Here is a 108114-nt window from a genome sequence, read left to right on the forward strand (position 1 = left end):
TTTAGAATTTTCTTGTTCTACAACCTTTAAGGACTCTTCCAACACAACCTATTCTAGAATTCTAGAATTCTAAAATTCTAGCTCTCATCACTTCCACAGCAACTCCTTGATACCGAGCAGGAGCAGTACTCACAGTAACAGAAAAACACTAAATGGGATCCTGCAACAGCATTGACAGATTGTTGTAGAAAACTCAAAACTCCTGGAAAGAGATATCTAGGAGTCTGTGATAAGTTGACCACAGACGTGATCAGTTCTGAATCCTCCTGTGTGTGCTCTTATTTCTCCTAAGGCAGTTTTAGCCTTGTCTTATGCTTTCAGCAGCTGATTTCTTGAAGCATAAAGTTTTACTTACTCACATGTAAAAAATTCTTAAGACGTCAAGTCTTTAAAGTAGTCTAGCTCTACCACACTACTATAGTTGATGCATTCACACTGTGTTTTTTCCTGTCCACGCTTATTGCCAACACGGAGGTGTACTCTTTGTTATCAAGGTCTGCATAGAAAATTGCTAACATGAAAGAGAATTAGCACTGGCCTATAACCACATGGAATTATTTCAGAAGGAACGTATTCCTTACATCCAATAGCTTTTATTTATAAATCTACCCTGGTATTGGGTGCATTGACATGCCCACTGGAGGAAATTCTAGCAGGGGAACCTTAACAAAGCTGCTTAGACAGAGCAAAGTGATTTTCAGACTCAGCCAGTGTAACTCGAAGGACACCAAGCAGCAGCCTTACCTGTGTATCTTACAGTGAGAGTGCAGGTAGGCCAGCCCCTGCAAGGCACCGTGGGTGATGGCAGCAATCTCCACTTCCTGAAGTGGTTTCTTGTGAACTATGGAAAAATTGCAGGAGAAAACGTAAGAATGTACAGTGTGATCTTTTCCTGAGAATGTTTCTAAAGAGAACTCCTCCCATTTTGCAAGCTATGAGGTTGGCACCACCTTCATCACACTTATCTTCTATAGCAGCTTTGAGTCTGCACACATCCTTTGTGTGTATTTCATTTGTGAAACCACAGTCCTGCTAAGGGGAATGGTTGCTGCCAGCACCAGGTGATGTGTCTGACTACAGCTTGCCATTGTATTTGAAACACAGCTTCAGACCTTAGCAAAAAAAACTTCCCCTTCCAACCCCATCCTTCTTAGCAAAAACACAGAATGACAAATACTACAGAGATGCTACAAAGCATCTTCCACAGATCCCTAAATTAGACCAGCGTATGCCCTTGACTGACTGTATCTTAGATACAAAATAGAAGGCTTGCAAAGAGTAAGTTTTAACAAGCTGCAGCTTAGACTCCCATCCCTCTGCAGGTGCTGTGGCCTCAGCTTTGACGTCATACCCATCTTTTGATTTTGATAGTCACCTGTAGTCATTCCTACAGACCGAAAGGCGGGGCTTTTATTATGGGCATTCAGGTAACAGTCATTGAGAAAGTGCAAATTACAGCAATCCAGCTGTAAACTTTTATATCTTCATTTTACAACTCGTGAACGTGCATGCCAATTATACGTGGCACTGGCCTTCTGGCAGAATCTCAGCTCACCCATAGTATGACAAACACAAGCATTCTGGTTATAGAATGGAGCAGTACAGACCTCCACCATCTGTAAAACACCGTTCTGTGCAAACAGCCTCCCACTGTGCTCAGAGGGGGCATCAGAAGAAACAAACCTGAAGACTTCATACAACTCACCTTCTAGCAAATCAGAAGCTGATCCTAAACAGTACTCCATAACCAACTGCAAGAAAAAAAAAAAGCACACATTTAAGTAATAGGCTGGACACTCCTCCACAAAATGCTGCTATTTGGATGGCTGCAGAATTGCAGAAGCAAGTGAAAAGTGAAGTTTTAGGAAATTGCAGTAAGCACTGAACAAAACAAAATGCTCCAAGCAAAATCCAGCAATGACAGACATCCTACATTGTTGCAAAGAAGGTTTAGACATTGGGAGGTTCATAAGGAGACACCGTACAGGATGTTCCATACTAATTTTTTAACCTGCAGAGATCTGCTACAGAGAAACAGGGATCTTTTCTAGCATCCTGAATACCCATTACTTTCAAAATATCTGGAAGCTTCTTGAGATGAAAGAGACAACGGGCAGCAATGGATGAATACTGCTGCATGCAAAGACACTGCATGTATTGGGTGCTTGGTTGCCACGCATTCTTCTGCACACCAAGCCCCTAAATGCCACGCCACTCACCCATGCTGTATGCTCCTTCAGGTAACAGCCCTTATATTCTATGGTGTTTGGGTGCTTCAGTTGTTGCAGAAACTTGACTTCTTTGATGATATCCTGCCATTTCTAATAAAAACAAAACAAAAAGATATGGGTACATTTCCCCACTTAATCCCCTACATGCTCTCATGTACTACGCACAGCAGAACAGGTTGAAAAGCAGCCAGGAGGCAATTTTATGGTGCAAGATGACCAGAGTTGTAGTTGCAAAAGCATAACTGTATTGAAGCTTTGCATCCCTGCTGCAGTTTGACTGCCCTAGGACAGGTTAAGCTGGAGAACAAAAAAAGGTTTTTTTCCCCTCATTTATTTGCAGTACATTTTACTCAAAGCATTGCAACTGTTCAGCAGCATGAGCTGCTCACATGCCCCAAAGCAAGCAGCTGCAGCACGTGCTGCAGGCAGGAGCAGTTGGCTGTTTGCTAATAACAGCAAATAAGAGTAGGGATTAACAAGCAATAATTGAAGGAAGGCTGATATTCCAAATACTATGCCTATGAAATTTTATATTATAAATTCAGAGCAGTGTTTCAGGTCAGCTCTACACTTCACTTGATACCTCAGTGAGTTGAGGTTATGGCTCCTGCAGCCCAGGTGTTATTAATGCACTTATTACAGAAATAACCACCCTACAAGCATTCTAATTCCTGTTTGCTTTCTTAAACTGAACTATTTGTCAAGATTTGCATACATTCATTTTCCCTCTACAAACTTCTGTGCTTCCTATGGAAGTGAACAACAGCTACAGCATCACAAGGCTGCTCTGCTGAATTCACTGACCAGCTTTACAGCACAGCTGTATCAGAACTGGCTGCACCACCTCACCTCATTGGTTTGCTTGCCGCTGTAGGACATCTTCTTGACTGCCACCACCTCATTAGTGTGGGAATTTGTAGCCTGCAGGAGGAAAAAGAAATTAAGTGGGGAAAAAAAAAATATATCATTTTTTTTCCTCCTTGTGGAGCGAGCTGCGCCTTTATTAAACACAGACCTTCTTCCCCTGTATCACATCCTGGCAAGCTCCTCCATTTCAGAGACACCTGCATCACGACAAGATTTATGAGACAGCTGTTTTATCGCTCTTTTCTGGCGTTATTTATCTTTCTGTAATCACTGTCCCTCCCTCAGCCCTTACTACACTTGCTACCTCTTTAGTAACACACAAAACAAGGTCCAGTATCACACATACTGTGAGCATGCAAAACACAGTCTGATTGAAACTGCTGTAAAAACAGCTTTAGGTTAAAAGATTTCCTAAAGAAACAAATGAAAAGGCACAACAAAACGTCACCCAAAGCCAACCATGCAAACAGCGATGTTGTCAAACAGGTATTTCAGCTTCCAGTTTGCTTCAAACTGGAATTTAGCTCAATTAAAAGAAAGCAACCCTCCTTTCACTGCAAACTGTTTCCACTTCTCTGGATTTGGTGTGCAGGATAAAATGGGGCAAAACCCCAACAACTTGGTAAATGCATACTGCTGAAAGAAGAACCACCGCGTCATTTGGGACACATCCCTGAGGCAGTAAAGGCTGAATTAAGTGACATCCATTATTTTGGATGTTTTGCCATACCTGTAATACCAGAAATCTAATTTTCAAGCACTGCAGCAGGCTTATGCCCCAAGCTCCTTAAAAGCAGTAGCTAACCACCCATATGTGTAAGGGCTGCAGAATGACACATCACTCCTTCACTGAACATTCCTCCTTTCCCCTCAAACTCGTTGCCAAAAAAGCAAAAGCAAAACTCCCGTGCTTTACTTAATTTGCTCCTCTGCTTAGCAGCTTCTCCAGTTCACTCCTCTTGGACTAATTATTTCCAATGTTAAGGCAAAGGCCGTGCAACGATTTTAACTGCATCATCTTTGGACAAAGCCTACATGACTTAGACCCTCTGGTCTAGAGCAAAAAAAAACAGAGCATCTCGTTTTGGTTCCAAAAACCAGGCAGAAAACATCAATGAGTCCAAAGTCACTTTTGTCCAGTTTCATCCAATATTTGGCTTTTTCCAAACCTCTGCTCTTCAAACAGTCGATTTATGCACTTCTGCACCATCCAAGCAAGGTGGCTTTGGATGTTCCAACAGCTGAAGACAACCCAGGTTGGGGAGCAGAGCTCCTCTTACTGCCATGGTTGTTATAAAGCAAATTATTTTGGTGTTCTTGGGTTGTTACCACAAAATAAAGATTTCAGGAATGGATTTACAGCAACAAAATGTGTAATTCACGTCACTTATGAAATTGGGTCACCTAATGCAGGCAATCCTCACACAGTTGTGCTCTTTGCTGTTGGTGGTTGAGCAGATGTCAAATTACAGAGCCATGCTATTCATATCAATGCAAACCTCATCCAAACAACCATTTGTGAAATCAATTTTAAAAGCAGGCCAGAAAAAACTCAGGGCATTTACATTTGCAAGAAAAACTGCCAGATCCAAACATGATGGATTTTAATCCAAAAATACACATCTTCAAACAAGTATGTTGGAGAGCTGATGCACAACTCTGCTCAAACAGGCTGTAGGATTTGCTTTCAGCCCAAAGCAAACAAAAAAAAGCAGAGCTGCTATATGTGCTAGCACTGTGCGCATTTGATCCTGCATGGAAATCCATGCTATCCCAAGCTCTCTTCCAGGGCAAATGATCCCACTGGTAGCGACATCTCATACAAGTTTTCACAGCCTCAGCAGGACTCCAGTTCTTCTTTCCATCTTCACTGGATAACTTACACCTCCAAGCTAAGCTGATCCTTGCCAACAGTAAGTCAGGCAGGAGATGAGTGTCAGCAGTGCCTCTGAACTGCAGGTCATCTTTGTCATTGCCACCTCGTATCAGGGCGGCACTGGGAAGGCTCAGGAGAACACTCAGCAGAATTGGATGCCTGGCATCTGGCTGTTCTAATTAAATTAATTAAGGAAGAAATGTCAAAGGAAGGTATGGGACACTGACAGATTCTGTGCTACAGATTAGATATATGTTTAGTATTTTAATATCACAGCCACCAGGTCCCAGTGTACAATAAATATCATTCTGGCAGAAAAATCACACTTGTCTGCAGCTGTATGACATAGGCACGCAGACCAGAGGCTGAGAACTCAGTTTTAGAAAGAGCTCTGCTTGCCTGGCACTACCTTCAGTTCTGCACATTAAGGACCAAGCCTTTTAAGTCTTAAAGGAATCCTTTAAGAGTTAAGAGTACTGAAATCCCAGTACTCTCACCACTCACTCACTTTTGAGGACAAAAAATTGGTGTCAGTTAAAAGCTTAAAATAAAGCTAAACGTGGTAACCCCTCATTTCAGTGCTCACGAGGATGAGTACTGTGCTCTCAAGGAATGCATTAATCAAAGCCATTTCACGATGCATACAGGGACTTCAAAGACAACTGGCTCTGGGTGAACCACGAGAGCACAGCAATGACTGAAGGGAGCTGACACACTTACACTGCTCTGCTCCAGCACACACTGCTCATCAGAGTCAGAAAAAGCTGGAAGCAAGCAACTTCTGGCTAAGAAGTTTCAAGAACCACTCGCTGTCCTCACTCAGCACAAGTGTTTCACTCACACAGATGAGCTCATGCTGGTGTTCTAAGCAAAATTCCAAATATTCCCGTCTGCCACTAACTCCAGATCTCTTCAGGTGAGCATATGATCCCTCCTGTCAGCCACCATTTCTTGCTCAAGGGTATAACTGCCCCATTTAGCTGTTCCCCCAGTTGTGGATGGAGGTGCTGCTGTAAGAAGCCTTTCTTTCTAGCAACAAAAGCAATGCCAAGTTAACTCACCAGGCTTTGGCAATAACACACTGGAGAACCAAAATCACTTGCCAGTGTCACCAAAGTTACAGCCCCTAAGTTCTTTACCAGCTTTATTTGACTACTTGCCATTTTCTGAATGGCAAAATTTGAGCCTGAGACACAACACATTTGAACATCACTGCTTTCTTTCTTTTTTTTATTAGGCCTGGCAGGAATATTCCTCTTCTCCCAGTTTCTTGGTAGGAAAAAAGGCTCCTTATTACCTTGTTCAAATACAAACTCACAGAACTCAAGTAGGCTTGAAAAGTCGGTGTCAAATGCTTCATAGCCCAACTTGCCCACGGTATTTAGCTCTGCCAGAGAAGCAGCACTGGGCTGCATAAAGGCCCCACAGTATTCAGAAATATTACATAATGATCAGCCAGGGAGGAACCAAGCTCAACTCTCCAAACACAGAGCTGATAAAGTACATAGGAGATGGTGAAAGAGAAGTTCTGGGGAACCACAGAGGTCTCCAACCTAACCATGGCAATATTTCTCTTGTAAGCCAGCTTGGTAGATTAGATCTCTGCTACTCCTCACTCTCTTTCCCTGGAAGCACGAGGAGCTGAAGGACAAAGAAAGCAACTTCACTGCTTCACCACTGCCATAAAGCACATCCCACATCCTTCTCCTCACCTGGGAAATGCAGCAGTAGGATCTCCTTACCCCTGTCTGAAAAACACTTCCTCCTCTTGCAGAGCGGATCGACACCTTGTGCGTTTCACAACCTCACCCTCTGAGCATGCAGTGCACTTAACATTACACTTCCACCTATCTGTCACCTCACCCAACAACTACAAGTGCCTGTCCTTCTGCTGAAGATCCCCATAGCAGAAAGCCCCTGAGGTTCCACCAGCACTGCCACTGCTGCACAGAACTACGACCAGTGAACAGTGCGACAGCTTCCAATCCTGCAGGCACTTATCTAATTAATTGCATTAATGTCTGATATTCTCAACTTTCAGCTGTGGTGCACTTGATCTTCTGGAGTGTCAGGACATGCTACTCAGCAACCATAATTTGTGTTTGACCTATTTTTTGATGCTGAATTCTATTTAATTTTCACTGATAAGGGCTGGATTATAATTACTTCCAAGTCCAGTATCTTGGATTTGGCTTGCTTTCTCTCCAATTGTAAAAGCACTATTCTTCTCACCTTCCAGATTAAATTCTCTTGACTATCAGTCAAAAGAGTACCTGTTTCCCTCTTGAATTCCCACTTCTCATAAGACTTTCCCTTTGCTTTTGCCATTGAAAGCATTTGCTATTGAAGATAGCATGGAATGCAATAAACATAGAGAAAATGAGGATGACAAAGCAAGATAGCATTCCAAAGATATCTTCAATCCTAAATTATCAGAATAGCAGAGAAATCACTCAGGAAGCCTGAAAATAATTTGATGCTACTTCCACAGAATCTTTACTCAAACAGCAGCAGAATGGATTCATTAACAGAAGTAGCTTTTAACTCCAAAAGCATTTGGAATCATTCATTCACTAGATACATTTATTTGCAATGATTTACAAGCATACGAGCACCAAGCAGTGTGTCTTGAAATTCCAGTTTGTCCAATTTATTTCCAACTGCCTTGACTCAGCTTTCAGCATCTGACAGCACCAGATCGCATATACCCAACCCGTATGGTTGGATGTGTTATGCCTATAGTTCGCTGCCACTATAAGTACAGCTGCAATAGCAAAGAGCTCAGCAGTGCTCTGGAGACACTTACTCTCAAGCTGTGTAATGAACAAGCTCATACACACAAAGCACTAAGAGCTGCAAGGGTGTTCCTTGAAAACCTTAGCATGGTTTTACCTTCCAAGAAAAGAGTAAAGAATCATACTTACAAAGTACACCGCTCCAAAGCTTCCATGTCCGATTTCATGTAAACCCACAAATATCTCCTCAGGATCATCTTTGTAGAACAGCTCAGCTATTTCTGGGTCCTTTGGCACCCCTTTGCGCATGTTGAACAGGATTAGGAACTAGTTGGCGCCTTCAGTTCCCAATCAGTTTCTTCCTTCATCGACAAAGTCGTTTGTAGGCAGCATTCAGCACCTGGTAAAAAAAGTTCATCTTCGAATCTCTTTCCTTTACACGTGTTTCTATGACAGCAAAACAAGAGGAAGCACTTTCAGGAGCAACAGACTTCACTATCGTTTCCTTCAGCAAATTCTTTTTAATTATGAGGCCAATTTAGATGGAGAGATTAAAATGCAGTCAAGAGTACAGCAGCTCTATCTCATACAGGAAGCAAGTGCTACAATTACACTAAAGTCCACTTGAAGACAAAAGTCCTGTTGCCACGCACAACATCCTGTGACACAAGTCGCTCATTCTTCATGCTGCTCTCCTAATCTGTCACTTTTCAGACTATCACTATTGTTCCTCCTGCTTTTCTCTGCTGGTTGTTTGCTTTGTTTCTCTACTCCCACTTGCCAGCTGGTGCTAAAAGAACAGTTAGCTTCTATTCCACAGAAACACTTCACAATCATGTGAGTGTGGGGTTTTGTTTTGTGTTAAATATATATTATTTTAAGTTTTCAGTGCTCTAAGACAGCCAGTACTGTTGGTTTTTGTAACTCTGTGAGTGCCAGAACTTCCATCACAGATCTGCTTTTGAAAGCTCCCAGACTCCATCCTGCAAGGCAAGTATTGGCTCCTTCAACACCTTCTTTAGCACAAGCATGTAATTAAAATCATGGAACTGGGCTGCACTTAAATGAAGATTTTCAATATTAAACCTGCAAAAAGCAAAACACTACAAAAAGCCACGCTTATCATAAAAACACCCTGGAAAATCTGCACTGGTTCCTCACCACTGGTGTGCAGAGGAATGATGGATGCCTCAGCTTTGGCCTTCTGAAGTCCAGCAGATTAACTGCAGCAGTTCCTAACAGCAGTCTGGAGCAAATCTCAAAACCCTACTTCTCAATATGTAGTTCAGTACCTGGCTTATTGATACCACATCCTCTCGGTGCATCAACAAAAATGCATATGAAAATAAACACTGAAGTGCTCTGCCTTCTTTACATCATAAATCAGTATAATATTTAAGAAAGACTAGCTGAAATACAGCAATCAGATTAAATTGAAGTATATGTTAAAGGCTCTGAAAGATTTCAAACTGCAAACACCACCCAGACAGAGCGAGGATGAAAGCAGAGCATAATTTTGGTGTGAGGCTGAGCCATCCCCCTTGGCTCAGGATGACAAGTAATGGAGCAACAAGCACAGCCAATGTGGCTCATGAGAGGTGCTCAGAACACTCTGCTGAAGCATACCTGGGTAACTGTGGCACAAAGCATGCTCTGTGGCTCAGATTCCTTTCAGCAGCATTGTTGTGTGCTCCTGTCTCCCCAGATTCTGTGCACTGCCAATATTCTGCAAAGAAAAGCAAACATCAGCACTTAGAATGAAGTGTTTAAATCCAGTGCCTCGTTCTAATACATGAAAACACGACATCTAGGAAAGTCCATCCACTATGAAGGGATCATTTGAAAGTGCAGCAAAGGGAGACACTACCACCCATAAATACAACCATCCCTCTTCAGGTGATTCAGGTGAAGAGGCTCTATTCTTGTGCTCTGCAATATTTAGCATGTTTGTACATCAAAGGGCAGGACGTAGGAAATTAAATTCTTTGATTTTTGTAAAGGTTCTCAAGCTTGTTTGGAAGTCTGTTCTCAGAGCACATTTTTCAGGTGGCCTTCAAGAAGGACAGAACTCATAAGGCTGAGGCTGGCACAGAATGCAGTGTGCCACACCTGACAACACACAACGCTTTGAAGTCCTAGACATTGATATATCAGGCACCACTGGATTCCACCAGCAAGAGAATGAGAAAGGCCAAACAATAAAATAAAATAAAAAGAGGGCAACCCAGCCAGAGCCAGCACTTCCTATCAGGCGCAGACCACTCATGGCAGAGGACACAACCAAGTGCAACAACACCCAACCAACCATCCTCTGGGTCAGGTCAAACACTCGTCCTCAGATCCCTACAGCCTCATCACGATATGTGAAGTAATACTTACCTGAATTAGTGATAAGAAACTAATGCATCTTCTTGCTTATTAGGAAACAACATCTGCACAGGAGACCTCCTGCTTGTCACTACATTCCCAAACCCACCACTTCTGCCTACTGCTCTCAGTGACACTGCACTGCTACTGAGCTGTTGTAAAGTAACTCGAGGAGCTTCAGAAAAAGGATCTGTAATGTTTCAGCTTGTCAGTGATATCTTCCTTTGAATTCCTGTTATCCACCAGGGATAAACTTATGACAGAAGGCAGATGAATGAAATGATTATTCATCCCCAGCTGATTGGCCTCACCCAGAGGTGCTATATTTACCACATACCTGCACACATGGGCAAAGAATGCAGTATTTCAGGTCTGGCACTCTCCAGCCAAGTGAAAAATCCATTTGGCTTTAGAATAACAGAAAACAAACCCAGGAAGAAAAGCATTTATCCATCTCTAGTCAAAGGAATAGCACCATAAACAAAACAGTGCAGCTCTAATACTCAAAAGTAAATGGGGATTTAAAATGTCTTGACTAAAGCATAGAATCACTGAGGCTGGGAAAGACCTCTAAGATCACCAAGCTCAACCCCAACCCATCCTCATTATGCCAACACCTAAAGCTAAGCTCTAGGTCAGAATGCCATTCTAACTGGGACACATGTGCACGGTGAGGCTGTGTGATGTGCAAACCTTCTTAGCAGGACTATCAATTTCCAGTAATGGCCATCAGCAAAGCCTGGGATGCAAAGCGCTGCCAAGAGCAAACTGAGCGCTGGGGATTGGCACAGCACCACAGCATGGCACAAAGTAGGGTCAGGAAAGATCCAAATCACAGGCTGGGTGGTAAGCTGGCAAAGCTGCAAATCCTTCATATTAAAACTCCCTTCTAGACATGGAAAGATTAAAGGAAAGACAGTTTAAATAGTGCCTGGCTTAATTCTTCAGGGCATTAAGGCAGCTGAATGCCATCAACAGAAATTACTCAAGTTCAAGGTTTCGTCCATATAAGCTTGTTGTTTCGGTTGCTGAGCTACTTATTTAATGCATCAAGAAACAATTTCTATTGTAAGCCTGATTCCTACTTCTCATCCTTCCAAAGGCACATGGGAATCTGCCTTTGAGACTGCATGTTCCAAAGCCTTCAAATGAAAATAGCATTAGTCATATGGGCGATGACTTATGGATGTGACAGGTGACTCAAGACTTTCTGAGAGTGTGTGAGCAGCACTGGGGTCAGACGAGGCCGCCTGGCAATGCCTCCAACTGCCTACCTTCAAATTGCAGCTCTCAGTCACCAGCTGGTGGAATGCTCAGCCTTTGGGGACACACTGCTCATGCTCTGTTTCTGGAATGCTGTTCTGGGCTGGAGAAGCAGGAGGAACTGGAGAGTAAATGCAGCATTAGGGATGACACTAAGATATGTGAAGATCACAGAACCATAGAATGGCCTGGGTTGAAAAGGACCACAGTGATCATCGAGTTTCAAACCCCCTGCTGTGTGCAGGGTCACCAACCAGCAGCCCAGGCTGCCCAGAGCCACATCCAGCCTGGCCTTGAATGCCTGCAAGGATGGGGCATCCACAGCCTCCTTGTGCAACCTGTTCCTCTAAGAAAAGACTACCTAATGAAATGACTGCTATGCTGATAGCAACTGGGTTAAATTCTTGATTGGGGAACAGGAGAAAAATCAGGAAGTTACATCCTATGTCACACAATGTGCCACTTGGACAATGCTTCTGTGACATTCATGCACTCAGCCATAGAACACTGATTTGCTTGAACCTCAGCCAACCACACCAATACTCCTAAAGGTCTGCTGACGTGCAAGTTGGGCAGAGATTCATTCATTAGTGCCCCAAATCTGAGCAGTTTCCTGAGCTCAGTCAAATCAGCGGAGAACAAAGGGAAATAGCATCAAGATACTGGAGTTTTTCAGGATTTAAAGAGCATCCAAGAATAACAATTTATTATTATCATTTAACTAACATAGAATAACCTGCAAACAATGGGTTTTTGGCACCTTTTTATGCACACCAATACTGTGATCATTCCAGATCTGTTATAGATGTGATATGCTTACATGCAAGCTTGAGTGAAGCAGTGCTCTGAGCATCTCCAGCAGTTAGCTGGGCACAGGGAAGCCCTCAGATGGCCCCATGTCTCTCTGGACATCCCTGGTGGCCCTCAGATGTCCATGCAAACACTTGGGTGCCCCCAGAGCTCCTCAGACCTGCCTGTGGCTCATTACGTTCTTGTGTCTCTTTGGACACCCCTGTGTTCCCATGTCTAATGGAATGCCCCTGGAGCCTCTCAGATGTTCCAATGTCCTAGGACATCCAGTGGCCCTTAGGACAGCCTTGTGTCTCCTTGAATATCCCCAGAGCCTCTCTGACGTCCCTCCCCAGTGCGGCACTGCAGGACATGGTTCACTGGTCATGATTCTATGACTGTCCCATGACCACTTCAGCAGTTCAGCCTGGACCACTTTGCCTCCCCGTCCCCCAAATCCACCCTCAGGAGCACAGCCCAGCCAAAGCAGAGCCCCCCTCAAAGCACTACTGCAACACACTTCTTTTTTTCAATGGTTTTGAAAAGCAAAGTGTCCTCAAACACAGGCAGCCCTTCCACGTCAAACGCATGCGTTACTGCTTTTGGTTTTCATGCAGATTTGCACAAAGATTCCCTGCCTCTACCAGTTATGACCTCCAAGTGCTCAATGAATAACAGGTTACTGTTGTGTGCCCATATTCTGTAACCACCACCATGCACTGCTAGGACATTTCTTTATCAAAATTACTGAAGCCCCTTGACCAACCTGTGACCTGCCCAGCGCAGTTCCAACACCCCAACACCTCCCCTTTCTTCAATGCAGTCTCTCCAAAAATCTGGAGGATGGAACTAAGAAAGGAATTCTCAGACAAGCTCAAAGGCTGCTGGTAAAACCTGTCCCAAAGCAGAGACCTGCCTCAGAGCAAGCACACATTCAAGTTCCATTGCAGCACTCACACACAGACACCAAGAACATATATTTTTTGAAGTATGAGCCCCTTTTTTCCCTTTAATTGCTATTTCTGGCTAGCACGGCCACGCTCAAACACCTCACCCAATGCTTCTGCAATGTATTAAACTTACTTACTTACTTACTTCACTTACGCACAGACAACGACGGATGTTGAGCCCTCAGTGCTGTGGAAACAGGTGCCTGGGTTTGCCTGCAGCAGTGGGAATCTGCATCAGACAACAACAACCAGCACAACTACAGTCACACTCACAGACTGAAGGGAACAGGGGATGGAACTAACAGAGGTTCCAGGCTTTAAGTTGGTGGCAAAAATTCCAACTGAAGCCCCCCACTCAAAGCCTTCCACTCATGTAGCTTCTCCTAAGGGAAGGAGGAACAGCATCGAGGCTTCTTTATGGTGCAGGAAAGTGAAACAACTTTTAACCTACGCAGATCCTGACGCATAGCTGTGATAAGGAGCCCCAGCTGTCGTCATGCTATAAAAGGAAAAAGTTTTCTGATTCCATTTAGAGAAGGTGATTCAGTCACACTGCACGCGCTGGCAGAGCTGTACCACCTTCACGTTACTGAAGTCCTCAGTTATTTCAAGTGCAGCCTAATAACTGTGAGAAAAAAAACCCTCTTGAAAGCTGTATTTTAAGCTCTTCAGTGTCATTTCTTTGATTGCTAAGAATGCTTCACTTTTACAGCCTCTATTATGCAAACGAAAGCAACACATGCTGATTCTAGTTTATTAGTATTTAGCTTATTTTAATGTGTAAAGCACTACGGCACAGATCTGGTATGCGAGCTGGTTATTTAAAGTTTTCTCACAGTGTACACAAAAAGCAGCTGTACTACAGCTTTTGTTTGCTTAAATTAATCACCGATTCCATGCTTGTCAGAGAAGGTTTCGCTCTGGAGAGAAGCAGCCAATCCTCTGCTGTGTCCAGTCTGCAAGTGATTCTGTGCTACCTGCAAGGAGACTGGGGCCAGAACTGCAACATCAGCAATGCCCAGCCATGCTCAGCAGCAGACCCTCAAACGCTGCTCCTCTTTCCAAAAGGTTCAGGTCCTGGAAAGAAACACAAGAGCTTCCCTCTGCCAACCATCCACTTCGAATGGCATGCTGGCACATCCAGACGTGGATTCAGCAACCTCCAGTGCTGACATGTGGATCATTCCAGTTAACTCACGCTAACAGAGATTACTCACACTAATAAAAAATGATTCAGTACCTTACTGACAATGGCAATCACTGTGGGCAGTGGCCCCGGGGTATGAAATTAAATGAGTAAATTGCAAGTCCCACTGTAAATATGTACCTTTAATGAACTTTTTTTTCCTCTGGTTAAGCTGTTTTAGAGGAAACCTAGCTCCATTTGTAACATCTCTAATACTAGCATTTACATACTAAGAAAAAGGCTTCTCGCTCCCAACATCAAAATTTCATCACGTATGGATCATGAAACTAAGGAAGCTGCCTCCTTGTATTCATCAGACTTCCAGCAGCATTTTATCAGCCTCTCTATCACATCACTGACAAGCCAGGCAGCTCAGACAGTCACAAATTCATGGCTGCTATGCTGTGCGCTCCTGAGAGGCACAAATAAGTCATCACATTTGTTTATGAAAGCACACTCAGAGTTTCCTACCTATTAATGTCACGGCTTCCAAAACTGCATCCATTTTGTGGCTGACAGCTATTTTAGGTATTTTAAAGAAGTTTATGTTCTGGCCATCAGAGAAGGCAGCGCTGGGCAGATCCGTCCCCACCCACGTGCCATCAGCTCTGCCAACTGCTCCCAGCACCACGGGCATCCTGCTGCCTGCTCCCAGCTCCATCTCTCTGCAGCCTGGCACGGGGCTAAAACTTCCACCCACTCTAACGCTGCTCATCACCACCCTGGCTTAGGGGGCACGTCGGGACCTGAGGAGAGCAGCTTGGTTCAGCTCAGTGAGGTTAACGTGCAGTTATTCTATGGAACAGTGACTTTACGCTGCCTGGAATCCTAGAATGGCCTGGGTTGAAAAGGACCACAGTGCTCATCCAGCTCCAACCCCCTGCTGTGTGCAGGTCGCCAACCAGCAGACCATAGAATCATAGAATCATAGAATCACTAAGGTTGGAAAAGACCTTCAAGATCACCCAGTCCAACCGTTCACCTATTCCCAGTAGCTCCCACTAAACCATGTCCCTCAACACAACATCCAGTCTTTCCTTGAACACCCCCAGGCTCGGTGACTCCACCACCTCCCTGGGCATCCATTCCAGTGCCTGACCACCCTTTCTGAAAAGTAATACTTCCTCATGTCCAGCCTGAATCTCCTCTGCCGTAGCTTGAAGCCATTCCCCCTGGTCCTATCACTAATGACACGAGAGAAGAGGCCGACCCCCAGCTCACTACAACCTCCCTTCAGGAAGTTATAGAGAGCAATAAGGTCTCCCCTGAGCCTCCTCTTCTCCAGGCTGAACATTCCCAGCTCCTTCAGCCTCTCCTCATCAGCCCTGTGTTCCAGACCCCTCACCAGCTTTGTTGCCCTCCTTTGAACACGTTCCAGGGCCTCAATATCTTTCTTGCAGTGAGGGGCCCAAAACTGGACACAGTACTCGAGGTGCGGCCTCACGAGTGCTGAATATAGGGGAACAATCACCTCTCTGCTCCTGCTTGCAACACTGTTTCTGATGCAAGCCAGGATGCCATTGGCCTTCTTGGCCACCTGGGCACGCTGTCGGCTCATGTTCAGCCGAGCATCAATCAATACCCCCAGGTCCATTTCCTCTAGGCAGTCCTCCAGCCACACCGCCCCAAGCCTGTAGCGTCGCCTGGGGTTGTTGTGGCCGAAGTGCAGGACCCGGCATTTGGCCTTGTTGAAACTCATCCCATTGGCTCCAGCCCAGCTCTCCAGCCTGTCCAGATCCCTCTGTAGGGCCTCGCTACCCCCAGGCAGATCCACACTTCCAGCCAATTTGGTGTCATCTGCAAATTTACTGAGGGTGCACTCGATGCCCTCATCGAGGTCATCAATAAAGATGTTGAAGAGGACAGGCCCCAGCACCGACCCCTGGGGAACACCACTCACGACCGGTCGCCAGCTGGATTTAACTCCATGGCTGACCAGGCTGCCCAGAGCCACATCCAGCCTGGCCTTGAATGCCTGCAGGGATGGGGCATCCACAGCCTCCATGGGCAACCTGTGCCAGTGGAGAAGGGGTGCAGGAGGTCCCATTGGCAGCCCTCAGCCCATTTCCATGGGGCTCCCGGTCCCACGAATCCCTCCCTGCCCCACACTTCTCCTTTCACAGCCCCTTCCTTCCTGCTCCCTCCATGCCAGCCAGTGATAGTACTTCAGGAAACAGCCTGACTGCCTCAGCTCATCATTTTAGTGCAGTCTGCCCTCGGTGCCTCTGCTCTACTCCAGCACATCATTCTGTCTGACCTATTTACAGGCACAAATGCAACCACTGACATACAGAAAAGGAATCTTTTTCCATGCTGGCATCATTAAAGACTGGCTACATCTGTTTCACCCAGGTGTTCAGTGCTTGCTTTGCAAGTGGAACTGAACAGTAAAAAGTTGCTTTAGAAAAAAAAAAAACCCTAAAAATTCAATTACACCTGAGAAGCCTAGTATTAAAAGAAGACAAATTTACTCTAGCATGTATCAGCCAAGACAGAATCAGTCATTAATATTACACGACTTACCCACCGGCTTTCTAAGTTTATTCTTTTCTAGCACATGCATTTTTTATGTGCTACTAATAAAAACACTCACAGGAGCAAAATACGGATGTCTAATGTCCAAAATGTCACCAGCATGTAATAACTGCACACAGGCAAGGAGGGAGCACTTAACCACTCTATGGTTCTATGAGCTTCTATGAGAAGAGCACTGGAGGAACATCTGGTAAGAGGCAGAAGATACTGCACTGCCTTTCCTCAACACAAAGAAGTGAAGCTTTGCCACACTGGGCACCCGGCTTGACAAAACACTGAAGCTGATAACGTGAGAAACAAAACCCACTCAAGGTCACCCAAAGAACACAGAAACTGAGCGTGAAATCTGTGCTCATGGGTCTCACTGCAAGCCAAAGCCCTCTGCAGGTTTAGGAACTTGCCACTGAGCGATGTGACGGCTCTCGGCCATATCACCAAAAGTGAATGATGTCATTTTGCACTGCTTTCTATCTGAGCCACACTCTCAGCTGAACTAACCTACCATGTATTCATCCAGATTCAAGACATTTAATGCATGTTCCTGGCTTCCCAACCCCTCTTCCTGACCCGCCTCAGCCCTGCAGCTGATGGCAATGCAGCTGTCCTACCGCACAGAGCACAGCTCCGCAGCCATTTAAGCAGCTTTGACTAATCCTGACAAAATGCACCTTGTAACTTAACTGTACGACGTGCCCATCTGTGCCTGCGATGCTTTGGATACCTCCATGTGAATTCAGCAAGGCTTGATGAGTACTGAGGACTTGAAGACAGATGTATCTATGTTTGGCGAATGGCAGCAGCCCTCCATGGCAGCTGCACCCAGAGGCTGAGGCATGCAATAACCCAGCCAGAGCAGAGAGCTTCCTGGCCACGTTTGTTCCCTAGCCCTGCTCCACATCCAGCCCTGCAAACAGAAGCAGACAGGCAGGAGCAGGAATCGCTCCCAAAAAACTCAAAGGAAACCCACAGGAGTATCTCTACTGAAAGCTCCCGCCTGTTTCTGCACTAAGAAAAGCAATTTTAGGCAACTCATCACAACACAAGGAACTGAATACCTCACCCCGAAGCCAACACGCAGTTTCCTCTCCATGCAGAGGTTCTGGGGTGGATATCGGACACTCAGTGCTGTTACAGTCTGTAATTAGAATCTTTTCCTATAATTAGTATACAGTTACCACCTTCTGCTAATTCAGTGTACTTAAACAGCAAACAAAGGAAACAATTGTGTTGCTAGAGTACAAGGCACAAGGGTACAGCAACTCCTTCAAGTTGCTGCCATCAGAAATCCTGGCTTCTCAAACTCACAGAGCAGACTTGGGAAAGCAAAGCCCATGAAATGACACCAGTCTGCAGCCTGTGGTGGGGTCTGGGATGATCAGAGCAGCAGAGAGTAATGGACACTGTAAGCACTCCTTGCAGGGAAGCTGACCCGGCTCCAGGAGCCAGCAGTCCTTTTAGGAGGAGGGAAGGCAGATCCCTATGGCAACGGCACACTTAGGAGATGCAGCACTGCTCAGCAGGCTGTGCCAGGAGCTACAGCCCTAACAGTGCAGCCAGGGAACCGTCCCTCCGGCCACGAAAGGCTTTTAGCAAGAAGATGAGTGCGTTTCTGTTTGCTGTGATTTCCAGTAACAAGGAACTGATGTCCCAGTGGACACCGAGGATCTCGATAGCAGGAGCTACTCTCAAAGCCTTAATTGCATTCTCTTGTCACAGGGCTTAAGCACCTGAAAACCTACAGAAGCAATGAATGAAAGCTACAGTGAAGGGAGGGCCAGGAGTTACCAAAGGCTCACTCAGCTTGTATGGGAATGCCTCAATCACATCACATTACAGCAGAAGGCTGCACGGGCAAAGGAGATCTGAGTAACAGCGTGCTGGTACAGCAGCAACATGACATTTGGGGCAGGAGGGAGCAGAGACTTAAATAAACGAGAAAATGTAACATGAAGGGCAGAAAAGAGTGAAAGAGGAACCATGCTCCAAAGAACACTTCAGAAATACCTATACTTCAATGTCAGCAGCACCCAAGGAACAGGCAGCCTATGTAAAAACATGCATCACAACGGTTAAGCAGCCACAAAGTCCAGGCTTACCAGATAGGAAGAAGAGACAGCTTAGAAACTGCCATAAAATAGGACTGTTAATTTTTGCTCTGACTTGCTATTATGAATTGTCACCAAAATAACCATTTTGTTGGTAGTATTTTGGGGAATGCACCTTGAGCCACATCACAGACTTGCTTTTATGAAACTTAACAACACCGGGTGGGTTGCAGTCACTTAACTCACAGATAACAGTCGCCCATAGCTGAGGGGAGGTCACATTAAGAACAGCCAGGTCCATGTCATGCAGCTCAGGTTGAAGTGAAATCCAAAGCAGAACGGCTACTGATGAAATGCATGTTATGAAAAGTAGGGTAGCACACAGTAATATTTCCAGCTCCTCACGCACATGGCTGAACTTTAAATGAATTGTAACCACAAATGAAAAAGACCTGGGGCTTGCTGCAGAGCGCTGCAAGAACATCTGCTCAGTGTGCAGAGGCTGAAAGGCAAAGGGAGCACTGGGATGCTCGGATGCAATGGCAGAAAGCCACGCCAGAAGTACCAACGTCACAGCAGAACCAAGGATCAGAGATGTTGCGTGCCCTAAGTACAGCATCCCGCATCAACTGCAGGAAAAAAGGCAGCAGAAAAGAAGTATCAGATATAGGGGAAGGCAGCAACGTGAAGGTATGCCAAAAATAAAGGCAGCCTACACATGAGATGAGCATAAGGGGTAATGATGCATGAAACAAAATAGGAAAAGCCATAAAGCGAGGCTGCCCTATCCCCTCCCCTCGGAGAGGAGCTGGAGCAGAGAACAGAAGCAAAAGGTATCAAGGTGCCATTAAGGCATTAAGCTCTTCTGTCGGAAGCCAAGATGTTTTTTTGGCTGAATACAGCATCTGAAGCTCATTCAGCGATAGGATCTCGATGCCCTACTTGTTACCTTTTTAACCAGGCGAAAAAAAAGCCTAAATGGAGATTAAATAATACATGAGGGTTTTATCTAAAGCTTAACTGCTCCAGTAAAGCTTTCATCACTAGGATCTTCCTTGCCAAGAGTTTCTTCCCCTGCAGGCCATGTTGTTGGACTTCAATCAGAAGTCATTCATTTATGCCACTTTGTTCCAGTTCTGCCTTCTACTAAGATGCACCAGAGGCCTTTTCCTACCACGAGCGTCGGTCAAAAACTGCGATGCTACCACACGGAGCATTCATTTGAGGCAGCAGAACAGGTTTACACACAGAAGAACGTTCATTTTCCTGGGAAAAGGTTCCCCACAGCTGACCCCTGAGAGAAGACACTATTTGGTTTTCCCTTTTTATGCCATCTTCTGTTCAAGAGCCTTAAACATTAATTAAGTCCAACAGCCTTCAGAGATGTTAGCACAGCTATAAAAAGGTTTCAGAACAGAGCGGCCACTGAAGAAACTGGCATCTGATCAAACTTTTAAGAGCTACGCTGCCTGCTCTATGAATAAACGAAGGAATTATCAGGTTCTGAACGTCTGCTGCAGCTCTTGGTGCCTCCTGTACATACTAACAGCCCCATTTTGTGGATTTGGTACTGAAAGTGGAATGAACCTAAGGGAATGCTAGCAGCAAAACTACGCAAATTCAATTCCATACCTTTGCCAGAAGATTAACCTTCTTCAGGCAATGTTTTATATCTACCTGGGAAGAAACTACAAGCTGCCCAAAATGCTAAGAGGTGATTCCAGTTTCTCATCACTGCAGCACACAACGTTTGTGTGACAGTTCTGAACAGCAGCGAGCTCAGAAGAGCCATTATTTTGTGCTAGTGCATTGTAAGCACATCTTTCTGAGAACCTCCATGAATGAAAGCAGCTCTCCCACAGATGAGGGAATATCACCACCAACAAAGCAGCTCCTGATTCAATATTTTATCATATGGCCACATCAGCCCCAGAGCCTGGGGGAGCTCAGAGCTCCAGGAGTCCCCAGAGCATAGCAGGGCACTGCTGCTGCAAGAAGGGGACGGAGGTGAGAAAAAATGGGACGAAAAATATCCTTTGTGGGTCTTACCGGTACATATGTGTAACTGGAAGTAGCACAAAGGCCTCACAGGGATCTGTAAAGAGCCCCTGGATTTTACATGCAGCTCCTACTATTTGAAAGGGCAGAAACCCAGTGCAGGAGCTGTGCTGAACTGCTCTGTATCAAATAAGCACCCAGCTTCATGACTGCCTGATACTGTATTCCTGGTACTGAGGAATCATCGCTTTGGGAACTGCAAGTACAACAGGCAGCTCCTTGTGCACAAACAGCCCCACTGGAGCAGAACAACCCTAACCCAGCCAAACTTCAGCATCCTGGGACTTGAAAGCAATCCCACCGAAATGACCACAGAAATCAGCTTGTGCAAACCGACACAGAAGCTCCAAACCACCAGCACACAGCCACTGCTGAGCAAACGGAACCACGCCTTGCCCAGAAACAAACTTCTGCAGAGATACACGGCCCTTACCGTGTCCAAGATAAGGCACATGCTGCTCGTCTGGGGCTTCTAAACAAAAGAGCTGAGCTCCTGGCAACACAGCAGCCACTATTAGCAGCTGGGCAGCCAAGGGCACCTATCCTTGCAGGCACATGGATAGCCACATGCCTTTGGGGTCCCACCGGGCAGCCCAGAGCCCAGCTGCCTCGTGGTCAGACTAGAGCACCCCCAGGCTTTGGGCTCTCCCCTCAGCAAGCCAACCATGCAGGTCTGGATGCTTCAGCAGCCTGGTGAAACTTCTGCCCACACGGGAATCCCAGACCTCCATGTGGATAGCAGCAGGCACCCCTGAAGCAGCACTCAGGTTCTATGAGGACATCGCAGGTACCACAGACTGCTTTTCACCCCACCAGACACAGCCTCCTATCTCCCAAGCCCAGCCGGCAGGGCAGCCACTCCCATCGCTCCCCTGTTTGGTGGCAATGAGGCAGCTGGAGCTGCCATCCCCCCCACCCCACAGACATCCCAACCCATCACATCCCCAGCTCCACCCTCACTGCTGTGCCTCTGACGCACAGCCACCACCGCAGCCTTCCTCCAGCCCCGTGCAGGCACCCAGCAGCCAGCCTGCAGGCAAGGACGCTGCTCATGCCAGCTCCTCTCATAGCAGCTACCCAGAAGCTCCACGGCAGCACGGCCAAATTGATCTGCTCCCCATAAGGGATTTGTGTAATCATTAAGATGACCCCCAAGATAGTTTTGAGTCCCCAGCACTGGGTTATATGCATGGAGAGTGGCAGGAGCTGCCATCCAAGCGCTGGCAGCAGGTAGCATCTGGTGCTTGGGAGATGAGTCATGGCACGAAAATCCCCTCTATTTTCTAGGAACCAGTTAGGCAGCCAATGGCTGCAGCAATGATCTGAGTGGGCAAACACCCACACGAACCAGCAGAAATATCCTCTTTTCATAAACAGACATCGCATTGGGTATATTGGCTGCAGATTTCAAGTAGAAGAGATTGCAATTTGGAAAATCACCTTGGGAATGGGAAAACATCATTCAGATTCATTCAAAGGCAACATACATTTCATTAAGATGCACTAAGGACTGGGATAGATAAACCAATTTAAATAAATTAAATGAATTGGAGGACATTTTGAGGGAGGAAAGTAAATGTCCAGCAGAACTTTGATACCCCATAGCACATGCCTACAGTAACTGTATCACCTCCTGCCAAACATGTCTGTTCCCCAAACTTTAACCAGTCTCAGCAACCCCAGCCTCAATCTTACAGTGATGAGGGATTCAGCTCCCCTCGACCTTCCAGTTTCTCCCCACCCCAAAGCACCACCTCATTTACTACAAGCACAAGGGACAATTCCACAGCTGCAAAGAAAACAGGAGGATACCAGAGGCACATGAGAGTTCACGCACTCTTGGAGCACTGAGATACATTTTTGGTTTTGTCTTCTAATTCAATAACAAAAGCTCCAACACCTCTGTACTAGTCACAAACTAATAACACTTCCAGATCAGCCCATAGGCTCCTAGAATTACCTGTAGGCTGTAGGCTCTCTGTCAGAGAGCGTGAGATGACCTTCTTGAATTACCAGGACTGATAAAAATCCAGTAGGACAAGAGAAATTCCATCTTGCTTTCGAATGCCTGGAAGTCACATCCTCGCCTATCAGTGGAGCGAACTCCAAAACCCACCAAGAACAAAATGTTACTGCCCTAACCCTGAGCTATATGGAGCTTACAGAAGATCAGCTATGCTCCATTGATGACTGGAAAAAGCTTTAAAAGCCTCAGGTTTGGAGTACAAAAAACTATGCTCACCTAATAACAGTCCATAAGAGTAAACAAGGGTTTACCTTGAATGACTCCCAGCCTGGGCTGGGCTCCCTGTACAACCACAGACAAGTCAGTAGCTCTCCCAAGTCAGGACTGAGCACAAACCAAAACGCACCTTTCTACACAGCTTAACCCCACACAGCACCACAGATGGATGGTTTTTAATGCTGCCGTAACAAATTAGCAGCAGTACCTCAATTAGGTCAGAAGTCAACAGCTGAGCACTGGATATTAGCACACGCGTTTAATTAGCACAGCAACCAGAAGTATAAGAGCAAGTTCAAAAGAATAACTGGAAACTTGCACTCCATTACAGAAGTTGCTTACTGTGTCTGAACTCAGTGCTGTAAGCACGAGTTGTGTGGTCAGCCCCATCACCTGCTACAGCACACACATGCACTGCGTCAGTACACACAGAACCCCCTCAGCACTATCAGACTGTGATTTTACAGATGTGTTTTCCTTAACAGATCCCCCATCAGGGGATTTTCGGGTATCCCCTGATGGAAAGAAGGAGCTGGAGCTCTCTGCAAATGCTTGCAGTGAATTTGGGGGTTGTGTAACTGGTAGCAGTGAAGGCAGAGGCACGCATCCGATCAGCACATAGCTGGTCTCAGTTCTGATGGAGGTAAAATATATATCAGTATTTCCCTTCCAGAAGAAACCTGGCTTCTAATTGCAAAGCAGCGCTGATTCAATCCCAAAGCAGACTCAAAAGATGACAGCACAACCCCATTAACACAACCAGTGCCTTGTCCCTAGCTGTAATCAGTACTGCAGAGATGGGATAAAGGTGCAAAATCTGAATATGATAATCAACATTTCTACCCATGTAAAGCCATTCAAATCCCAGGTCGCTCCTGCCTTCCAAAAACCCAAATCCAAATTATCTGAAGCAACAGGAGAGTGCAGTGCATGGGGAGGGGGCAGCAGCTGTGTTTCTCCTTTCCAGCAAAGGGACACCTGCCTATTAAAATTCTGCTAATACAAGTGTGTAGAACTGAAGCACAACTATGTATATTGTATCAAGCGTGCCTACAACACTGCCTGATTTTCCCCTTTATAAAGGTAGAACTGCAGCCTTGTAGGTAGCTTCATGTTTTATGGAGGGCAGCACTCCCCACACAGCGCTCTCCTATGCTGCCCCTCTTCCCCTTTTCCAGAGCACATACAGCACCAAAGTGATTCTTAACAAACCAAACTGAAGTCATCTCCTAAGTCCTTCACTTTAAAGACCATCACCTCTCAGCAGTGGGCATCATTCATACCTCTGGTCAACAGGTGACAACAAGCCTTGATTTTTCATGTCCATTACTGCTATCTGAGCCCTACCCAGGAACACCAGACAACTTCCACTGCACATCAAGAATAACACAGCAGGCAATCATCCCACAGTTTGCCATGTGGATACCCTCCAACCAACTGCTATACAGTACACACCATCAGTGAAAATGATGTCAGCAGTGTGAAATAGTTTCCAAGCCTATAACTTGGGAGGACCAAGACTGAAAATTAATACCTGAGCAGAGCATAGGAAGCCTCACCACTGCATAAAACTGTCAGAGTATTCTATCATCAAATATGGGCAAGCGCCCATCTGCAGCCTTTTCATCCATGCATCCAACCCAAAAACTAAGGGCAAAAGGATCCAAGTGCTCATCCCAGATCAGCACCCCAAATACCCGCATCCCAACAGCTGCTATCAGCAGCAGCCAGAAGAGCACGGCCTTACTGAGAGGGAGAGATAAGCTCACAGTCAAAACACCACCAAATGCCCTGTAAATCTCAAAGCGTGACCCAAGTCAGCTGCTAAACAAACCTGACAGATGTTAAAGGCTACAGAAACCAGTGTCCTTCACTGGTGTTAGCTGGTGATAGCTGTGCTATTTCCCAAAACAGGCACGGACAGAGCGCGCGCTTAAGGACAAGGAATGAGATGACCAGCACAAAAAGTAACTGCACCACACTCAGCCCAAGCACATTTCTGAGTGCCAAGCAAAACAGAACACCACTAAAATGAACTGCAAACCAGTAACGTGCTCAGAAGCTATTCAAACATACACACAGCAAAAACGTATTTGTCTTCTGATACGCAGCTGTCCTTGGAAGTTCTGGGGGTTGGGATGTGGGTTTAAGGCAGTCCCAACACAGCCAGCAGAGCTTCTCAATTAGCTACCGTAGGATATATGCAACAGCAGACCAAATTTGGTGTTCAACATATCCATGTGAACCACCAGAGGTTTCTTGATTCAATTCAGTAAATTGACATATAATTTAGGAATGAGGATAAAATATTAAACTGCTTCTGAAAACAGAGGAATATGCCCTGATTACTATACAGAGATTCTGGAAAAGCTACAAGGAATCCAGCTGCCATTGTACATACCTCTGTCTTGCCCAGCAATGTCATTCACCCCCTGTACTTCTTTCAGACTTAGTTCAGTGAATGAACTGCTCTTGAGGGAGAGAAAAATGACAGTGAGAGCAGCAGATCCTTCAAAATCAACATGAAAGGAGGTGCTTTAGAAATAGAGGGAAAACTCATACCTGGGATGCACCTTTTGTGTTGACAGAGGAAACCATGCTCTGCCTTCAGACTTCCACAGCCAATCCAAGTCAGCATGAGAAAGCCCAAGTCAGCAGAACTCAGAGTTGCTGACTTTTGATAAGCATGAATGGCACATAATATAGGGGAAGAGGCCAGGAAAGCATTGCTGAAGGCATTTAAAAAAAAAAAAAAGCGTTATTTTTAACACCACATTTTAAGACATCGAGGCCCTAAAGCAAAATGGTTAGAACATTTGCTTCCATCTGTGTTCTGATAGTGCATGAAGAGTTTTCAGAGGTTGGGTACGCGAGGCCAGTGCAGCAAAAGAGGCAGATCCCAGGAAGGGAAGCTCACCTACAACAAACCAACATAGGAGGGGTGAGTTTATTCATCCATTATGCTGGAGAGCTGGAAATGGAAACATCCTGTACGGCCCTTTTCAGGTCAGCTTGAGCACACACAAAAAGCCCAACAAAAGATTCACTCTCACAGTGAGTGACTGGAAAGCAGACTGGTGGAAACTGATGGTATCTTCCACCTCCCCTCCCTACCCATAAAACGTCCCTATAACTTGCATTGTTGCATGGTTTTGCAAAGAGGGAGCAAAGTCAAATCCAGATCCACTTCTTTGACTTTTCTCCTTCACTGAAGCTTCCGTGCTTTTCCAACCACAGAGGCTGATCTGTGAGGTCCCACCTTTCCTGGCAGTCCCTACCACGCTTGTGTCCTCAGCTATGGACGTACACCTGCAAAATTAACAGCAGACAGAAATGCTTGCAAAATACATCACGCCCACTGCCGCAGCCTTGGAGGCCTATAAAGGCTTAAAAATGAAAAGAATAATCTTTAAAACAGACTGACAGCCTCATTTACCAAACATTCTGGTTTGAAAAAAAAAAAAAAGAGGGAAAAAGAAAAAAAAGAGAAGATTAGAAGATTCACATTCAGAAGGAGTTAGAAGCTAAAAATAACCAGCCAGCTGCAATTCCCACCTTATGTGGCCAGGCAGAAGTGCTTTGTTCTCCCCCTCCCCAAGCACACACATGCTCACTTCCTTCTTCATTGCAACATCAGAAGCTGAACTTGATGCTAACAAGCCACAAAGTCCTGCCCAGAATTTAAAGTCACGCCCCAGTGGTTACACAAAGCTCTTCATACAAGGAAAAAAAATAAAATAAAAATCAATGTACTCAACTTCAGTTAATATTTTAATCCCCAAGACATTCGGACTGCTCACAGATCAGAACAGCAATTTTCATTCGAGGCTCCCTCTACTCGGATGTCTCATTAAAAAAATAACAAACCATGAAGTAACCCAGCTTGCTGCACAATGTGAGCTCCTTTAGCTAACTGCTCTGTCATACAGAGACCAAACCCTCCCGAACACGCAACTTTTAGGTACATTTAGTCTTCACTTTTTTCCTAAAAACATAAAAAGGGAAGGCAGCAGCAGTGGGCGGGGAAGAGAAAAAAATAAACCTAGGCTGATACAGAAGTAAAATTCAACTGTGCAGGAGACATGCTGCTCCTAAAAGGAGGTCCCAGACAGCACAGTAGATGTACAAAAGAAGCAAAGGGCCTCCAGAAGGCGAGCCCAGCTTCCAGTGCAAAGGCAATGTGTTCCTCTCTGCCCTGCCTGCTCACAGAGGCAGCATGCACTTATGAACAGAAAAATCCCAGCTTGTCCCCTGAGACGAAGAGAAAGCAGAAAAAGTGGCACACATCAGTCATTCGTACTGCAGTACTGAAAAACACAACTCAAACCTCCCTCAGCCCAGGAGATGGATCTGGGCAATGAAGCTCCATCACCCTCCAGAGGGATGCCACTTGTCACGTACCCGCAGCACAGGAGCATACTGCAGGTAAATGCAGCTCCTTGGCCTCTAAGCAACCACCAAGGACAAGAGCTTAGGTTTAAATAACATTTTACTTTATTTATTATTAATTAAAAAAAAAAACAAAAAAACACCACCACAAAACAGCTCTGTGTGAGCTTTGCAACAGCTTCCTTAGATCAGCCTTCCACCAGAGGAGGTAGCATGCCCTGCAAACCCCCTCAACCAACTGTACCAGCAAACACTTGTGGTTGTGCAGTGCTGGCAGTCAGCACTAGGAAGTTCCTTATGCCAGGCTGCCAAGATAAGAGCCATAACTGCAAGTCCACGGCCTCACCAGCCCCTGTGCAGCTTTCAAGCTGCAGGAACACAAAACCATACGGATACAAAGGGAGCTTCATTCAGATGCTTGGCCTTCAGCTGAACGTACCAGGAGCCCTTAACTTACAAAAAGGCAACGCAAATGAAGATTTCTTTAAAGCAAGTGGGAAGACAGAGATCACAAACGCGAAAGCTCTTCGACTTCCTCTCTCTGCACTCTTGAAACTCACCCACATCTGCACCAACAACAGCTGCAGGCACCCTGTGGATGGGGAGGCCCTGCCACCAGCAGCCAGCTGTCCTTTCCCTGCCGTGTTTTCCTCTTCACACATCTGCCACAAACTCCCTGGATGGCTGTGGAAGCCAGGTGTGCTTGGCAATGGCAAGGTTTCTGCTGCACTGCACTGCTTACTGAAGAGCTGTCCTCTTTTGCATCCATACAACTGGCTGTTTGAAGAAAACTGGTGCTTCCTTTCCTGATTGCAGGCCCATTCTTAAAGACTCCAAGTAATCCTCACCTTCCAGGAACACACAGGACTGAGTACTTAGAAACAATATTTCACCTGTGCCCCAGCACACAGTGCCAAGCCCCAGCATTTTTAAAGCCACTGCATACCTACAGCATGAAATAAAACTGCATTTGTCAGTATCTGTTTGCTTACTTATCATCCAGTCAATACTGGCAGTGCTTACAAGACAAGCATTTTGCTTTCGTTTTTCCCTACTTTTTACAGCAGCAATATTTTTCTATGTAATCTATAAAACTATGAATGTGCAACAAAGTATGTCAGCCTTCCAAAAGAGCCCTTCCTTATGTTACCGAAGCCCAACACAAATTTCCTTCTAAAAAAATGCAGGTGCAAATATTGTATGTAAAGCTCCCAACTTGGGTCTCCTATAGAAGAAAACTTCAGAAAATGAGGCAAAACATGAGCAAGAAGGGGATTTCCCACCCAAGTCTTCCAGTGCAACCTGCAGTCCCTGACAGTACGTATGCTTCCAGCCCAGGCTCATGCAGAAGAAATGGAAAGCAAAACCTCCCAACTAACTCAGCAAGTCAAACTGAGCAATGCTATGGGGCTCTTCTCTGTTTGCTGTCACAGATCACTGCTGCTGCAACTGAGCAGTATGGCAGCCTCCCAGCCCCGTCCTCTTTCCACATCTGAACTTTCACATCCCAAGTCCAAGGGTTTGCTGCAAAGTATGGATATTCTGCAGCTGGATCAGCTTCCTGCTGACACCAACCTGAGCCCAAACAGCTCAGCAACACAAAGGAGAAGCTCCAGCAGATGGGTTTTCATCAACACCTGCACCAGCTTGAATTCATCCTAACTTACAGCCTCATGAGTTCAACGTCAGTTTCACGCTCCCAAAATGCAGAACCCTTTGCTCCTGAAGCATGAGTGTCAGCGGGAACCTGACTTTCTATTTTAATCAGTACAATCTGTCAAGTTGCAGACAACAGTTTACATACATCACAAAGAGATGAAACCCCACAGGCAAATAAAACTAAGGACAGAGTTAGGCCTCACATTCAAAGGCTCTGTCTTGAGTTCAAGTACAAGAGCACAGTGCCACTGAATTTTAAGAAAGTTATTAAAGTTTAATAGCATAAGATATCTGGCCTTCCCTAGAATAGGCTTTCTCCTTTTCTTGCACAGTTGCTTGTTACTATGCTCACTGAAGGGATACGATTCTACTATCAAATAAACTAAAAACCACAATGGGAACGTCTGCACAAAAGTGTCAGTTTGTCAGAAGACAGCCTGAGCCTGAAGGCTGCCAAATCTTAGGAGGTTTTTACATCTGCTTTACAGCTCTTAATATCAGGTAGCAGAATTTATGTGTTGCCCAATTGAAAACTGAACAAAACAGAGAAATTCCTAAGTGAGAACATGGCAGATAAAGAGGAAAATTTCAGTGGAATATATAAGACTGCTTTCGGCAAGAAGGCGCTGAGGGCTCGCTAGTGGCACAATAAGCAATCGTGCCATGTCAAGCTGCCAAAATTCACTGAGGCTACGGCCTGACCTGCATGCAAATCCAGTCGCGAAACAGAACTGAAGAGCTCCGGGTGGATGCAAACCTCAGTGCATCCCCTTGGGTCCTGCTCCACAGCTCCGGTACTGCACCTATCCTGGGTAATTGAGGGTGAAGCAGGAGCAGCCACTATCATCTCTTCAGCTATTAAGGCTCCGTAATGAACGCTCTAACAACAAGCCAGGTGGAACCAGCCCTCCCTTTGCGAGGGCTTCAGCCATAATAAGCCCCTTGAACATTCCTGCAGTGTTTTCTGCAGATCTCACAGCATGAGGCTACTGACTGTGCTCTCACAGTCTTCTGGGGCAGCGATTAGTCAACATTTTTTCCCCTCCATTTAAATACAGATAAAAAACACCGAGGCAGAAAGCTAGCAAACGATCGCCCCGTGGATACGCAGCTGAGTGTTGGCATGCAGAATCCAGATCTTCCAGATTCCAGACCCGTCATCAGCCAAGAGGCCATCATTACCAAGAAAGAAATTAGTTTGCTCTTATAAATAGCGCTTGAATACAAGTCTTGCTGTGAGCAACTGACTTCACACACAGCAGAGCCATGAGAGCAGGGTAGCCCCCTGCTCTCCATTTCTGGGCCTGGGAGCCCTGGGGTGGGCGCAGCACACCGAGAAGCAGGAAAACTGATGAAAAACCTAAACTGCCCTTCTAGAAACACCTGTCGCCCAGGAAAAAGGGACAACACACAAGATTCAGTCAGCAGTTTCCGTCCTGCTTTACTCTGATGTGATGGCTGCAAGGCACACCTGAGATGCGCCCCCATCTCCGGTGATCGTTGGTCGGCTTTCATCATTTGAACTGCTCCCATTGGATATCAGGCATTTCTGCAGCTCTCAAACGCAGATTCTGATTTGTGACACATCCACGTGGTGCTACAAAGGCGCTGTGCTGGCTTACAGCTGATACCATAGCAGCAGGCCTGCTCCTGGACTGCATTTCTCAGAGCACGATGCTATCACAGAAGCACTGCTGGGCTCGAGGCAGCCCCTGCACTCTGCTTCTGGAGGAGCCCAACCTGATTCGGAATTAAATACGCAAAAAATAAAAGAATAAAATCACTCCCGTCGTTACCCATTCGTTCTAGTTGTAGGTATCTGCATTACTACCTCCTGCCCTCCCTCCTGCCCCAACAACAGCAGCTCCACAGCCAGAACGGGAGCTCTCCCTCGATGGGAAGAGCCGAAAATTGGAAAGCTGTCACCTCCTCTGGGGACCCTGAAGGAAGCAGCAGATGAATTCACACATGAGAAACAACTGTCCAAGTGGAAGAGTGTGCTGGAATGCTTCTCATTTCTACTCCTCACTTTAGGAGAAACATAAACTCCTCCTTCATTAGGTTGCCTGCTTCACAACAAACCCAGTATTTCTGCTATGAAGGAAACGTGCCTCTCCCTCTTCTGCTGGAGGCTCAGCTCTTCATGCAGAAGAGTCAAAATTCATTGCATCCTCCCCAGGATGAGGCAACTGACAGCATTAGTATGCACTGAAGCACAGCCTGGCTGTGCGGAGCGGATGAGACCTGACTCTTAACAGAGGCTGTTTCCATCCCAGCTCACATTTAGGTCTCAATTATCTTATCTGCTCCGCCACTCGCAGACTTTCCAGATAAGCCCTGTGTTTTCCCCCCTCTTTTGAAAGAAGCTTAAAGTTCAGATCGAAACCTCAACCATCGCTGACTTCAAAAACGCTATAGCCTGAAATAAATTTTAGTTTAATAGTTTTGAAACATATTCTCTACCCAGGTTAGAACTGAAACCCAGAGCTAGTTGATAGGCTTTGTGAGTTTTAATAGAGGCAGTACGAACTGCAAGCAAAGAGGCAATATCTTCCCAATTCCAGTCTATCCCCATCGTTTAGGTCACTGTGCAGTTCATCTGAAGTTGAGAAACTGCCTAAGAGCTGGGAGGGGAAAAAAAGCCTGTCTTCCTTTTCCAATCTGTGACTAAGAATGAGGCAAGCAAAGGGAGGATCTGAGATCCTGAAGGTGATGGTAACAAGAGGTCATTAGTTAATTCCCTCAACTATAGATAACACTTCCTGTTATTAAATAAGATCAGTTTGTAGTGATGTCAGTTTCTTCCCCTCTAATGGTTACAGCACACTGAAATTTCGGTCAGAATAAGTAAACACAGAACAAACGATGGCAGTCCCAAATTCGCCATGAAGTCATTAATCAAATCATTTTGAAAAAGCTCAATAAATGCACTCCTGCAACCAGGGACTAATGATGAGTATTACTGCAGCACCTCCAGTATGTCGCAGTGAGCACTACAAAGTCATGGCCAAAGTGGTGCCGATATTACGATCACCTGAAAGATGAATAGTTAAGAAATGCAGGAGAGCTCCAGGAAACCAAGGGCTGGAAGTTACAGCCTCTACCTGCCCTTCTGCACACTTTCCCTGGTGCACTGGAGGAACCAAGGTGAGCATTTATTGCCTCCACCCACAGCACTGAAGAAAAGCAAACCTCCCCTCAGTCATACAAAGACTGAAGAGAAGGAAGATGCTCTGGCCAACAAAACAGGAAGAAAGCCATATATTCACAGAAGGCAATGCACTCAGAGCTGTGTTAGTAGCACAAACAAATCACAGCTCCCAATGAGTTCATACATTTTGCTGCACCGCAACAGCAGCAATCACTGGTTTTATAAGAGTGCTGTTTTCATTTAAAGGAGTTATTTCAGAGTTTAGCACCACAACGTGTATATTATGTATATTGCATCCAACACAACCCAGCAGCCTGGGCTGTTTACAAAGCTTTCTGCTCAGCGTTAGACTGAAAACCCAAACTTTTTGCTGTGTAATAAATCAAATGAGCGCTCTGTGTCCCACATTTCTCAGCAGTGCCATATGCTCCGTTACGAAGAAGGAAAACATCATCTCAACATGAATCATCAGTGACCATATTCTTGTAAACCTGGCTTGAACACAGCGTGCAAGGTCAGCCCCAAGTCAACCTGCTCAATTTCACGCCACATTCTGTGCAGAGCACTCTCAAATCAATTACTTAAAGCAAAGAAATAGAAATTTCATGGAGAAGCTGAGGATAACATTCGCAGTGCTCCAGAAGCTGAGTTGCTACGCACAAATATTTGGCACGTGTTCATCAGTTCCACTCCAGTGAGAACATCCTGGTCATCAAACAGCGATGGTACCTGGAAGTCATAAAGCCTTTCATCCTGAACTGCTTAATGTATGTGGAAATGCACACACTGCACAAAAGCTGCACACATGAGGACTCGTAGATAGCCCAGCATCACCCATAGCAAACAACAGCAGAACAAGGTGCAGCTCAGGGTGAGCTCGCTGCTCACTACAAGCTACCAATGGAGATCAGTTCACACAAGAGAGTTAGGCGCTTTAACTTTGCCCAATTAACCCCACGCTCCAGCTGTGCCTAATCAGCGATGCTCAGAAGGACAGATTGAAATTAATACGCTGTACCAACTGTGAGAATGTCCTTATTTGAAAGCCTCTGGTAGCTAAGCAGTAAGGCATGCAACCGCGTGTTCCCACATAGCTATTGGTTTCATTACATCTGAAATAAACCAGAGTCCATTCTGACCTAATATTCAGGGTGGGGAAAAACTGTAATTACATCAACATCAAGCTATTACCTGTTCAAGGGAACAAGTGCTTGCTTCATTAACAACTCGGACAAACTTGTTTTGTAAGCTCCCTATATTAAATGCGAAATTTCCCTGTCTCTACAAATTAAACTAACAATTTCTTACACAAAGGGAAAGTCCAGCGAGTGAATGCCAGGAGGAGCGTGTAAACATGAAAACTTCCAAAATGTCCAAATTCAGCACATCCTTTCGCCAGCCTCAGTATGACAAGCTTACCCAGGACACCTAGACAAAATCCCTTCCAGAATCTCTTTGAAATCACTATATATCTATTTGTACCAGCAGCACTCCTGGCCTTTGCAATCTGAGAGCAGATCCTTAAAGACATCTTTAACATTTCTGACAAACGAAAGACTGGTTGGATAGTTCAAGAGAATAAGTACTGCAGGTTGTGTTGGAAGTGTGATCCTTTAATGCTGTGGACTGGGGCTTTAGGAAGAGTCATGGGAGCTCACGTGGCGTCACAACTAACAAGGAGGGCACTCCGATCTCCAGCAACCTTCAATGGCTCCGGAGATGGAAGACCACACCCCATTAATTTACTTTAATTTCTATTTCAACTTTCCTCCTCATTAATTAGGAGCTGAGGTTCACACAGATTACAGCTCCTGCCATGCAATCCCAATGATGACTTTAGGTGGTGCATGCCATACAATCAAGTTCTGTGCGCTGAGATGCGGCCACAGCAGATTGAAATGAGAAGCCTGAATGTCTGCTACCTGTGAAACAGTCAGAGAGGTTACACAAGGAGAGGGATTCCCTTTTTCTTCCTTAAGACATCCGTAGATTCATCCAGAGGCAACATACACGTATGAGAGCAGCGCTTTCTAAAGCACACATCACCCAATGAATCAAAAAGAAAGCTCAGCACAGTGATTGCAGCGAGCGATAAGAGGGCAGTGCCGGGAGGACACACAGCTACCCTCAGAAGCAGCAACGCAACCGCGCGTTCATTGCACAGCGCTCAGCCAAAGGCAATCAAATCACCCTGCTCGGATCGACGGCCTTCAAATAAGGAAGTAGCCCGTTAATAAAAAGCGTGACAGCTTTTCGGCTGCTTTTCCACCCCCCACCTCCCCCCACCCGTGTCGTGTAAAAGCACACCCACAAGAAAAAGTGAAAGCCCCCGGCTGTTGCAGGGCAGAGGGGAGCAGAGCAGCCCGTGCTCTCCCGCAATCCGACGGCAGAGGAGCGCTCCGCCGGGCCGTGCGCTGACAGACGCAACTCACCGCGCGGCAAACAGGGCACAGCGACCTGACAGCACCCGCGGACAGCGCGGAGAGATGCGGGGGATCGCAGCCCGCAAGCCGACGGCGGGTGCACGAAGCAGCGAGCTGTCAGCCGCTCGTGCTCACAGTCGGAAACAAAGTTTGCGAGCAGAACGGCGCGGTCCTCACCGCCGGCACCGCCACCCACGTGCTCCGCGGCTCCGCGCATCAAACCGACCGGCACCGCCAACAGAACGGGACGCGGCGCTCCGCGCACCGCAGCGCTGACGGACGCTGGAAAACCCGCGAGCGGAGCCGGGCGGCAACGGCACGACGGCAGCACCGCTCCCGCCGGACTCTCCCCCCCCAAACTTCCCGCCGCCCCACGGCGTCGCAGCCCCGAACCCCGCCGCCTCTCACCTGGTGCCGGCCAGCGGCCGCGGGCCACGTCCGCGCAGAGCGGGCAGGAGGCAGCGGGCGGGAGGAGGGCCGGCCCGGCCCCGCCGCTTCCTGCCACGGCCCCGCCGCCGCCCGGGGCGCGGCTCCCTGCTGCCAGGCGCGGCCAATCGCTCGGCGCTCGGCTCGTCGCCCTGCCGCCGCACTCGCCGCGGGCGGGAAAGAGGAGGGGAGTGGCATCGGCGCTCGGCCGCGCGGCCCGGCACGAGCTGAGGGCGCCTCGGCCATCGATCGCGGGGGGGGAGTGGGGGGAGGGCGCTCGGCGCTCGATTGGTTCGCCTGCGCAGCCCGGCCGGTGGGATGAGGGGGGCGGCGGAGATCGGCGGGCGATTGGTTCCCCTGGGGGGGTTACCCCGGGGGGGGGGGCGGGAGACCGGGGATGGGCTTGGAGTTTATAGGGCCAGATGTGTGAGGAAAGGCAGGGCTGTAAGGGGTGGGGTGTGCGAGGAGGGGGCTCTGATTCGCTGTGGGGAGGCAGGTGTATGTGGAGTAAAGGTAGGCCTGTAAGGAGTCGGGGTGGGTGGGAAAGGAGAGTCAGGTTTATGGGCCCAGCTGTGTGTGAGGAAAGGCAGCCTGTGCACAGATATGTGTGTGAGCCTTAGGCCTATGGGGGACCGAGTGTGTTCGGAGGTGGTTTCGTGCCTACCACAGGTTCAGGTGTGCAAGAGGAGTTTTCAGGGTCCATCACAGAGTGGCTCTGAGGCTTGCAGCAGCTGCTGGTGTGTGGAAAAGCCTTGGTAAGGATGGGCTGCATCAGGAGGGGAGCTGTGGACTGCACAGCCTGAGGGGGAAAGGCCTTGGAGGACAAGAAGCTTTAGTGGCGGCTGAAAGGCCTGGGTTAGGATGACTGCAGAGCAGAGAGACAGGGTAAGGTGGTGCAATGCTGTTCCTGCCATGCTTTGCAGTTTCATATATGGCAAACGTTCCTTTATAAATATAGAGACCTACACTGGCTTGTCCACTGGTCTCTGAGCATGTTGCTGATGGACAAAGCTGAAGGTCCAGAGCTGTGCGTTCTGCCCATGCCTCATGCAGCCTCGTGCTGGTGTGTCGCTGCTGGGCTGCCTTCCAGGGCCCTCGTGGTGCAGTCATTTCAAACCAAAGGTGTGGAAACTTGAAAGCAACATGTCCCAGGCTATGGGCAGCTGTGTTCTGTTCTACAAAGGCCAATATTGCAGGTTTTCTGGTTATCTATTTCATATAAGAAACATGTTGCTGTGCTTTCTGTTTACAAAGACTGAACTTTGTAGCTTTTTTTTTTTTCTTCTCTGTTTCTTACAAATGGAAAGAAAAACAAAGAGCAGGGCCTCTGTGTCAGCTGCTTTGCAAATAGCTGATGCTGACAAAGCAGGATGCAGAAACCTTTCTTCAGACAGAGTGAATGTATGTCAAACAGTCAGTGAGTTGTGATGAGAAAAACAGTTTTTTATGAGAACATGAGCCAAGAACAACAGCTTGACAAAGAAGTTTTAAACTTTCCCTGATAGCTCTTTGGGGCGTAGATAGTTAAGTTTCTGCATTTGTAAGGGAAACATGGCATTCCTTAAAGCTGAACCTCCTCCCTTGGGTTCCCACTGGATGCCTGAGAGATGACAGTATAGGGTGTCTCCAGAAGGCTAATATTAAACAGGAGGAATTGGTGTGGAGGGAGCAAGCAGCAAGTGAGATTCCAGTTTTGACCACAGAATGAGCTAAAACAATTTTGCATCAGCAACTCTATCCGGTTTCTTACTCATTCTCTGCACACAGCTCCTGCTGTTCAAAGGATTCCTCTGTGCCCTCACATTAGTGAATGCACCTGCCCTTTGTGTGCAAGCTTCCTCCTAAAGGGTAAATTTGCTTCAGACAAACAGAAAGTGCTGAGGCAGTGTAATGTGAGTTGAATTAACCTTGAAAGGGGAGCCCCAGCTCAGCCTTGCTAAATTTACCCAATCGCTGTCCACAGCAGCATGAGCAAGGCTGGCTGGGGAGCTGATGGGTGAACTGTGTGGACACATGGAAGAGATACAGGAAGGAAATGGAAAATAAATTGGGGGTTTAGCCAGAGTGCTGTTTCTAATTCTGCAGCTGTGTGAAGATGAGGAAGTGATTTGGGCAGTCCAAGCGCGGCCCCAGCAGTGCAGCTCCTGGGATGCAGCAGCAGCCACCGCACCCTTTCCTGTTCACCCTGCAGCCCTGTCAGCTCTTCTGCATCTGCCAGAGCCCTGTGGAAGGATTGCTTGTATGCGTGCAGATGGCACTGGCACCGATGTGATTGGCAGCAAGAGGTGGTGAGTGGCTCCAACACTTACTGGTGTGCCAATTTGAGTGCCCCCCAAAGGGATGTTGAGATCTGGGAGCTGCTCGCAGTTGCGCTGATGTTTAGCCACGTCTCTGCCTCATCTCCTGTAAGAGGCAATATTTACTTATGTAAAAAGGTTTAATACATGCTTTGCGTGGGTGTTCCAAGTTAAAAATTGTCAGTCAGTGCAAACAGATCTTGGATAAACTAGTGAAAAGCAAAGTGCACGAGCTGTGTTACTACTGCAGTTCTTTTCAGAACAGGGTATGTCCTGGTGCCCCCTGGGTTAACTAGTTTTAAACAGCACTGCAGTCATCTTGAGTTTAGTCCTTCCTTACATAAAACCAATTCTGTTTTATTTCCTTGGTTAGCTGTAGTGTCTCAGTGAGTCAACAAGCCGTGCATTTGGGGAATGTCCAGGTGAGCGTTCAGCACAGCTCTGCTAAGGGCACGGCCATAGTCAGTGCCTCCCAGGTGATGTGCAGCTGTGGGAAAGTGCACAGTGAAACACCTGGCCTGAAATAGCATGAGGCTTTTTCACATTCATTAAGGTCACATAATTAACGTGGTCCCTGCATGTAAATCTCACTGCAGGATCCACACCTGAGTCCTTCAGATTGTAGCAGCGTCCTGCTGGAGAATAACCTGTCTGTGCCCATCTGCAGTGGGTTTGGACGCTTAGGAAAGTTGCGATTGACTGGCAGGGAGTAGTCTGATGAAAGCATGGAGGAACGAGGAAGACTTTTGTACACGGAGGAAAGCAGCAGGAAAGCTGTGCAAGCACTGGACCAGCCCACTTCCACTGGGCAGGGACGGTGCTGGGCATTGTGTTAGCATCGGTGATAGCAGCTGGTGGCAGAACGTGACAACGTGCCTCTCGAGAGGTCCGACGTCTCCGCCCTCGCGGAGCATTGCGCTGCCGTGCGCGGGTCTCGAACCTGCAACTCAGTGAGTGACGCCGTGCCCGGGCCTCGAACCCGTGACCCCTCGGCAACCCACCGCGCCCAGCGCCCCCCGCCCCATCAGGCCCCCTGTTAGTTGCCCGCCCCGTTCGCCTGCAGCGCCGCGCGTCCATCCGGCGGCGGCTCCGGCGACCGGAAGCGGAAGTGGCGCGCGGGTGCAGGCGCTGTTGCCAGAGCGCCCGGCGGAGCCGCGTCCCGTTCTTACCCCGTCCCGCCGCGATGAGCGCGGCCGGGCTGGTGTCCGCTACGCCGCCCGCTCCAGCCCCGCCCGGGGCACCGGCCCCCGCCATGCCTCCCGGCCCCGAGTACTACGAGGAGGAGGAGCTGGAGAGCGCCGAGGAAGAGGATGGCGAGCGGAGCGCTCGGGCCCGAGACTCCGATGAGGGTGGGTAGAGCTGGAGCGGGGCTGGGGAGGCCGGGAGGGCCGGGCCGGGCCGACGCTGCGCTCCCTGGGAGGTGGGTAGAAGCGGGGCGGGCTGCGAGCTGCGGGAACGTGCTGCGGAAATAACAGCTCGGCCGTCCGATCGCTGGAGTTTCCTGTGGAAGAATTAAAAAAAAATAAATACACGATGGCGTTTGGAGCGGTGAAATCGGAGCGGTTTTCTCGAGTGGGGAAGAGTCAGAACGAGGAGAGCGCAGAGGACGTGGGATTTTGGGGTGTCCCGGGCTGTAATTGGGGCTGTAATGTAGGATAAGAAGTGCTGGAGAGGTGTGGTGTGCGGAGCTCGCTTGTGTTTCTGTGGTGAGAAGGGGTGGGAGGAGGAAAGGGACGTTAGGTAGAGGAAAGGGTGAAACCTGTAAGAATGAGGGGCCATGAAGGTGTTAGGAGAGAGAGGGGTTTATAGTGGGACCGGGAAAACAAGGGAGAAGAGAAATCCAAAGTGAAATCCACAGTATCCTGGCATGTAGGATGCATACAATGATATGTAAGGGAGATGAGGAATGACCTTCTGATAGTATGCAGGGTCAGATTGGATGGGAGTCAGCCCCACTGTGCTGCCACATCGTGTCTGTGTGCTTCTGAACAAGGAGTTGGAGCCTTTAGGGCTGACAGCATACATGATGCCAGTGGCAGTATGCAAATAAAATGGGTATGAAGGGCTTTTTTGTTTTTTGTTACCAAAGTATTTCTGCTGTAGTCAGAATTTGAGCTATATCTCTGTGCTGAACTTTATCTTAATATAAAAATAAAGTTTAAGGTGTTTGTTTGTAGCCTTTCACAGGTTTTTTTTTGAGGCTGATGCCTTTGTCCATATGTGGGAGATGTAGCTGTAGGTGGGCTGTGCAGCTGTACCTTGTCCACCATAACTCCAGCCTGGAGAAGCTGACCCCTTAGAGAGGAAAGGGAATTCACCCTTGGCTGCGCAAGAAAAGAGAGCTGCAGAGGAGTAGCTGAAAGCTAGCAGTGCTGTACTGCTTTATTTTATAGGTTTTATTATCTGCATGTAAGATTGGGTCTATCTGTGCGTTAGCACTTGTCTGTGCTTTGAGAGAATGACGGAGTATTTCAGCGTGGAGCTGAGAAGCCAACTTCAGATTATAGCAAGAAATGTGTTATCTTAAGTGCAACCTCTGTGGTAAACCATAACAGCATCTACTCACAGTGCTATTTGCAGAGCTTCAGGTCAAGATACAGAGGCATTCTGAATCAGAGCTCCTTCAGTCCTTGTCTCCTGGGTGAAGCTATAAGAAGCAGCTTGGGAAATGTCCTTCAGGGTCCTAAGATTGTGTTACCATCTCACTTTAGGGTTGTAAGACTAATGGAAAGGAATTAGTTGGGGGATCTTAAGTCAGTGCTGCTTAAGCTTGGTGGAAGCTGTGTTGTAAATCTGCTGGTGGGCTTACATGGGATGACTTGTGGTGTCAAGGAAGAGATGAGATGTTTCAAGTCAGTTCTGAATTCATTTCTCCTATTGCCAGTCTGGTTGTGTATTTGCCCAAGTGTGGGTTTTTTAGCAATTTACTGTTGTGCTTTTAATCCTGCCTAGTTTTAACAAGTCATTCTTTACCTCATTTAGATACTGAGGATGCAAGCGAGACTGATCTGGCAAAACATGAGGAGGAAGACTTTGTAGAAATGAAAGAACAGTAAGTAGCCCATTCTAATGAAAAGTGAGGTTATGTTTTTGCTGCCCTTCTTGGGAGGTGGGGGACAGATGTCTTGTTTTTGTATAGAGCTCTGCAGTGTTTTGGACCAAGATTTGGGTTAAAAGAACTGTAGCTCAATGTAATAGCTAATGAGCACACGTAATTGCATTTCTTCTCAGTTGTTTTCTCAGTTCATGAAGCAAAGCAATGTTTTGAACAAAGAAATGCACAGCAGCTCAGTTTTGCTGCAGATGAATCCCTCTGCAGGCAGATCCTTTAAAGAAAACAAGGAATCTACTTGATACAAGCCAAGGCAAGATGCCTGTGAAAATTACTTAAGTGACTGAATGTCAGACTTGTCCAGGGAGAATTAACTTTTTGGAGACTTGAGGTAGTTTATTTCCAACCTAAGATGTATTTGCAGCATTTTATGTTCATTTACTGGCAACAGTGTGGTTTTTCACACAGGTCAGGAAGAGTTGGGCTATGTTAAACCACAGATACGTGAGAAAGGAAATGCAAGACTAAAACAGCACTGGGAATAGACTTTGGTTTTAGTTTTGGGTTTGCTTTTTTTTTTTTTTTTTTGGTGTGTGTGCTGGGGAAAGTTTTATATGTGTATGTAAAATATATACATATAGATATGTAAAATATCCACACACATATATGCAGAATGTTGAGGTCTGTGTGAGGAAATGCCTTCTGTTTTATCAGTAGGAAAGTAATACACAAATATTGAGACTTGATAAAGTGGCAGAACTGTTGCAAAGTTCCTGGTGTCTGTAAATCTAGATGTCATTATAGGTTTCCACGTTTAAAACAAATAAGTCTTGTTTTTGCTGAACTCTTAGGGAAATGATTGACTTGAATGCATCATAAAACTGATGAGTTTTCTTAGACAGAGTGATGATGTCTCATTTGTAGGATAAATACCCTTTTACTTGTTTGCCTCCCGAAGTTCTTCTAAAAAGCTTTTGATTCAGTGTCAGCACGCTGTAACTGAAGCAGATGGTGAAACAAATCATGTTGGCTTGTTTTTCACTTGTTGCCCAAGGAGGCTGTGGATACCCAATCCCTGCAGGCATTCAAGGCCAGGCTGGATGTGGCTCTGGGCAGCCTGGTCTGCTGGTTGGTGACCTGCACACAGCAGGAGGGTTTGAAACTACATGATCATTGTGGTCCTTTGCAACCCAGGCCGTTCTATGATTCAGTGTAAAGGTCTCTGTCATTGCAGGATGTATCAGGACAAACTGGCATCTCTTAAGAGGCAATTGCAGCAGCTGCAGGAAGGTAAGTCTTGAAGGGGGGTAGCTTTGTGTTTGTGTTTCAGGAAGGAAACTGAATACAAAGAAAAATTTAAATTGCCTTTGAAATCAACAATTTGTTTTTAGGTACTCTTCAGGAATATCAGAAAAGAATGAAAAAGTTGGACCAGCAGTACAAAGAAAGGATACGAAATGCTGGTAAGCTGTATTTCTTTCAAAGATGCTGCATATGCCTTTGCATTACGATTTTTGTAACAGCAGAAGGTGAATGCAGCTCTCCACTGACGATAGGAACTTGGTGGAGGAAAGGGTTCCATGCTCTGAGGGTGGGCTGTGGTTGTTTCGGAGTTTATGAAACACGATGGAATCTTTCTTGAAAACACCCAGCCCCCCGTCAGTGTTATTTGCAGAGTGTTTACTGAACACCAATAAAATATTCAGTCTTTATTTGTGTGAAATAGCACAAATGAAAATGTTTGTATCTGCCATTATGCCTGCAGTCTTCCACGTTGGCTTGTTGTGCAGCTTGTCCAACACCTTAGCACTGCATGCTTCCTCAGAAATCTGTTTTGTGCTTGAGAACAACAAATGCAGAGGATCTGCTGCAGATGTGACTGTTTACAGCTGTGACACCAAATGGGCTGCCTACATCTTCTGGCTCTATCTCAGAAGCAAGGGCCCAAGTTCATTTAGAAGTGCCTAGCTCTGCCCTTCTGAGAGCCTTTATTGTGTTACCACAGAGGGACAGCTTGGAAATCAGATCTGTTTGCTTGTTTTCCTTTCTGTCCTCTTTCCAGTAGTTTTTTATCTTAGATACTGAAGCAAGGTCAGATCCCATTATTCTGTGAAATAGATCAGAGCAGTTGTATGATGTCAAATATACAGCAGCCTTTCAGTAGTGCTAGCTGTCTTCTAAAAGACTTTGGGATAGTACAGGATCTGCTTGAGGAATTTAAGTAAATTGAGCTGCTCCTTGCAAGCATAAATCTGTCTTCCGAGAAGCAAATATTTTATGTTAGGGTGGCATTCTAGTGGTAATGGGATGCTGAAACTAACTGCTAACTTGTATCCCTGGCTGGCAGGGAGTGGTGGTGCATCAGCACCTTTCTTCCAGAGGAGGGCAGATTGTGCTTAGTTTTGAATTAGGATAAAAACCTGACTGCCTACTGTTACAGGAATGGGTTTTTTGTGTTGATTCATTCCCACGTTGAGTGAGGTTTTTCATTCTGCTTTTGTGGGTTTTTTTGTTTTTAATTTAGAATTCAGATATTAATGCAACAGTTTAGATTTGTCTGTATATGATTAGCTCCATAATGGAAGTATTCATAGCATGGCTTGGGTTGAAAGGGATCTCAAGGATCATGAATCTCCAACCCTCCTGCCTCAGGCAGGATCACCAACCTCCACTCTTAATACCAGACCAGGCTGCCTTCCTTGCTGAGTGGTTAGGGAAGAAGTTGCAAACAAAAGGTTTAATTTTTATTTTGGCCATCTGTCTTGGCTTTTATAGCACTTTAAAAAGTGACACGGCTGCTTCCACAGCCTGGTCTGCTATTAAATGGGGAGGTTGGTGGCTCTGCATGTGACAGAGGGGTTGGAGATTCATGATCCTTGACTTCCCTTCCAATCCTGGCCATTCTGTGATAACAGGCTTCAGTATGTTTCAGAGCAGTTTTTGCCATTTCAGGTACTTCCATAGGTTAAAATGCTGGTGAAATATGGTGGTTTGAGGACTGGGTGCCTTAGTTTGCTTTCTTTGACACCGTCTTGAGTAAAGATTTCCTGTGCAGTGTGCCCTCCAGGAAACACAAAAAGCATGCAGACTTGCTTGATTTCAAGTTATTAGCCCTTGCACAAACATCAGCAGGGCTGTTTCACACCAGAAATCCATTGGCCTCATCCTGCCTGACTTGAATTAAGGTAGTGCTGTATGTTAGAACTTAACCTTCAGGGATAGATAGCAACTTGCTTGCCTGTTTTCTCAGGCGTAAGCAGCCTGAAATCAGGCACTTGTATTACATAGATTAATCTAACTGCTGCAATGTTATTTCTGAATGGATCGTTGCTGAAATTCGTAGTACTGCTCTAAACTGTCAATTTTTGCCAACCATACATCAGCTGTGTGTGTCAAGTTTCTATCTGGGGAATTTGTATCCAGAATTGATTTACTTCTGTGATTGGAAGAAGGGTGGGCTGTATACTTGGTACTGATGGAAGTAGTAGCTGAGCTGAAAAGCAAGGTTTGCTGCTGTGTAAGGTTTGCAAATGTGATTGAATAGCTATAGAAAACTTGAATTAAGTTATTAAGTTGAGTCTTTCTTTTCTTTCAGAACTTTTCCTCCAGCTGGAAGTGAGTACTCTTAACTTATCAGAATACATATTAAGTGGGTGGAAGGTGTTAAACCTGCAGCTTTGTCAACCAGCACTTTTTCTCATTTTTTGTTTCCCCCTTTGGTGTTACTACAGCTAAGTACAGAATACAGTTCTGTTGCCTGCAGTAACTTCCAGGCTGTCATTAAAAAGAAAATGAAAAATCCACGTTTTCTCCAGTTGCTGTGTGCTGCTTGTGCATTTGGTCGTTTAAAAAGCTTGCTTAGGGTGATAGATGATAAGTCTGAAGAGCTCTCTGTTAGAGACTTGATAGGGGAGGCACCATTAAAGTGTGTTTAAAAAGAATTAATTCTTTTGCTGATAACAGTTCTGCTTCCTTAGTCATTTCAGGTGGTTTTCTGTTGTATTATTTCAATGTTGATAATCTGCAGAAGTGGCTGTAGTTTTCAACAGAAGAGCTAATGAAAGCACGGCAGTTGAAAGAAGGTGTTGCCAAATCACTGACTTGAGCTATTTGTTCTTTAGCTAACTCTTTTATCTTTTCATTTGCATTAGACAGATCAGGTGGAAAAGAATTACGTCAAGGAAAAGAAGGCAGCAGCAAAGGAGTTTGAAGATAAGAAAATTGAGCTTAAGGAAAATTTGATTGCAGAGTTGGAAGAGAAGAAGAAGATGATTGAGAATGAGAAGTTAACCATGGAATTAACAGGAGGTAAAAACAAGATCTGTCGTTTTTCTTCCCCGCTTTGCTACTGCTTAGAAAAAAGAGTTTTAAGAAGCCCTGCTGGTTTATACTGACAGCTTGACTTTAAAACTTCCCAAATGTCAACACAAATTGGTGGTCTTTAAGTGGAGAACGTAGTTCATAATAAAATTCAGTGACCTGCATTATTAACATGTAAATCAAAGCAGTGTCAGTGAAGGAGCAGAGTGCAGAAGCTTTCTCATTCACTTTTTCTCCTTTCAGAAGAACAGATTGAGTTCTTGGGATTTCTAGACTTGATAAAATTGTGCTGGATGCTGGGTTGGACTCAGTCCTGAAAGTTAAACTCGTGTTTAGATTCATAGCTTCTTCTCAAGACAGATTTTTTAGATAGTGTTGTAGAACAGTATTTCTTTGTGAGGTTGTACAAAGTTAATTAGTTGACTCACTGAATGTGTTGTGGCTGTCCTCGTGGTTGGAAGCCCCTTGCTTGGAGATATTTGAGGTCAGGCTGCACTGGGCTGTGAGCATCTGACTGAGCTGTAGGTGTCCCTGTTCATTGCAGGGAGTTGGACTGGATGGCCTTTAAAGCCCCCTTCCAACTCAAAAGATTCTACCATTCTGTGAGAATTTTGTTCAGTTGGGATGGCTGTTGGAACTGATGCATCTTAATCATTTTTGTTACTGAGTTCTAGAGGATGCCTACCACATGTTTGTACTTTTTCATTATGCTGATATGAAACGTGTTCTCATGATGTCCTGCTCTGTATACAGACAAAAAGGGCTTCTTTAAGTTCCTGCAACGTGGCAGTGAAACTATTGAGAAGTGCCACAATGTTGACCTGACCAGTGCTACCAGGTTTTAAATAGTGCAGATGGTTAAGAAGCTAAGGGAAGGTAAACAGCAAATGTTAAAATGTGCTACTTAAACCTGGTAAAAGAGATTCATTTCAGTTAGCTGCATTTATGTCTAGACTCTAGAGAATGAGCATTAAATGGACAGATTTCTTGTATGAAACCACTTGTTACCCTTGGTGCCTTGTCAGTAGTGAACTCAGTGGAGTGAGGGTTGATTGGCCTCCTTCACAGGTTGTGCTTCTCTGGTACGGAACCAAAGGTCTGGTCTGATTTCCTTACAAGAAGCAACTCCCGCATGTTATGGACAGATGATGTTGGCTGTGTTGCTGAGGTCTGTCCATGAATTGGACCTTTTATATCTTTTTTAGCATCTACAAGTGTTACATAAGCCAATAGCTTAATTGGTGCTCAGAAACAAGAGATGAAACGTGTTTGGTGGAATTGTACAAACCATTAGGGCTGATCTGGTCTGGAAAACACCTTGTGCTGGTTGTCTGTTTTTGGATTTGTTTTTATGGGTTTGTCTGATCTTACAAACTCTCCGTGTCTTTGCCTTAACTTTGTTATTGTCACTCTGGGCTGTGCTTCCTCACTGCTAAGCTGGCATACAGTGTTAATCTTGCAAGTAGGTCTTCATTAAAGGATCAAGGTCTGAGTAGATCTTGCCTTTGTAATCTGCACACCACTGTATTGAGGATCTGAGGGAATCCAGGGTCTCCATCAGCAGGCAGGACAGCTGTTAACGTCAGGGTTGGGATTTGCAGAGTGGAAGGGAGACAGAGGAGGGTAAAAAGAGGTATTCAGGGGTAATGTGTGTGCTTTGGGGACCAGATTAATTCTCCTCTGGGAAATATCTCCCCCACTGCTGTGTGTCCTGAAGAGATGAGCTATTTCATCAGGCACAGCTCTGGTAAAAGGCATGTAAATAACTGTGGAGAATCAATTCATTGTGTGTGTGTGTGCTAGGCCTCTCTTATCTCCCTCCTTCCAGACCAGCAGAAATGCAATTTGATTCCTTTAGAAGTAGCAGAATTGATCACGAATGCATACTGCAGCCTGAGAAAGGAGCACAATGGAACCTGCGTGCACTCAGTGATTTCTAAAACCTATAGAGAAGCTCATTGTGAGCAAGAATGCAAGTTGGCAACCTGATGAGTAGCAGGCTGGTTTGTGAGCATCAGGACTTGCTTGCAGTTTCTGTAGATTGTAGCTGCTGCCTCCTGGAGCACTGCCCTGTGTGGTTCTCACCTGTTAAGGCTCATGTAAGCTTGTGTTTCAGGTGAAATCTGCTGGTACTTTAGCAGCTCTTTGAAAATAGCTTCAAGTTATCACAAATCTCAAGAATCTCACAGCTCTTCACGTGTTTCATTGCAAGTGGAAGACTTTCAAGGTGTTTTTCTCTGGGGGTTGATGTGGTATTAGCGTTCAGCTGACTTGTTGCAGTTTTATCTACAAGTTGCTGAGGTCAGTTGGTATCCTTACTCAAATTTTAAGGTAACAGCTTTGTGACAGCTCCTTTCAAAGAACTTTTATAAAAAAGGTGGAAAAGCCTCAGCGTGGCTGCATGGCACCGTGAGGAAGTGCTTCAAGCCCCTCTTTTTGAGGCTCTTGTAAATCAGTCTTCACAAATGGCAGGAAGGGGCTTCCATTAACACAGTAGCTTATGATTTTAGTGTCCACAAAGCTATCAGTGTGCAGCGTAATACAAAGCACTCAGCTCTGAAGGAAACTACTCCTTTGTTGTACTGCTGGGAGTGACACTTCAGTTTCTACTTATTTTTAAAATCTTTTCTCATGATGTTTGTTCCCTTAATATGCAGAATGTTCTTTCTATTGCACCCTTTGTAGGGAGAAAAGTAAGTTTGTGTTTTCAACGTGCTGAGCAACTCAAGCATGTGGTGTCTAAAGGGAACCAGGGAAGCTTCATATACATCAGTGCTTTCTAGGCTGTGATTTGTATGTACTCAAAGACAAATAAATAGCTTTCAGCGCATAGAAGGAACAGTGATGTGTTGGGTTTAGCATTTTAGGTGTGGTCTCTTGCCAATTCAAGCTATCTTCATAAACTAAGGAATTATCTGTGAGAGTTTGAGAGTTAAGTTGGGCAGTTCAGACCGCCTGTAGTCATTTAGACAAACTGCAATGTGGAGAATGAATCATAGAATCACAGAATCATCAAGGTTGGAGAAGACCTTAAGATCAGCCAGTCCAACCATCCACCTGCCACCAAGATTTCCCACTAGACCATGGCCCTCAGTACAGCACCTGAATGTTTCTTTAACACCTCCAGGGATGGTGACTTGTTGAGATGTTTCAATTTTAGACTATTTTCCCCAGTGCTTGAGCTACAGCTTTCTTCCTAACAACAGTAGTTGTGAATTTTACAATTGAGCTCACTTTTTAAATCATAATTTGAGACTTTTTTCAGATCATCTGGGTTTAAATCCTGTTTGTGTTTGAAGCTCCATGTGTCAGTCTCCATCTTGAATGCAGTGACTGTATTGCTTAGTGTTCCAACCTGAAGATGTGAGAAAGAATGGTTGATTTGGAGCTGATGTGTGATGTGCTGCTACCTACTCCAGTTTTATTAGCAGATAACTCCTTTTAAGTGATCTGCTTGGAAGCAGATATGCGGTGTTAGCATGAGAGAATTTCTTCGTGAGCCGTCATAGCATTGCTGTGCTTCACTTACCTGTACCTGAGGGAGCTGTTGAGTTCCCCAAACAGCTGTGCCACATGAAGACAGTGAAAGCTGTAACCATGGCATCACAACACTGTTGTTCAGCAGTGACCTATTATAAAAGAGAGCTCGTATTCACTGTCAGCAGTTCCAGCTTGGATGCTAGAAGCTGTCGTGAGAAAAACCTATTTTCTGAGTGAAAGAGAAAACATCATTTTCCTTGTGCCCTCTGTAGAAAGTTACTGATTCTTACTCTTCTCCCAGTGGCCCCATCAGCTCTCCAACTTCATTTCTCTACAGATTCTATGGAAGTGAAGCCTATCATGACGAGGAAACTGAGGCGACGACCAAATGATCCAGTTCCCATCCCAGACAAGAGGAGGAAACCTGCCCCTGATATCCTACAGAACCACTGGAGGGCTTTTGTATTTGAAGTCAGCATGCTGCCTGCAAGGCAGAGCACATCAGTGTTGTTGCACACAGGAAATAAAAAAGAGGTGTTAAAATCAGGATTGAATGTAGAAAATGCCCAAGTAGAATTTGTTTTGTGTATTGTGTGATTAACAAACAGCGTGCAGCTGATCTGTGGAGATAAGAACTTAAACTCCACAGTGTCATGAGATAACTAGGTGGGGATTTTTGTCATGGAGACCAGTTTGAGTTCCTCTGGCACTTTTTTCACAAAGGGAAGTTTTAAAAGAACGTTATACATAAATGTTGAGGTGTTTGATTCCGTAGATAGGAGATGACTTTTTCCATGAACCACAGCTATTCTCATTTCAAGATGTGACAAAACATTTGCCAGAAGGCTCATATTTGTCATATCAGACTGTGTTTTCCATTTCTGAGAAAGGCTTCAGATATCTAATGTGGAGAGATGCATAGCAAAAGCAAGGAACTAGACTTGAGCTCTGAATTAGATTATTTTTTTTATAACACCAAAAAATAGAAAGCTGCACACAGGTAATCCTTCCCTCCTACCTTTTTGTTTTCTGTAATTAAAATGATTCCTGGCTTCTGGAAATATGTGATGGTGGGTCCTTTTTCTGTGTAAATTAAATTCACCTGGAAAAGAAAGCAATGATATTCACTCTGCAGAAGTTTGTTGTTGGATTCCCAACTTGTTTTGCATGGATCAGATTCACAAACTTACCTTGCAGCTCCTGAGTGACTCACATTTTCTGAGGGCAGCATCAAACCCGAACTTCTAGGATTCATGCAGGATGGTCACGAGCATCTCCAGTTTTAATTGACCTCTTTTTACTTGGAGATTGTTCGCTGTTCCTAAAAATATATATTTATTTTGGTTTCAGAGATTGTTTTCCGTTGAGCTGTGTGATCTTATTTCATCCTCATCCACATGAGGTGTGTTTTGTGCCTCCTGCTTTTTCGGGTTGGTTTTCTCAAGGTTTTGTGTATTTTTGTTCTTGTTCCTGTCTTTATTCCTGCCTATTGAGTTGTGAAGTGCTGACTTTTTTTGTGTGTGTGTCATTCAACTTAATTTTACAATATTTCAAGGAAGTCTGTTGTGTTTCAGCTCGCAGATTGTTCTCTGCAGCAAAGCAAGCTGAAAAACACTGAAAATGCTCCTTGTTTGGTGCCTCCATCAAGTAAATGTCAATGTGCTAAAGGTTGTTCATGGATGCTTTTGAGTGAGTAAGTTAAAGAGGTCTTGTAGTGTTTGCTGCTAAATATGAGGCTTTATAGGGGTGGACTTGCATTAATTTGTATGATAAAAAAGTATAATGCCCTTATTAAAATGTGATGCAACTTTGCAGGAACCTTGTGGCTTACGTTTAGTGAAGTGAAATATCACTGAGCTTTAATTTTCAGCCTTGTCAAGGGCTTTAGAGAACCTTAATTCTGGATACCTCAGCTAAATTACTTGCTGACGGATGAGCAAATAATGGAGGACCTGAGAACCCTAAACAAGGTAGGGATTGTGGCTTGGCTTTTATTTCTTTCCCCTGCAAAGAGCAGAGCTGTCTGTCCTGTGTTCCTTTCTGAGATGGGGGACTGTTTCATCCCAGTAGGCTTTCTGAAGTGACACAAGATAAGATTTAGCAAGAGGGTATCTCCTCCCTTCTATTTTGGTAGGTTTAATTAACCTAATTAAAATGACTGCTGTCGAACAATGTTACCTTTTGTCAGAACCAAGTGATAAGCCATCTTACTGTGTTTTTTGTCTTCCCCTGCATGGCTGAACAGATGTTAGTACTGCTTTCTTTGAGATCCCAGCCTCTGTTCCAAGCCTTTGGGGGCTTTTCTTTTTTCTCCCCAATCTCACAGTACCTCATTAAATGGGGGTAGGCTACAACGTGTATATTTATTGTTCGATTTCTTCTAGATGTGATTATCCTACTGCTTTCTTGCTAACTGCTTTAAGGCTTATGTGATTTCTTATATTAGAGGCTGCTCATTAAGGCTTTTGATGATGTTAATGGTGCGTGCCTTTTGTGGCAGCTGTAGAAGTCTTGCTAATGATCCACATCCTGTGTTTGGCAAAACCTGAGAGCAGTTGGATCATACTCAGAGAACAGAGCGTGTCAGATGGGTTTGGTGTGGTGGACAGTCAGAATGCTCTGAATAAGTTCAGTTTCTGGACCTTTAGTGTTATGAGACAATCTGCACCTCTAGCTGCTTATGGAATGGTGCTCTGGTTTTGTTATGCCACTTAACTGTACATTAAAAAAAACACACATTTAGAATATGGGAAGAAGGACCACATCTAAAGTTGTTACATCCTTGGCCATTGTCAGATCACTGACACTTTCTCTGTTCTCTTTCTATGCAGCTTAAATCACCCAAGAGACCAGGTGAGTTAACAGTGGCACTGGAACTTGTTCACAACTTGCTGTTTGGAACAGAGTTATACTGTAGGCTTCTTGACTGTGTAATTTGGCTGTGTAATTGTTTTGACTGTGTAATTGCTGTTCTTTGTGTAGTTACTGTGGCTAATGGGCGCCCTGTGGAGTCTCACAGTCTCTTATGAAGTTTGGGGTTGGGAAGGGAACGATGTGTATCTTTGGGTGTCTGAGACATTTGGGCAGTGGGGGACAGCTTAAAACATGAGGCAATCTAGATCTGTAGCAAGATTTTTTTTCTCTCTATTCATATGTGTCTGGACAGCTTATGTCTGTAAAGCAAATAGAGGATTGAGAATTGCCAGTTTTTGGGTTTAGCTCTCCAGGTGTGTCTGTACACTTCACTTCCAGATCGTGGTACTAACATGCTGGAGTAATCCTGACCCTATTTTATTAGTACATTATGAGGTAGAAGTAAGACAAAACCAAGCAAGTTGTGTTTATCACCTACCTATACATACTGGAGTTGCTTGATCTGTCTCAGTAAATGTTACAATTTATGTAAGCGAGGCCAAGGCTGAATCAGTCATCCTGAAAGAAAGTACCTTTCTAAGGAAATTCAGGTTTGTAGCTCTCTGTGCTTATTTCTGCTTAATGTGGCCACGTTAAATGATTCTACAGTCAGATGTGGTGCTGCATGGTGGACGTGTGCTAGTCTTTAATGGTCTGTTCTCTCTACTCAGCCTCTCCTTCCTCCCCTGAGCACCTCCCAGCTACACCAGCAGAGTCCCCAGCGCAGCGGTTTGAGGCCCGGATAGAAGATGGAAAACTCTACTATGATAAAAGATGGTAAGTCCTGGTGAATTTCTGTTTTAATCATTCTGAGCCTTGTTTTGTGAAGACAGAATGACTGCAGGGAGGAATTGCTTTATTAAGGAAGCCAGGGGTGAAATGTTTTTGAGCAGTTATTAGCTCCGTCCTCCAAGGGTGAATCATTATGGCTTTCATAAATAAGCGATAATGGAGTGTTCAGACCTCATAGACTTTCTGGAGTATCTGCTAGCTTGGAGACTTAAAAACAACTCCATAGAAAAAAGAAACTGTGCACTGTGACACTTGGGAAATAGTTCTGTCAAATCTAACGTCGTGTAAGAGAGCCACCATTGGTTGCAGTTTGGTGGAGCACTGAAGCTGCTCAGCTAAGATACAGAATTCAGCGATTGCAGGTACAGCTGCTGCCACAACTCACATGCTCTGCTTTGTAGTACAACAGCTCCTCATTCCACGAGGTGGCAGAAGGAATGTTGTGCACCAGATAAGCACAATGAAAAAGATTTCTAATAACAAATCCTAACAGCCTTAAAAGATCAGATCCAACGCAGGAGGGACAGCTTCAGAACTGCTGATTGGATATAGCTCTAAGTTTTATGGGTGTTTAGCTGTGGAAGCCTCACAAAATGGAAAGAAAATAAGATTTCTGTGCAAAATTTATTAGTGGGTCTTAATCAGAGACATGCAAAACAAGATAATCAAGGAGGCAAGCTAGTGCTTCTAAGCAGAAAGCAATTTCCAAGTAGCGTGCTTATTTGTAATCTGCTCTGTTGGCTCAAAATAATGAGATGAGGTTGTAATTTAATACTAAAAATAAGTTTTGAATTTGTTGTCTAAGCAGCAACTGTCTTGTGCATTGGTCGTTTGCTTGTCTTCTGGTAGTGAAGTTTCATTGAGGATTCAGTGGATGCAGCTCTGATGAAAGCTGCTGCCTGGAGCTTAAACTTCCTTGAGGCACAAACCAGACATGAACAGGCTGCTTGTCACTTCACAGATGCTCTCAGAATCTAATTTTTGTGTAGAGCTACTATCCTGTAGTGTATATTTAGATGAATAAACAGTTCCTTAGAATCTTCAGCCATGCAGATTACTGTAGTGTTGCATAACAAGATTTGTGTATGTGCTCCAGAAGTAAATGTGAGAGCACAGGAGTGGCTGCGTTTTCTGTTTCCTGAAGCAGCCAAGAAAGGACCATTATCTCAAAGTAGCAAATGTTTAAGGTAGTAATGGCCCCCAAGGTCTTGCAGAGGCACTTAGAAAAACCTGTCTTCAAAGCACAGACTTTGTGTAGGGAATTTCAGGATGTGGAATTAGACTTTCAGGTTCTTTGTCCTTGTGCTTATTCCATTCTCCACTGGATCCTAAACTATGGTTCACAATAAAGCAACCATCTTATCATTTTGCTTTGAACTTTGCCTGCACACGACGATGCAGTGATTTCTTTCGATCTTCTGTTGGAGTTGAAAATCTCAGCCTTTTAGCAAAGCATTTTGTAGCAGTGAGGGAAATTATTTCTGCTCGTCTCACTTGTCACAGTGGGACGTTTTACGTATTGCAAAAGCGAGAGATGTCTGGTGCTTTTTCTCTTGAAAGCCAACTTAAATTCCCTTGCAATTTTTTCTCAGCTCTTTTCCTGTTGAATTCTATCCCTTTTGTTCCCCTGCAGGTGCATAAACTCAGCAAAAGGCTAAGGTTACTGAGGTTCACCAGATTGCCTCTGTTGACATGTATACCTGCATGCGTAGAGCTTGTGACAGCTCAGCTCTGTTTCCTTGAGCTCTCAAACTGACTTATTATCTGTACTTAGTTAACATAAATCTACTGATGGGCAGCGGCTTCATGTGTGTCTGACTTTGAAGTTCACTGATAATTGCAAGCTTTGAGTGAAAAATCAGTTCAGTTTCTGCGCCTGCACTGATTGCACTCAGAGTATTCATTTGCACTGTGTCTTCTGCACTCTGATTGTACCTAGGTGATCAATTCTCATTGCTTAAGCACTCACAGCATGTCATGCTAGGATGCTGCTGGACTGGCATTCCTGTCTTATCACAGTGAGGTCTAGTTTGGAATAGCTTATAGTTTCCCTTACATCAATTAATGGTCATCTGGGCTCAATGAAATGCCATTCTTGGCTTGTGTCACTGCTGCTCTTGCATTGCCCTGGAACTGCTGATATCCTTTCTGTTAAAATGAGAGTGAAGGAATAATGGCTGGGCACAAGTGTGGAAAGGTTGCAGGATTTGTGATTACTTTGCCCAGGCCTTTGGTAATTAGTACTTCTGGAGCACTGAAAGCCAACTCTATCATTTCTGTTACTGGCAAGAAATGAGAAAACTCGGAGTCTGTGAGCCAGGAGGGAGAGACTGAGGAATGAGCTATTGGACGACTTCCATATTTACAGTATGATTGTTGTAGAAATAATTGTAAAGCTTATGCAAATGCGTGTGTTTTGGCAGCCAATCAGACTGTGGGGATTTGCATACTGAGTAGTTACTGAAAGAATCTGTGCTGATTCTGCAACTTGGATTTCCACGTCAAATATGAAGCACCTCTTGGTTAGGGTGAAGGTGGAAATACAGTTATGCTTTTATTTCTACAAAATACCTTGGTGCTTTCTTTTTAAGATAATTTACTTGCCCATTGGTTTCATTATAACTGGAGCTGCCTGCAGAACTCTCCTAAGCAACACAAGCAGAAGCTGGGAGTCCTGTCCAGCACACTTTGCAGAACATAGCAGAAACTGGTGAGGGTGAAGAAGGCAACTCCATGAAACTAAGCAATTTGGTTTGGGATTTTGAAGGCTTTTTACTTCCTTTCATACAAAGGCTCTGAGAGAAATATACAGCATGACTAAAATATGATGTAAAAGTGAAAAATATGCTCAGACACTTCTACTTACTGGGGCTCTGTATCGCTTCTTAGAGTCAGTTAGCTATCACTTTGATGTGATTGGTGATATTTTCACAAAATAAGATGGTGTTAGGAATTTAAGGTGTTAAAACAGTAGACTGCACAGCTGCATTGAGTACACTTCAGATCTGTTGTGCCAGTGTTCTACTGATATTTTTGGGGGGGAAATGTGAATAATCCTTGAACATCTAATTTGCTCTGTAAGATTTTTATCAGGTGTAATAGGGAGTTGGTGTCTAAAATCCATCCCATGTCTGAAATGTGGAAGGCTAGTTTGGCTAGCTATTGAAGCATGGGCTTATTGTGAATGTGTGTCTTATCTTGTGTCTTGGTGCTCTGCCCCTGCCTCTTTCAGATATGAAATCTGTTTTAAGTAATCTGCTTTGGGAATTGAATTCAAACTGAGAGAGCTTCATGCATTCTGAAGGTGCATTTAAATGCCAAGTGTGTGTGTAGGATCAGATCACAGCTGTGTTGCAAAGATGGGAAAAGTGGCATGGAAAGCAAAAAAAAATGAAGACTTCGTATTTATTCTATCCAAATACTTGTAGAATCCTGACTTTATCAATCTTGCTATTGTTTACTTCTGCAGTCTCTGGACAGCGAAGAGTTTCATGTACTGTCTTTCTTTAATTTTCGCAGGTACCACAAGAGCCAGGCCATTTACCTGGAGTCTAAAGAGAACACTAAGATCAGCTGTGTCATCAGTTCTGTGGGCGCCAACGAGGTAGTGGGCTTCTCCTTGCTCACAGGAGTGGGGAAAACTGTGGGTTGCTTTAGGCAGGCAGGCAGCTGTTTGCTAGGGACTAAGAGAATATACTGCTTTCTGGAAGGATGTAATTGTGTAGTGTATGAAGAAATTGAGTAGAGGATGACACTGAATTGACATCTCTTCTTGAGGCTTCCTGCGTCTCTAAAGCATGATACTACATTTTGCAAGTAGTAGCTTGGCGAGCAGGAAGAGTGAGAAGAGCTGTCGTGTTGCATCTCCTTGATGCTGCATTAGTAAGTTCCATTTGCATTACTGAAAGGACACGCAGCTCCTATTAATGCAGAGTAAAAGTAAATCCCATTGGGTTGCCAGGAGAGAATAAGGACAAACGTTGTCACCAAATTTAGTTCCTCTGAGGGGAGAAAATTCTTCCTGCTCACCTGGGTATGTAGATTGTAAAGTGTGCTGGCATCATTCATCACCTGCATGGGAGATAGAGGGGGTGAGTCATTTGTCAGAGGCAATTTCCTGTTGGCTAATGATAAAGACTTACAGAAACAGGTGAAGAAAGAGATGTGTGCTGAAGATTGATGTGAATCTCATTGCAAAGTAAGCTGACTGTTTGAGCAGCCTGTTAGTTGGGCAAAGAGAGCAGGTTATTTCTTGAGCTGAGATTCCTAGCACTTTGAGGAAAGAAACAATAGACTCAAATGCAATTCTCTTCAATCAGGCAATAAAGTAGCTTTAATTTGTTTTGGCAGTTAAGGGAAACTGCTTCATTTCAACAAAATGAGTTGCATATGGGATATGCTTTGTATCACAACTGTTCTCCTTGCTGTAGCAGTTATGCTCAGTGGCTGTTTACTGAGATGAGGTGGCAGCATGTTAGCAAACGTAGCACTGCTAATTTGATTAAAGTTATTACTATTGACTTACAACAATAAAACTCTCAATCTTTTGGGAGCAGCTTACCTGAAACCCGAGGAAAACGCAATGTTTCTTATTGCATGTATTTCACTTTAAAGTGACACAGTAGGTATTGGTTTTTCTTTCTGGGAGAAGGCATGGCAGTTAGTTTCCTGCAATGGCCCATCACAACAGTACAAAAGCAAAAGAGATGGGAACAGAATACTGAAATGAGAACGTGTCCTTAGGAGTGCTCTGTGCACCTCAGCTTTTGTTGCTCATTCAAGTGGAGCTGCCAAACTGTTCTCCCAGAGTCCTGCATTGAGTTAGAGGCAAGAAGGCAAACCTCAACTTGTGGTAGACTGCAGTCCTAATTTGACAGCACTTGGAAGTCAAGTCGGTTCATAATTTGGTAGCATTTCTAATGGAAGTCAGCTCAGTTCAAAGGAGCTGTACTAAAGGTGCTTCTGCAGATTGTCTCCCCACCAGCATGTCTGTACACTTCAAAGTAAGAAGCCTTAACTAAGAAACATAACATTATGGCATAAAATGGCTTCCACATGGCTGGAGAAAGGAAGGAATTGGTTAACAGTGTATCAGAAGTCTCCTCCTTCACGTGAAGATCAAAAATTAGTTTTGTGAAACTGGGCTTGAATTTTGGAATTGACCATAGGCCTCTCCAGCACTCACAGCTGGGATGATCCTATCTGAAATAAATAAGAATTCCACGTGGATTCCTTGGAATCTGAGTCAAACTTCTGCTCTGGTGGAAGTCATTGGCCAGACTCGCAGAAAAGTTCAGCTTCTGCGTTTTGACAGCAAGAACCTCTTCAGTAGGTGCAGGAAGGGGTTTTCTTGTTGGGATTTATTCAGCAAGCTCAGTTTGTGGCCAGTTATGATGTAAACTTGCAAGCTTGTTTTCCTTTACAATTTAGGAATCAAAGAAGAGAAGAGCACGGTTTCTTTCTATTCCCCTTGTCCTTCGGTTCTTTAGAATTAATAGATGTGCTCTTCTGATTTCTGGCTACATTTTGTGTCTAAAATGTCAGTTTTAAGTTCAGAATGTCTCAATTCTTTTATTCTCCTTAATCGTGTGGCACGTTTTAGGGCTAATTTTACTGTTGTGGTCACTGAAAAAGGATTTTGCTTTTTCCTACTAAATAAAGCTTGATGAAGCAGTTAGCTTTGATAAGGCAGTGTAGCATTCCATCATATCCTGATGGAATGTGAAGCTCTGCACCTATTTACTATTGTGTATGGGCACTCAGTTTGCAGCTGGAGGAATTATTTTGGTTAGAAAAGCCCACCAAACACTGGGAATGTCACAACAGGGACGACTGTCAGAGAAGGTGGGTTTTAATTTCTCCAGGGAAATAACAGAAGTGCAAATGCAGGCAAATATTCAATTTATTTTATACCGAGGGCTTTTCTAGTGAGGTCAGATTATAATTAAAATAACAGTTAAATCAATATACCACATTAGGCCTGTAGCTAATGATATCTAGAAAAACAGTTTGAGATAAATTAGTTTCTGACTTTACAGCCCCTTGCAGTGGGAAATACTGGGCTTCTGTTCTAAAGTACTCCATAACTCAGAGCTGGAAGACTTGTATTTTCCATGTATATGTATTTAGTCATTTTAAATGCAATAATAAAAGGAAGAGGAATTTTGTTCAGATTTGATTTTTAAAATGCCATTGTTTGGGTCCAAACTTCTGTGTTATTTGGGTCTTAGAAACGATTTTCGTTTATAAAAACTGACTGAAGGGTTGCTTACATGGGAAGTAATTTGTCCTTTGAAATGTGCTGTACGTCTGCAAGCCATACGAATCCTTCCATGCAGGTATGTTTAAAAGAGGCCCTTTTATCTTCAGGTACAATTGTTTAATAAATTGTGAGAAATGCTTCACTGAACAGAATCTGAGTAAGCTTTTCACTTGACTAATATCCACTTGTCTGAGCAAATCCCAGGATAGATGAATTGTATGATCTGTGGATCTGGAGGGCCTTACTTTTGATTAGGTAAGGCTTAATGCCAGGGTTCTGGGGAGAGCTGTAGCAGAAGGAAACTTTGCTTTCTTGATGAAGCTTGGGAAGAGTAATTATTCTTGATGACTGTTTTGAGCAGAGAGTTGAAGTGGTGAAGTCAGAAGCGTTAGCAGAAAACTAATGTGGGAAGGGAAAAGGAATTAACCAAAGCATCCTGCACCCTGAATAACGGAGACGTTCAGATTCTCAGTGAGAACATCTGAAATATTGGGCTGCATATTACTTACAATGGGATTTTTCCCTTTTTTTCCCTAATCTGTTCCCCCTGCCTCACTCTCTCTCCTGCAGATCTGGGTGAGGAAAACCAGTGACAGCACAAAGATGAGAATCTATCTGGGACAGCTGCAGCGAGGTGTTTTTGTGATTCGTCGGCGATCAGCTGCATGACTGTATGCTCTTCCTTGGTCCTTTTCTTTTTTCCTCCTTGTTTTTTTTATTAAAACCAATAGAGAAACCTCTAATGGGGTATGGCAGTCTGTTCACTCTCATCTTAGAAGCAGAAAACGCTGTCATAACCTCTTATGAGACAGTTTGTGGCTGGCCACGTTATTCCATGTAGTCCTGAAATCTCGGTGATACACAAACACTGCCCTGGACTATTTCTGGACTTTGCATCAGGCTGCTGTATGCTTTCTTTTTTTTTAATATCTATTTTGGATGACTATTTAACAAGGTTTGCATCATACTTTTTTTCATCGTTGTTTCATGGAGCACAGATTGGACTTGTATGTTGAAAACAGCCTAATGTTTGTGTTTTGAATCAGACCAATGGAAGAAACTTTGTTTGTCAAGACCTGAAGTTGGTTGTTCTTCTTGGCTTTGATATCTTGCAAGGCTCAGGATGTCGGGCAAAAGGAGAGGAATCCTGCCAACCTTCAGCTGCAGCTGAGGAGTGCATCTGTAATATCTGGTGTACAACATCAGCTTACTGGATGAACTGCTGAAGGACTTGAGTGCTGAGGCTTTTCTGGGGAAGTCTGATCAGTTTAGCAAGTGCTGAAAATCAAGTCGATTTTAATATAGCTAAGCAGTCACACGTGGCTAATCCAAAGCATCCATTTCTCTTCACATTAAAAAACCTTTCAATGAACAAGCAAAGAGTGTGTCTTATACCTAGATTCCCTGGAATAGGCAGATGAGGATAAACCAAAGGCTTGGTTAACTGGACTTTGCACATACAAAGACTGCAAGTGTGGTACAGAGTGGAAAGCTGCCTTAACGTGCTTTTAGCATACACCTAAAACCATCTTTCCCCAAAGCACCATGCATACGTTTGTCTTTGAAGGGTGTTCCAATTACTGGATGTAGTGCTGTATTTCTACATTTGTCCTCCAAAACCACAAGAGGTAAAATGTTCAAGAGATGATATTAGCTGTATTAACACCCTTCTGAGGTGTTTAAGGATCTGACTGGCATTCCTTCTTCTCTGTCTTCCTGTTGGCTGAAACCACCAATACTGTGTGTGACTTTATTGCAGGAACTACACAGCCCAGTGACATCACTGCCTGAACTTCAGCTTCTGTGCAAATCAAGTCTGTGCTCCTTTTGGTTACTGGTCAAAAAGTTGTAATTTCTGCCTTTCCCTCTCTGTTTCGTTGTGAGTTATCTTTTGTTTTTGCTTTTCAGCTGCCTTCTTGTTCAGCATTGGTCCGGCCTGTTTCATATCTGGATAAATAGAGTATTTTAAATGACTGTTTCAGTTTCTTTTACTCGCTGCAGTTGGGTGGCAGTCACATCCCTGTAACTGATGTGTGTACGTGGATCTGGAGTGGAGTGTGATGGCCGAGCTGATGCGTTGCATTTTTGGCTGAAGGACCTCACATACATTTGCTGTGCTTAAAAGTTCAGCTACATCTGAACTTCTGGTGGGGAAAAGGAGGACGTTGCAGTTTCCCACCCTTAAAAATGTGCCATCTTTGCTGCAGAGTTAGGTGGAACGCAGCAGGCTGTATTTTGTCAAGTTAACAGCATACTTAATGTAACTTAACATTCTGTGTGTGTGTGGCAGGGTTTTATATAAGGTAATCATGTACTGAACAGGATTTGTCACTAAGCCTTACAGTGATCATCATAGTTCTTATAATAAAAAGCATTAAGTAAATAGCAGGATGTTTTTCCTACCTTCATCGTGTTATGAGCACACACACTGGGGGAAGTGGTTGAAAACGTGGAGTTTTGGAAGGATACCTTGCTGACCTGCTAACAGCAGATGATCTCTCTTTTGCTGTGATGTTGTCTTTAAAGGCATTGGTAGAAACCTGGAAATGCAGCAGTTCTCTTAGAGCCAGTATGATATCAGTGCACATCATAGGAGCTTAATTCTATAGCTTCATCACTGCTGCTCAGTCTGAATCAACATCAGCTCACCTTCCCTATCCTTAGGCAGAAGAGGGAGGAAAAAACAGCTGTGCTCGCAATCCCAAACCTGCCTTTCCATTGCTGTGGTCTGATGTCCCGGTTTGCAGTGGGAGGGGTGACATCTTCCCACTCCCAAATCAGCATCTGAATGGTCTCCAAACCCCTGTGGGGCTGTTGCACTGTTTCCTTCTCTAACCTGGTGTTGATTCAGAGCAATGTGGATCTGATCTGGTTTGCAAACACTTTGACGTTCAACTCGTGCTGTTTTCACACTGATTTTGAATGTTCAGAAAGGATTGTACAAAGGTTGTAATAACTCCTGTCTGTTCTTTGCCCATGGCCTATTTCCCCACTGCCCCTGAATTACCTTTGAAATCTAATTTCTGTTTTTAGCGTGGGCCTGTAGCCCCCTTTTTGCTCATATTAAACTGCTGCATGGAAGGTATTTCATTTTAAGGCTGCTTCATAATTCCAGGTTTTCATGAAATGGATGTCTTGCTTACCATTGCTGATCACTGTGAAAAATCAGTCCGTCCCCTCTGTCAAAGTAAACAAATATTGCATCCTGTTTTTCCAAGCAGGCTGCTGTATAATGGCCTGTGCCATTTACAGGCTGGAAAGGCTCAAAATGCAGTGCCTTACTGTGTGCTCAGGAGAGCAGCAGGTTTCTTTCATCCTTGAGGGATTCTCCAAATGCTCAGGGTGTGCCTTGTTTGATCAAATGTGTGGATGTCAGTGGCAGAAACAAGAATGTGCTGCTGGTTGGGAGAAGCCCAGTTACCCCAGGAGATGGACACAGTCTTTCCTCGCTTCTAAGAGAAAATTGGTTTTTTTTTTTGCCTGTTATCTGTCTAACAGCAGTCTTTAACTCAAATCCTCCGTGAACAGAAATGGCTTTGTGGGTGTGAAAATGCTTCATCCTCATTATTAACAGTGTTTAAAGTAAATTCAAGAGATGGTTTTAACTGCTGGCTATAGAGGTTTTTAAAGAAGGGTGAACTTTCTGCTGATAACAGATTTTTCTAAGGGTTAAACTGTAGCTGGCTGGTAGCTCCTGTTTGGCACTGTTGTCATTACACTGAGAAACAGACTGCGTGTCTGCTGGGGGAAGAACCAACACATTATTTAGTACTTGATCAGCCATTAGATACTGAAATGTAAAGGAAGGCAGATCAGCCAACCAACTTCCAGTGACTTTTTGACATCGCGCTCACTGAAAAGTTTCAGAGATGTTTTTACCAGGATGAATGCTGATCCAAGAAATTGTCTTACTCAGCTCGTGCACTTTGCCTGTAAGGAGACAGTGATGTAGCAATGAAAGCCCTGAGTGTTTGCAATTTTTCATGTTACTGGAGCACTTACAGAAACGAAATCTAAAAGAGCCAGAGATTGTTGTGACCTTTGTGAATAACTGTGATTCTTCCCCTTTGGAAAAAAAAAAAGGTGGTTTGAGGCACCTTTGGGATTCTTATTCTGCAGAAGCAAACAGAGCCAACATAAAGTGATTGAGAAGAACTGGATGTTTGCAGTGTGCTGTTCCTGCTTTCACTTTGTCCAGTTTGAAGAATCAAACTGTAATATGCTTTTAAAGCATTCAGGAGACAAAAGTAGATGTGCTGGATGAATGAAAGGCTCAATCCACGTTTTGTGCAGTTAAAGAATTCCACTATTTTGATAACGTTTAAGTGTTGAAATGTATAAATGGGGGTTGGAGCTTGATGATCCTTGAGGTCCCTTCCAACCCAGGCCATTCTGTGATAGATGCAATACACTTTTAACAGTGTATTTTGAAGCAGGATAGGCATCTAAGCTCTCAACGTGTGAACAAGGCTCTGAGCAGAAGTACAGGAAGAGTTAATGAAGTCTTGGGATCTGAAACATCCGTGCTTGGAGCAGGGCTGGTCATTTTTAGGCCATCAGAACCCATAGATTTAACACTCTAGAAACTGCTTTGAGTTATTTAATCAATCTTGGATTTGCCTCTCTTGCAAACCATCCATTGCTCACTATGCCTGAAGTTGCTTTGTGGCTTTTCACTTAATTCTATTCTTCATCCACATGCTCTATCCTAAATCCTGAGAGGAAAACATACCAGCACAGAAAGTGATGAAGCATGTGTTTTTCATTTCACTTTATTAATGTTCCTTACTCTTATTGAGTTGGAATTCTTCTGACAGTGATGGCCTTCAAATCTCTCCTGTTTATTTCATGTCTGTGTCAGGTAATGAAAGCTAACGATCTTTAATTAAAATGACTGCAAATGTAAATCAGTGTTAAAAATTGCATCTTCAGGTTTTTGCCTGCTTATTTTGACCTTTTTGGGAACCAGTGTTCCAAACCCCATATATCAGGAGGCGTTGGGTAGTGTAGAAGACTGAATACTAACAGCAGAAAATCAGTTAATGTGGTTGTATGAACACAAGAGGCAAATGTTCTGTTAGAATGGATTGCTGTCATAGTAGAAGTTTCACCCATTAGAACTGGGAATTATTAAAGCCCTTGGGTTAGGAGTGTCCTGAAGAGCATGAGGCATGGCAGAAAGGTTTTGCTTGGATTTTGTGGTTGTGTGCACTGTGGTAGTGCTGATATGTTACTCCAGCAGTGTTGGTTTGGCCTCACTTTGTATCAGAACAGCTTGGCAAAACTTTCCAGAGTTCCCAGCCCTCCCTCATTAGTCATTAGTCTTGTTCTTCCTTAAACAATTCAGAACTGTTGTTGTTGTTTTAATACTGACATTCTGAGGTCCGTAGGGAGCAGCATGTGGTTACCTTCTGCTACCTGCGTGCCGCAGACCTTTGGATCGTATTCCTGTACTGTGTCTTGTTATAACACTGTTACAATGCTGTTGCATATTTACTTCAACTGCAAAGCGTTGCTACTTTTCTTTAATTAATTTGTGAGCGTTTTTACAGCTTTTGTATCCTTTTGTTGCCAAACACCCTGCTGAATCAACCTGGTGCCTCAGATAAAGACTGATGCTGGAGGAGTGTGGTGTGTTGCCCAGCAGGTTCAGTGTAACTGCAGCATATGATGCCTTTGGTAAGTGCTTGATGACCAAGGATGTGGTCTGCTCCTGTGACTGTGTTTGTTGCTTGTCTTGCTGTACTATTCACTCCGGTGAGCTGGTTGTGCTTCCAAGAGGCTGTGAAGATGATCACAAACATGCAGCTGTTGTGTATCTGATAGTGCTTGATTAGCTGTCACCTGTTCCCTTGTGGTCTCCAGGGAGCTGTTTTCTCTCAGGAACCTACTGCTGTAATATTAGGGCAACATGCTGGAAAGCTGGTGAGGGTGAGCTTTGCCTGCTTGCTGCTCAACCCAACCAGCATCACCAGAGCCTGCGGAAAGCCTCCCTCTTCTCATGAGGCTGGGTTTTGTGCTGCCCTCTGTCTCACTTGATTGGCCCCTGGAGGCACCACTCTCCATCGAGCCAACAAGAGGCAGCTAGGATGAGGTAATGGCCTCAAGCGGTGCTGGGGTGGTTCAGGTTGAATATTAAGAAACATTTCTACTCAAAGTGGTGATGCAGTGGCACAGGCTGCCCAGGGAGAGATGGGGTCACCATTCCTGCAGGTGTTCCAGAACTGTGGGGATGTGGCACTGAGGGACATGATCAGTGGGCATGGTGGGCTGGGACTTGGCGATTGTAGAGGTGGTTTCCAACCTCAGTGATTCAGTGATTCCATAAATGCTGCAGCCTTCGGAGTGGCTGTTGCAAAGAGCACTGGAAACGCTGTGGCTTATCGGTGTCAGATCTGCTCTTGTGCTGTTGATTGGCTTCATGAACCTCTTAAATGATTTTGGGGAAGACCTCAATCCCCAGCACAACCTTGCCACCCCTCTTTGCTTACCATTGCTCGAGGGCTTGGCTGATGGCAGTGATGCTGGAAGCCTGCTGCAGGCACAAACGGTGTGCTCTCCCTTGCCAAGGGGAAAGCAGACAGCTGCAGCCTCACTATGCACCACACACTGCCAGGGGGAGGCAGAGGCTGAGGCTCAGTGGGACCGTGACAGCATGAAGGCACACAGTCAGGATGCTGTTTACATTAGTGACAAAGGTTTCCATTGCTTAATCAATTGAGTTGATCAGAGCTGAGATTCTGTGTTTTCCACAGGTCTCAGTCTGCAACTCATTCAGGTTAACCTGTGTGTTTCATCTCCTCACCCCACGTACTTTGCTCACCGTGCTGTTATCCACTCTCATTTCCAATTTCACACTGATATGCTCTTGACGTATTTATAAACGAATTCTTATGTCAATCCACTAAAAAAAACAACCAAATACGTTCCAGTGAAATATTTCTCTACTCTGTCTCCTGTTGCTGTGACAGTCTTGATTGCTACTGAGCAAAAAGGGTGGCAGAAGCTCGTGTCAGCACCAGAACATCCTGCTTTCTGCATGGTCAGTGCTGTGAAGACCATCCGGAGCCTGCTGCTGTCTGTCTTGGCAGTGATTTTATCCATACCGTATTTTTGATAGGCAAATCTCAAAGGCTTCTACAGAGAGAAGTAAATGAGAACGGATATGTGCTCGCTCAGCTGGGGAAGCTGAGGCATAGGAGTGCAGTGATGAGCTGAGGATGAAAACAGTTCCCTCCAGGTCTCTTAGCTGAGCTTTCCTCAGGGTGTTGGGGCAGTTACATCAGAACTTCATGCCTCTCAGTGTGTCATCTCTAGATTTATCTTCTCTGTCCGGCTGGGCAGGATGAGGCGCAGCCTGGAATGAGTGACTGGATGGTTTCTGTGTAATTAGTCACCGCTCATCAGCTGGCCTCTAGTAGTTGGCTATAAGCTAGTTGTCTGTCCTTAGTAAAATGGTATGAGCCACAAGAAAGGAGCATTTTTTCTTTGCAGTGGGTGGGGGAAATGAGAATGGTCTGTTAATGTGATCAGCTGACAGATGGTAACTCACAGGGGATAATTAACTGTTTGCTGGTACAGGATGTTGAGTGTGTAACAGTGCTGTCAGTAAAGACATCAACACAAGGAGAGGATTGGGTGTGTGATACGGCTCAGAGAGGACCAGAGCGCGAGCTGACTGCAAGGTGATGCTAAGAGGAGGATCTCTCCCTCCAGTCTGGAACTAACGAGGTAGAGACAATTAAGTCCATCTTGCTGAGGGCCAGCAGCTTTCTGCCTCCTGCCTGTGGCAGCATGGAGCTAAAGGAATGGAAAGCTACCTGACATCTGGAGTGCTGGGAAAGTTTTCTGCCTCCAGACTGAGGAGAAGGGGAATATATTAGGAAAAAATTATGGGACTTGTAAGTCTGGTCTGTCGAGAGCATTGAAGTAAGGAGCATGTCTCCTGACCGACTTTTCTCCTTAGGAGAGAATGAGCTGCAGCGAGTGAGCAGCAGCAGAGTGACATGATTTGGTGGCCTGTGTCACCAAGACAGCAAGTGTGCTCCCCAGGTCTGTCCTGCCTGCAGGGCTGTCTGCTATTTTAAGAGTAGAAGACATGGAAATGATGATGTTTGCAGGCAGCTCTTATTCTTGCTGCTGCAACAAGCTCTGGGAGGGTGGAGGGAAAGCAACCTCTGTGATTCTTGTGCTGCTTCTCCATATATTCTCAAAATCCTTGTTTCTAAACACAGCTGTCTCAGCAGTGGGGGTTAAGCACAAGTGCATGTGGTGCTGGCAGGATAAGGAGGATGGCCAATGAGTTGGAAACCCCTCCTTTCCTTTGGATTTTGAGGACTCCGTGTACAGTTTAAAGGAGGGGAGGAAGTCGTCTGTACTGAAGATTTGTCAAACTTGTTCCTGGCAGATAGGTTGGTTTTATCGAGTGGCTTGACATGTAATTCCATGCAGTGTATAGATGTTTATCTGATGTTTACTCAGAGGAAGAGATTTCCTGCCCATTCTAAAAATTAAACTTGGTGTAACGGTGCGTTTGCTCAGGGAAAATGAATGTGAAGATGCTGTCAAAGTGTCAGGTCTGTCTGGAACAAGGGTCCTGCAGGAGACAAGTGGCATTAGTGTGTTCAGAGATGTTGCATTTAAAATACCAAAGTGCTCAGTCTTCGGGGAGCCGTGTTAATTGAACTAAAAGAGATGCAAAGCCCAGAAGGGAGGTGGTGTTCACATCTGAAAAGGCAGAAATGCTTGCGAGTGAGAGAGTCAGAAGAGGAGATTCCTGCTTTAAAATGACATCAGAAGGATGTGAGTAATTGTTCTGAAATTAGAGTTTTCCACTTGAATCATTTTATGGAGCTCCAGTTATCTGAGGGCTGCTCTGAAAGTAATGCCTCCTATTTTAGGATGTCAGCCCATGCCATCAGAAGCAGATGGTGGTGGTATGGTAGTAGAGGCTGAACCTTCCCACCAATATCCCATTATGTTTTGTTGCTGTGTGACAGATGGCAGCAGAGGGGCACTGACACAATGGCGTTCAACATGGAAGTGTGGATGAAGCAAAAGTATGCCAAAAAAACAAAGGCAGCCATTGACATTCATCGATATTCGCTGGGTATCAATAGGGACCAAATAGTGGATGTTAGCACAGAAAGTTGGACTGTGTGGGCAACATTTTCCTCACAACAGTGCCATCGTAGCAGCTGTGTGCCAGATAACACTGTCTCTTCTCAGGAGGCTCAAAGCTTTTACAACAGTGAAGTAATTATTCTGGGTGTGGGGAAACGAAGGCAGGGTGACGGTGGCTGCTGCAGCCCGCACCCAGAACTGCTGGCAGAAGCTTGCTGTTTGCCTCAGCCTTCAAGGAAGCAAACCCATCTCAAACCCATCTACATCTGTTAAGCACCCCTTCTGCACAGAAATCCACTGATTTCATAAGCCTTGCCTCTGCCTTGTGTAACGACTGGCTGGAAGAGCAAGTCAATATTGCTCACGTTGAGGTTTGGCCTTGTTAAATACAGATAGCCTGCTGCAAACGTGTTGTTTGTGCCAGGGGTCAGCATAAGCAATGCCTGGAGTTTGCTTTTTTCAGAGCAAGCTTCCTGTCCTAGCAGTTTGTTTTGGCCTTGGACCCTTTCTCTGCTGCCGTGAGCTTAACAAGACCTTCTGTCATTCTCCAGGGAAGCTTTCGCACTCAACGCTGCGGGTTTGAATTGGCTTTAAATAAAAGGTGTTCTGTTTCTGAAATGCTCTGCTCTTCAGAGCACTCTGTGTGCAATACAAACAGCCAGCAGACAGAGCCGTTCCAGGTGAAGTGCCCGAGTGCGGTGACGTGGCAGAGAGCTGCAGGGAAGTGTTTGCAATTGAGTCCCAAAGGAAGATGGCTTTGTCTGAAAACCCACCATCTGCAGGTGATGGCTGAGTGTCAAGGTGGGTCTTGTTGATTCGTTGGGGTGGGTGGTTTGTTCCCTACTTCAGTGCTGAGCAAGAAGGAGGAACAAGCAGTAAAGAGGAGATGAGAGCTGAGAGGAAGGAGTTTAAAGCAGGCTTCTGGCTTTTTTCCCTCTGCTAACGTATTGTCTCCCTGTATCTAAGCCACTTGAATTTGCAGCTTGCGTGACTTATATCCTGTGAGGAGACTTATAGCCTCGAGAACTCAGCCTGACTTCGCGGTTATGTTTGCAGAGTGAAAGCAGGGTCAGGAAGGCAGATTTGTAGGGCGGGTGAAGGGAGCTGTACAGCTGGGCTGAGGACATCAGCCTTCCCACCAAGCCATGCAGCCCTGTGTGGAAGGATAACCTGTGTCCTGTGGAGCCCATCCCAAGGAGGGGGAGATGAAGGAGTGTGCCTGCTCAAGGAGCAGGGCAGGGGGGATGCAGAGCTGATGAGCTGCCCTGAAGCAGCTCTGGAGGCTTAAATACCTTGTGCATCCAAACATGGTGTGTCTGTGACCTGAAAATCCATCCTCTCCTCCTGTCAGCAGGTGACACCGTGGCTTCAAACAGCAGCTCTGTGTGTCTCATGTAACCGTGCTACCTCTAAGCTCCTCCAGCCTGCGTCTCCTGGCATCTCTCCAGTCCCGAACAAGTGAATTCATTTCCCACTTGATAGCAGCTAGAGCAGCTTCTTCCAGCATGTGGAGCCCTGCCTGCATGCTCTGCTGAGCAAGGAGAGTGCTTGGAGATGGCTGTGCAGCTCCCTGCTGTGCCTCAGAAGGATATATCTATATTTTTAGGGCTTTCCCCCACTGCCCCCCTTATTTGAAATAGGAAGAGAGAAGATTATGGCACTTGATGATTTAATCAACATAATCTCCAGATAAAACATGCTTCTGCTATACTACTGGGAGATGCTCATTTATGCTGGCATGCTTCTCCTAAGGTAAATTAAATCATTAGTTTTAAGACTGGATTAGCTACGTGCATCTTAAAAAGGCAGTTCAGTAGTTATAAAAGCTTCTCAGCTTGGTGTTTCTTGGAAGTCATCAAACTCTTTTAACACAAGAGTCACGAGACATGAAATAGAGATGCATTGCTGAAATGTTCAGTGCCCTTGGTGCTCATGCTGGGTGCTCAGAGCCAGCTGCCTCCTGCCCTGCTCTCAAGCCACTCTCCCTGCTCATTGGTTCCATGGGGAGCTTTTGGCGCAGGGCTGGGGGGTAGCAATTGCTCCTTCAGTCCACCCTGAATCCTGAGCGCCTGTTCTTCACTGCAGGGCTGAGCAGAGGTGTGTGCATTGAAGGAGGTCTGAGCTGATCACTGCAGCATGGGGAAATCCAGGACGATGCATTAACCTGTTCTTGGCAGTGCACCTGAGCACTGCGTAGCCCAAATCCTGGGTGTTCAGCTGGTCTGTTCCTGCCCAGAGCAAAGAGAAATGATGGAGGCCCTCTTAGCCATTTCTGGGCTTTTATGAATGTGATAACGATGTGCTGTGTGTGTCCACTTTTCAGCATTTACCTCCCCAGTGCTGCCTGTGCATTAATGCTCTCCATCCCTGGAGGATTGTGCTGCCCCTGTCTGTGTATTTATTATGCATCTGGGTGTGGGGCTGGGCTGTCACAGGCACAGATGAAGGGAGCATGGAGCTGTGTGACGCCCAGGGAAGCTGATAGCTGGCTGAACTTGGGATTGCACAGCTAAGTCAGGCTGCTGTGGCTCCCATTTCTCTAATAGAAGGGTCATTAAAAGTGGGACAAGGAACCAGCGGAGAGGTTCCATCTGGGTTCCTTGAAAGGTGCAGAGCAGCATCAGGTTCAGAGATAGACTTTGCTGCTCTCAAGCTAGCTGAAGGCATTTGGTTCTGTGCTCACTGAGGATTGGTACAGTGTGAGGTGATACCTCCATGCTGCTCCTTCTGCTTGCCTCATGCTGTTCTGTTGGTACCAGCAGGGCAGCCAGTGCCTCGCTGTGATTCCCACAGCTGATCTCTCGAAATCGTGCATCTTTCTCTGCTTTGCTTCGTCTTCCTGAGCCATCTGTGGCACCATGTGCTCCGGTTGGAGGGGCTCTGACTGCTGGTGTGTGTGCTGGTGGCTCTGGAGACACAGGCAGTCCTAGGGCAGCTCTCTTGTGCAGCACTTAGCATTCTGCTGCTGTCTGACAGTGCGGTGCAAAAAGAAAAAGCAAGTCCTCATCGCTTCCCGAATTTCCTTTTTCCTATTGGAATACACAGAGGCATTTTTCAGCTTGGGTACCTGGAGGTGAGTGTGCCTTCCATGGAGCAGAACGTTTGCAGGTGATTTATTGCAAGACGTAAAGGCAGGTGTGTGATAAGCTTAGAATGGGGCAGCTTCTGGAGGCTTGTAGTTTTTTGAGGAGTGAAAGCAGTTGAAAGGTCCCTTTGCTGCCCTATAGAGGGGCCCGTTGGTGAACTCAGGTTCTTTTCCCCTTGCAGCACCTTCCTGCATCCCCTTTAGAAAAGGGGCTGTGCTCCCAACCCAGAGGAGAGCATTTGCAGGCTTAGAGGCTGAGCAGGAAGAAGCCCAGCGCTGTGCCGGCGTGGGCAGGTCGCTGCGTTACTGCAAAAGGAGATGAAAAGATCCCCAAATGGTATTTGTTGTTTCTGACTGCAGACATCAAGGATCTGTCACTGACGGTGCAAAAGGGGAAAATATGATTTCTGGTTTGATCAGGCTGTTTCACTCTTACAGCTCCGCAGGCTCCAGCCTGACTAGACGTGAAGTGCTGTCAGATGCTTTGTCTGCTTCGCCTTTTCCTCTGTGCAGACTTTTCACGAGGTGGAGGAGAGGCTTTTAATTATAAAGGAACCAAAGTGTTTGCAGTCCCCCCCATGCACTGATGGAGACACGGGGGCAAAGCTGATCGGCAGAATGAATTGTGGTATGGTTTAACGTCTCTCTCAAGCTGTACTTCCATGCCAATCACCCAAAGCTCGCCCCACGGCAGGGGGAGTCGGGCAGGTCTGTGTTTGGGAGCATGGAGAGCCATTCCCCTTTTCTCCACCCATGCAGGTGCCTGACAGAGAGCCATCAGACCAAACGCAGGGGATCATTTATGGAGGTGTTTGTTTGAAGCTGAGTGGACAGGAATCACGTTTCAGAGCCGTAAGAGAAAGAGCTTTTAGCTGTCGTCTTTTTTTCCAAAATAGCAACCACATCACCACGCACCATGGGGATGTCAGGGTGAATCTGTTTCACTGACAACAAGATTGTTCTGTCTAGACTGGGAAGCACTGTTTAACTGACTGAGTCTGCAGAATAATTTAAAGGCAAAATACTTTATAGACATTAAGTTTAAACTAAAAAAACAACTAGCCTGACACAGATGATGCCTGATGGATAGCTTGCGTGGGGGTGGGATGACGACTGGCTTTGTGATGGTAGCAACTGACAGATGTCTTCCAGCTGCAGCAGCCAGGGATGGGCAGTGCGAGCCTCTGGTCCATCTGGGTGGACCCAATGCAGGTCTTGTGTGCAATCCTTGGATCAGCCTTGAGTTTTGTTTTGCAGGGTGCTTAGCCCAGCCCTGCCTGCCTCTCGATGCCTCGCCACAGCATGCTGCTGGCTCTGGTGCTGCCGCTGAGGGATGCAGAAGGGGCCGTGTGGAGGGGATATGAGCCTTGCATTTGCCATCTGTGTGGAGGGGCTGGCAGCCAGGGCTGAGCCACAGATACGCATGGTGGTGAGATGGCAGCCCAGCTGGCAGGAGGAACTTACTTTCTTTCTGGCAGAAAAAGAAAGATGAAATATTAATAGCATGGCTCAAAGGCTGGAATAGATTTTTTTTTTTCTTTTTCCCCCCTCCTTTAGAGGAAGGTTTTCGCTCAGCACTGCATCGATGTTGCTTAGAAAAGCAGCATCCGCTTGGAGCAGGAAGGATGCCAGCAACCTGGAGGGAGCCCAGCAGCAGGCTGGAAGGGGAGGCACGGCCCTGGGATGGGCTGTGCTCTGAGCTCAGGGCTTGGCTGAGCACTTTGGATGCACCACAGCCCTGAGATGTGTGCTGTAGCCTTGTTTGGCTCTGGTTCATTGGCAGGAAAATAAAAGGTTTTCTTGTCTCTGTCTTTTCAGGTCAGGGCTGAGCCCCTCTGTCTGCACGATGCCTTTGTGTTGACCACCCTGCTTGGCTGAAGGAGATGGAAAGTGGGAGAAGCAGAGGGTTCAGCCACGATGTCTGTCTGCCAGCTCCCTTCAGAAAGGTCCTGCTGGCTCCTGACCTGTCTCTTCTCAGATCCCGGTGAGTCGAAGCATCTCCAGGAGTCCCTGATGGCTTTTTAAGGTGGAGATCATGTGAAGGTTTTCTCTCAGGGGCAAGCTCTTCTGTTTGCTTCTGCTGGTGAACACGGGGGACGGTTATTGAGAGAGGGCCTTGCTGCCAGGCAACTTGATCTTGAAGCAGAGGTGTGCTGTGTCCTAAACGCCTTAAAATTTGAGGCCTCTTACATATACACACATTTTTATGAGTGTGTGTATATATATATATTTCTCCTAAGCAATCACCTGACTTCTTTCTGTGCCTTAGTGGAGCAATTTGGTCACTGGGTAGGCGGCAGAACCAGCATCCCAAATGGGTGCATTGGCAGGGAAGCAGAGAGGAGAGATCGCAGTGAGGAGGATTCAGGCTCAGTGCGTTTGCCAAGTGAGCTGGAAGGAACTGAGTTAGGGGTGTTTAAATCTCTTCCTTCTGTTTCTTTGACATCTCTGTTCTGCTCTCGCTCTGCTAGCTGGTCTGTGCCAGATTCAGAGGTCCTGAGGAGAAGAGAAGACACGAGTTCAGCATGGTTGGAAACAGTCTGCAGCACTCCTAACTTAAAAACTTTGCAAATGCTGTCTGTGAATGCTGCTTATTTCCTCATTGAGTGTCGAAATGAAGCATGTTGTGGCAGATAGCACTTGCTCAGGTTCAAGTAGTGGGTGAGCAGTGAAATGGGGTTTGACCTAGAATCTAGCTTCAGTGTAGCCTTAATTCTTGGCCTCATCTGGCAGCACAGGGTAAGGGCAGACAGCAGGAGGGGGCCCTGATGCCCTCCCCTTGTGCAGCCTTGTCTTCTGTGTTCCTCTGCCTGCCGCCCTGCTGCTGTTGCCTTTTGATAGACAGCATGATTAATTACACTGCTCACAGCCTCTGAAAATTTATTTAGGGTTTTATGCTGGCTGCTGCTTACACAATGGCAAATCTGCCGTTGCTGTGTCCCAAGCAGGTGGCAGCTAATAGGTCAATAAACTGAATCGCCCCATTAGAGCTGCTGAGCCGGGCTGCTGTGTTGCAGGCAGGTAGAGGGGAGAGCTGCCGTGCTGGGGAGAAGCCAGGACAGATCTGTTTTAGAAGAAATGTGTCTGGCCATACTGGTTTGTAGGAAATCAGTCACTTCCCTGATAGCATCCGCTGCTTTAATAGATCAATTTTTTCACTATAGCTTGTCTGTCTAAAACTTTCCTCTCCCTGCCTCCACTGCTATCCTATAAAATGGTCTAATAGGACCTTTTAATCTGTGAGAGCTTTGGAAATCTTTTTTTAGAGATTTTTATCGCCTTTTCCTTGGGTTGTACAAAGAAGAGAGGCTGGCGAGATGGTCATCTGGGGGAAATAGAGAGCTTGGAACAACAAAAAAGCCCCTGAAAATGCTCCTAAAGTCAAGCAGAAATCAGCCCAACTTGAAATAGCCAGCAGCCACACAATCAGATTACCCAATCATCTCTGCCTTTGAGCATTTTGAATCTCGGTGCTGCTGTCAAAGAATTGAAGGTGGCATGCCGTGAGCAGACAAAATGCTTGTACCTGCTTTTCAGAGGAGAAACTAAGGCAGGGCAATGGCAGAGGCAGGTGCAAACCGTGCAGTGTTGGATGGGCTTCTGTCTAGATGTGACTCGGCTCCTGCTGTGTCCTGCTGGTTCATACACAGTGGGATTGAGTTTCTGATGACCTGGTGGGAAGTTACCTGCTAGTGGAAAGTGGCATGAGAGAAGGGGAGTGTGAGCTGTGTTTCTGCATGGCTGTGCCAACAGGAAGGGATAAACCTGGTTTGCTTCACACAGCGCTGTGGTCCTGGGGCTGTTCACTGCCCACCCCTGCAGCTTAGCACTGCAGTCAGTGACTTGCTGTAAGCCTGCCCTGGGATGCTGGTGGGCTGTCAATGGGATGCTGAGACTTCACGGCTAGAAGGATGACCTGGTGTTGCTAAAGCTGCTCTATCTATTGAGAGATGGGCCAGGGTTGTCTGTGCTGCCCTCTCATGCCCTACATGCAGTGCCTCCAGCAGACTGCATCCTGTCTGAGAAGGCAGTTCAGGTATCCTGGCTCCTGTTTGCTCCATTACTGCCCTGCTGTTAGGTTTTAATATTTCTGCAGAGACAGTTGGTGTAAACTGAAGCATGCTGCATTTGTTCAGTACAATTTTGTAGGTAGCTTATGCTGAGTGTCACCTTTCAGTGCACAGTGAGCAGTTCAGCTTAAAGAAACATCACTGATGCCATTATCTCTGCTGCCAGTCCTGCCTGGTAAACCTGTTCCCTCCAGGATGGCTGAGCCCAGGGTACAAGCCACATCCCTCAGCACCTGTGCAGAGCTTGCACTCAGTAGCCGTGTGCCAGGTTCTCAATAACAGGCACTCAGAACACCCATGGCTGCTTAAAAACCACAGAATTAAGAGATGCCATGCAAGCAGTATTGGGGAACATGTTGTTTTCAGTGCTTTGGGGGTATGGGCTTCAAGTTGTCCCCATTTTGGAGGAGTAGAAATTTTAATTTTGTGCTTTTAATTTTGTTCATTCCCTGTCCTGAGGCTGGACACCAAGCAATGCAAACATCAGCACTGAAACAGCGACTTGACAGGTTAGGATGTGACTGAGTGCAAGATTGCATTTCTGATCTGTGTCCCTGTAGGCGAGATCTTCTGGGATCTGGTGCCCCTTGTGAGAGATGGGTGCTGTCTTCCTCCCCCAGTAAAAAAGGCTGTTGGACAGCAGCCTTTGGCCATGCTGCTGTGCTTGGCACATGGGTGCTTTCTTCAAATCCTCATCAGGAGCAGCACAGGGCTGGCTGCTGTGGGAGCTGGGAGCTCATCTCACCAGGCCAGCTGGCTGCGTGCTGCCTCTGACAAGCAGCGTTTCTCCTTCCTCCTGCCAAATTCCTAGTACCAATTTTTCCCCTCCATTTCAAGCACGAATGCTGCAAGGGGACATCTCTGCAGCCACCACACACTCCTGGAGGTGCAGATCACAGCAGGAGGCTTGCTGAGCTGTGACAGGCTGCCCCAGCTCTCCGAGCTGAACCCATCTCCTTGAGCTCTGCCTCTATTGCCTGCACAAGCTAATTTCTATCTGGTGGCGATGCTGAGCTGTTCAAAATCACACAGCTGCTGTAGCTACAGCCTTGCCTGTGGCTTCCTTCTGGGAAAGAGCTTGCTTTTTACTTAAAGCTTACGGGGGGGAGCTGGTTGATTGCTAACAACTGCAACTGCTGCATTAGCTCTAGCTAAAGGACAGAAGCAGTGGAATGTGGCTGCTCCTGGTTGGCAAAAAGCCCTCACCTCTGCCACTATCTCCAGACAGAAGGGGGCTGGCAGGGGCCATGCATCTCCTGGAGCAGGGGCTGCCTTCTGCAGGCAGTGGTGGGAGCAGAAAGCTGCATAACAGCTCTGTTTGGAGACCACGAGACTTTGGGGGAGAAAGTGACTTTTATAGAAATAAAGGAGACTTCCTTTTAGGTCAAGTGGTCTGGAAATGAATGGTTTTGAGATAAAAGCCTTTTTACTCAGGTAACGCAGATTCACATTGCCTAAAGGGAAGTCTGCCTTGTGCTGGGGTATTTTTCCCTCTGGAGGCATTGTGATTGCTTTTGAAGATGGGTTTTCAGCGCACAAAGGAGAAGAAAGCTGAGAGGAAGAAAGCTTTTAAAAATACCAGGGGTGCCAGTGGTCTGTTTCAATTTGTCAGCGTGTCTCTCTTGCTCATAACGCCGCTGTTGGGTGCAGGGGCTGTTCCTCCTCCTCCCTTCAGGACTTGCTCCTTCCCTCTGGCATCTTGATCAATGGAGTCTGGGTTTCTTTTTTGCTATTCCAGGCCAACCTCTTGCATCCAGGGCTGCTTGACAGACGGGTGCTGTGCTGTGTTGGGTGGGATTGCCCCTGATGACCTCAGCCTGCTGTGTTGGAGCTGTACCCAGGGCAGGCCAGGTGCAAGGGAATACTTGAGTAAAGCACCTTTCTGAAAGAGGTATGAAACGGACTCTTTTCCCATCAGTTTGATCTGAGGAATCTCTTGAAAATATGTCTTACCCCATGGCCTCAGGGTCCACAAGGGTGGTCCAGCTTTGCTAAGACTTCTGGAAGCATCACATTCTCACTTCCCCTTCTGCTAGTTTCTCCTGCCTTGCCCTGAAGGGATGAGACGTCTGCAGGACTCTGCTGCTGCTTAGTGTGAAATGCTGTAAAACCCAGGCATTGATTTCTCAATCAAAGGTGTCTGTTTGCTCCTTGGTCTGTGGCTTTAATGCCTGCAAATACATCTTTGCTCCCTAACGGTTTGCTTTAAGATTTTGAAATTGACTGTTGTGCTTCGGAGACTGGGGAAGTGAACAGGTTCAATCAAGCCAGCATTATTAGTGCTGGCTCACAGAGGGGGTTGAGCCAGGCAGAAGCCTGGGTCACAGTGTCTGTCGTGTCTCAGGGGAGACCTTTACCTGTGTCTGGCCATGGTGTGGGGCTCTGTTGCTCTGCTGGTTCCTGGAAAGCTGTGGGTCCTTTTGTCCTGATGGTGAACCTGGGTCAGTGGGTGTGTGGTCTGAAGGCTGAAGTTGCAGCCTAACCTATGAACAGACGCCAGACAAACCTGTAGACATTAAAATGAACAAAATTCCACCAAATTTCCATCCGCACTTCTCATTTTCATAGGAGCTGTGTGTGTTCCTTGTTTCCAGAACGCTGTGGCTTTGTTGTTCTGGAGGTTGCAGTGTAGACGATGCAAGCCTTGCTGAAATGGAGCTGCTTCTGTGGAGAAATACAGGAGCTGAAAGTAGAAAGGATTCCTACCTCCCAGGGCTGCTGTCCTGCAGGGATGACTGGTGTGACCTAAGCTGGGACTGTCACATCGCCTGGGCTCCAACTGCTGCCACTGGTCAATCTCAGTTTCCCACTGCTTAAAGGAGTGACGTGGAAAACCCTTTCCAAAGACCAGAGATGGAGATGCTCAGCTGGATGGGGAGGGATGTTAGCAGCAGGAGCAGAGTGGAGCAAAGGAGGAGGGATGCTGAAATGCAGGTGACTCTTAGCACTAATTGTATGCAGCAGAGCTGTCTGGGGGGAGGCTGAAGGAAGCATATCAAGAATGTCTCAGCTATTCAAGTGAGAAATCAAATTAAACCTTGTATCAAATAGTAGAGCTGTTCTGTGCTAGGAGTTATGTCAAATTCATTAAAGGTTTCTACACACCAGTCCCCCCAGGAGTTAGCAAAGAGAAAAAACAACACTTTGTGTCAGGGGGCTGTGCTTTCCTACTTACCTGGATATGTTAATGATGTGGGTAGAGGAAGGGAGGATTATCGATTTAACCCTCAAGATACAGGTGAGGGGAGCTGGGACTCCACAGCAATGCTGTTTGTGTGCTGCTGTCAGTATCTGTCCATGTGTCTGTGCTGCATGGTGGAGGGTGAGAGCCAGGGACTAAAGCTGCAGCAGGCTGGAGGTGTGGAAGCTGCTCTTGTTCCCAGTCTCCTGCTAACAGGCTGGGAGGTGGAGTCACTTGGATACCCAGCATGTCTGAGGGTAGCCTGGAGAAGATGGAAATACCACCATCGTGCAGCCAGACTTGCTTCTCGTTGGGCATGAGTCCATGCTTGTTCCAGGCAAGGAAAAGCTCTGGACAACGCACTGCTCCCTCCATGGGGACAGATTGTATGGGGGCTGGATGGAGCACAGGCTTGGCAGGAGAGAGCCTAGAGCTGGGATGAGCTGCCAGTGCAGTGGCAGAAGAGTCTGCTGGGAACGTGATCTGCAGCATGCCACGGGACTTCAGCTGCAGGGTGAGCTCCCAGAGTTGCACAGCACAGGCTCTGCAAAATCCCAGGGGTTCAGCTTGTAGCTGCTTCTCACGGGGGCAGTGAGGCACTCTGGAGAGCTGGCAGCTGTCTGGAGGTGAGGAATGCTGAGCTTCATCCACTGCAAATGCTGAATGCCATCTCAAGCTGATGTGCTGAGGCCCAGGCTCTGCTAACGCTATCTGATTTTTTTTTATCATCCCTGATGCGTGTTGTGCTTTGACTTAGATGCACTCAAGTGTGGGTTTGATATTTAAAAGTCATTTACAATACTGCTGCTGTGCTGGCAGGAGAAATTAGTCTGACCCTGGGATGTACAAATCCTCATTTTGGAGCAGAGCAACCTGAGACAGGCAAGGCTGAGTCTGCTCAGGTGCTGTGCCTACTGTTAGCTCTGCACCAGGGCTCTGCAGCCAGCTCGTTGCCTTTTCTCTCTTTTCTTTTTGTTAACTTGTAAAAATTTTTATTTTTTAGTCAAATTTAAGATGCTAAACCTCAATTAAGGCTACATGTATTAATTTCCAAGATGTAATTTGTTTACAGAACATTCCCATTCACAGCAGCGAGCGCTGATAATTGTCATGGTTTGCTTTCCAGCCTTGGATTTGATACAGCTGGGAGCACGTGAAGGTGGCTCCCAGGTGGGCAGTGCTGGCTCCTGGGTGGGAACATGAGGAGCTTACCTAGGAGCTGATTCTGACCTGGGCACTTCTGCTTTTGCCCAAAGCAGTTCTTGTCCTGGGGTGTGGGAATGAGCCTGGCTGTGCCTGTTCCCTCTTTTGTCTGTCCTGTGATACCCTTTGTTATTTCTGCCCCCAGCATGATCTGTAGGCATCCTCATCCTGCCCCAGCATTCCTGCAAGGCCGAACAAACTGCAGTGTGTGTGCTCCTGGAGACAGAGCTGCAGAAAATCAATGGGGCCAGAAGAGAATGAGGCAGTACGTGCTTGTCCTTCGAGCTGCCAGCAGAGGGGATGGCATCTTTACAGCATGATGGCTCATGGCTATTTTTTTTCCTCTGGCAGGAGCTATTGCTCTGAGCTGCAGAGATGCTGTACTGAAGCTTTGACATGCTGAGCTCTGTGTCCAATTCCTTCGAAGCACGCTGTTCCATCTACCTTTGAGATGCCAGCTCCTCTAGGGTGAGGTGGGCTGTGCAGCAGAGCTGTCCCTGCTCACACTGTAATCCTCAGCTGTCAGTGTCTTGGATGAGTTCTTGGAGGGTATCCAGACAAACACAGGAGAGATTTCAACTGCTGCGATCCCCTGTCCTATTTTATCTCATTTCTGACAGCCCAAGTCTGCTGAGGTTGGGAAGTGGTGAAAAGAGGAGAGCAGCTTCCTGCATTTGTGGATGAAGAAGCACTCCTTGCTCTGACAGCCTGCTTGCTTCTGCTGTTTCCCGCACTACTGACGGACTGTCTCTTGCCTTCTAGACTAGCTGCATCTTCAGAAGAATGTCCCAGATGGCTCTTTAGGGAAAGAAATCAGAGACTGATCGGTGGCCAAAAAAAGTCTCTCATCCAGTATCAAAGCTTTAGCCGCACCTTATGCTTCCCAAGGACAGCTTGGAAAGGGCACAGTGGAGCTGCTGCTGTTCCTTTTGCAGGGTGAGTCTGCACAGGACCTGTGATAAGATCCTTGCCTTGGTCAGGCTGGAACAGCTGCTGCAACCTTTCACGCAGCGCTGGCCTTCTATGGTCTCTCATACCCAGCCCAGTCTGCTAATAAAGCAGTTCTAAACAATGGATTTCACCATTGCCTCCAGTTGGGTTTGATCTATCATGCCTGTCTGTAGGCACGGGCAGCATTCAGCGCTCCCAGGAACGGGTGGGTGTTCAGGCTGGATTTCTTGGCCATCTGCTGTGCTGCTGGGCCATTTGTTACCCAGGCCCTTGCAGGGGCCTTGATCTGATGCTGCAGAGAACTCTGTTCTGTGGGGAGATTCAGTCTAATTTCTGGGAGCTTGCTGGCAGCTGGGGAGGGAGCTGTGTGGGTGGGTGGGAGCCCTGGCTTTTCCAAGTGCCTAAAAACTGAATTTGGATTGCTGCCTGCCTATCGCTTCCTCTTGAATGGGTGAGAGGAGGCATTGCTCTGGTCCAGGTGTTGATAGAGAACCATGACCTGCTTGTGCCCAGGCTGGGCATGCCAGATTGCTCCCCGAGGACTCCTGCCTTCCCTCCCTGAGCTGGAACTCCTCCTGGTGCATCTGGTGGTGCCTCGTGACATGGGGACCATGGATTGAGAGGAATGACTTCTCTCTGTGGCTGCTCTGTGGAGCAAGAATCCCGCCCAGAGCATTGCCTGGCCTTTGCGGGGCTGATGTTCAGCAGTTGAGCTTGGCAACTCCAGAAATTGAAATGCAAATGAGACAGAGAGCTGAGGGGCAAAGGAGCTGCTGGGTTTTTTGATGCTGACCTCCACTGTCAGAGGAGAATTGTAGAGAATTGTAGTCTGGGTGTTGCTTGCGTTCTTCTTCCTGCCTTAGCCTGGGCCATGCACTGCCAAGATAAAGGAATGCAATTTCCTCTGCTTGTGTCAAGATCTTATTAAGCATTTCCATAAAGCAAATAGGGAGGGGACAGCCCAAGCCTTAGAGAGTCACTGCAGTCACTGCACAGCACTGTAACCCTGGCAGCCCTCAGGGAACACAGGCTTGCTGGCAGCAGGAACACTGCCACACTGCTGGGGAGCTGCACAAGAGCACAAGGCCCTTACTCCAGCCTTTCTGCTGCTGGACATATGGATGGATGGGGCAGCAGATTTCACTGATACAGATGATCCCTGCTTCAGGCTGTAAGGAAGTGCCCTTGATCCTCGTTTAACAGGAAGGGAAGCCAACCATCTCTTCCCCACGGCATGCAGGTGGCTGTGCCCTCCATGTGCGGGTTCTGTTGGGGCTGCAGGTGGCACATGGAGCTGGCTCAGGGGATGCTGCCAGGTCTCTGAGGTGAGCTGAAGGTGTTCAGGAGGTCTGCTGTGGCCAAGCCTTGCCCTGTGCTTGCTCCCTGTGAATGAAGTCAGGGAGGGTGCAGCAAAGCCAGGAAAACCCCCATGCTGTTAGGAAAAGGCACTGTCTGGAAACCATCCCACGTGCTGGAGAAGCCTGGCTTTCTGACAGAAGCGTGCTTTAGATAAAGTGCTTTTGTTGGCTTGTTAGATCTATTATTCATGCCTTTATGTACATAGCAGACCTAGAGAGGCCGGCTGTGGCCTCCAGCCCAGCCCTTAGCGCAAAGGGGACAGCGGAGCCTGGCAGCAGCAGTGAGCAGCTCCTCAGCCCTCCATCTCGGCACTAATCCCATTCAGCCTCCATCCTCCGCTTCCCCCTGCTGAGGCTGAGAGGCCGGCTGCTCCGTTAGGGCTGCGCAGATTAGCCGTCCCCTCGGGAGCAGCTCGCTCAGCTTGCACTGAGATAACGGGGCCGCGTCCTCCAGGCTGCTGGGCTCCTCGGCAGCTGGCGGAGCTGCGATTAGCCTCAATTTATGCAGGCTGTTAAACAAACACCTGCAAGGTTCAGGGACGGGGAAGCCAAGCTGTTTTTGCGAGCGGCTGGTCGTGTTGTGTTAAAGTGAGAGTGCTGTCCTTTCCTCACTGCGCTCCTGGAGCTCCCAGCCACCCCCAGCCCTGGTGGAACTCACAGAGCTGTGAGCACTGAGCTGGCTGTGCTGGGTTGATTGCAGTAGGGACAAACACAGTTGGGTCTTCCAGGGCTGCTGCTGTAGCCGACAATTTCTAAACTTGTTCTGCTCTTATTGCTTTCTGTGTTGTTTGCTTGCCCCTAATCCCCAGCAATGGAGCTGCTGTTATCATCAGCAGTGCAATAGGTAGCGTGGCAGGGGCAGAGCGATGTCAACATCTATTGAAGTGTTGGTAAAAGGGCTTAATGTGGAGAAAAGGAAATCTTGTTCCTCCTGAGACCTTGCTGGAGCATTTTGTCTAATTAACCTCAGAGGTGATCGCTTACAGCAGAGTGGTGTGCCAGCAAAGAGCCCAAAAATAGGCTCTATCCAAGCACAGCTCGAAAGCACGTGGTTCTCCCTTTGTAAAGCTTGGCGAGACCTGCTGTGGAGTGGGGCTAGAGCTGAACATGGCTGGACTATTATTATCTGCCTGGAAGTTGGACTGAAATTGCAGGGGCATTGTTCTGCATCCTATATGGATGTGGATGCATGCACTCATACTGTGCACAGTGCTGGAAAAGAGATCCTGTGTTACACCCTTGAACTCCCAGTTTGGAGAGAATGCCTGCCTCTTCCTTTAGCCCAGAGGAGATGCTGCCGAATGGCTGCTTTTACCAACCCACTTGTTCCTGCTGGGTGGTTTGGGAATGGTGCAGCAGAGCCAGGCGCCAGCTGCAGCAGTGCCACCTCCTCCATGTGCTGCATGCTCATGTGTGGGATGTGCATGGATTTCTTCTTCCCTGGGCACTTTTATCAGGTTCTGAGGGAATTCTTTCAGTGATCTCTTCTGTGTTTTTTTCTTGGTTTTTCTTTTTTTCATTTTCACAGGTATCTAGAGAAAATCCTGTGTTTCCAGATAAGGATGTGCTGGATTTACAGTTGCCTACCATTGTTAATGCATCCTTGTCTGTGTGGTCATGTGAAGGTAAGATCTGCAGTAACCACATCACCTGCTGTTCTTCTTTTCCGTGCTGCTCCAGGATGTTCTCCCTACACTATATTTTTGCAGTCATTTTACTAAGCCTTTTTCATACAGAGGAGGAAAATGGAGGCAGCTCTGCAATTTACCAAGCAACCCGCTGGGGAGCAGAGCCTTGTGGCAGCAGTGTGGCAGTGGCTTTGGATGGCAGCGGGTTTGGGGTTGGGATTGGAGGAGGAGAGCATCTCCTGGCCACCCCTGCTGCAAAGGGGGTGCAGAGCTGCTCGTGTCCAGCAGGACACAAGAAAAGGACAAGCTGTGCATAACGCTGTACTGCACGTGGTGGAGATCAGTGGGTGGTTTTACCCAAAGAGGGCAGTGCCGTGCCACATTCCTCCCCAGTTTGTAAGGCGAGAACAGTGAGCATCAAGGATTTCTTGAGGGGAAAATCACCGTGGCTTATGATGAGGCAGTTGTTTTCCAGAGGTGTAGCAATTACTTCAAAACAAAACCAAAGCAGAAGCAACAGCAGCAGAAAACCTTGCAAGCAACTGTCACACAAATGCCTGTTCTGTCTTCTGACAAGCTGCTTTTCTCACCAGCTTAGGCAGAAGTACACAGCCATCGTGCTGCCCAGCTTTAAAGCACTTCTCCTGTCTGTATTCCTGCCCTGACTCACTGCAAGGACAGCTGTGAGCTCTCCTCTCTGCTGGAGGACATCCCCCCCCCCCCTTAGCAGCCCTGGAGCTGTTGGTCCCCATTTCTGTCTCTAGCAGCTTTCCCATCACCCCACCCCAGGACTGTTTCTGCAGGGAAATGCTGCAGAATGTTGGAAATTTGGCTTACCTTAGGACAAAGTTAGAGCTGGGCAGCTATTTACCAGTTGACATGCTGCTGTCAGAAGTGGGAACTGAGCCCCTTTCTCTATAGGGAGGAGGAGGGGTCCCACAGGCACTTCTGGGTGCTGTGAGTTGCACTCATACTGCATGCTTGCCCTTTGGGGATAAATGGGAACAGAGAGGCTTTGCTGTCTGTGAAAGGAAAGACTTCAAACAGCAACGAGTCAACGTTGCCATTTCGAGAGGAACAGCTCTTGCCATGCTGGGCAATTGGCTGAAAGAGGTGAATAGGGCTTTCCTTAGAGGTTAAAAGCTCCAGCTCTGGTTAGGTATATTCATGTAGGCTTTTTCCCTTTCGAAGAAGGCAGATGAAAAGGGCTCTGACTCCTTTAAATAGATCTGCACTTCCTCCACCAGCCAGGAGCTCTATTAGGATTGCTTGCTGCTCCTTTCCGCCCAGCAAGGACAGCTGCCAGCTTAACTCTTAGCCCTCACATTAGGAGCAGAGGGGCTGAAATGAAGAGCGTTTTCCCTTGGCAGCTATCGAGAGGAAGAAGTTTGCTGCTGCTTGCTGGTTTGTATTTGTTCTGTTAGCCAAAGCACGGAAGCACGCGTGGGTGCGAAGTACAGCTGGTGCTTGGAAGGCCCTGGGTTGCTGGAGGGGCACAGAGGGTCCTGGGAGCATCGCCTCTGAGCAGGCTCCAGCTGGCTCTGAGCATGGTGCCTGGATGTCGGTGCTTACCCCACAGCTCCTGCTGCCATCCGTGGCTTTTGGGCATCGATGTGAGCAAGTGCTGCTGCCAGCTCGGAGCTGCTGCCCTGGCTTAACGTGGGAAGGCAGGAGCATCTGTCCCCCACTGCTTTCCTATTAGCAGGCTGCTATAAGGCAAAAAGCCATCTGCCTGCAGAGGTTGGGGTTTGTGATATTTGCTAACCCAGGAAAACACTGCTACAGGAAGGCAGTCAGGCATGAAGGATGAGAGATCCTCTTTTCTCAGAGTTCACTGAAATGGGAATTTCCTGCAGGTTGCTTTCCCATTGACCAGAGGGAGATCAGACCCATGGTTCATCTGTACACCCTTCTTAGAGCTGCTGAAGAAAATCAAAATGGGGTGATGGCCCCATATTCCTTCCTGGACCGTGCTCTTTCTCAAGGTTAGTGCTGCTAGCTAGGGCCTTGTTTTCACAGGCAGCCTCTAGTGCCAGGTTCTTGCTGATCTTGCTAAGCACTTTTGCTCCTGAGGACATCTGCAGCTGGTTCAGAAAGGTTTCCACAAAGCACAGTCATTTACTGTGAGCCAGCATTTGCAGAGTAATCCCATACAAGTCATTAGCTGGGTTGCTGGAGCTTGTCCTGGGATCTGCCCAGGGAATCCCAGAGCTGCCTGGGGCTGAGTTGTACCTCAGCTCTGTGCTGAGAGCCTGACCTGGGCCATGGTAGGGTAGCCCTGGCAACATTGGTGTGCTTCCTCCCATAATTCTATTTAAATTCTGCTGTCTCTCCTTTGTCAAAATAGTGTAGCCAGCTAATATCCTGATACAAAGGGTGCACCCCCACTTTGCCATGCCATCTATCTGGTGATATCAAGGGCAAGAGCACCACATTCTGGATGTTCATAAATTATAAGGGAAACAGCTTTCTTCCTTCACCCTTTGAACTTTTTTTCATTCCTTCACTGTGTTAATTAATACGTTGTTTAAGCTGTATGTCAGTCCCTGTCCTTGCTTGCTGTGGATGAGGCTGGCTTGTCAGTGCTTGGCCTCCTTTTCCCATCAGCTTGAGTGGAGCTGTTACATGTTAGTTCTCCAACAGCACTTTGATTACCTCTCATAACACAACACTGTCAATGCAGACTGACCAATACAGCAGTTCAATGAGTGTGTTGCTCTTGACAAGCCTTATTTGCCCTGGATAAGTCAGGTAGAATATCTTCAGCTGCAGGTAATAGGCGGTAACATCCTCTCTGTGTGTTATCTGAAGGTTTCCCGATCTCTCTTTCACCCGAAGGGGCTTCCTTGTCTCCACTGCATCAAGATGCAGAGCCTGAACTAACTCTGAGCAAGGAACTATGGAGTCCAGGAACAGCAGATCTGCTTTAAGTGAGGCTCTTGCCCTGGGTAATCATCCCATCTTGAGAAGCACAACATACTATCTTAGACTTCTCCCCAAGGTGTGTTGACCAACGTGCATTTGATGTCTAGGAGCTGCCCTGGCAGTGTGTGGGCCATCATCCTCAGCAGGGAACCAGAGACAGCAATCACTGCTAAGTGTTAGATGATAGCATGTTTTGCTGGCTGCTTTGATGCATTATGTTTTCCACCATCTGTATTTGCACTGTGTTGGAGGCTTGCTTGCCCTGCTAGGGCTGGGCTGCGATCCCTCCAGCACTGTGAGCAGCCAAGTGTGGTGTTTAGAGGGTGGAGAGGAGATGGCAAGCTTTCTTTCAGCCGTTACTTTGCTATGCTGATGCCTTGTCTCCCCACACTTGCTCATTTCTTCAAATATTGCTGCTCTCAATGAACTCTTAGCAGCTGTCAGTCCCCGTTCCTGAAGTGATGTGCAATTCTGAGCTCCCTGCTGTGGTTGGGATGGTCCTTGTGCTGACACTGCTGACTGCTCCCTGCTCCAGTAATTGGTCTGTTGTGCTTTTTTAGCCTGCAAAACCTCCTTCCCAAATGCTCCTGAAGAGCTTCCTTTTGGAGCAGAGCTGCAGGAGACAAAACAATCTCTGCTCTTGCAGAAAGAAGCTTGTATACCTGGATCTCTCCCCTCAGCCACTGCTGCCCTGGATGGTGTTTGTTGGCAGGCTTTGCTCCCAGTGCTCCTGCTTACCTCGTGCTCTCCCAAGAGGAACAAGTTTCACATGATGGCTTTGGAAATAAGTCAGGGCATGTGCCTTGGGCAGCACAAAAGGAACTGGAAACCTGAGCTTTGTTTGCATGCACGTTGTTCCTAGTGTTGGCAGGGATGAGCCCTGGCTCCATGCAGCTGCTGTGACTGGTTTACTGGGCACGGCATGCGATCCCTCCTCCTTGAAGGACATTCACTGTTTTTTGAAGCCATGACTGCCAGCAGAGGTAAGATTCACACTTCCTGAGAGCAGCAGCAAGCTTTTTGTGTTTGCCTCCCAGCTCGGGTGAGCAGTTCTGCAGGAGGGCAAGGAGGGGAGCTGCACGCAATTACCTGCAAACACTGGAGAGCGGTCAGAGGTCCCACTATCAGCCATGGCCCAGATGTACTGAGTGAGCCTGCTCCCAGCATCCTTGGCTCCTGCAGATGCACATGAGCCAGGCTGGCTGTGTGCTGCAGGTGGAGGAGAAAAGAAGCCTTTCATCTGCTCCCACAGAGCAGGCTGGCAGCCAGCTCATGCCTGCTGTTTGGTTCCCTCTGCCACAGCCGGAGCAGGGAGGTGGGAGCTGAGCAGCTGTGCCCCTCCTCAGGGATCAGCCCAGGGTGAGAAATGTTAGGGGGATGGACTCTGCTCCCTGTGTTAGCAATCAGATTGCTGCTGCAGGGTTATCTGTCAGCACTGCCTTGGGGTCACAGTGTCACACAGGAGTCTCTCCTGGAGGCGCTCCCATGAGCCAGGTGAAAGCTAGCTGATTTATCAGGTGCTCTCTGTGCTATGCACCCTTCCCAGTGTCCTTGGGATATGTGAGCCTGGATTCAGGCCCTTCTCCTGCCCTTCACAAGGTGTCTCTCCTTCCTACATTGACACCCTCACTCCCTGTTGCTGCGGCAGCATCCTCCCATGTTGCTGTCTCAGCTGTACTGGCTCTGCCAGAGCTGTGCCTCTCCTCCCTGCCCACCATGCCACCGTGCCAGCGAGCCCTAACCCACTGTGCTGGTCACCTGATTTGTTTTGGTTCATGTTCCAGCTGAGGATAAAGTTGCAGATATTTCTGTGCAGCGATAGGATCTCAACAGCCAGCCTTGCTTTAATGCGATCCCAGGCATTCGAGGTGCCCCATTACCTTATCTCCCCTCTGCAGATATCTGTTACTCACCACTCTCACCCTAAAAGCGAGCCAGCCTGGGAGGGAACTGCAGAAGCTCAGCCTCTGCAACCCTGCTGTCGGACAGAAAGCAGTGAGTGAGGCTCCCACCCTGCTTTTTCTGCACAAGGTTCCCTTCTTTCTGCTTGCAGCGCTGTGTGGTGCAGTGGGGTGGCTGGGAAGGCTGCGTCACAGCTGACTCACACTGCTGGTAAGGTGGGAACCCCACGCATTGGTTCCCACCCAGCTCCCCAGGGGCACCTGTTTGCTCTCTGGCTTGGCAGTTCAGCAGTCCCTGAGATGAACCTGATATTGCTGCATGCAGGGCCAGTGAGGCCGTGCCTCGTCCCAGCCTTCCCAGCTGCATCTTGCTGCTCTCCCGCTGTCACATGAGCATTACACCATCTCTCCCGTGGAGAATGAGTGTGGAAAGTGCCTGGTTGCCAGAGCAAAGTGAAATCTGCTCCAGCTTCAAACGCACGCAACCCCAATCTGTGCACTTTGGGTAAATGCTAAATTCTATCTCTGGTTCTTAAAGAGGAGAGGCTGATGCTTAAGTTAGGCATGGGCACCAAACACCCAAGCTTCTGCAGCTCTCAGGTCTCCTGAAAGTTCCTTGATGCAAAGAGAAACGTTCCCAGCCTGGGTGAGTCATAGGGCATTAGGTGGGCTGGGTCAGCTCTGAGCAACACTCAGATATAAAGGTGAGAATTGTTCTATTGAATGGCCAAAAAGCTGTTGGTGGCAGAACGGCCTCTGTGAGCAGGCAGTGCAGAAAAATAAGAAGAAAATGGAAGGGGGTGTGGGGAGCTGGAAATCAACAGCTCAACAGCAGTTCGTCCAATACAGATCCTTGAAAATACAGGAATTTTGAAGGGAGGTAAAAAGATGTGATGAGAAACTACATGGGAATTTCTAGCAGTGAGGAGGAGGACCTGAATTCTAGCATATTGAGAGGGGTGGAAAAAAAAGAGAGTCAAAAAGCTCTTAGCTACAGGAATTGGGAGAGCAGAGTGCATGTTTTTGTAGTCTGGATGGGGCTGATGCCATTCCCGTGTGATGTGCACGGATCTGTTTCTATTCCTGCAGTGCTGGGCGGCTCAGGGTGAGCAGTGCAGGAGCTCTGGGTCGCCCCATTGCCTGTGCTCAGGTCCTGAGCTGCGGGCAGCACGGCTCAGCTGCCCACCAGCTCTGTGCTCCTGGAAGGTGGTCGATGGAGGTTCGTTGTGGGGTTATGTAATGATTGACCTCGTGGAAACGGGTCTTATGAAAGCATGGAATCAGCTTAGCTTGCGGACGGCTCAAGCTGCGATGCGGGAGATGTTATCATTGCTGTTAGGAATTTATGCTTTTGTACGGTTGGGAAGCATTTGACTCCACCTCATTGTGTCCTGGCTAGAGAAACAGGCCTGGGTCACAGCTTTCCTTGGACCATGCTGAGCTGTGTGCCAGCAACTGGCTGACTCGCAGAGCTGCTCCAGGTCTGCCCATGGCTGTGCAGCCGGAGCCATCGTGCCTGTCTCTGCTATAGGAGCCCCCTGTGCAGGAGCTGAGGGAGGAGAGGCAGCGCTCTGCGATCCTTCTGAGCAGCACAGATGAACCCACACCTAATTGCTTTTAAAAACCCCCTGTTGCTATGGTGACTCAACAAGCGTGATGCTCACAAGTTCTTCTCTCCACTCCCAGGTCTTGCGTTGGCACTGGGAAGCCTTGTGTGTACCTATGTACGTACATCTGCTTTCTTCCAGCTTTCAAAGGTGGCATGCAGTCCCCTTGGAGCGTGAGCAGAATCCCTTCTGAGCTGGGAAAAGATTTGCTTGAAAGGTCTTGTAATAAGGTTAAGGAGAGGCCAACAGCCGCTCGCCCTGCTGCTGAGCACTTCAGTAGCTAAATTTAGTCCCTTGAGTCATTACTGAGTCAGCAAATTGGGGGCAGGAAATCTTGATTTCTCTTTTCTTCCTTTTTCATCAGTGATGTACCCAAGACGGGCTCCAGACTGGTTTCCCTCTCAATCCAGCACGCTGCCTGCCTGCAGTGCTTTCCCCTGGAGCATCCTTGAGCCTGTCCAGAAAAAGTAAGAGCTCAGTTCCTCTCTGCTGCAGCCACCTGCCGTGACAAGTGGCCTGTCCTCGGGGAAGCAGCATCGTTTCCTATCGTTAGTGATGCGGGGCATAGGAAGCTGTGTCCAGTCAGCTTTGTCTCTTGCTGGGTGCATGCTGGCCTATGGCAGCTCATGCATCCCCTGGAGCTGCCTTGAAACCCACTGATGGGTAAAGAAACCCCATCCAGCTGCTCTTCTGTGTGCCTGGGAGTGCCTCAGCATGGTGAATAGCCACAAAAGAGCTCAGAAGACACAAGCATGAATGGTACAAATGAGCGGTGTCAAGAGATCCAGACATGCTACACTGACAGACCTGTGCAGCAGCCCTGCTGAGTTCAGACTGGTCTGTCCCTCGCTGCCCTGCTGGCCAAGGGGCACCCAGCAGGGATATGGCCTGGCAGATAGATGCCTGCAGGTAGCTGGCTCCTTCCATACATGCTTCAGGGTTGCCAGGAGACTGTGAGACCCTGGGCTGGAGCAGGTCAGCAGGTTGTCCAGGCAGCTCAGTATTGCCCCTGGAAAGCAAGTTCTGGCAGCAGAGCCCCTGTTGCTAGCTGATGGTATCAGTTTGTATTAGATCCCACTGAGTGTATTTTACATAATTTGTTTCCCAGAATGAAGTGTTTTTACAAACGCAGCATTTAAGCACCTTTTAAAAAGGAATGAAAAATCACCTTCCTCCCTGGAGCTAGGAAAAAAGCTTAAAAGGAATCAGGGAAGTGCTCTCCCTACAGCACTCACTGGGCTGGGAAGCCCAGAAAACCTGGGGTTGGACTGGAAAAAATCTGAGGGCTCAAAGAGAAGAGCCTATGCTGAGAACACTGCTGCTGCCTTCACTGCTGTTTCTGGTTGGGACACCCAAAAGCAGGAATTGCTTCGGGTCCCTCTGCAGGAGAAGGGAGCACCACCAGGCTCCGGGTTGCTGAAGTGATGCTCACAGGCCACACTGCTGCTCAGCACCTGGAGATAAATCAGTGCTTGCTGGACGATGAAGGGCAAAGCGGTGCTGCTGAGGATGGATGCTGTGCAGCTGGCTGTGCACTGCGGCCCAGGCTGGGGGCTGCCGCTCTCACTCTCATTTCTTTTTTCACAGCAAGTGAAGGATGAAAAATCAGAGTAATGGCCAAGGAGACGACATCTACTTGGCTTCTGTTGCCCGTGGTGTGAGTGATTTATCTAGCTAAGGCATTGCAGTGGAGTGAGACCAGGAGCAGGGGGACGGCGCTGCAGCGGCAGCATCAAGGTGTGCTACCCCCCTCTGTGCTGCCTTTGATTTGCTTCCAGGAGGGAACTCTGCTCCCCATTCCAAGCAGGCCCGGTGCTGGCTGGCAGAGCAGCGGGAGCCCTGCTGTAACTAATGAGATGTTTGCTGCTCGCTGCCTGACGCTGCGGTGGGTTCTCAGTGTGCCTGAGCCCTGTGCTGATAAACCAAGCCTCCCGGAGATGGAGCGGCTTCCCTCAGCTACAGGCCTGCTGCGTTTGCTCTTATCTAATAGGATCTTTCCTCTGAGCTCTGCTTAAGCCTCCTGTGTAGCATACCAAACCACTGAGGTTTGATCGTACAGAGAAGCGGTGCAGAGTGAGAGCAGACCTGAGTGTCAGCTGCCCTCCTTTGGGTCACTGTTGAACAGGACACATGCTCATGGGGGGTCTGTGGGTTCCCCGTGGCTCTGGAAGGTTCGGAGAAGGGAGCTTTTCCCCCAGCCAAACATTTATCCCCTCCTTGCTGCCGTTGCTGATTAGGGGATGGGTGTCTGTCTGTCTCTCCCCCGTTATTTATTATGCTGTAAAAGCCAAGGTAACCCATATCAGTAAACGCTGTGGAGGGTTTCACACGTGTCAGCTGTGCATACTTTATGGAGCAGACACTCTTTCAAGACAGCGGGCTCCGTGTGGGGAGGCTGCTGTGATTAATGCTGCAGCGTTCACCTGGCTGCTTCCTCCCTGCTGCCACACTGAGCTGATGTCCCAGGGTGCCCCGAAAATGTGCATGAAGCAGCGTGGGACAGAGGGGAGGGAAAGGCTCTGTGCCTCCCATTGGCAGGAAGATGAGCAAAGCACACAAGGAGAAGTTTCTTCTCCAAAAAAGCAGTGATGCAGTGGCACAGCTGCCCAGGGAGTGCTGGGCTCACTGTCCCTGCAGGGGCTGCAGAGCCGTAGGGATTTGGCACTGAGGGATATGGGCATGGTGGGGTGGGCTGGGGATGCTGGAAATTTGTTTTGGAGATGTTCAGACCCTTTCCTGTAGGCACCTGCCTGTTGCAAGAGACGTCCTCCATCTCCGCGAGTTACTCTGGGCAGATCCAGCTCTCCTGCAGGATGCTCTCAGTAGTTGCTCTTGGCTGGTTCTGAGGATTCCTTTCTCCCAACACTTGTAGGTGATTGCTTCCTCCTTCTCCTCCGCCTTCCTTTTGTCTCTCTGCAGCGCGACAGGTCTGGGAAGGGCCATCTGCCGCTGTGATTAATGGCCCTTTTCTGGCAAAACAACAGAGACAAATGTCCTTCTGAGCATGGCAGAAAGAAGCGCAGAAACAAGCTGGCTAATTTTCAGCCATTATTTTGGAACCCAAGCTCCTTCCCGGTATCAATTTAGCTATTATTTCAAAAACTAATTAATCCTCACTCATGCAGCTCCGAGGGACCAGTGTTTAGATAATTAACAGCCCGTGGATTATGACAAGCCTTGCTCTCGGATCCTGTTACAGCGCTTGCCTTCAAGTACACTCGCGCTGTTGTTCTGCTTACCAAGTCCTTTCATCAATCCATCTTTTTTTTTTTTTAAACAATTAATAACAAATAATTAGCCAGGATGGATTCTATTTGCTTTCTTGCAGCTCAGCTTCATTTTGGAGGACTGAAGTGTTCTTCAGCTGCGCGGGTTTGTAGTGATTTTGGAGCTAATTACAACCAAGCAGGATAGGTCACTGCCATTACCAGCATTTGGAAAAGGGAGTTGTTATTGCTCAGCTCCTCAGTAAGTGACATGAGGTGTGAGAAAGGAGATGCTTCTGTGAGGTTGTTGATACTTCTCCATCCTGAGCTTCCATCCCAGGAGAATGTCTCTTTGAACTGCCCGAAGCTTCTGTTCTGCTGCTGCTCTGAACTCATCTGAGGAGATTTCTGCCTGTGAATAGATTTGTCTTTTCTAACTTTGCTCAGGAAAGCTTTAGTTATACAAGGAGTTTTCATCTTACCTTTCATAGAGGTGAAGCTCGGTCTCAGCCTTTTTCCCTATGAGATGCAGGTCTCTGGCTGGCATCCCCTCTCTTCTGGTTCTCCATGCTGATGGGCATCTGAAGACTCCTGTAAGGCTGGGAGAACACCTGTGGTCCCTGCATCTTCTGCCCTCTGAGCAAAAGCAGAGCGAGGGGCCCAAGCCGCCCCGGTTCCTGAGCTGTCTCTGCTTGGGGCAGCACCAGGGCATCCATCAGGTTGTGCTGGTTTTAAACAGCTGAGCACGGATGCAGACTCACTCCTGGTTTCAGGCAGAAGGAAATCCTTTCTGATAAGCTGCTGCTGTTTCAAACAGACGATAAATCTCTGCAGGTAGAACTCCCTGTGCTAGCAGTTTGACCCCTAATGAAGTATTTACCAGGTTGGCAACTCACTCTGCCTCAGGAAATACTGTCCTTTCACCTGTGTGCAGCTCTCACTTTTCTTTTGCAAAACCCATGGCTTAAGGAGAGCATCAAAGCAGCCAGCAGTCCACTCCTCACCTTCCCAGTCTCTCTCCATTCTCTTTGCAGATGCAGTTTGCCAGAGACCCTGTGGCTCTGCACCTTGGAGGGCAAAGAGCTTGCAGGAGAGCTGCACATCTTTGTGTTTGGGATGCTGTATCCTCTTAGCAGCAATCAGAGAGCAGCAACCCGGGACCAGGGGAGTGGTGAGCCTGGTGGAAATGCCACTCATATGCTGGCTGTGAGCAATGGAAATAGAGCAAGGGGCTGCTGCTGACCCTGGTGTGTGCACCCTGAGGTGGTGGAGGCATCTTCAGAATTGAGCGTTTTGGGAAGGTTGCACTCTTTTGTCCATGTTTTAATGATTTGTTTCAGCAGGGCCAGGCATCTTCCTCTGCCATGCTGCCATGACCTTTGCGGTGAGATTGTGCGTGGAGAAATGTGCTGAACCACCCCGTTGCCATGGAAACCGAGGCTGGGAGGGGACCAGCCTGCTCCTGCTAATTGCTGTGCATCTGTGACCCCATCCCTCCTGCCTCCTGTAAGTCTGTCCGAATGCACAACACTGGCCCCATCCTGCATCATCCTGTCCCTTGACTCCCAGCCCCAATGCTGTGAGCAGGATCTAGAGTTTCCTTTTCTCCCTTTTGCGTTATCACAACCTGCACGAGATAATTTAATGTCCATGGCTTGAGCATCCCTGCAGCCCATCACCCCGTGCATGCACATCTGCCTGCATGCTCGTTGCAGGAGCACAGTGGCAGTGCAGTGATGCACCCTCCCTGCATCCCAGGCTGCCCTGGCTTAATCTTGTCCAATTAAATAACTGCAGATAGTGGGCTTAATAAGGCCCTGCTTTGAAAAATTACTGACTATTTCTTTTCCAACGTGCAGTGAATTAGGAGTCAGCCTGCAAAGCAGTGGTGAGCAGGGAAAGGACTGCTGCTAATTACTGTCCCTCATGTCCCCTCTGCTGTCACCACTGCTGTCGGGCCCCCCGTTGCTCCCTGCACCTGATTGCATTTTGCTGCTGGTTGTGGCCAATTTGCAGCTCTCAGCTGCTGCTGCTTCTCCCTTCCCCCCACAGCCCCTGCTCCTCTTCGAGTTTATTAATGAAAACCTTATCTGTTGGAGCAGATAATGCCAGAAATAATTAGTGCACACAGAGGGCTGGCAGGCTGCTCTCTGCTCCCACCACCCACACCCTCTCCTCTCCCTGTTTACAGTTTCCTGTGCTGCTTGGGGCTGCTTTTTGGGCCTCCTTGCTCTGCACAGATTTATTTGCTTCTCTCTCCAAGTTTTCTTTGCTCAAGACAGACCTGAGGCACAGACGCATCCTAAAGAGCTTGACCTTAAGCACCTGGGCTGCAGGTGCCCTGACCTTATTGCTGCTGGAAATGGAGAGCTGCCCCCCAAAGCCCAAGAGCAGGGATTGCATTTGCTCCTGGCATGCTCTGGTCAGGTCATGGCCTTGCTCCTGCTGTGCCAGCGCCATCCTCACTTTGCTCGTGCTCCCTTTCATTACAGTTAGCATCATTGTCTCTTGGCTTAAATCTTTCAGCCTGATAAAGGATGACAGCACTGCTCAAGTGCCTGGGATGGCATAAATAATTCCAGTGCTGAGAGAGATTTATGGCTATATAAATGTCAGGAGTGAGCCCGGTTTGTATTAATGGCCTTATTAGTTACGTTGCTGTAAAATACAGATCCTCCAATTGTTAAGCGGCCAAGCTTTTGGTCCACAGCATTAATCCAATAAATTTGGGCTTCTCAATACAAATCTTAGTCCCTGAACCGCACTGGAAAGTTCTTCATGATATGTCAGAGAGCTTTAAATGGCTTTGACTGAGACAGAGGTGGGAATAACAGAGCTGGTGGGAGCGCAGGTGTAAGGCGGTGCAGCAGCCCATCCCCACCCAAGGGCATGGGAAGTGTGGAGGTCCCTTGGCTGTGGGGATTGGTGGTTTTGTCGCCAGCTTGGAAATCACAGCCCAACCCAAAAACTCTCATGACCCCAAGGTGGCTGTCTGTCCTTCCCACCCTGCTGCCATCCCTCCCTGTTCCCTGGTACATCTCATATGAGGGCGTTTTGCAACTCTGCAAACTTTCCACCAGCGACCTGCCAAGTGCACGGGGAGGGAGAGGGGAAAGCACCACGATAATTGAAAATAAATGGTGCATTATATGATATAAATGTTCTAGTGCAGCCAGCTTGCTGTCGCTGATTATTTATTTGTTACTTGCAAACACTTTGAGGAGGTGTCTGGGAGGAGGGGTTTTGGAGATAAAGTGGTGATGCCTTCATGCAGAGGGAGCTGTGGGCCATGGGGAGCTCTGTGTGTCCTGCAGCAATGGCAGAGGGACAGCCACAGCCACTGGAGCAGAGATGTCATTGCCACGAGGAGAGTCCAGAGTGTGAACTCAATGTCTTGGGGCATGTTGGAGGTCTTCTAGGCCCTGTGTGCACCTGTGAGAGGCAGGGGTCTGCAGGAATGGGGCAAACATGAGCAGGGAGCCTCCGGAGTTCTGCTCAGCCTGAGGTTGGGTTGCTTGCCGTGTCTCTCTGGTGGGAATTAACTCCTGTTTGGTAGGGCAGGAGGCTGCCCAGGAAGGGTTGGATTTAACCTGGAACATGGACCCTTTTGCTGTGTTGGCTCCTCGGCCATGTCATGCTTCTTATGCCTTGACAAGACTTATCCTGGATTATTTTTCTGCTGCTATTTAATCTTGAGAGGGTTGCAAAAGCTTTGAACCACTACTTGAAGACTGAGTGAGTGATTTCTGGCCTTGTTGGACAAGGGGGGGGATGTGGAGGTGGGATCCCAGTTGTGCACTGAGTTGCCCTCCCTGGGCAGCTGAGACCTCCGCTCTGCAGAGAGCTGGGATCTCTGCATTGCTGGCTGGGGGAAAGGCTGAGGATGAATATGAACCCCCCGTAGCCTTCAGATGAAGTTGTAGAGATTTTGGCTTGAGGTTCTCCAAGTTCTGCTCATCTTGAATCAAACACCATGGACCAGGAGCAGCATGAGGGCTGAACATCCACTGGGGGATGTTCATGGGACAGCAAGGGGCAAACCCATCCCTCCCAGCTCACTGAGGCAGGGCTGGCAGAACCCAGACTCCATCTGGCCTCTGCCATGGTGCCATCAGATTTCTGCATGCAGGGTTTTGGGCAGGCAGCACGCTGGCCCTCAGCACACTTTGGTTTTAAGCCACCCTGGTTCAGTCTGCTCTGGAAGTGGACTCATCCATCACTGCCAGCACTGCAGGACCATGGAGCACGTCTCGCTCGCCTGCACTGCCACAGCCCCTGAGCTCCAGGCATTGCCTTCCTCACTCCAGTAGCTGCCTTCAAGTACAATTCACTTTGTTATTAATTTGTTTTACGCTGAGGCTCTTAAAGCCCATGGGAATGGGGACTTGGGTCACAGAGGCAATCTGCAGCTGAGTGCCTCTAAAAGCCATGGGCAGAGAGATGGAAACTTGCAACAGGCGCGTGCCAACCTCATGGTCCTGGGGGCAGTGGCACTGGGTGAGTTGGGCTCAGTTCAGTCCCTTGGGGCTGGAACCCTGTCACCATCCCAGCCCTGTGCCCCCTAGGGACTCTGAACCCCTTGGAGTTGGAAGAGGAGCTGTCCCCCAGCATCCCCCAGCCATTAACAGCCTATACCAGTCTGTACATTACGTTATGGTATGTTATTTACAGGCCATATCCCAGCCCCATATTAAAGACACAATTCTTATGCAGTTGGGCAGACAGCAGGATGCAGTTCTCTCTGGGATTCGATTGCTGCAGACTGCCAAAATCCTTGAGAAATGTTATTTTGGAGTCTGCTCCTCCGTGCAGGGGCTGTGTGCCCCTCTCATTATCAATATCAGCACACAGGACCCCCCCCCGGGTTCCTCCTCCCCAGCCCTGGTGTCCGTATTTACAGCTGGAGCATGCCAGGCTAATTGCTAATCAGTTGCATGCAATCAGCTCGTCTCCCACCACCTCGGGAAGGGCCGAGTGCTGAAGGTGACTCCTGCAGGAGTTCATTTCTTCAAAATAAAGGTGACAGTCAGCACAGGTTCTTTATCTGAGCAGCAGATGCTAAGCTGTGGGGCCAGCAGATGCCCTGGCTTGTGCTGGGCTCTGTGGGCTTTGGGCATGCACTTCTCTTGCATGGGAGAACCCAGTGGGTAGAGCATCCCCAGTGGTGGAGGGACGTGCCTGGATCTCCTGCTCTGCTCGCAGGGAATGGCTGCAGTGTCTGAGCAGCGTGGTGGCTGTGGACTCGGTTTTGGGGACCTCGGCTCTGCCGTTGGTAGAACTGCTGGGGCCAGACTGGAGGCAGCCCCGTTTGTGGGCTAATTAATTCTCTTTTGATCATCTGCCATGTAAATCATCAGCGGCCAGGAGTTAATCATGTGTACGAGATGAATCTTGCTCTTGCCTTAATGAGCGCCGAATCGTGACCGGCATCTGCTTACTCCCCACACTTTCATCTCCTGTACAGTGTGAACAATTAATTCTATCTAATAATCTCCTCTTTATTCTATTAAAAAATAATAATAATAATCTGAGGGCAAACAGCCTCTGCTCCCCTGACCTTTGTTGCTTTGGTCTCAGACAACCACTTGCTCTTCTGGAGCAAAGGAAGGGGCTGTGGGTTCCACAGCTGGGATGGCACATCCCTTCCCTTGGAGCTTGCTTGTCCCCTGTCCCCAGGACTAATCCTGCTGGTCCCAGCACAACGGGGTCCTGCCCTGCTCAGCTGGGAACCCGAGGGCACCGAGGGTTGCTTGCAGTCCCTTGGTGACATGCAGTGCTGTTTTGCCAGAGGCTCTAAGTCCAGTCCAGTTGGAAGGAGAAGCAAGGTCAGCAGGATTTGGGGCTCCTGGATGCATTCCCTGTCACATCGGTTCCCGGGGCTGTAATTTAGTCTGGTTTAACTGGAGCTTAAATTAGCCCGGAATGGAACGGAGCTGCAGCTGCATTCAAAAACATCTGAAATCACAGCGCAGTAAAACATTTCCGCGTTCCATTAATGCCTCTCAGCAGGAAGTGTCTGCTCCCCAAATCCTCTGCTGCTTCTCCGCAGCTCTGAAAGCCTGCACGGCAGTGGCTGTCCCTCAGCCACCCGTCCCCAGCCTCCTTTCTCCCCATGTCATTGGCATTCAGTTCTCCTGTTTATTCAATTAGTGCCTTTCTGCTTAATTATCTGGTTAATGTGAACATGCCTAATTGCTGCATTGGTGAGAGGGGTGCCTGTGCCCCTGCACGGCGCACAAGGCCATGAAACTGTACGGAATGGACACTTGGAAAAAGTCTGCTCCAGCTGACGAAGGGAGGGATGGGTTGAGTTGGGATGGGGCAGCCCCATGGAAGGGATGGACAGGGTGGCATAGGATGGTTTGGGATGGGATGAGAAAATTACCATGCAGGTGGTGCCAACTTGGTGGCAATGGTGATGCCACCAGCTTCCAAAATGTCCACCTTCCCACATCTGTAGGGCAGTGCGTCTCCCTACTTCTATTTCAAAGGAAAAAAAAGGGCTTTTTCTCCTTACCCTTTTCTCTCCCCCCTCCAAAGTTACCTCCAAAGCCTCATCCTTGGATGTTCTCAGCTGTGGGAGGACAGTGAACGGACCCAATGGTGGGGGACTGTTCTTGGGAGCTTCTCAATGGGAAGCTTTACATCAACTTTCCATGAAATTGATATTTCTAAAGGGAGAGATGAATGCTGGCATGGGAGGGATGGACCCAAGACATGCTGCATCCTCAGTGTACAAACAGAATCCCCCCACTGCTGGCTGGGGCTGGCTTAGCAGAGGGAATAATTGGTAGGTGCTGCTGAATGTAATGAATAGAGGGTACTCACAGCCTTTGTTTATTGACTCTTGAGTTGTAATGAATACTTCCAGAGGTAATTACTGATTTTCTGCATTTGCAGGAAACCTGCTTGGCTGGGAGATGGGTGGAGGTGGATACAGGGAGGTTTTGTGCAGAACCGGGCTGCTGAAGAGCCTTCACCCATGGGGAGCAAAGTGGGAACAGAGGTATGGATGGAGATGCTCTCAAAGTCACAGGATGGTACAATGCCACTGTCCTGGCCATGGGGCCACAGGGACAGGCTCTGTTCTGCTTTGTTGGGTATTTGGGGACTACAAGAACCAGTGGGCATGGAACAGCAGCTGCAGTGGGCAATCAGCATCCACCGGGTTCTGCAATGTGTAAAGCACAAAGCAAGCAATCCAAAACCAAGGAAAAATACGACATCTATAGAAAAAATATTTGTCCAGCTCCAGGACAAACCCAGCTTTATTCACTCTGGAAGGGAGAAGAGATTAAAATGTAATCCTGGGTAAACACATTTTCTGCTTTCTTCCCCTTGGGTACCTCTCAGCAGGCGCAGATCCGTCCTGCTGATCTCCCTGTGCTCATCCATGGCAGCAGCCGAATGCCCCGGGCAGCTTTTGGCTGTCATCTCCCAAATCAAAATCTGGGACTGGGGTGGGTAAGGGGGGGCTGGGCCCTTAGGGTGGGGGGAGAAGAAGGGGACGGTGCATCCCCCCGGGGCTGCTCCCTGCAGGGTGTGGTGCTGGGACTGTGCTGGTAGTGCCGGTAGCACCCAGCATCGCCTCTGCTTATCGCACAGAGCTTTTTCTGGGTATCTTATGTTGCTTTTTTTGGGCTGTTTATTTATGAGGCAATTTATTAGAGTGCAGTTATTCTATAGTGGGGAAATGTATTCCTAGGAGCCTCCGTTAACAGAGCCAATTGCTTAATTAGCTCGCTGATGTCTCCATGAGGTACGCCAGAAGAGGTTTCTGCTTGTAACAATCACTGCCTTCCTCCTGCACACACACCACCCGTGCTGCTAATTTAATAGTGCAAATATTTATTATCCCCAGTGTTTGGCAGCGAATCTGGGGGTGTTTTGAGCAACTCCAGTCTCTAGCCCTAGGGACAGGGCTGGACTGGTGGGGATGGCTGTGGGCTGGGGGGTTAAAGAGGGGAATGGTGGAAATGTTGCATTGTGCACGGGGTCCTCGGCTGCAGCTGCATCCTGCAAACCTCAGGGCAGGCACCAGTGCCCGATTGGGCATTTGGGCACCAAGCTGCAGCGATGGGATGGAGCTGGCCCTGCTGCTCGTGTGTTTACCACAAGATGCTCTCAAGTCCTTTGTGATTTTTCTTCTTTCTCTATTGTTCCTGGCTATTGTTCCTGGCTCCATTATCCCCCGGTTGCTTACATAAATCAGCACGTGGCTCTCCGAGACACGACAGGGAGCAGCGCATCCGTCCAAGGTCACTGTCCCTTGTGCTGCAAGAGACAAATTCCCTCCAAGGGCCGTGAGCTCCGGGATGCTTCCTGCGCGGCCGAAATGGGCCCCACGAGGACCATCCTGGTGCTTCCAGCCAAGGATGCTCTCGGTCCAGGGATGCTCCCAGCAGAGCAGCGGGGGGAGGCGGCACCGGGGAGGGGACAAGAGCGGGCCCGGCCCCATTCCCCGCCTCGCTGCCACAAAACGGGAGCCGGGAGCCGGCTCGGCTTCACACTCTCCCCTCCAGCCTTACCGAACCGGAATATCCCCCATTAAACCTCGGACTGAACCCAAGCCGGCACCGAATCGAGCCGTGCGCGGTCAGGAGGGATGTAGAGATCAGCACCGCGGAGAGCGGCCGCGCCGAGCCGCGCCGGGGCCATGGCCAGCGTGCAGCAGGGCGAGAAGCAGCTCTTCGAGAAGTTCTGGCGAGGGACCTTCAAAGCCGTGGCCACACCGCGACCGGAGAGCATCATCGTGGCCAGCATCACCGCCCGCAAACCGCTGCCCAGGTAAGGGGTGGGGAACCCTCGGCTTGGGGGGCTGCTCCCTTCTGCAGATGTCTTACTGAAGGGCTGGGGTCACGGGGGCTGCCTGCGGCTGGGGGATCTGAGCTTTCTATTCCCTCCTCCCCAAGTGGGAAACTTTGGCTCTTTGGAGCCTGGAGTAGTGTGAGGGGCTGAATTGTAGTTTTGGGGTGGGGGCTCAGCCATACGGCCCCCAGCACACGTCCCTCTGGTTGTCTGTCCCCCTCCTTCCCTTGGAGTCCGAGCCCAGGGCAGCAGGGTCGGACCACACAAAAAGGGACCGAGGGGTTGCTGGTTCCTACTGAGCTCTGCTGGGATGCGCAGGGATTTGTGTGACTTCCTCACAACAACACATCCTCAAATCTAGAGCATTTTTATTCTGTTGGCTGTCACAATATTGACTAAGAGCATCTTTGCACTGTTTTTCAAAGGAAGTGAAGCTTCTTTCCGTTGCTCAGTGTCACCAGAGTTTGGTGAAGGTGTTGGATCAGTGCAGGAGAGGGCTGGGGGATCAGCTTGCACCAAACATCCCAGAGCCCATGTGGACCCACACTGGGGTCACTGAATGCTTCCACTTCTCCGTTAGTGATCAATCAGGTTTGGAAATTGGGGAAGCTCAGCTTGGGGCACCGTGGGCAGCAGTGGCTCTTACAGCACTTCCAAACTGGGCTGCGATCCCAAAGGCTTCACTGCAGAACTGATCTAAGAGCAAAGCCCTCTGTGCCAGCAGGCAGAGGGATGAAGGGAGTAGGGAGTCCAGCACAACACCACGGTGACCATCTGTGTCCCTGTTTCCTCCCAGCTTGGCAGATGCAGGCAGCGTGGGGTTCCCATTGCAGAAAGGGATTTTCCTCCTCCTGGAGGGGCCCATAGGGTTCTTGCCTTTTGGGTCCATGCGCAGCCCCAGATCAGAGTGCTTCTCCAGCGTGCCCCGGCTCTGCAGATAATGCCTCTTCCCTCCTAATTCCTGACAGGAGCTCTGGGAGGTTTGCAGGGTTAAAGCTCTGCTAAAACCACATTTCATCTGGAACAAAAGAATACATTAATCCCACCCGTGGCCAGCCAGGGGCTGCGCTCTGGGGTCTGCCCTTGACTCCGTAGAGCAAAAGGGATACTGAACACTGTGGCACAGAGCTGAAGTCTCTCCTTTTCCATTTCCACTTTCTTCTTGCTGAGTCTTTTATTTTAAGGCAGTGGGTGGTTGTTCATTATCATCATTACCTGCGCACAGCCCCACGGAGCAGCGGTGGGATGCTGCTTCTCCTTCCATGGGGAACTCCAAGAGGCACAGGGCTGCCACTGCCCACTGGCATCCACTGGTACCCCACGTACCAGCCGCTTCCCTGCTGCCAGATGGCTGAAGTGGGTCACCCCGGGCCAGTGCAGGGATTTATTTTAACCCCTAATCCCCCAGGATGTGTTGTGCTACACGTGGTTTCACTGCCCAATTTGCAATCGGCAGTGATTTTGGGTTGGGATGGGACCCAGCTCTCTGCCACCCCAACCCGCAGCTCGTCGGGCACATCACTGGTTCCTTCATCCCCACCATCCTGCTCAGTCCCCACATGTCAGCACCGGGCTGTGCTGCCGGAGGGCCCCCGGCTCCGCTAATCCCCCCCTTGTCCATCGGGCATCTGCTCAGCGGGGCCTGGCTGCCATCTGCTCCTTCCCGCGCCCAACGAGCCGCAGCGCTAATGAGCCCATGGCTGCAGCCCAGCGGGGGGAGCGGGCCTGGAGGAGGAAAGCAGAGGGGGGAGCAGCAAAGCCCCCGTGCTCGGGGCGCTGTCAATAGGGCGGCTTTGTCAGCCCCCGCCCGCCGGCTCCAGCTGCACGGCGGCTGCGCTCATTAGGCAGCTCGAGGGCTGCTGGGGGTGAGGGCAGAACTGGGGATGCCTATAGGACCCATAGAGCCTTCCTTCTCCTCATGGTCCTCTTCTGTCAGCCCCATTCCTGGCTTGGTGCTGGGGCGATTCCCAATGGTAAAAGTTCATTGGTCCCCAAGGGCGCCGTCTGCATCCCAGGGCACGGTGTGGCAGCACAGGGTCTTGTGGAGCTCTGAATGATGAGCCTGGGATAAAGTGAGGAGCTGCAGGGCTTTGGGTCCCCATCGGGGTGAGGGGCTGCAGGAAACCACATCAGGCTAATCCCCCCCCCCAACCCATTCCTGACTCCTACTCATGAATGGGAGATGTGTCCAAAAAAATGACTTAGCTCATCTTGGCATGATAGGACCGTCTGGAGAGGGCTCATAACCCTGCACCACTCCTTCAAGGTTTAACTAACAAATATTTGGGGCTATGAGATGTGGGCAGATCAGTCCTGGGAGGGTTTACCCATCCATAGGGCTGGGGCTCTCCTCTCCCCCTCCCTGCCTCTCTCCCTACAGCCAGACCTTCATGCGCGTTTTTCCATAATATGAACTTTCCAAAGGCAATCCCTTCCTCAGTGAAATGAAATCATTTCATGCATGATTGCAGTTCTTCGTTCTCTTTTTATTTCTTCCTTACCTTTTCTTCCCATGGCCACTGAAACCTCTCTGTCATTGCAAAGCCTGGAGCGGGGCATTAAATCCCACCTGTGCCTGGGGTTGGCACTGGGGGTGGGCACTTTGTGTGACCATACAGCAACTGAGGGGAAGCTGGGTGCCCAGAAGGGATGCCCCAATTTGGAACCCATTGGTGCTCAGCAGGCAGAGGAATGGGGCCCGATGGCACAGGAGAAGTGATGGTGCACTGGCGCGATGCAGCCCTGGTGCCACCACCTCCCCTCCACGGGTAAGCTGAAAGTGCTGACAAACACTGGGAGTGTAAAAATAGCAATTTTTTTTTCTTTTTTTTTTTTTCACAAGTGCCTTCCCTGCTAGTGCAGGGACTGCGAGGAGAGCTTGAAGAACTGAAAGTGGGAACAAACTCTATTAAAAGAGAGAAAGGTGCTGGGGAATGCACTGCAGTTCCTGCACTGTTCTTGTCCTTTTCTAGGGACAGTGGGACTGGTCTGAAATTGGTCTCTTTTGGGGCAGATTTGGGTTGAAAATGACCTCTTTTGGGGCAGGGTTTGGCTGAAAATGGCCTCTTTTGGGGCAGGAGTGCTTGCGCAGGGCATCCTGGGGCTGAAACAGTCCCTGAGTCCCCATGCTGAGGTTGGGGCTAATTGATCTGCTGACAACCCCATTCAACACTCCATGTTTAATTGATGTCTCTCCATTAATGAAATGAGCAGCTGGCTGCAGCTGGCCTGGCTCCAGGCTGGTCAGCAGGACCAAGGCCATGGGGCTCAGTGCTGCTCCTCCGGGGTCGCTCTGCTCACTGCCCCCATCCCCACTTCCCATTCCTTCTCCAGTTCCCCATTTTGGCTCTCAGCTATGTTCCTCATGGAGCAAAGGATGGGGCTCACCTTGTTGATCATGGTGCAGCAGCAGCCGAGCCAGCACCCTGCTCACCCTCCCCACCGCTCTGCTATTGATTTGCCCTGACCTCGCTTTACCATGCTCTGATTTCTTTCAATCAGGCTTTGAATGAAGCCTCTGCACCGTTCAATAGAACTGGCCCTGGGATGACCCAGCTGGAGGTGCTCGGAGCGCTCCTGCATCCCCCCTGGAGCATCTGGTGGTGATGCAGTGGCATGGGCTGCCAGGGAGCGGTCAGGTCTCCGTCCCTGGAGGTGTTCAAGGAAAGTGCAGATGTTGCACTGAGTGATGTGGTCCGGAGCAAACACAGCATGGATTAGGGTTGGACCAGATGACCTCAGTGGTCTTTCGAACCTTAAAGATTCTGTGATCCCGTGCGTCCCACGTCCCACAGCATAAACCCACAGCTTCCAGGCTGCTGCCTGTCCCCTTTGCCCCAAACCCGCGCATCCAATCACCCACCCACAAAAGCCTTCCCAGTCTCCTTGGTGGCTGTCCCCTCCTCAGGGCTGCGTTTGCTCGGTGTCACGTTGGTTCCGGCAGGCCGATGGGCACAGCGCTTGTTTGCAGAGATTGCACAGAGCAGAAATCCCTGCACTCCAGCTGCAATTACCAAAGCCAAGTCGATGCAGTTGATGGTAATGGGATGGTAACACTGTCTGAATTTGTATTTAATGCTGATTCCAAGGGTCTATAATTTTCATCAGCACCACGCGACTTTTTATAGAACAGAAAAAATGTGAGAGCAGTTAATGAGCTGTAATTCTGGAGAGCTTCTGCCTTGATTGGGACTAATTATTTTCTTTATAAAAATAATTAACAACCCACACAACCTAAGGAGTGAAAGGCATGTGGCATTAATTAAACCGCGCGGTGTCTTCAGCACACCTTTATCTGCTGATCCCATCGTGTCCTGGGCACAAGGCTGGGCATCGCTCACACCGTGCCAAAGGACAGCGAGGGGGCAGTGGCACACTGGGACCACCCTGAGCCCAAACACACCTCTTTCTGCAGTGCTCTAAGAGCCTGGGATGAGCCCCAGGTGGATGGTGAGCGTGTCTGTGTGCTTAGCCGCACGCTTACATAATATACAATTGTTAACAAGACTAATTCCTCTATTTTCCTGGAGGTATGCTGAGAACTAATGAATATATTTGCATAATCTTGATTTTGTTTATGAATAATTCTGGATTATCCCGACGTGAATGGCACAGGGGCTTTGCCACCCCGGGTTGCCTTTCAGCGGAGGATAGCAAAGCGTTTTGCAAATATTAGTTCAGCCTCACAAATCCCAGCAAGCAATAAAATTATTATTACACCCAATTAAAGATGGATGTGCTGAGCAGGGCAATGACTGTCTGCAGCCTCAGGGCCGGGAGCCCGGGGCCAGAGCTTCCCCTCGGGAGCCTCTTGCCATCTCCCTGCCTGGGCTGGGAGTCTCTCTGGTGAGAGAAATTTGTTGCGGAATTCCTTATTGCAAACAGAGGGGGAATAAGCTTTGTCTGAGCACCAAAGGGAACACTCCTGCGCCATGTGGAGCATCTGCCTGACCTCCCTGTGCTCCCCTCCTGCCCGATGAGCCCTGCTAAGATCCATGCTCAAAGCCATCTCCCATTGCTGCCGACAACTGTGCTCACAATCCGCTATTCGATTAAAAGCTAATGAGCTATGTTATTGGCAAATAAACTATTTATCTTGCTGCCATTTGCCCTGCTCAACAGAGCGGGACTTCGGGCAAGGGAACTGCAGCAAGGACCCACGGCCCTGTCTGGTGCAGGGATGGGACCTGGTTGACATCGCTGTCAACTTTTCAGGTTGGAAACCTGCAGGGTGTTTGCCAGGGAGGGAGATTTGAAAACAGGAAAGGCACAGGGCTGCTTGCTGAGAGCGGCATCTTGGGGAGGAGGACACCCAAAGGCAGTCCTAATTAGGATTGCAGCTCTAAGCTATGGTGGAGACACCTGCCCCAGTGCTGCCAGCAGCTGCCTCCAGCAGGAGTTTGCGATGCAGATGGAGCCATTCCTATCTCTGTGCCCATTATCATCCCCATTCCCAACCCTACCCTCATCCTCATCCCATCCTCAATCCCCTCCGCATCCTGAACCCTGCCCCCATCCTCATTGCTTCACTATCCCCATCCCCATCTCCATCCCCATCCCATCCTTGTCCTAATCTGATTCTCATCCTTGTCCCCATCCCATCCTCATCTCTTTACCATCCCCATCCCATCCTTAACCCCATCTCCATTCCCAGGCTGTGACCATGCAGTGTCCCTGTAGCACCTGGCACCAACCCTGCCATCAGCAGGGACGCCTCTGTTCTTACACAGCCATGCATAGCAAATCAGCTGCTGGAAAAACGAAGAACCAGGGCTGCTTTTTTGGCCCAGGGTGAGATAAGAGAGGTTGTGAAACATTTCTGGAGGCCAAGAAGCAAAAAAGAGCTGCTGCTTGGTTTGGTCTTGCAGCAGGATGCAGGGGTGTGGGAGGGGGTTGAGCTAAAATTGGATGAAAAACACCTATTATGGAATTGTGTTTCTTTTCTGTGCTTAAGCTGCTTCAAGGAAGCCACGCGCTTTTCTGCAGCTGGTGCCTCTGCTGATGCACGAGGAAATAGTGGAGAGAAGATTAAAATTGAACTGGCTCAGGATCCGTGCAATCAGGGAAAATATCGCAGTGATTTGCTATTATAATTTCCAATAACAAACGGCAGGGCTCCTGCTGCACTAATAACAGTGGTCTGAATGAGGTGGGGAAGGAACCTGCCGTGGAGTGGTTTTGTGTCTGTGTTTGTGGAAAGCACTTAACAACCTCCCCCACCTCCTAATTTTAAAGAGGTATTTTTAGTGCCTGTTTCAAAGGGATTTACGTAAACACATCTGCATGAGTTTTGGCGTGGAAATCTCTTTTACAACCTTCTCCTTTCCCCCCCTCCTTCTGCCGGGTCAAAGGAGCGGTTCAACCATTTTCTTTTTCAATCAACTGAGAAGAGGCAGAAAGCAAGAGAGAAAGAAAAGGATGATTTCACCAATGCAAAAAGCCTCCTCTGCATAGAGTGATGCGTTTTGAGAGGATTGTGGCGCAGCGCAGTGGATGTGGGACAGCAGGGTCCCAGGGCTGTGGGTGCAGGTGATGCATTGGCACAGCGGTCCAGGGAGTGGTGGGCTCACCAACCCTGGAGTTGTTCAGGGAACGTGGAGATGTGACCCTGAGGGATGTGGTTATGGGCACGGTGGGGTGGGTTGGGTTTAGGCTTGAGGATCTGAGAGGTCTTTTCCAGCCTTCACGATTCCATGACTCTATGATTCACAGAATCACAGAATCACAGAATCACCTGGGTTGGAAGGGACCCCAAGGATCA

At 47.6% G+C, this 108114-nt stretch overlaps 4 protein-coding genes across 11 annotated transcripts in view; 3 read left to right on the plus strand and 1 right to left on the minus strand.

Moving 5' to 3' along the window:
• Positions 1-16: 16 nt before the first annotated feature.
• LOC122176998 (serine/threonine-protein kinase TAO3-like) lies at positions 17-35244 on the minus strand. 4 transcript variants are annotated; one of them, XM_042866041.1, is made up of 10 exons: positions 26062-26346; positions 25707-25873; positions 25546-25615; positions 11351-11460; positions 9336-9435; positions 7899-8109; positions 3081-3152; positions 2220-2321; positions 1706-1751; positions 17-841 (listed from the first exon to the last, which is right to left on the minus strand). In XM_042866041.1, exons 6-10 carry the CDS (start codon positions 8016-8018, stop codon positions 741-743), a joined length of 441 nt encoding a protein of 146 aa, XP_042721975.1. In that variant the 5' UTR covers positions 8019-8109; positions 9336-9435; positions 11351-11460; positions 25546-25615; positions 25707-25873; positions 26062-26346; the 3' UTR covers positions 17-740. The 4 variants fall into 4 exon arrangements, with proteins under 4 accessions (XP_042721975.1, XP_042721974.1, XP_042721973.1 ...); XM_042866040.1 differs by lacking the exon at positions 11351-11460; XM_042866039.1 differs by lacking the exons at positions 11351-11460; positions 25546-25615; positions 25707-25873; positions 26062-26346 and adding an exon at positions 35175-35244.
• Positions 35245-38657: 3413 nt separating this feature from the next.
• SUDS3 (SDS3 homolog, SIN3A corepressor complex component) lies at positions 38658-60691 on the plus strand. 3 transcript variants are annotated; one of them, XM_042865612.1, is made up of 12 exons: positions 38658-38838; positions 40472-40541; positions 41776-41831; positions 41933-42004; positions 44137-44156; positions 44693-44849; positions 48679-48774; positions 50250-50311; positions 51173-51194; positions 51926-52031; positions 55566-55650; positions 58879-60691. In XM_042865612.1, exons 1-12 carry the CDS (start codon positions 38673-38675, stop codon positions 58975-58977), a joined length of 1011 nt encoding a protein of 336 aa, XP_042721546.1. In that variant the 5' UTR covers positions 38658-38672; the 3' UTR covers positions 58978-60691. The 3 variants fall into 3 exon arrangements, with proteins under 3 accessions (XP_042721546.1, XP_042721547.1, XP_042721548.1); XM_042865613.1 differs by lacking the exons at positions 51173-51194; positions 51926-52031; positions 55566-55650; positions 58879-60691 and adding an exon at positions 49916-50030 and having other exon boundaries at positions 48679-48875; positions 50157-50285; XM_042865614.1 differs by lacking the exons at positions 51173-51194; positions 51926-52031; positions 55566-55650; positions 58879-60691 and adding an exon at positions 49916-50034 and having other exon boundaries at positions 48679-48875; positions 50157-50261.
• Positions 60692-81204: 20513 nt separating this feature from the next.
• On the plus strand, positions 81205-101159 carry LOC122176995. Its single transcript, XM_042866037.1, has 6 exons — positions 81205-81246; positions 82808-82904; positions 84764-84892; positions 89705-89807; positions 99447-99552; positions 100759-101159. The coding sequence occupies exons 3-6, from the start codon at positions 84799-84801 to the stop codon at positions 101095-101097; spliced, it is 642 nt and encodes a 213-aa protein (XP_042721971.1). The 5' UTR covers positions 81205-81246; positions 82808-82904; positions 84764-84798; the 3' UTR covers positions 101098-101159.
• Positions 101160-101202: 43 nt separating this feature from the next.
• SRRM4 (serine/arginine repetitive matrix 4) overlaps positions 101203-108114 on the plus strand; it is a 29415-nt gene continuing 22503 nt past the window's right edge. For all 3 annotated transcript variants that reach the window (XM_042865700.1, XM_042865703.1, XM_042865702.1), the window contains exon 1: positions 101203-101333. In XM_042865700.1, the coding sequence (XP_042721634.1) occupies positions 101203-101333 (131 nt within the window). The remainder of the gene's footprint in view (positions 101334-108114) is intronic.

Source organism: Lagopus leucura, unplaced genomic scaffold, assembly GCF_019238085.1.
Source record: "Lagopus leucura isolate 7727_CA_CO unplaced genomic scaffold, USGS_WTPT01 Super-Scaffold_806, whole genome shotgun sequence".
Lineage (NCBI taxonomy): Eukaryota > Metazoa > Chordata > Aves > Galliformes > Phasianidae > Lagopus > Lagopus leucura.

What these genes read in the sequence shown, in the direction of transcription:
- LOC122176998 (XM_042866039.1), bottom strand. Translation starts at nt 8,018, where the DNA reads ATGCGCAAAGGGGTGCCAAAGGACCCAGAAATAGCTGAGCTGTTCTAC. An exon ending in GCTTTGGAGCGGTGTACTTT is followed by an intron (nt 3,153 to 7,898) that starts GTAAGTATGATT and finishes TTCCTCCTGCAG; the next exon opens with GCTACAAATTCCCACACTAA. An exon ending in GCGGCAAGCAAACCAATGAG is followed by an intron (nt 2,322 to 3,080) that starts GTGAGGTGGTGC and finishes TGTTTTTATTAG; the next exon opens with AAATGGCAGGATATCATCAA.
- SUDS3 (XM_042865612.1), top strand. Translation starts at nt 38,673, where the DNA reads ATGAGCGCGGCCGGGCTGGTGTCCGCTACGCCGCCCGCTCCAGCCCCG. An exon ending in AGAAAGGATACGAAATGCTG is followed by an intron (nt 42,005 to 44,136) that starts GTAAGCTGTATT and finishes CTTTTCTTTCAG; the next exon opens with AACTTTTCCTCCAGCTGGAA. An exon ending in CTCTACTATGATAAAAGATG is followed by an intron (nt 52,032 to 55,565) that starts GTAAGTCCTGGT and finishes TAATTTTCGCAG; the next exon opens with GTACCACAAGAGCCAGGCCA.
- LOC122176995 (XM_042866037.1), top strand. Translation starts at nt 84,799, where the DNA reads ATGGTTCATCTGTACACCCTTCTTAGAGCTGCTGAAGAAAATCAAAAT. An exon ending in GGACCGTGCTCTTTCTCAAG is followed by an intron (nt 84,893 to 89,704) that starts GTTAGTGCTGCT and finishes CTTTTTCATCAG; the next exon opens with TGATGTACCCAAGACGGGCT. An exon ending in CTTGAGCCTGTCCAGAAAAA is followed by an intron (nt 89,808 to 99,446) that starts GTAAGAGCTCAG and finishes CTGCATTTGCAG; the next exon opens with GAAACCTGCTTGGCTGGGAG.